At 55.4% G+C, this 140,469-nt stretch overlaps 5 protein-coding genes across 15 annotated transcripts in view; 2 read left to right on the forward strand and 3 right to left on the reverse strand.

Annotated features, from left to right (window-relative positions):
• The first annotated feature begins 5,841 nt into the window (after positions 1-5,841).
• On the forward strand, positions 5,842-28,671 carry IL3RA (interleukin 3 receptor subunit alpha). Of its 4 annotated transcripts, XM_064573665.1 has the most exons (13): positions 5,843-6,145; positions 6,619-6,788; positions 9,182-9,279; positions 13,670-13,788; positions 16,969-17,089; positions 17,571-17,703; positions 17,788-17,963; positions 21,792-21,907; positions 23,910-23,936; positions 25,007-25,118; positions 26,624-26,729; positions 28,012-28,093; positions 28,398-28,671. In XM_064573665.1, the coding sequence occupies exons 3-13, from the start codon at positions 9,216-9,218 to the stop codon at positions 28,470-28,472; spliced, it is 1,131 nt and encodes a 376-aa protein (XP_064429735.1). In that variant the 5' UTR covers positions 5,843-6,145; positions 6,619-6,788; positions 9,182-9,215; the 3' UTR covers positions 28,473-28,671. The 4 variants fall into 4 exon arrangements, with proteins under 4 accessions (XP_064429736.1, XP_064429735.1, XP_064429737.1 ...); XM_064573666.1 differs by lacking the exon at positions 6,619-6,788 and having other exon boundaries at positions 5,842-6,145; positions 17,872-17,963; XM_064573664.1 differs by lacking the exon at positions 6,619-6,788 and having other exon boundaries at positions 5,844-6,145.
• A 1,555-nt stretch (positions 28,672-30,226) lies between these two features.
• Positions 30,227-33,255, reverse strand: SLC25A6 (solute carrier family 25 member 6). The gene is made up of 4 exons (XM_045873877.3): positions 33,023-33,255; positions 31,918-32,404; positions 31,382-31,522; positions 30,227-30,810 (listed from the first exon to the last, which is right to left on the reverse strand). Exons 1-4 carry the CDS (start codon positions 33,131-33,133, stop codon positions 30,653-30,655), a joined length of 897 nt encoding a protein of 298 aa, XP_045729833.1. The 5' UTR covers positions 33,134-33,255; the 3' UTR covers positions 30,227-30,652.
• Positions 33,256-38,013: 4,758 nt separating this feature from the next.
• ASMTL (acetylserotonin O-methyltransferase like) lies at positions 38,014-61,046 on the reverse strand. 6 transcript variants are annotated; one of them, XM_064573668.1, is made up of 13 exons: positions 60,856-61,045; positions 58,791-58,922; positions 57,533-57,580; positions 57,341-57,405; positions 55,887-55,978; positions 54,642-54,750; positions 53,244-53,640; positions 50,598-50,760; positions 47,724-47,899; positions 45,750-45,867; positions 44,778-44,921; positions 43,524-43,646; positions 38,014-38,936 (listed from the first exon to the last, which is right to left on the reverse strand). In XM_064573668.1, exons 1-13 carry the CDS (start codon positions 60,946-60,948, stop codon positions 38,716-38,718), a joined length of 1,881 nt encoding a protein of 626 aa, XP_064429738.1. In that variant the 5' UTR covers positions 60,949-61,045; the 3' UTR covers positions 38,014-38,715. The 6 variants fall into 6 exon arrangements, with proteins under 6 accessions (XP_064429738.1, XP_045729850.2, XP_064429739.1 ...); XM_045873894.2 differs by lacking the exon at positions 55,887-55,978 and adding an exon at positions 56,307-56,368; XM_064573669.1 differs by lacking the exon at positions 58,791-58,922 and having other exon boundaries at positions 60,856-61,046.
• Positions 61,047-66,364: 5,318 nt separating this feature from the next.
• On the reverse strand, positions 66,365-110,326 carry P2RY8 (P2Y receptor family member 8). The gene is made up of 2 exons (XM_045884756.3): positions 109,846-110,326; positions 66,365-71,226 (listed from the first exon to the last, which is right to left on the reverse strand). Exon 2 carries the CDS (start codon positions 71,186-71,188, stop codon positions 70,112-70,114), a length of 1,077 nt encoding a protein of 358 aa, XP_045740712.1. The 5' UTR covers positions 71,189-71,226; positions 109,846-110,326; the 3' UTR covers positions 66,365-70,111.
• Positions 110,327-131,309: 20,983 nt separating this feature from the next.
• AKAP17A (A-kinase anchoring protein 17A) overlaps positions 131,310-140,469 on the forward strand; it is a 10,854-nt gene continuing 1,694 nt past the window's right edge. Inside the window, exons 1-5 of one of the 3 annotated variants that reach the window (XM_045873915.3) lie at positions 131,310-131,453; positions 134,434-135,211; positions 135,676-135,824; positions 138,750-138,990; positions 140,242-140,469. The exon at positions 140,242-140,469 is cut by the window's right edge and continues 1,694 nt beyond it. In XM_045873915.3, coding sequence (XP_045729871.2) covers positions 134,450-135,211; positions 135,676-135,824; positions 138,750-138,990; positions 140,242-140,469 — 1,380 coding nt within the window. In that variant the 5' untranslated portion in view covers positions 131,310-131,453; positions 134,434-134,449. Of the gene's footprint in view, positions 131,601-134,433; positions 135,212-135,675; positions 135,825-138,749; positions 138,991-140,241 lie in introns of all 3 variants that reach the window. The other 2 variants (XM_045873924.3, XM_045873905.3) reach the window with 2 other exon arrangements.

Below are 140,469 nucleotides of genomic sequence, written 5' to 3' on the forward strand. Positions count from 1 at the left end.
CAGCTCGACTGCCACCCACGAGGGCGTTTGGAGAGGACCTGGCTCCCTGAACTGGGTCCTTTGGACCCCGACCACCAAACACCCACCAAGCTGCATTTATTGTTTGACATTTAGTGACAACCCCATAAATAGTGTCTCTGCGATGCGAAAAAGCACGGAGGCTGGTGGGCAGGCGGGCCCATGATCCCGGTAGCGTAGGGATTCCAGCGGCGGCCGCGGACAGACACGGGAGCGCCCCAGGTCCTGTTCCTGGGGCGCCTGTCACCTCGGGACAGCCCCCCACCCCCACCCGCAGCGCCTCCCCGTTCTCCAGCGTCCTCACGGAGAACAGAAAGTTTCTCGAGGATCCTGCCGGCGGGTGCCTTCGGGACGTTTGGCAGAGACGTAGCGCGTTCGCGCTGTTCTGCGGGCGGGACGTGGGATCGCGTGTCCAGAGTCGTGGGAACACAGGCGGGAGGCTGTGGAGACGTCGGATGAGCTCACGGGTCCTTGTGGGTTTGCTCGCCCCCGAGCTTTTCCTGTGGGAAGCGGGATCGAGACGTCCTTCTGTCTGTGCCTCCGTCTGTGCGTCTCGCGGAGCTCTCAGGAGGACAGGGATTGGGGAAGGGGCCGCCAGGTGTCCCCCCACCCACCCCGGCAGGAGGCAGACGCCAGGTGCCCAGGACTCGGGAAGAAGGACACTCACGTCCGCTCTCCCCACTCGCCTTTCGGCTCGCGGCTCGCGGGCGCAGAGGATGCGCATGGCGCGTGGCGAATTCAGGATAGCGCCCCTCGCTCGCTTTTCCGCACAACCGCATACTAAACACCGGGGTCGGCTGGGACCATTTACGCAAGAAAACACTGTTCCGGGCCGTGTGCGCGCATTCCAGGGCGTGAGGAAGCGCGCGGAAGGCGCTCACGCCGACGCGGCGCGGGGAGATGTCCGCGCGGATTACACGGCACAGACGGATCCCCTCGCAAGTCTACACTGGGGGCGCCTGGGTGGCTCAGTCTGCCTTCGGTTCAAGTCATGATGGTGGGGTCCCAGGATCGACCCCACATCGGGGGGTCCCTGCTCCGCGGGAAGCCTGCTTCTCCCTCTCCCACTCCCCCTGCTCGTCCTCTCTCTCTCTCAAATAAATAAATAAAATCTTTTAAAAATTTCAAAAAAAAAAGTCTACCCTGTGAAGAAACCTATTTCACAAGAAGCAATGTTGGCTGATAAGGAAGGTTTTCGTTGAAAAGCTTCCATGTTTGGGGGGCGGGGCGGGGTTAAAATACACAGAAGAAAACAGTCCACATCTTTCGAAAAGACTCGCTCGCGCCGAGAAAGACAACCGTGTCCTCGGGGCAGAGGAAGCGCTCGCCCGCTATCGGCCACCCCCGCGGCCACCTGTCCCGGGCGGACACACCCGTGTGGCTTGGAGTCGCCTGGTCAAGGTGCTGAGGGCGATAAGCACACAGCGGCCCGAGGTGACGGGAAGGACTCGGCAACCACGGGGCGAGGCCGTGTGAGCCAAAGAGAGAAGTTTCTGCCGTAAATACGCACTAGGACTGCGCCGATGAGCTGGATCCGGGAGCCTCCGGTTTCGTGCACGGATTTTAAGTTAAAAAACAGAAGCTGGGAATGCAGCCCTAGCCCGTGCCGGGCACCCGCAGGTTGTGGAATGGACCGGGCAGCTGTGTGCCTCAGTGGGTCCGGGACTGCTGGGCCAGGCCAGGCTTCCTGGGACTGGGGGCTGGGAGCTGGGGCCAGAGTGAGGGGCCGGGGGTGGGTGCTTAGGGTCGAGAGAAGAATAAGGAAGAGCATTATTATGATGATAGGAGCATCCTGCACTGGCCGTGACAAATGACCCACAGCTGGGGGCTTAAAACCACGGGGATGCATCCCCTCCCAGCTCTGGAGACCAGAGTCTGAGGCCCAGGGGAGGTCCTCCCTGCCTCTTCCAGCTTCCGGGGCTCCAGGAATCCCTGGGTTGGTGGCCGCGTCCCTCCCGTCTCTGCCTCTGTCTTCACGAGGCCTCTCCTCTCTGTGTGTCTCCCCTTCTGTCTAAGGACTCCGGTCATTGCATTTAGGGACACCTGGATGACCCAGGATGAGCTCATCTCAGATCCTTCACTTCATCCCATCAGCAAGGACCCTATTTCCAAATAAGGCCCCCTTCCCAGGCTCCAAGGGACATAAACCTGGGCAGGCACCATTCGGCTCAGCACAGGAACGGAACCTGTTTATTTCCCAGGGCCCCCGAGTGGCTCAGTTGGTTAAGCATCCGACTCTTGATTCCATCTCAAGTCATGATCTCGGGGTCCTAACAGTGAACCCCGCGTCTGGCTCACACTCGTGGAGCCTGCTTGAGATGCTCTCTCTCTCCCTCTGCCCCACCCTCTGAAAGAAAAAAACTATAAGTAAATTAAAAAAAAAAGTAGAGTTTATTTGGGGAGCAGAAAAATTGCAGAAGGGGTTTGCATCTCCCCGACACAGCGTGCCGGTGAAAAGCAAACGCCCGCTTCCCCCGGAAGCAGCAAGGGTGCAATCCGAGGCATCTCGGGGAGAAGGAGCGTGTGGGGGGAGCTTCTGCACAGAGTGGAGGGCAAGCCTCAGTGATGTGGGCAAGGTTGTCCCAGAGCCTGGTGATCTCAGAGCAGAAGGGGGAGGAGCAGAGTGTTCGGCGGTTGTGTTTTTAGCCGGGAAAGTTCACCAGGGAATCCCTTCATCTCGGGGGAACTGCACAGAGGAGGACAGGGGGCGGGGGGCGGTCATGCAACCACCTGATCCTAGGACAAGGCCAGCTTCCAAGCAGAAACTGGCCCTGAAGCTCCCTGGGGACGCCTAGGGGAGCACGCGGCTGGGTGTCTGCAGGACCTCAGAGCTGACAAGGTGTGTTGGATGCACATTTCACCTCGGCTCCTGCCCTGGGCTCTCAGAGGAGCAGGACTGTGGGTCTTCCCCAGACCCCTGCACCGGGCACGTAAAGGACTCCTACATGCTGGGTCCTGGGTCCTCCTGCAGCTCGGAGACCCCAGTGCAGGAGGACCCACCTGCTTCTGTCTGAGCCGCAGACCATCATCCACGCCGTCACATTGAAGGGTGCATTGCGGGGGTGCGGCGGCCAGGAGTCTGAGACCCCCCAGACCGAGTCCTCCCTCCCTAAGAGGCCCTCAAGGTGCCCCCTCCCATCCTGGACCTGCCTTCATGACGGTCCTGCTCAGACCAGGCTGTCGACCCCCAAAATCACGGGACTTCTTAACTGGGAGGCAGGCGTTGCAGAGAAAGGAGGCATCGTCCGTAGGTAATGTGCAGGGAAGACTGGATAAAATGCCTCTGGTCTTCCCAAGAAAGAGGCCCCAGAAATGCTTCGGAATACCAGGGGCGAGTCCGTGTGAACAGGGTCTGGGTTGTGTGGGGAGGGGGGGCCTCACTTTCCGCCCCCTGATGGAACAGGTGGACGCAGAAGAGTCCATGATGCGGGGCCACGGGTGACGGCTCAGATCACGTTACTCCTTCCAGTCCCCCTGCCCCACTGGAAACGCGTACGTGGTCGCAGCACATCCAGACAGAAAGACAAATCATTTCCTCCTACATAAGCATATTGAAAACATTAATATGCGTGAGTACTCCGGTACATTCATATTAATTAATAAAAATATTAAGAAAATAAAGTGTTTGTATAATAATTAATAGATACTAATTAATCTCAGCATTAATATAGTGGATATTAACATAGTGGATAGAATACATGAGTGTGCGTGTGTTATAATAATGTACTATACGTAATACATAGTTTGTGTTTTATAGAATACATTTTAACATAATACAATAATATATAATACAACATAATAATATATAATATAATAATATATAATACAGTAATATATAACACAATAATATATAACATAATAAGATATCGTATAACATAATATAATGTCGGGGCCCCTGCCACCTCCGTGGGCCCCTCAGAGGTGCCCATCTGACCACCTCTGAGGACCCACCTTCCCCCAACAGCCATGAGGCTAAAGCTGTCATTTGCCATCCCCGGGCCAGTGTGCCCAAGGGTTTCTTATGAGCCCTGTCCTCCTCCCACAGCTGACCACATCCTCAAGCGATCCTGGTGTGTCCCCAAAGGGCTCCGTGCGCAGGTGCACCTTGCTGGGTGGAGAGGCTCTACTCGGGGTCTGCCCCACCATGCAGCTGGGCCTCCCACCTCACCCACTTTCCCTTCCCGCTTCCTGTCTTCTGTTCCTCTGTTCCCCCAGGTGCACTCCCTGTCCTTGCAGGGCTGCACTCTCTGTTCACGACGGAAGCTCTCACCACCCCCACTCCAGACCCCCATTGCTTGCTTGGTCCTGCTTTTCCACTTTCTGAAATCTGGAAGTCTTTGGTTGTCTGGCCATATACCAGCATGGGGACTTTGGGAAGCATGGAGCAAGCAGGTGGGGAGCGAGCGGGGTTCCCCAAGCGAAGTTAAAGACGTTCTAGAGGAAAGAGGTCTCGTGTTTGCATGGACAGATGCCTTCGGGGCTGGTGTCTGGAGGGGGCCACCATCCTCAGCCCTGCCAGGATCCCCGGTCCAGGGACCCTCCAGAGACTAAACCTGCAGTTTTGTCCGGGGTTACGGCTGACGCTAGCCTGGCAGCCGGCAGTGGGGAGGGCGGGAGGGAGGAAGGAGCAAACAGAGAAACAGACCCAAAGCCCCTCTCCGGGTCGGGGAGTCAATGTCCGGCCCAGCAGGTGGATCTGAGTCCTTCCCTGGTTCTGGCCACACCGTCCTTAGCAGAGTCCTGAGCCGCAAGGAGGTCGGTGCGTTGTGACCCAGGGTGCAAACTCCTGACGTCAGCTTTGCCTCCTTAATAATCCTCGGCAGCTTCCACTTCTGCCCAAGGAGAGCGCTTCATCCCACGACACTCCCAGGTTCCCACGGACCCTGACCGTCCCCTCGTCCCAGCCCTGTCCTTCACTGGCCGCTCTGTGCCGCTGGCCCTGGGCCTCTCCCCTACCTCCCCTCCGTGTGTTAGACACCTGCAGCCGGGCACCTGCTGCCTGGGGCATCTTCAGGACCTGGCCTCAAATACCCCACCCAGACTTTTGCATCTGAGCTCCGTGCCCAGGGCATTTGGATGCACGCTGCCCCGGAAAGGGGTCCAGCCTGGGGCTCAGCGGGGTGGTAGTGGCTGCCTTCTCCTCTGTGTGGCCGTGCCGTGGGGGAAGCCCGTTCTGGACTCACTGCCACGCACGAGCCAGTCGGTCCCCTCTGTCACGTCGTTTCCCCTCTGTGTCTCCGTGTGTCCTAGACGCACAGCTGTCATTGCATTGAGGGCCACCCTACTGCAGCATGAGCTCATCTCAGATCCTAGACTCGCTTAGGTCTGCAAAGACCCTTTTCTGTGCCGGTGGATCAGAGCTCCGGAGCCGCTGAGGAGCTGGTGTGTTCTCACAGGCGTGAGCGGGGTGAAGACTAGCGGTCAGCCCCTGTCCCTGAATGGGGTCTGTCCAGCAGGGGCTGAGCACAGGGCCACTGCTGCTAGAAATAAAGCTGGAGGCCGCTTGCCACCTGAAGGGCTGCATTTGGCCCTGGGCGGCGTCCTCTCCGGGGACCTAGGGTCCTAACCAGGGACTGTCTCCGGGGGCACAGACGGGAGAGCGTTTCCCGGGGACCTGGCGGGAAGACAGCACAGGAACCCTCCACCCAGCCACTGGTATATGTGGCATATACTCCCCGATGCCAGGAAGTTGCCCAAGCCGGCCCTGCATGGTGAGCAGTAATTAGGATTGTAACAAAGAGGAACACGCAAAGAGAAACGAGAACAGGAAAATAACAGTTTTGAAAGAAAGGGGACTCATTCCAGGGAAAGTACACAGTCGCTGACCCTGGCTTCGAGGGAAGAGACACACACAGACACGGGGACGGGGTTCTCGACCCGGTCACTGACCTCCTCCCCACCCCACCCCGCCCACCTGGAGCCCCATTGGGTCCGGGTTTTAAGGGTGGGGCCCCTGGTCATGACCATAAAAACGCTGAGAAGGGAGAGCCAGCTTCAGTTTCTCTTTGGGGACATTTCCTCCAGCACATTTGGGAGGAGGACCCACAGAGAGGAGTCTGGGGTCTGGATTCTACCCCCCTCCCCAGGCCAGCTGTCTTTCCCACGGGGGACCTTCGCCGCCGCCCAGGTAAGACCCCCGACCCCCGGGAGGGACGAGGGGCATTGGGATGGGGCTCGTTCCAGCCACGGTGCATCTCCCTTGGGCACGGCACCCGGGATCCGAAAGGGTTACAGCATCTAAGGATGCAGGGGACGGCGCGAGTATCCACCCTGGACGGGGGTGACGGCCATGCTTGCATGCTGACCGGCCGGGCGTGCTGAGCTGCACAGAGTAGGGGATGAAGATGGAGTTCCAGCACGCTGTCCTGTTCCTTGACGTGGTTCTTGGAAAAGCATAAGCACACACATGGGGCTGCAGTGCTGTGGGGTCCACGGAAGGCTGCGTACGAGGTGGGCACGGCGGCTCGTTCCCGACGTCCAGCACAGCCTGCCGGGGAGCTGCTGGGGCTGGGGGCTCGGACCGATCAGGAAGCACAGATCCCTTGCAGGTGCATTATGCAAACGGCCCACATGTGCACGAAACGTGCTCCATCCACGCAGGGGAACAGGACTCAGCCCCGAGAAGGAACGGAGGTCTGACACCTGACGCCCGCAGACGGAGCTCCAGGACACGATGCACCGCGAGAGAAGCAGACGCACGAGGCCCCACCATGCGTGATCCCACGGACTGAAAAATGTGCAAAACAGGGAAATGCATGGACAGAAAGTGGGTCAGTGGCTGCCAGCGCTGGGCAGGGGACGGGGACTGAGAGCTTGTGCCCACAGGGTTTCTTTTAGCTGCATGGAATGTTCTGGAGCCAGAGAGAGGTGGAGAAGGCACCAGATGCCCCCGGAGTTACATTTTTAAAAAGATTTTATTTATTTCACAGAACAGAGAAGACAGAGAGAGCGAGCGTGAGCGGGTGGGGGGCAGAGGGAGAATCAGGCTTCTCGCTGAGCAGGGAGCCCCAACTCAGGACTGTATCCCAGGACCCTGAGATCATGACCTAAGCTGAGGGCAGATGCCTCACCGACTGAGCCAGCCAGGTACCCCTGAGTTGCATTCTAAAAGGCTGACTTTTATGGGATGTGCATTTCACCTCAATAAAAAATTAATTAATAGATACATTTTTAGGGGCGCATGGGTGGCTCAGTGGTTAAGCGTCTGCCTTCGGCTCAGGTCATGATCCCAGGGTCCTGGGATCGAGCCCCGCATCGGGCTCCCTGCTCCACGGGGAGCTTGCTTCTCCCTCTCCCACTCCCCCTGCTTGTGTTCCCTCTCTCGCTGTCTCTCTGTCAAATAAATAAATAAAATCTTTTTGGAAAAATAGATACATTTTTAAAAACGCGGATGCCTGGGTGTCACCCCAGGACTCCCCGAGAGGGTCCCATGAAGAGCAAGATCCTATAGGTGATGATGCCAGATGGGAACGCCAAGGACCTTGTTTCAGGCGGCCCTTGCCTCACTCTAGGACGCACACCCCCGACCCCTCCTCTGGGCTGGCCGTGGACTCCATCCGAATGGGGGCTCCAGACCCCCGGACATTCATGGCCACATCGGCACCCACCCTGTCCGACCGTCTGCAGCCGCATGCTCAGGGGAGCAGATGAGACCCCCGGTGGGGTCCATGTTGGGTCCTGTGATGGGGGCTGTGAATGCCTGGGACAAGACCAGGCGAGTCTGAGGCCCCAGCTCCTTGATCCTGGCTGAGATTTTCCAGATGGAATGGTGTGCAGGGGGCACGTTTTGCGGGCAATTCTGAGGGGCACAGAGGCCCAGCCCCAGGCCACTAATGGTGTTTGCCAACGATGATATGGTGGGGAGGAATGGGGGCCCATCAGGAGACCCTGTTGCTGATGGTCCCAGTGGAGGCAGGAGCCTGGCCACCCAGGTGAAGATCCCAAAGAGCCAGCCCAAGGAGGGAGGCTTCCTGGGGACGCTGGGAAGGTCCTGACCAGGGCGTTGGGACCATGCAGGGTTCAGTTACCGTAACTGTGCCCATTCAGGAAATTCGATCTGTGTTGACTTCCCATTTTTAATGACACTTCCTTCCAGTGCTTTGTCATGGCAGTGTTTCCCGGTACCATGCGTTGAGTGTGCTTTCCTGGTTTCTGCCTGAGGCTGGAGCCAAGAGCATGCTCAGAACCCAGGGTGCAAGTCTTTAAAGGCAGGTTGACATACACACAGGGATGTCCACACATGCACACACACACACACAGGACGTGCATAGGCGCACGCATGCACACCCAGACATGCACGTGTGTGCACACATATGCATGCATACACACATGCACACGTGTGTGCGTGAATGCAAGCACATGGACGTGGGTGTTCACGAATGCCCACACACGGGTGTACACGAATGCATGCACATGCACATGGGTGTACGCAAATGCACACAAATGGACATGGGTTTACGCAAAGGCACACACATATACACATGGGTACACGAATGTGCACGCGTGCACATGGATGTACGCAAATGTACGCGAATGGACATGGGTATATGCAAATGCACGCACATGTACATATGTGTATACGAATGTGTGCACATGCACATGGATGTACGTGAATGCACGCAAATGGACATGGGTATATGCAAATGCACACACATGTACATATGTGTATACGAATGTGCGCACATGCACATGGATGTACGCGAATGGACATGGGTATATGCAAATGCACGCACATGTACATATGTGTATACGAATGTGCGCACATGCACATGGATGTACGCGAATGGACATGGGTATATGCAAATGTATGCACATGTACATATGTGTATACGAATGTGCGCACATGCACATGGATGTACGCAAATGCACGCAAATGGACATGGGTATATGCAAATGCACACACATGTACATATGTGTATACGAATGTGCGCACATGCACATGGATGTACGCGAATGGACATGGGTATATGCAAATGCACACACATGTACATATGTGTATACGAATGTGCACACATGCACATGAATGTACGCGAATGCACACACGCCCACACACATGCACATACCCAGAGCCTTCCCTCCTGGAAGGAGCTCCAGGCTCGTGAGCAGTAGCTTCCCTAAGTTCATCCTCCCCCATCCCACACTCTAACTGTGCCTTCTCTTCCAGCACACGACCTCCCTGCCGTGGGAGCCACGTCGCTATGGCCTTGGTGTGGCTCACGGTGTTTCTGACGTCTGTCTCCGGTCTGCTGCAATCGGAGGAAGGTAGGACGAAAACCCAACTGTGGTCTGTGGCTGTGTCAGGCATTTTGTCGTTCAGTTAAACTCCATGTCAAGATCATTATAGATGCATTGGCAGCTGTAAGAGCTGATGCAGAGACTGCCCATGTGCCCCTCGCCCCTATCCCGCCAATGGGATCGCCTTGCAATGCTGTCATGGTACAATCTCATAGCCAGGATACCGACTGTGATCGGGTCAAGGGGCTGAGCATTTCAATGTAGCTCGAATGCAAGGATGCATCACCTACCCTGGTCCTGAATCATTATTCCAGTGCGAAATGGGGTTTCACCTGTGTCTCCCCTTTCTGGGTAGGGTCATGGGAACGGCATTGGTTATGGGCTGACCTGTGTCCCCACCAAGGTCCTCCCTGGAAGCCCTCACCCCCAGAACCTATGAATGTGACCATGTTTGGAGATGGAGTCCTTCCTGATGGAATTAAGCGGAGATAAGGCCATCAGGGTGTGGTCCTAATGTAACAGGACAGGCATCCTTATAGGAAGGGAGCGTGTAGCCACAGACATGTGCCTGAGGAGAAGGCCATGTGTGGCAAAGTACGGTCTCCTTGCCTTCCATGTGGCTCATACGATATTGCATCATGATGATGGGGAATAATGACATCATTCAATGAAGGATAATGAGACTCCATAGTAACCAGAAGTAATGAGATGAGAAGATGCTGATTACAATCCCCGAGCCATCTGTGCCCACTTCTGACTGTCAGTCTGGTCAGACTCAGGGCACAGGGGCGGCTGACGGGCATGCAGCAGGAAATGTCCCAGGGAGCCAGTTGGAAGCCAGTGAAGCCCAGTACAGAGCACAGAGCGTTGACTTAGCCTGGGTGCGGGCCCTGAGTGAGCCCAAGGCCACGAGGAAGACGGGGCTGCTAATGTCTCTGAAGGTTCACACTGACCTGCAGGAGTGTCCGCATGGAACCCAGTCGCCATCAGGAATTTTCCAAGTAAGGGGCGGACCTGAGACAGAGGCCATCTGCATGTTTTCCACGCCGGGTTCCCAGGCACACAGACGTGGGCCGAGCTCGGGGCCCCAGGCACGATAGGTTCTCCAGGAGTCCAGGAGCGTACCCACCTCGGTTGCGTCAGAAGATGTTAGCTGTGGTGACAGCCATAAGATTTCATAACCCATTAGACATTTATTCCTTCCTCAAATAGGGGTGGAATTCAGATGTTTTGTGGGGGACAGAGAGGAAGGGATTCTTTTTTTTTTTTAAAGATTTTATTTATTTATTTGCGAGAGAGAGAATGAGAGACAGAGAGCATGAGAGGGAGGAGGGTCAGAGGGAGAAGCAGACTCCCTGCCGAGCAGGGAGCCCGATGCGGGACTCGATCCCGGGACTCCAGGATCATGACCTGAGCCGAAGGCAGTCGCTTAACCAACTGAGCCACCCAGGCGCCCAGGGATTATTCTTCTGAAGGCTGCTATTTGAGTCTGCGCGGGCAGCCAGCATAAAATACCATGGCCTGGGGGGCTTAATTTATGTCTCCCAGCTCTGGAGACCAGAAGTCTGAGATTTAGACGGGGCAGGGCTGCTGAGATCCAGGTGGGGCAGGACCACTGAGATCCAGGTGGGGCAAGGCCATGCTCCCTCCAGAGGCTCCAGGGGAGGGTCCTTCTTGCCTCTTCCAGCTTCTGGGGCTCAAGGTGTCCCTGGGCCTGTGGCCGCATCCCTCCCATCTCTGCCTCCGTCTTCATGTGGCTTCTCCTCTGTGTCTGTTCGTGTCCAAATGTCCCCTCTTAATAAGGACACCAGTAACATTGTGTTAGTTTCTGCACTATTCAAGAACAACCCCATCTTAATTAATTAATACCTGCAATGACCCCATTTCCAAATAAGGTCCGATTGTGAGGTCCTGCAAGTTGGGACTCCAACACGAATTTTGAGGAGACACAGTGTGACTCAGAACAGGTGGTTTTGCCCCAGATATTTACTCCAAGATCCAGGGTCCTTCAGCATCTCCAGGAGCATTTATGGGTGAGAACTGGAAGTACCATCATGTCTCCTGTCGAATTTTGTGGACTAGAACCCAGTCACATGGCCACACCCCATGCCCAAGGGGCTGGGAGATGTGGGATGTCTGGGAAGGGAAGGGGCTTCCCCTCTCAGCCTGACACCCCCAGGTGTGAGCATTATCTTTGATTTGCCTGTCTTGTCCTGGGGCAGAGTCTGCTGCCGCCTTTGCGGTCACTTCAGGCCTGAGGGTACTCTAGGATCGCTGACCACAGGTAGGAAGTGAAATGCTTTCTAGGAACCAAAGGCTGAAGGAGGCAGCTGACGCAATAAAATTTTCACATCTTCCCTCCTAAGCTGGAAGCCCCCTAAAGCTTCAACGTTGGCCAAATTGCATTAAGAGGGGCCATTGGTACAGTACTAGGTGGATTAGAAGTATTGAAACCAGACGCCTTGCCTTGTTCTGGTCTTAAGGAGAAGTGGTTAGTCTTTCACCATTGAGTCTGAATTAGCTCAAAGATTTTCATAGATTTATCAGGGTAAGGAAGATTTGTTCCATTCTTAGTTTGCTGAGATTTCTTAATCTCAAATGGTTGTTAAGTTGGGTCGATTTTTTTTTTCTGCTTCTATGGAGAAGATCATTAGTTTCTGGTTAATGGGGATGAATTATATTGATGGTTAAAGAAAACTTGCATTCCCAGAGTAAATCTCATAAGGTGTTACCAGGTTTATGTATTCCTGGGTTTTTTTTACTAATATTTTCTGAAGGGATTTGTGTCTATGTTTATAAGGGGTGTTGGCCTTGAGTTTACTTTTAATATCTTTTATTTTGATATTGGGATAATGCTGGCCTCCTAAAATGAATCAGAAAATATTTCCCATCAGCCCCCCTTTCTTTTTTGAACTTTTGTGCACATGATACTATTTCTTCCTTAAATATCTGTTAATTTACATACATTTATATTATTTATAAAAATAAACTAAAATATGATAAAGTATACTAACATTAATATTTACTACTTCATCCTTCATATCTGTTTTAATGATATTTAATGTGTTGGCAGGACTGAGTGCAAATTTTGAAGCATAAGACTCTATTTTTTTAAGATTAAATTAAATTAAATTTAATTTAATTTAATTTATTTATTTGACAGAGAGACACAGCAAGAGAGGGAGCACAAGCAGGGGGAGTGGGAGAGGGAGAAGCAGGCTTCCCGTGGAGCAGCGAGCCTGACTTGGGGCTCGATCCCAGAGTCCCAGGATCATGACCTGAGCCGAAGGCAGATGCTTAATGACTGAGCCACCCAGGTGCCCCTGAAGCATAAGACTCTCTTAAGAGGGTGTTATACACAACTGATAAATTATTGAACACTACATCTGAAACTAATGATGTACTGTATGTTGGTTAATTGAATTTAAATTAAAAAGGAATCTATCAAGAATTACATTTTCAATTTAAAAGATATTTCTCCAAATGATTTTTTTTTATTATTATGAAGGAATAAATTGTCCTTATATGTCAGAAGAAAATAATGGCAGAAACCAAGGTGTTGATATGGTTTGGTCTTGCTTATGAAACTAAGGCTGTTGATCTTGATAACTAATCACGACACTTACAGTTTATAAATTCTGTGAACATTTATGAAAGTCATATCCTGTAAGTCCTTGAAAGGAGTCACAAATAAAATCTCACCAAGTATTTGTTGTAGCTTTACAGACTTACTGGCAAAACATGACTCAGTAGCACCTTGGACATGCACAAGCAAGTCTTTGATCAGATATGTTGAGCTCTGTGGTCTGCCACTAGAGACTCCCTTTCCCAGGGACCCTGTTGCAGGAATGCGTGAGCTTTGATTCCATTTCAAAACATAATCAGATGTATGTGCTCACGGAGTTTTTCCAGCAATGTCAGAATTGCTCCAACAGCCTGTGAACCGTGGAAGGTCATGAATATCATTCTAATGACCATGCCTTATATTTTCAAAGTAGAACAAAAAAAAAAAAAAAAAGAAGAAGAAAGAAAGAAATGCATCTTCGATGGCCACTGGTAACCACTAGTCCTCAGAATCGTTGACCTTGAGAGACGTATGTAAGCCAGAATTTGTTCTCAGTTCTCAGGGAAAGTAACATGGTCACAAAAGATACATTTAAGATAAATGGGGATGGCAGAAAGTGACCAGCTTTACCCAACTCTTGGGGCTTTTTTCCTCCATCACTGGGAGGGCAGGCTAATGAGAGGAATAAGGCGCTGTTGATTGATGGCCTCGGCCAGGTCCCGGCAATGCCTTGTCTGTGTAGAATTCTGCTTTCCGAGGTTGTAGGTGAACTCGGTGGGAGGAAGTTCCCATGGCGGTAAGGGTTCAAACAACCGCAGTATTTCTTCTAACTCTGACCTCTAAACATTTCAGATCCCAATTTACCGATTAAGAACCTAAGGATGGAGCCGGGAGAAAGGAGATTGACCTGGGACCTCCATGGAAATGTTCCTGAAATTCTGTGTTTCATAAATTCAAAACTTATCACTAAGGTAAACCATCTTCCCTGTACTTGGCACACTGGAGCTTCCGTGACTTTCGGGAACTTAAGAGCTAGCAGAAACCTAGGGCCAAGTCCGACTCAGACATCACAGAGGTGGGGGTTCTGCTCTGGGCTTGGGTATGGAATGTGGGGTGAGAGTCTATTTCCGGCACCACAGCTCAGGGTTCGCCACCTGTAGGATGTCCAAGATGGTGTCCCTGGAGAGCGTTGGTGAGAAAATGTGTTCAGGGATTGCAGGTAGGGAGCAAAACCCAGCTGAAAGTGAGTGCTTGCTTTCCCGCCATTTCCCGCCTCTCACCCAAATCCGGTACTGTGTCATCTTCTGAGGTTCAGGGGTCTTGAGAACTGTGACAGATCCCATGGGTGGGCTATGGTGAGAATACAATACATTCACAGCTCATAGAGTCTCATGAGGAAGAGGCACCTATCAACTTCCTTGAGAATAAATTTGCTGTCTTGAGATTATTCCTGATTTAACACAATATAAGTCACAACCTGGGCCCCCATAACAAATACCCTAGAGGAAGGGGCTCATACAACACACATTTATTCCTCCCAGTCCTGGAGGCTGGGAGTCTGAGATCCAAGTGGGCCTGAAGCTGGGAGTCTGAGATCCAAGTGGGGCTGAGGCTGGTTCCTCCTGAGACCTCTCTCCTGGGCATGTAGACACACTATGTTCATTCTCTGTCCTCATGTGGTCATCTCTCTGTGCATGTCTGTGTCCTCATCCCCCTCTTCTTATAAGGACCCCAGTCCTATGGGATCAGGGCCCACCCTACTGACCCCATTTTACCTTAATCCCCTCTTTAAAGACCCGATGTCTAAATACAACCACTTTCTGAGGTCTTGGGGTGAGGGCTTCATCATGAATTTTGGGGGACACAATTCAGTTCATGACAAGGCTCGGTGGGATTTCATTGGAGCTTGGCCAGTTGACTCTAAACTCTCTCTGGAACAACGCAGGCTACAGAAGAACCAAGAAATGTTGATAAAGAACACTAGTGATCAGGAATTTGCCTTTCCATGATGTCTCCAAATGTGCTGAGAAGCTATGATTATCCAAAGTATCAGATTGACAGAATGCATGGATAGATTAAAGAAATGGAACAATCTGGAAGCAGAAGCATGCATTGGCGGCAGGTGGGGGTAGGGTGGATTTTAACTAAGATGATATTTCAAGTCGATATAGAAGAGATAGAGTGTTGTATGCATGAAGTCAGCACAATTTCCAAAATGCACTAAAATTAAGTTGGATTCCTACTTCACAACGTCCGTGCACGTAAATTGCATGTAGGAGAGATCTAGATATTTTTCTCAGTACCAAAGATGTAGAAGGAATTGCTGAGGACTGTTTCAAGATACTGGACCCTGTTGTCATTCCCTCATCCACTGTTGGTTTTCCCTAAATTGAATTCATTTCTGTTTTATTAACGGTCTTTGCGCTTTTGTCCAGTTTTCCCATGTCTCTATGCTACTTGAACGTTATGCTCTTGGCCAAATGGGTAAATATTGTGTTTGGTGTGTTTGTCCTCAATGGAGACGGGCTCCCCTTCTCAGTGGGTGGAGTCTCTCCCTCTCCTGTTTTCATGATCTGCATACATGAGGACCTCCATCCTTGGGCTGCCAGAGAATGCTCAGAAGCAGCGCTCAGCACAGCTATGGCAGGTTTGGGAAAACACTCGTCTACCCCACATTCTGCCGTTCTGAACTTCCTTTTAGAAGCCTTTATGGAACCCGAGTTCCTCGGACAAGAGACAGTGACTGTGTTTATGAGCCTCACCTGAATTATCCAAGGAAGTTTTAGATCAGTGCCGAAAACTGCACAAAGGCGCACATTTTCCCAGAGCTTCAGATGCGTTGTGTTAATATGTATTTAACAACTAGTCTGGTTGAATCTGTTACAAATATGATTAACTAGATAGAGGCCTTCTTCATTTATTAATTACAATTTCCACCAACTGAGGGCGCTGGCTGGCTCAGTTGGTAGAATGTGCGACTCTTGATGTCAGGGGGTCGTGAGTTTGAGCTCCACGTTGGGTGTAGAGATGACTTAAAAAGAAAATCTTAAGAAAATAACCTTCTGCTTATTAATCCATTCGGAGCCTCACATCATTTTCTATTTATATTAACTTACTATATAATACAGATATGAAGCTGGAATTCATCATGAGCTTGATAAATATTTTCCTTTCATTTTTGTTCCATGTGACGTTCTATTTTTATTTCCTCATTTTCCCAGCTTTTCCATGCCAATTTCATTTATCATTCGATCCTTAGAAAAGGGTCGATTTATTAATAATGGAATTCCTTAAATGGAATATTCATCTATTTATTCATAAATGGAATTATTTATTTATTCATAAATGGAACTATTTTATAGAAATTTTTGTACAGTTTTAAACAATTAATAAACTTCACTTTTTTTCCAGAGCAGTGTGAGGTTCACAGGAAAATTGAGAGGAAGGTATAGAACCCCCAACCCCGGGCGCCTGGGTGGCTCAGTTGGTTAAGCGACTGCCTTTGGCTCAGGTCATGATCCTGGAGTCCCGGGATCGAGTCCCACGTCGGGCTCCCTGCTCGGCAGGGAGTCTGCTTCTCCCTCTGACCCTCCTCCCTCTCATGCTCTCTCTCATTCTCTCTCTCTCAAATAAATAAGTAAAATCTTTAAAAAAAAAAAAAAAAAAGAACCCCCAACCCCTTGCCTCCACACAGGCACAGCCTCCCCGCTATGAGCCTCCCCACCAGATGGCACAGTTGTTACCACTGATGAACGTGCTTGGACACATCATCCTCACCCAGAGTGCACAGTTTATTGAAGGGTCACTCTTAGTGTGTGATTTGATGACTTTTAACAAATAGAGAATGATACGTTTTATACAGAACAATGTCACTGCCCTAAAAAAAAAAAATCCTGTGCTCCTCACCTGTTCACATCTCCCTCCCTCTCCACCAACCAGTAATTTATACACCATTTCCAGTTTGTCAACCACCACAAAATAAATTGCTGGGGTTTTGATGAAGATTGCATGGAATCTATAGAGCAAGTCCTGGAGACTTATGGTTTTGTTGGTGTTGTTATTGTTGTTGCTGTTGTTAAATCCGAATATCATCACCATGACACTACGTGTGTTCTTTCAACAATGAATAAATGGTTCTCTGTCTCTCTCAGGCCATCGACAAAAATCGTTACTGCCAATTCCACGTACTTCCCTTATGTGAAGTGAAAAACTTCACTATCTCCTTGACCAAAGGCCCACCGTTCTTGATGGGGATTCAGTATCCTCTGCAAGGTGAGGGGAACGTGTTCCTCTTTGGGTTTTGTTTGCTTTCTGTCATTGGTTGGTCATAGGAATACAAAAACCATGACTTTTAGCTTGGGTGGACCTGCAGGGAGTGGGGAAAAAAAAAAAGCACACAACCCTAGGGCATCACGTATGCAGGAGGATTTCATTCGTAGGACCTACTTGAGTTGATGGTGTGCAAATGCATAACAGATGAGTGGTCGGCGGTGGGGGCGGTGAGGATGGACAGGAGGGAAGGGGGTGAGGCAAGAAAAGGACCATCTGGGGGGCCCTTGGGGGGTGAGACTGTCCTGTATCTTGAGCATATAGGTGTTGACATCTGGCTGGAGATACCACAGAACCGTGTTTTCCAGGGGTTATCATTGCGGGAAACTGGTTCAAGCCTCCACAGGATAGCTCTGTATTTGTCCCTGTAACTGTGTGTGTGAAAGGCGATTTGCTCTTCTTTTCACCTCCTTTGCAAATGCAGAAGGAAACCCTGGGGCGGCCGCACAACGTCTGGACTGCTGGGTGCACGACGTGGACTTCCTGACGTGCAGCTGGGAGGTGGGCAGGGAGGCCCCCAGTGACATCCAGTATCGCTTATACTGGCAGGAGCTGAGGTAGGTGTGGCCATGGCACAGCAGGGCTCTCCCCGGGCACATGGGGCCGCTGGGTCATTCCTGGGTGCTCCCTCCTTGCCGAAGGACCCACAGGGAGCAGGAGTGTCCACATTACGAAACGGATGATCGGGGGAAACACGTCCGGTGTCATTTCAATGATGTGTCCAGATTCCCGAAACAGCTCCAGATCCTGGTGAGAGGCACAAGCCACGGCGCCAGCATCCCCTGCGTGGACCGTTCTGTCGAATTATCAGAAATTGGTGAGTACAGGTCAAGGACACGGCTCTCAGGCTGCACCCTCGGCTCTGGGATGCTGGTGTCTGAGCTGAGGGGGCCGTAAAAAATAATCCCAAGTAGCCGGCTGAAATGACACATGATTTCTCACGGTTCTGGAGGCTGGAAGCCCGACCTTAAGGGGCCCGCAGATCTGACTCCTGGTGAGGGTCCCTCTTCCTGACTTGCACCTGGCAGGCCTCTCGCTGTGACTTCACATGGGGAACGACGGAGAGAAAGAGAGCTCCGTTCTCTTTTGCTTATACGGACCCGAGTCCCATCATGATGGGGGGGCCCCACCTTCATGATGTCAGGTAACCCTAATTACCTCCCGAAGGCTCACCTCTGAATGCCATCCCACTGGGGGTCAGGGCTTGTGCATTTGAGGATGACACGTGTTCATCTCCTAGCAGTGGCTATGAGCTCCTTGCACCTAAGGAAGTAACCTGCTTGCTTCTGGAACATTCCTAGAACACACGGGACACATGCCTCCATCACAAGTCTTGGGGAGGGGTGAGAGTCATGCCCACAGCACCTGTCAAGGCCCTGCATTGATATGCCAGTGGGTTTCTGGAACACAAACCCCATCGTAACAAAGCTATGTCGCCATCCATTTTCTTTAACTGGACCCCTCCCCAAAGTGTGACACGTTTCAGCCTCTGGGAGCCTGGGCCTGCCCTGGTGGGTCCACGTGGGGTAAGGAAGCATGTGGCCGGCTACGTGAATTGAGATGTGGTGCAGAGGGGAAAAAGGCAAGGCCTCTTGCTTGAAAAGCAGGGGGACTCTTCCTTTGTCTCTGGCCTCCCACCTCTTGAGCTCCATGCTGTGTTTTTTGTTTTAAGGTTTTTTATTTATTTACTTGACAGAGAGAGACACAGCGAGAGTGGGAACACAAGCAGGGGGAGTGGGAGAGGGAGAAGCAGACTCCCCGCCGAGCAGGAAGCCCGATGCGGGGCTCGATCCCAGGACTCTGGGATCACGACCTGAGCTGAAGGCAGACGCTTAACGACTGAGCCACCCAGGCGCCCCTCCATGCTGTGTTTTATTGGCACTGGTTGGACGCTGTTCCCTCAGACATGGGGCCCTCACTGGTACATCCAGACCGTGTCCAAGACCACCTGCAACTCAATGCACGCTCCCACCTGGACCCCTGTGTCCTCACCCCAGCTCCCAGCAGGGGTGGGAGGAGACAGTGGTTAGTGCAGTGGGGTGGTGGCTGTGTGATAGCCCGGTAGGGAATGCATGGAGGGGTCAAATGGGAACTGGGGGCTCCGTGTCCCCAGTGCATGCTCCATTATTCCCCAGGAACACAAATTCAAAAATGCCTGTTGTCCCCCCAAAAGATCTGTCCACATCTTGGCAGCTGTGAATGCCACCTTATGTGGAAATAGGGTCTTTGCACTTGTTACAGACAGGCCCTAATCCAATATGGCTGTTCCCTTACAAGAAAAGGAGGACACACAGAGGCCAACCCAAAGACAGACAGGAAGGCTATGGGAGGCCATAGGGGTGATGTGTCTATAGCCCAGGAACGCCAAGGACCGCCAGGAGTCACCGGAAGTGGGAACGGGGCCTGAAACAGATTCTCCCTCTGAGCTTCCAGAAGGAACCAGCCCCGTGGACACTTGGATTTCAGATTTCTGGTCTCCAGAACTGTGAGAAGACATATTTCTATGGTCCAACACACCTGTTGGTGGCGTACCAGGCAGCCCTGGGAGATGAATACAATAACGTTACTAGCAATTTCAACATGGCGCCAGGAGAGCATGGACCCAAGCCTGGGGCCATGTGCAAGGACATCAGTCACACACAGCTCTGTGCTGGGATGGGCCAGGTTCAGGCTTGCAGGGGTGGCTGCTGAATAGTGTCCCGGATGTTGCTCGTTGACACCAAGAGAAGCGGGCCGTGGTGCTTTATCATTTCCCAGTTGGTATCTTCATAAATGATCCCAAACTGTGAGGCTTAAGGCACAGGAATTTATCCCCCAGCTCTGGAGATCCAGGTGGGGCAGGGCCACTGAGATCCAGGTGGGGCAGGGCTGTGCTCCCTCCAGAGGCTCCAGGGGAGGGTCCTTCCTGCCTCTTCCAGCTTCTGGGGCTCCAGGTGTCCCTGGGCTGGTGGCCGTGTCCCTCCCACCTCTGCCTCCGTCGTCACGTGGCTTCTCCTATATCTGTGTCTCCTCTTCTGTCTCTTGTAAGGACACCTGTCATTGGATTTAGGGCCACCATGATCTAGAAGGACATCATCTCAAGATCCTTCCCTTATTATACCTGCAAAGACCCTGTTTTTAAACAAGATCCCCTTCACAGGTTTTAGCGATTTGACATGGATGTACCATTTGGGGGTGACCATTCCCCTCCCTGCAGAGCTCTGTAGAAAGTGACTCACATCTCACCCTGACCCTGGCCCTTCCTCCCACAAGGAGCCATAGGTCTACAAGGGGACCCTGCCTGTGTGTGTCATATTGCGACCGGAGCCTTTCAGCCCACAGGCAGGCAGGACGTTAGCACTCTGCCCAAAGTCGGAGGGGCTGGTGGGTAACCCTGCTCCCTCACCTGGGCTGGGTGGCTCCTAGCAGGCGGGTTCTGGGCTGTCTCCAGGGTTGTTCCCCAGCAGGACTGACCCACCTGCCCTTTGGGGTGCCCCTGCCTTCCTGGCCTCACTCTCCTGGCCCTGCCAATGGGCGCATCCTCCGAAGCAGGCGTCATGCCCTGTCTCCTGCTTCTGAGGGGACAAGTCCATTGGTGGGGTGGGGGTGGGTGTGTCCCACAGTAAGGTGGCCACAGATGGGCAGGGCCTGGTTGGCTGCAGGGAGGAGGGAGGGGAGCTGGTTTCGAGACTATTTTGCGGATGGATTCTGTGCATCCTCCTGTGGTAGAGGCACGACTGAGGGAGCCTGGGGGCAGGGTGACGTCATAGATGGGGGAAGGGAGGGGGAGGAAGAAGAGGGCCAGCAGAGAGGAAGAGCAGGTGGGTTGGGGGGGGGAGGAGACCCAGAGCTGGGGACTGCCCTGTAGTGAGCTTTCAGCCAGGGATCCAGGTGGAACAGCACTGCAGGCAGGTGAGGACCCAGGGCTGGGCTCCCAGTGGAGGTCGGACCTGGGGTGTAGTTTCAGACGTGGTCACGTAGGAAGCTTGGCGAAACCATGGAGTCAGGGGACGCTGAATGCCCAGAAGGAGGGCAGAGGGCAGAGCACCCGAACAGGGACGGCCAGGAGGGTCTCAGCAGCCAGAAGGCAGGGCAGGACGCCCGGGGAGGACCTGGCTACAGCACGCGGGGTCTGGGGAACACGAGGAGGGACAGATGTTTCTGGGAGTGCAGTTGGCCGGCCAAGGGCTTTGGAAATGGGACTGACCCTGCGCAGGGTGGGGAGCGGGCCAGGCTCACACAGGCCTGAAGGAAGGAGGGAGTCCACGCGTGCAACAGGCTTTCCTCCCTCTGCCAAAGAACAGTGGAATTACGGCCAAAGGGGAAAAATCAGGTGTAGACCTGGGGACGTCCAAGGCACAGACCTGAAGAGCGCTTTCCAGAAGGGTCCCAGGGTGGGCGGGGGTCTCTCACAGGCTCCTGTCTGAGCAGCTAGACCTAAGGCTAATTCAAGTGGATAGATATCTCAACATATTTTGTCATGCATCTATACTGATATTTTGCCCATTCTTTAACCTTGGAAGGACCTTTTCCTCTCCTTCCCATCACCCTAAATTTCTATGAAGCCTGTTTTCAAAGTATCTTCTGGGAGTGGGCTGGGGGGATGTTGATTTGTTTTACTCATAAAAGTCTCTTTGTTTTTTGTTTTTTTTTTCCCCTGTCCTAGAGAGATTAAGTTCACCCAATATCACTGCAACGTGTAACAAATCATATTCGATGATGGAATGGAAAGTGTTAAGCCACGTCAATCTCAGATTTGAGTATGAACTTCAAATACAAAAGGTAAATGCTTGTTGTAGCTGGCAAGTCTAGATTCTCTAGAATCTGTACCCCAAAGCTTTGGAGGCAGATAAAACATACACACAAAAAAATATGAATCAAAAAAAAAAGTTTTTAGTCTTTTAAAAATAAACACAAATAAAAATAAAGTAAAAAAATAAATAAAAATAAAACTGAAGTAAATTTTAAATAAAAAAAAAACATAAACCCTACATAAAAATGAAGAATGTTAACACACACACACACAAACTGAAAAAAATTAAAGATCATGTAAGCTTTTGTATGTGTGAAAATCATCAAAAGAAAATATACACACCCTAAAAAAAATTTAGCTTTAACAAAAGAAACAATGTTGGCTATTCAAAATACAGAGGTAAAATTGAAAATGCACATCACAGATGGAAGAAGCCAGGTGCGTATTTGTCTGTCAAAGGACTCATGTTTGGGATGGATAAGAAAGGCTTCCAAGTCAATACCAAGAAGACAAACAACTACATGAAAAAAAACTAAAGGGCAATAAGTTGAAACAACCACTTCCCCAAAGATGTATTCATGCCCCATAAACACATGAAAAGTTGCCACAGAAATGCAAACCACAGGGAGAGGCCACTCTCCCCACCCCTCAGATTGGCTAAAACGACAAAGTCTGGCCAAACCAAGGGTGGGTGACGGTGTCACCCAGTTGATTACAACACTTGCTTGTCACAAACTGGTGACCATTTAAAATGATATACGTGGCTTCTTCTTCTCTGAGATGTCCCTTATGGATGAACATTCTCCGTATTGTAAGAGCCAGGATAAAATCACATCCTTTTGAGAAAAAATGGCACCGGCACTTTGGAAGAGGCTTTGGTAGTATCTCGTGGAGGCAGCCATTCCCATGCGGGGTCTGGCTCTGAGAATAACGAAAACATAAGCCCACCAAAGTGCGGACCTGCGTGTTCATAGCAGCTGAGTTTGGGAACAACCCAAGAGAAGGGGTGAACAAAACATATCCGCGCTGTGGAGTCCAAACCCCCAGTGAAGGTGAGCCAGACTCGAGGTCCACCCTAGAGGATCCCATTTATATACAGAAGCATAGAACATGCAGAATGATCTACAGCGAGTGACACACGTGTGCTCTGGGTGTGTGCAGGGAGGAAGGCATGACAGAGGGGCACAGGGAAATTCGGGGGTGACGGGGTCGTTCCTTACCTGGAACACTGAGCTGCTTTTATGTGCATAGTATTTCTCAAAGCGCACCAAATCCTGTGCTTTCAATGTGTGGTTTGCTCAAGGAAATTATGCCTGAATAAAGTTATCTTAAAAAATGATCAAGTATGGGGGCGCCTGGGTGGCTCGGTCGGTTGAGCGGCTGCCTTCGGCCCAGGTCATGATGCCAGGGTCCTGGGATCGAGTCCCGCATCAGGCTCCTTGCTCAGCAGGGAGCCTGCTTCTCCCTCTCTCTCCCTCTGCTTGTGCTCTGTCAAATAAATAAAAAAAACTCTTAAAAAAAAAAATGATCAAGTATGGGGGCGCCTGGCCAGCTCAGTCGGTGGAACGTGCGACTGGATCTCGGGGTCATGAGTTTGAGCCCCACGTTGGGTGTAGAGACTATGAATAAATAAACTTAAAAGAATTATAAGTCTATAAAAGAAAATGACAAAATGTTTTGAGCTAATTAGTATTTCATACTCAGTTATTGACTTAAATGTATTGTTTCTTTACTTCTTTGTATATTTATTTATTATTTATATTCAACTAGTGATTATACTTAATGTTTGTGTAAACCTAAAACTGCTTAGAAGGATAAAGGTTATTAATTCTATTAAAAAAAGAAAAGACCAGGTATTTTTTAGTTAATCTCTCCTTTATACTCATATTTATTTATAATGATATTGATCGTTTAGACTCAATCCCTGATTATTTTGTACTCGGTTTCTGTATAAACCTAAAAGGGCTCAAACAAGGGCCTTCGTCAGGGGACGGCATCAGACACCCACCAATTTCCACTCTTGTTTTGTAGGGCCGCAATCCTGCCTACACAGAGAAGGTGAGTGTCCCCCACCGTCCCCGAACTGGGCATCACAAATGTGTTTTTCTTACTGTCCAGCCACTTCGCGGTGCCCGACTCTGTGTGGGGGCCCCGCTCACCCATCCGGCAATCTCCAGGAGTCTGTGCTGAGGGGAAACAGCTCAGAGATGAAGCTCTGTCCTCACGTGGCTTCTCCTCTGTGTCTGTCTCCACTTCTGTCCCTTGTTAGGGTTCTTGTCATTGGACGTAGGGCTACGCTGATCCAGGATGAGGTCATCCTGAGATCCTTCACGTAAGCACATCTGCAAAGACCCTACTTTCAAAGAAGGTCCCGACTACAGCCTCCGGGGGGAGGGGACGTATCTTTCTTGGGGAGCGGGGTGAGGAGGTCACCATTCATAAGTTGGCAGGGCCCCATGCAGGGCACAACACCCACTCATGTCACCATAGTCTCGGCCTCGTTGAGGGTGTCCCCGGGTTCTTTACCTCCCAGTGCTGACGAAGAACATTTTTATTTGGACACCAAGAGCCTGGGCTGAGAAAGGTAGGGGGCTCCAGGATCTGGGCCCCTCTGAACTGCAGGCATCTTCCGTGATCAAGGCTGGTCGGGTTTGCTCTCTTGGGGGGCCTGTGTTAGCTCCCCTGGTGGGGGGACACCTGCCATAACCCGTGTCCCGGACTGGGGGTTTTAAAACACAGCTCTCTTCTCTCCGGGCCCGGGAGACCGGACGTCCGAGATCCAGATGGGGCAGGACCTCATTGCCTCTGGAGGCTCCAGGCTTTTCTCCCAGCTTCTGGGGCTCCTTGGCATGATGGGAGACCATCATGCACACGGTCTTCCCCCAGTGTGTGTGTGTCTGTTGCCAAATTGCCCCTTTCCGTAACCACACCAGTGGTAATGGATTACAGCCCCCCTACCCCAGCGGCCTTCTCCTTAACTGATTGCATCTCCTCCAAACCTGTTTCCAAAGGAGGGGCGAGAACGTTCACGCACGAGCTTGGGGGAGGACCCACTCCACCCACGACAGGGCCCCGTTGTCTCCCTGCCAACCGGGAACAGCCTTTCCTTCTTTCCTTTTCAACCTCAGCTCCAGGAAAACTTCTTCCAGATTCACAATCCCGGGAACTACATGGCGAGACTAAAGGTGAAAGGTTTCTTCCGCAACACGTGGAGCGAGTGGAGTGTCCCCCAATACTTTGGTGAGTGGGGCACCCTTTCACCTCTCCCTCGGGTGCGCTGGACGCTGGGGGGCACCAGCCCTGGTCAAGGAAGCACAGACCCCTCGCACGCTCAGACGGGCTCTTCATCCCTGCTCTTGGCTGCTCTGCCGCCAAAGGAGCCAGGATCGAGCTCCACGTGCTTCTGTGTCCCCAAAGACGTGTCTGTGTCTCTGAAGACAACAGCTGACCCTGCGCCTTGTGCTCACCCCATGGGGGGGCAGCGAGGGGGAGGAACAAGACCCCCAGTTAGAACCCCCATGGCTTGTTGTGAGCAGGCACACGACTTCCTCTTTTATCCAACATGGTCCCTGGCATGGCTCTTGGGCCTAATTAGAAGGATTTCCCCCCAAATAAGAGCTGCCATTTCTCCTTGACCTGTTCTGAAACCAGACCCTCCTCCTTGGCTCCCCCAAGAACGTCCTGTTTCAGTGGCGCATAGGAAACCTTGGTCACGGGGCTACTGCAATAAATGACCACACGTTGTTGGGGAGGGGGCTTAAAACCCCACAGGAATCCATGCTCTTCTAGCTCTGGAGACCAGAGTCTGAGATCCAGGCGGAGTAAGACTGTGCTCCCCATGGAGATTCCAGGGGAGGGTCCTCCCTGCCTCTTCCAGCTTCTGGGGCTCCGGGCTTCCCTGGGCTTGTGGCCACGTCCCTCCCATCTCTGCCTCCATCCTCACGTGGCTTCTCCTCTGTGTCTCTCTGTGTCCAAATTTCCTCTTTATAAGGACACTCGTCATTGGATTAGGGCCCATCCTATTCCACTGGGACCTGAGGTTTACTTGATTCCATCTGCAAAGACCCTCTGTTGTGGGCTCAGATGTGTCCCTCCAAATTCACCTATTGAAGTCCTCAGCCCCAGGACCTCAGAATGAGACTGTATTTGGAGGTGGGGTCTTTAAAGAGGTGGTTAAGGTAAAATGAGGTCAGTAGTGTGGGCTCTGATCCCATAGGACTGGGGTCCTTATAGGAAGAGGGGATGAGGACACAGACACGCACAGAGGGACGACCCCGTGAGGACACAGGGAGAACACAGGGTCTACACGCCCAGGAGAGAGGTCTTAGGAGGAACCCGCCTCGGCCCCGCCAGGATTTCGGACTCCCAGCCTCAGCCACCCTGTCTGTGGGACCTGGTTGTGGCAGCCCCAGAAAACTCCCACACTTCCCACAGGGCCCCGCGGTCCCAGAGGGGAGCCTGAGGTCTTTGCAGGTCGGCGCGTCAGGGACTCCCCCTCCCGGCCAGGCTGCAGGGAATGCTCGCGGTCTAGGACCCGGGCTCAGCTGCAAGAGGTGTGGGGCCTGCGGCGGGGGCCTCGGTGTTGCGGCGCCGAGGCCGGCCCCCCGTGCAGGGGGCCACCATGCCCTCCTGGACGCGCCCGAGTGCCTGCTGCCTGTCGGGGAGCCCCTGGGGAAGGCTTCAGGGCTGGGTGCAAGCACCAGCCCTGGGGCCTGCTGACGTGCCCCGTCCACCCTCTTCCGTAGTGTGCGACCTCGGGGAGGACTCGCAGCCGCCCGGCTGGCTGTTGACCGCGCTGGTCTTGCTGGGAACACTGCTGGTCCCGGGGCTCGTGGTCGTGCTGTGTGGGAGGTGAGCGCGCCGCCCCCACGACCTCGCTGGCCTCCCCGCAGGGCGCTGCTCCCCATCCCCGTCCCCCCCTCCTGCTACCGCGTGCGGGTCGTACCTGCTGGACCGCGACACCCCCAGGGAGCAGGCTGCCGCCTCAAGCGTCCCCGAGGTCCTTCTGAGGCAGGACCCTGTTCTGGTCCCTGCCGCCCATGGAAATCCAGAAGCTGGGGGCCGATGCAGCATCCTCGGGACCCTCCCTCCCCAGACCCTTAGCTCAAGTGCCGGGTCTACAGCCAGGCTCACCTGCGTGTCCCCGCTGTTCGGCCTCTCACCCCTGGCCCAGATTCCCCATCCCCGACATCCTTCGGGGGGGGGGACTCTGGGAGCCGCCTTCCTAGTCCTCCTCCTCCTCCTCCTTCCCTTCCCTTCCCCTCCCCTCCTCCTCCTCCGTCTCCGTCTCCGCAGCAGGCAGGGGTCCAGCGACAGGGTAATCCTGACCTTTCCCACGGATAGCAACTCCTGCCCCTGAGGCACCTCCCAAATGCCAAATTGTGGAGCCCTGCCAGGTCTAGTCCCGCAGCGGGCCTTGGGGTCTGTCCCCGGGGGATCTGGCCTCTCTCTGGCTGCATCCACGCCCCTCCCGGCCGCTTCAGGCGGAGCCGCCCAGCCCAGGGGCTCGGCGTTGGGCGTGGATGGGCCTCCTGCTCAGGTAGGGGCCGCTGGTCTGTGTGGAAGCCGTGGGCAGTGGCAGGGTCCGTGGTGGGTGCCAGCAGCCTGGGGGCCAGGGGTCTGTGGCAGGGGTCGGGGTGGGGTGCACGGGCCCCAGCAGATCAGCATTTGGCCCCTGCAGACCAGGATTGCTCCTGGCTGTAAGACCTGGTGCTGGGGGCAGGCAGTAGAGACCAGCCCCCCACCCACCCCCACCCTGGGGCTAGAGTCCTAACTCCATCCCAGTGTCCGGGGGCCCCTGAGTTCTGGATTCGGAGCCTGCAGCTCTGTCTGGTGTCCGGGGGCCCCCGAGTTCTCGATTCGGAGCCTGCGGCTCTCTCTCTGGCGTCTGGTGCCCCCTAGTTCTGGATTCGGAGGCTGCGGCTCTCTCCGGTGCCCCCCCCCCCCGAGTTCTGGATTCTGAGCCTGCAGCTCTGTCTGGTGTCCAGGGGCCCCCGAGTTCTGGATTCAGAGCCTGCGGCTCTCTCTGGCGTCCAGTGCCCCCCCCGAGTTCTCCATTCGGAGCCTGCGGCTCTCTCCGGTCCCCCCCCTCCCGAGTTCTGGATTCAGAGCCAGTGTCTCTCTGTCCTCCAAGGTACTCAGTGTTGCAGAAGCTCTTCCCCCCTATCCCTCACATGAAAGACCCCATCGCTAACAACCTTCAGAACAGCAAGTTGGTACGTCTGGGCTTCTGCTGGGGGTGGGGTGGGTGGGTCTGGGACGGGGTGGCCACAGCCCCTCCTGGGGAGCAGGATGCTTGCGTGTTGGCCCTGGCGGGAAGAAGGGCAAGACTGCCAGGTGATGGTCACGTGAGGAGATGGGCGCTCGCCCGAGGCGCTCCTGCAGGTGGGCAAGGCCTGGAGCCCCAGTGACCAAAGTGCCCAGGACCAGTCAGGCCCCTGCGGCTTTTCGGGGTCGGGGGGGACCCTTGCTGCAAGACTACAGCTCTGCGGCTCAGCCTGACCCCCTTGTCCCCTGCAGGTGGCCTGGGAGACCAGCAGAGCAAGCCGGGAGGACTGCCCAGTGGCGGAGGTGCAGGTTTTGGGGGAGACATGACACAGGACGTCAGACCTCCTTCTCTGCACGGCCAGGTGCCCGCACAGCCTGGCTGCGGTTGGACCAACAGACGGTCCGACTGTATGGGGGTGGGGGGAGGGACACCCCAGCGCACTCTCTGCGGAGCCGCTACAACCGAGGAAGAAGAGTTGTGTCAGGCTCATTTCGTAAATAAACGCCGTTTCCACCCAGTCCCTGGGCTCGGGGGGTGGCATACAGCCCGCCACGCCAGGCCCCTGGGGCCCCCGTATCCCGCCTCCTGAAACGGGCCCCATCCAGGTTGCCGCTAACAGGTTGGCTAGACTGGTTGGTCTGAGTCCCTGCAGCGGCCACGCCTGGTTCTCTGGTCTTCTCGCTGCACTCAGTGTAAGCTGCTGACACGGAGGAGCCGCCACGCACCCCGAGATGGGGAGAGCAGCACCTGGGACGCTCGGGGGGCCTGGCTGTCCGCCAACACCGCCCCCTGCAGCGTGGCCTTGCACTGCCCCCGGCGGGGACTCCTCACACGGAGCCACGTCAGCCCGCCCGCTGCAAACCTGTGGACACCGCCTGCCTCACAGGAGCCTGGGTCTCCCAGGGGCAGGGCTCCCTGGACACACCGCGCTCGGCCGTTTACTGAGGGAGGGGCCGCTTATCCTTTGGAACGTTTCGTGTAGGGTGGTAGGCGAGCACCCGAACGTTGCAGAACCAGCCGTGCCAAAAAGGACCCCAGCGTCACTGCAGAAATATTACTGAGGCCACCAGCACCCGCGGGTATTTGGGGACCTGCTGGCCAAGGTAAGAAGGGCCTGGCTGCATAAACGGACGGACTGTTCAACTAGCCGAAGATGAGCAGGGGGTGAAAGCAGGTCTCCAAGTCCAGCGGTTCACATGGCTCCAGGCGGGAGGCAGCGTCCACGGACCGTCATTCCATCCAGAACACCAGGGCTCAAGAAGCTGAGGTTCCCAGCGAGGCTGGTCTGTGGAGTTGGGCAGAGTAAACACGGGTCTAAGGGTGCACGGTCCTGTCCCAACCCCTTTTAACCTGCTTTGTGACCCCAAAGCTCAAACTTCATCTCTAACTGGACCCCAACCTCCCCACCCCAATTGCGGCAGAACAAGCATTTGCACTCACCAGTCTTGAAAAGGAAACTGGCCTTCCGTGTCCAGGACGCCGCAGCCCTGGAGAGGTTCCAGAAACCTGTTGGCCTTTCTAGCCCAGGTCACCCCGAAACAATGCTAAGATCCAACCTTCAGCCTGGAAGAGACTTTCCTCCCGCAGTGCATGTTGGTGTTTGTGCAGACATGGCTCTGTAAGAGGATGTGGACCTGTCCCAGGGTCTGGGGCCTGCCTGTATGGATTCTTGTCGGGAGTGCCCAGGGCTGACATGGGTCACAGGATGCGGCCGCTTGTGGCCTCTTCTGGGCTGGTTTTTCTCAGCAGGAAAACTAACTTGAATGGGGGACATAGGGGGCCCCAGAAGCTCGTGGAAGGTTAAGGAAGGTCTGTCTCCTGAAAGATCCCTGGAGCAGGGAGGCTCAGATGCCCCCAGGCTCCCTCACACTGGTCTACCACCCAAGGGGGCTCTCTCTGAGCCCCCTGCATGAGCAGCCTGTGATGTGCCTATTTTAGTTTCCATCCCCTCCCCACTGGGGTGCTATGAATGCCATCCCGCCAGGCTGCTAGAGGACCCAACATAAGGCAGAACGTGGCCCTCCTCGTGTCTCCCACCCCAACCCCACAAGACCGCTTAGTTGAAAACAAACCACCAGAGTCTCTGTGTCCCGTTTTTTTATGGTTTTGCAGAATGCCCAACATGACACATAATCGTAAATATTCGGTTGTGCAAAAGAGAAGAGTGCTTAAGTACAAATGGAGACATGATTTTTTTTTTTAAATAAATACTTAAACACGACTCGGGTCCCGCAAGCACCTGGACTCGAAGGTCTGTGCGGCGGAGCTGCCTGCCTGTGGACCCACGAAGACCTCGTGATTCCCCTCCCCCCCCCCCCCCGTAATCAACACACGGAATCTGGTGCCAATGGTCCATCACAATGAGCCCCCTTTGGGACCTTCCCCAGCCCTCTACACGTGATCTGGCCGGGACAAGGACATTGGAATTTCTCGAAGATCAATGGTCCGTAACAGTTACAAGTATTCTACAGGATTGCCTGGGTCCCCACGTCTGGAGGAAGAACATCTAGATGACTTTCTTCAGCTCATCGTACAGGACCAGCACAAACGCGCCCCCCATACCCCTCAGGACGTTGGACCACGCGCCCTTGAAGAAGGCTTTGCCCCCTTCATCTTTGAAGATCTTCCGCCAGCAGTCGATCGTCCCCTTGTACATGACGTCCGCTGCAAGAGGGAGAGACAGGAGAGCTGAATGGGCTGTTGTTCTGGGAAGGGGCACAAAGGGAACCGCGGAAGACACGTTACAGACACCGAATCGGACGCTACTCTCGGGATGAACTGGATTTCCGATCACAGGGACAAATGAGGGTCTGCGCACCAACGGCCCAGGTTTACGGCCCCTGCCCAGCCCACGGTTGTGGGTGGGGAGATGGACAGGGATGATCGATCGAGAAACTCGAGCCCCCAGCCACCCCGGAGCCCCATCTCCACCCCTGGGGTCAATACAAGGGCTCTGGCCATTCTGAGAGACAAGAACAAAGGAAGGGCAGGTAGCCCGCAGGGCTGTGTAGGTCTGGAGCTGCCTGGAGAATTACTGTCGTTGACCAGGCCCCCCCCCCCCCCCCCCCCCGTGAAGGCAGCCCACAAGACCTTGCCCCAAAGCTCCCTGGGAAGCGCCTGTCTGCCAGCTCACGCCTCCTGAGGGCTGAGGCCAAAGGGCCATTCGTTCAAGGAGCTCTCGCGTTTTCTCATCTCCCAAGAACAAGCCACTGTCACCAGGACCGAGACAAGATACCTCGTTTGCGCCCCGACTGCATCATCATCCGCCGCCGCACAGTGTCGAAGGGGTAGGAGACCACGCCGGCCACGGCCGTCACGGTCTGGGCGATCATCCAGCTCACCACGATGTGGGTGTTCTTGGGGTCCGGGAGCATGCCTGCGGGGTCACCGGTCAGAGTTAGGTCCTAGCGTTGCACACACAGCAGTCCACGATCAGTACTGCCCACCCTGGCTCCACGGGGAGCTCCTGGCACCAGGTAACACCGGTGGCAGGACGGGTTCTGCTCCAGGGCCTGCTGGGGGCGGTGGGAAGGTGGAGGAACCGCTCGCAGGTCCCAGGACAGTCCCAGAGCCCCAGACTTAGCGCCTGGGAGCGGCTTCTCTGTACAGCAGGGGTCCGACCAGCCCCGCGAAGCGCACACACCGCACACGTGAACCTGTTCTGCTGCAGGCACTCCAGCCCTCGACGCTGGCAGGCCCAGGCTTGCTTTCAGGGTGTTAACGGTGCACCCTGAAATTCTCGTCAAAGCCCCAACGCGAGGACACACCCACCTTTGGCTGTGTCGTACACGCCAAAGTATGCCGCCCGGTAGATGATGATGCCCTGCACGGAGACGTTGAAACCCTGGTACATGCCCCGGATGCCGTCGGACTTGGTGATCTTCACCAGACAGTCTCCCAGGCCCTTGAACTCCCGCTCGGTGCCGGACTTGCCCACGTCGGCGGCCAGGCGAGTTCTGGCGAAATCCAGGGGGTACACGAAGCAGAGCGAGGTGGCTCCGGCGGCCCCGCCCGAGGCCAGGTTGCCGGCAAAATACCTCCAGAACTGCGTGTGCTTGTCGACGCCCCCCAGGAAGATCTGCTTATACTTATCCTTGAAGGCGAAGTTGAGGGCTTGCGTGGGGAAGTAGCGGATGACGTTGGCCAGGTTGCCCCTCCAGAAGGACAGCACGCCCTGCTCTTTGGGGATGCGCACGATGCAGTCCACGATGCCCTTGTATTGCTTGTCGGCGGCGATCTGCTTGCTGGCGTGCTGCACCTGCAGGGCGGACGGACGGACGGACAGGCTCGCAAGAGGGCGACCCCCGGTACCCGCAGCCGCCCCTAGAGAACTAATTCGTGCATCTGAGCGCGCTGCCTGGTCGGGAGAGCTCAGAGCCCAGCAAACCCGTTTACCGAGCTCGTCAACGGCGCCGCCGCAACAATGTTGCCACCGGACGTTGCAACAATGTAGCCACCGGCGCGCTCCCTCGGGTTTGCAGCCGCGCACACCGCTTTCGAGCGGGACAAGACCCAGCGAGCGACAAAAGCGGCAGCAGCGGGGCTCCCGCGCTCCGTTCGCCCCAGGCGGTGGGGTTGGCGCGGGGGGGGCCCCCCCATCCTGTCCCCGGCGCACGCGCGAAGAGCCCTCCCGGCGCGGCCCGCGCGTGCGCGCCCAAGGCCCCGCCCCCGCGGATGCGGCAGCGCCCACGTGACGCGCGGCCGGCCCCGGAACCCGGCGGCGCGCGGACAAAGCGGCGCGGCCTCCCACTTCCGGCGCCCGCGCGCCGGGCCGGTCCCGGTGCACGCGGCCGGCCGCCCTGCTCTCGCCGCCCCTCCTGCAGCCCCCGCAGCGCGGCCCCGCGCCCCCCGAGCGCGCGCGCGGCCCGCCCCGCACCTGCAGCAGCAGCTTGACCCGCTCGATCGGGGCCACGGCCGTCTTGGAGATGGCGGCCGCGATGCCTCCAGCCAGGAAGTCCTTGGCGAAGGAGATGGCCTGCTCCGTCATGGTGGCGGCGCAGCGGGCGGACAGCGGAGTGCAGGCGCGGAGAGCCGGAGGGTGGGCGCCGCTGGCTCAGCGCTGCCGCCGCCGGGACCGAAAAGACGGGGCGGCCAGCGCGCAGCCGCTAAGGGCCCGACGCCCCGCCCCGCGCCCCCGCCCGGCGCGCCCATTGGCTGCGCCGCGCCCCCGCGGGCTGCCGGGAGCCGCGCCGCGCCCCGCCCCGCGCCCGCCAGCGCCGCGCCCATTGGCCACGTCCCTGCCGCGGCTCCGCCCCTCCCCGCGCGCCGCGCCCCGGGGCATGGCGGGAGCGGGGCCCCGCCCATGCGCTGTACCGGCCGGGGAGGGGCTCGGCCGCCACCGTGACCTTGTCAAGGGCGCCGTGGGGCCCGGGCGCGCGCAGCGGGCGGAAAAAGGCCGGGCGTCGCTGGGTCCCCGCGCCCGGGCTCCTTCCAAACCGCTGGAAGAGGTTCGCCCCGCTGACCTCCGAGGTCCGGCTGTCACCCCCGGGCTCGCCCCGAACACCCCCGACCCCGAGCCCCTGGCCCATCTCGCTGACCGACGCCCGACCGCGACCCCTGAGCTCGCCCCGAACACGCCCCACCCCCGATTTCCGGCCGTCACCCTTGGTTTTCTCTGCTGACCCCCGAGGTCAGGTCGCGACCCCCGGACTCGCCCTGAACACGCCCCACACCCGATTCCCGGCCGTCACCCCTTGGTTTTCCCTGCTGACCCCCGGGCTCGCCCCGAACACTCCCGAGCCCCTCCCTGGCCCATCTCGCTAACCGACGCCCGACCGCGACCCCCCAGCTCGCCCCGAACACCACCCTCGATTCCCGACCGCAACCCCTTGGCGCTCCCTGCTGACCCCCGAGGTCAGGTCGCGACGCCCTGGCACGCCCGGAACACCCGCGAACCCCAGCCCCTGGCCCATCTCTCTGACCGACGCTCGACCATGACCACCGAGCTCGCCCCGATCACCCCCGCGCCCGTCATGCCCAGCCGCTACCCTTTGGCTCTCCCTGCTGACCTTCGAGGTCAGGTCGCGACGCCCTGGCTCGCCCCAAAGACGCCTGAGGTCAGGTCGCCACCCACCCCCGCGTTCACCCCAAAGACCCGCGGCCTCCGCCGTTGTCTCCCGGACCGTCCTTCACCTAGACCTCCAGAACAGCGGGAGGGCCCCCCCGCCACTGACACATCTCGAGACACGCCCCTGCCCCAGAGACCCCAGACCATCCCGGGTCTGGCCGCGCTGGGCCCCCCTGGGGGACCCCACCCGCAAGTGGGGGCCTCACAGCCCGCATCGGTTGGTGATCCATGCCGGCGCTCAGCGCACCGGGTCGGTGCTCAGCCAGCTGCACACGTGTGCATGCTTACACGTGTGCACTTGTACACACAGGTGCACACCCACTCCTTACGTGCACTCGTACACACACGTGCATACCCACTCCTTACTCACGTGCACTCGTACACACACGTGCATACCCACTTCTTACACGCATGCACTCGTACACACACGCACATACCCACTCCTTACGTGCACTTGTACACAGGTGCATACCCACTCCTTACACACGTGCACTTGTACACACGTGCACACCCACTCCTTACATGCACTCGTACACACCCACTCCTTACATGCACTCGTACACACACGTGCACACCCACTCCTTACATGCATGCACTTGTACACACGTGCATACCTACTCCTTACTCATGTGCACTTGTACACACACGTACATACCCACTCCCATGCACCCACAGGAGCACATCCCCGAATGGAAGCTCACCAAGCCCAGAGGTCTCGAGTCCCGAACCTTTTATTGAATTGTAACCAAATGGCAGGAGTAGTAAGTGTATCATTAGCTGAATTTTACAGTGGTGTAAACACCGAGCTCCGAACAAGATCCTTAGGAGCAATCCTCAGGCAAGGATTCTTGGGTCTTTTCCCTCCCTGTTTTTCTCTTCCTCCCTGTTTCTTCTTTTCTTCCTTCCTCTTTTTTCCTCGGTGCTTGCCCCACTTCTGTTTGGTTTCCTGTGTCCCCAGTAGCAGGTAGAAAACCCTTGTACTGGATGGATGGATGCCAGCAAAATATCCAGGAGAGCTCCGGGGCACCTTGAGCCTGTGATTTTGCCAGTCCCCGGTGTCCTGGCAAATGCCTCTCTCCGTCCTGTCCTGACCTCCAGGAGAGGCAGGTAAGGCTCATAGGCGCCTGAGGCTGGCCAGGGTGCAGGTGCTGATCCACTGTAGGAGGGGAGGTGGGGCGGCACTCCGAAGTTACTTAAATGGTGAGAGGGTCTGGGCTTTCGAGGATGGCTGTGGGGAGGGCATTGGAGGTTCCGGTGCATTCTTGAGGCTTCATTGGGACAGGAAGTGGAGAAGGTCCCTAGAGGGTCCAGCCCCACCCTGGCCAGAGCAGCTATGGGGCTCTGCAGAAGAGGACGGAGGGTTGGCCTGGGTGCCGAGTTCGCTCAGAGGCTCCTGTCTGGGCACTCCCAGGGAGAACAGGATCAGCCTGTCTGGGCCAGAAGGGGCCCTGGCAATGATTATCACCCCCCAGGGGCACCGCAGGGGCCAACCAGTTGCTCATTCAGGATGCAGCTGGTTGGGGTCTGCTCAGACTGGGGAACTCCAGGCCTAGGACTTGGAATGAGGTGCTTCCGTAGAGTGACCCTCTTATGTAGGTGGGGGCGGATAGCCTCTGAGTGGTCTGCTCCCCTTCCTGTGCTCTGGATTCCCAGTGACCACCCCAGTGGTCAGCATGGTGCCCCAGGGGCCCTGGAGAACACTTCTGGAAGGAAGGAGGGAGGGGGGAGGGAGGGAGGGAGGGAGGGAGGGAGGGAGGCCTCTTTCTTTTATTGCTAATTGGCGTTCAGAACACGTTTTCCTACGGGGGGTTAGACTCAGGCACTCACCTGTTTGTCCTTGGTATGTGTGTGTGTGTGGGGGGGTGGGTCACATGGCCCCCATGCTCCATGGGGGCTGACCCAAGGGGGCAGCGGGGTCTGAACACCAGAAACCAAGAGCCTCATGTACCTGGGAAAGTACCGTCCAGGTAGATTGCCCCCCCCCCCCCCCCCCCCCCCCCCCCCCCGGCCAGACAGGAAAGAGGGAGAGGATGCCTAAAGTGGGATGGTGGGGGGAAAAAGGGTGGGTGGGGTCTTCCAAAGGGTCAAGTATCCAGCCCCCACGGGGAGACTGAAAAGGGCCCCACATTCCTAAGACTTAAGACAGCGACCTGGGTGCTGCTGGAGGTCAGCCACTGCCCGGCCAGCTGGTGCTTAAATCCGCCTCCCCAAAGTATCTGAGAAATGGGGGTGTGAATTAAAAAGGAGATTGTCCTAAAAATCAGTTTTAAAAGATGTGCATTTCAGCGAATGGCTTAGAACGGGGCAGTGAAGTGACGGGGGTGGAGCATGGAGTGGGGGGCGGTTGATCCAGGCCGTGGGTGAGTCCTTCCCCGGGGTGGGGGGTGCATTCACGGAGGCCCTGCTTTTAAGTAACCGGGTCTGGTGCTTGGCAAGGAGGCTGCCCAGGGACGGTGCCAGATACTCCCACACGGGACTCTGCGTTGGGATGTCTTCTCTGGTGTTATCTATATGGCCTCCTGTCCTACTCCCACCCTCGAGGGTCTGCAGGGCAGATTGTATCTAGTGATGCATTCAGACAGTGTGGATACCTGCTGAATGAAAGCATGTGTGCATCAGTGAATGAATATCACCGGGGTGGGTGGGTGAAGTCAGGCACAGAATTAGAAATTCCAACCTCGAAAAGCCAGGTCAGGCACAGAATTCCAACCTCGAAAGCCCTATTGATTCCTAAAGAGTGAAAACCCTTGAAAGACATATGCACATGTTTGCACGCACACCCTCTACGTTCTTTCTCAGACTCCCTAAAGATAGCTTGTGCACAGCATTCCTAATAAATGGAAAGTCAGGTCCTATAGTATAGAAGTCCCATTTTCTCTTCTCATTTTTTGATGTTTTCCTACGAAAAGTTCCAGCAGACACAAACAGGGCAGTGAGGGGTATAACGAACCCACGGACCGTTTGTTGCATCGTTCTCAAATGTTATCCGGCCGCTGTTCTCGACCCCGGGGTCTCCCTCGGGTGGGTCCTGGGTTTCAGGGCACAGTTGTGGGTGTGCAAACTCAGGGTCGGCCACCCCTGGGGTCCCGGGGTGAGGGCCCTGCGTGCGGCCACCACAGGGCAGCCAAGACGCATGGTGGGTTGGGTGTTCCAAGCCACGCGGGCAGGAACCAGAGGTGGTGAGAAGCATCGTTGCTTCTAACAAACCCGGTGTCCTTGGGACAGCTCGTGGGCCACCCCAGCGGGCCGGAGAACAGGTGTGTGGTGTGACTGGGGAGGGTACAGCTCTCCACCTGCCCAGCCGGGCCGATACACAAAAGGTGTTCTGCAGAGACTGCCCTGTTCTCCCAGGTTGCAAAGGAGGCTGACCGGGGTGGCCCAAGGTGACCGGGTCAGTGTCTCCCAGCTCCACCCACCTGGAGCTAGCGAGCACGGCGGATGTGAGCACCGTCCAGCCGGTGTGGGGGCTGGGTGGGGTGGAGGAGGGGCCCCAGGGTGGGAGAAGCCATGTTTCCCCGGGGCCACCCCAGGGCCAGGCGACAGGGATGGAGGAGCCTTGAGCTGTTAACCTTTGTTCCTAACACCCACTGTGGTCACCCCACTGGACAGCACAGCCCCTTAGATCAGCGTTTAATTTCCTTCCTCCATCGCAGCCTCCTATGGAGACACAGCTGGTGATTAAAAAAAAAAAAAATTTGGACTCCAACCAAAAGTATGCATTTATGTCTGTGTGGAATATATATATATATAATTATAATACACAATATGTAGGATACACGTTATAAGTATATATACCTATATAATTGTATATAAGACAATTTATTGTTATATAAAATATGTTCATATACAGAGAGAATTTGCATATACTTGTCTATTTTACGAGCTACATACAGTAGCTTATTTTTACAATTATTTTTTATTATTAATTTTTAAGAAGATTTTATTCATTTATTTGAAAGAAAGAGAGAGAGAGCGAGCGCATGTCGCAGGGGGCGGAGGTGGCCCTGCCTCCCAGCATCCGGGCAGAGGGGGTAGGAGATGGGGCGCCCCAGGAACCCATCACACTGCAGGTGTCCCCGGGTGCCCCTGGGACTCACATGGACAAGCACGTTTAGAACAGGCGTGAAGGAGGAGGGGCTCAACCATGTCAGCAGGTGGGGGCCAGGGCAGCGCCGAACGCTGACACCTGCTGGAGAGCGCCAGGCAGGCCCCAGGCTCCTGCCCACCGTGCCCCTGGGTGCCACGCCGCCTTTCCACAGGCGGAGGGGCTCCAGCCACGGGCGGGACCTCGGGCGAGCCCCTGGCCGGCGCTGCCCCCCTCTGGGCACGGCCTGTCCCATCTCGGGACCCACAAACGAGCTTGGAGCAAGTGCGTTTTGCTGCTTTAATCTGTTAGGTTACATGGTTGGTGAGCTATCGGTTATCGTTGCACCTGGCGGCCAACACTGGGGACGGGGAGCCCCGTGGGCCTCCTGGGAGAGCAGCGTGTAATGCCGGGGGCCTCAGGGTGGCGAGGCTCTGGTGCCCAGGACCACGTCCAGCCTGTCTCCCGCGTGCGCCAGCTGGACGTCCCAGAAGCCATGCAGCTCCAGCAGCCTGCGGTACTGGGGCAGGCTGCGCTCCCGCCCCTGGGTCCGCACCAGCAGGTTCAAGGACGCGGGCAGGCTGCCCCGTGCTGGTCGCTTCTCCTCCAGGACTGTCTCAGCCACCAAGATGCCACCGCCTGCGAAGAACACAGCCAGCTGCAGTCGTGCGCAAAACTCAGCGTGGACCCCCGCTGGGGCGGCCGGTTTCGAGGGGGACGGGGGTTGGGACTACTTGCGGGGAGGCCGGAGTGGTGCTCAAGACTCAGTGGGGAGCCCCGCTGGGGCGGCCGGTTTCGAGGGAGACGGGCGGTCGGGACTACTTGCGGGGAGGCCGGAGTCGTGCGCAAGACGACTCAGCGGCCGGTTTCCAGGGGGACAGGAGATCGGGGCCACTTGTGTGGAGGCTGGAATGGTGCGCAAGATTCAGCGGAAGGCCTGTTGGGGCGACCGGTTTCGAGGGGGACGGGAGGTCGGGGATACTTGTGCGGAGGCTGGAGTGGTGCGCAAGATTCAGCGGGGAGCCCCGTTGGGGCGGCTGGTTTCGAGGGGGACGGGAGGTCGGGGCTACTTGCAGGGAGGCTGAGGACAGTGCCCGCCAGGCTGGGGAAGCAGAACCAGAGGGGCACAGAGACAGAAAGACATGGAGGGGAGAAGAAAACAGGGAGAAGTCTCAGGGCCCACTCTGGACAGATGCCCAGCATACGCGCACACAGCCCGAGGCTCCACTATGGATTCACCGCGTGGGGAAACAAGTCAGGAACTCTGGGTGTAGGGACCCGAGATCCCGTCAGGGAGCACGCATTCACTTTGGAAATCCCATAAGCAACCGGGAGCTCTGGAGCAGGGTTAGGACCAGCCCGCCAGTTCCAGGAACGCTTGGATTACTGGTGCACAAAGCGTGAGAGCTTCAAGAACAAAGTGTGCGCGCCCCTATAGACGTCTGTCTGCGCCTCTGTTTTCCTCAAAAGCGTTCAGAAAGGATGCAAAAACCAAGCCTCGGGAACCTAACACCCTTGGGATGGAAAGAAGCCCGGAAGTAGGTTATGTTTGCTTTATGTGGTGGTTCTTCAAACTGAGGCCCACGGACAAGGGGCAAGGGACACAGGAACACCACAGCAGTGACGGCAACTGGGAGAATTCTGGTGCGTCTTCTGCTGGTTCCAGGCATTTCAGTGAATAGGCAGTTAACAGAACCGGGATCTGAGCATATATGCTCGCTCTGTAGTGTATCAGTCTTTGTGTTTTTCAAAGTAACACATACGAGCCATTAATACCACGGGCTCCAGAAGACTTAGGTTAAAACGACCCACTTTCCGCTCTGTCCTGCGGACCCCAGGCTCCCCCCCCCCCCATTCTGCCCTTGGTGCAGCTAACCACTGAACTCCCAGCTCTGGGGGTGGAGGGAAGCCCTGGTTCCTAGCGGCTGCCAGGGTCTGTGTTGTAAGGACGTGTCTCGTGGCCAATTTCAAGCTTGGCACGAATGGGCGGGTGGGCAGCATTCCTGAAAATTTACCCAGCGGTTCCAGCCAGTGGGGGAGAAGCCTCAATGACCCCGTGCACAACCCCACCCCCACCCCACTCCCTCTACAGTATAAATACTCCTTGAAACTTAATTGTCTCCCCAGGCGGGTGAGGATTCACCCAGAGCTCAATCCCCAACCCCGTCTCCTCCCCAGGGGATACTACAGTTTTACGATTCTTTCATTCTCAGCTTTGTGAACATCCATTCTGGGCTGGGCTCTGTTCCAGGGCTTGGGAATGCAGTGGGGAAGAAACAGGCAGAAACCAGTCTTCCAGGGCCACATTCTTCGTGGTGAGCCCATGTGACATGGGTATGACCACGCTTCTCACTTACAGCATGCGTGTCCTGGGCCTGTGGCAACAAATGACCACAGACTGGTTACTTATTCTCTCCCAGCTCTGGGGACCAGAGTCGGACATCCAGGCGGGGCAGGACCACTGAGATCCAGGCGGGGCAGGACCATGCTCCCTCCAGAGGCTCCAGGGGAGGGTCCCTCCTGCCTCTTCCAGCTTCTGGGGCTCCAGGCGTCCCTGGGCTCGTGGCCACGTCCCTCCCATCTCTGCCTCCGTCCTCACGTGGCTTCTCCTCTGTGTCCGTGTCTCCTCTTGTGTCTCTTACAAGCACACCAGTCATCGGATTTAGGGCCACCCTGATCCAGGATGAGCTCATCTCAGATCCTTCACTTCACATCTGCAAAGACCCTATTTCCAAATAAGGTCCCATTCACAGGTTCCAAGTGGACATGAATTTGGGGTGGGGGGGGGAAGGTTGAACAAGTCATCCTGCTACATGGACCAACAAGGATGCCTTAACTACGCTATCTTGGCCCTGAAATTTGCTCATTTAAAAGAAGTTGCTTAATTTTCTCTGCAGCTCTTGTTAACATGTTCCCAAATGCTCTGGTAGATTTGTCAACACTTTGTGATACTGTTTCCAAACCCTCCAGCATGTGACATAACTCATCTTGTGTCCGTGTCTCTTCGTGTCCAGCCCACAGGCCTCGCACCGCCCCCGTCCCTGCCTGGGCCGTCACCTGGGGCCCCCCAATGTTGTCCTGTAGTGGGAGAACCCTAGTGTCCCAGTTCCTGGGTGTCCATGTGCACTTCACTCCAGAATGTCTCCAGGAGCCTCCTAGGAATGGCAGGGGGCGGGTGGGAGGCTCACTGAGTCCACAAATGTCTACAGTACTTCTGTCTACACATGTAAACCGCTAATTTGGGAATCTATGGATTCACTTTCCCTGCTGCATTTTTTTAAGATTTATTCACTTTAGAGAGAGCAAGCGAGCGAGAGGGACAGAGAGAGACTCTCAAGCAGACTCCACGCTGACCAAGAGCCTGACTCGGCGCTCGATCCACGACCCTGAGATCATGACCTGAGCCGAAATCAAGAGTCGGATGCTCAGCGGACTGAGCCACCCAGCCCCCCTCCCTGCTGAATATATACTGTGGCCCTGCTGTCCTCACGCTGATTTTGAGGGACCCCATGTGTTTCTGATGCCCATTCCTGGTGCGTGACTCAGTTTCCACGCAGGCTCATCTCTGGGTCCCCGGGATCCTCAAATGTCAGCTTTGTATCCTATATGGGATGTGGTGGTTTCCTGGCTTCTGGCTCCTGGGGCCTTGGTTCCCTGCGGGTTGGGCGTTAGGGCTCCTGGCTGGAACCCTGAATCGTCTGGTTTTCTGTGCCGTGGCTGTAGGTCCAATCCGTCTCTGCCTTATTCTTCATTTGTAAGAACCTTCTTATTCTTTGCTCCTATGGCCACGCTCTGTGCACAGACGGACAGACTCCACCCTCTGCCTCCATGAAGCTGTTTGATGATGCTCTGTCCCACAGTCCCCACGTGTGTCTTCAAAGCCTAGATACCTGTTCACCTGTGAAGAGTGGGGGCTTGGCGCTCTTGGAGCTAGAACCCCCATGTCAGCCGGGGACAGGGGGCTTTTCTCTGGAGGATGGGAGTTGTGGGGGCGGACACAGAGCGGCCGGCACATGGAGGGGGGCCCTGGAGGAAGAGGTGGACAGGACGCATCAAAAATGTCAGCCGACTCTTGTCCAGAATAAAACGTTCCTGTGCGCCCTCCACGGGGCCCTTTGTCTGAGCCGGGAGCCACAGATAACCAGAGATGGCCTTCCTGGCTCTGCGGGGCATCAGACCCCTGCAGGGGAGGGGCTCGCGATGATGCTTAATTTTACAGGTCATGTCGGCCGGGCCACAGTGCCCAGATATGCGGTCGAGCATCATTCTGTGGGGTTCCTGGGAAGGTTCCTTCTGGATGAGATTCGCGGTTTGGTCTGCAGATTCAGAGTAAAGCAGGGGGCCCTCCGTAGCGTGGGTGGGCCTCGTCCAATCAGTTGAAGGCCTCAAGAGAAAAACAGACTGACCTGTAGGAAGAGGGAATTCTGCCTCCGGCCAGTCTTCAGCCTACACCCTCAGCATCAGCTTGTCGCTGGGTGTCCAGGTGCCTGATCCACCCTGCAGACTTTGGATGTCCCAGGCTACACAATCACATGAGCCAATTCCTGGCCATAAATCTGTGCCTCTCTCTTTCTCTATCTCTACACACACACACACTCCGTTGCACTTTACCTTTGCTTTGCTTTGTGTGCGAAATGGGATCAAACACGTGGGGCGTCTCCCGGCGCCGCGGAGTGGAAGAGAAAAGCCCCGTCGCAGTGTAGAAAAGGACCCGCGAATTGCTGTATCGTTTATGTTCCCTAAGTGCACAAGGCGGCAACGGAGATGCCTTGCAAGACACCAGGAGCACAAGACACGGGAGTGAGGGCTGTGCTTTATGGCACTGGGACCTCTGAGGGCCCGGGAAGAGGTCCCGGGGGCTGGGCGCGCCCCACTCCGTGGCCTGATGGGCACGTCGGCCCCAATTGGTTTGGACACGAAGGGCTCAGGACACCACTCGGAGAGGCCACAGCCTGTGTCCACAGAGGGACAGGGCTGGGGGAGCATGCAGGAGACTTTGGGGCCCGAGAGCATGGACGCCGTCCCTGGCTTTATGGGTCCAGGACGAGGGGACTCAGGTGAGACGTCCCCAAAGCTCCTGCCACCCTCCTGTGGATCAAGCACGTGGTCAGGGGGACGGTAAACGGTCCCCAGGGGGCAATTTGGCTGTCTCTCTGTAAATTGTTTGTTTTTCAATGAAAACGGCGTTTGCGTTTGCAAGAAGGACCCGATGGGGCACGGTCTCACCTGGCTTGCAGCTGTCCGAGACGCGGCTCAGCAACTCGTGCACTTTGTCGTCCGGCCACTCGTGCAGAATTCTGGACAGGATGTACAGTTCTGCCTCCGGTAGGCCGTCCTTGAAAAAGTCACCTGGGGTGCAAACACGGTGTCAGGAGCCCGTCAGGGACGCCGGAGCGGGTCCCGCAACTGACAGACACGGCGGGGGGGTGCCGCTCCCCAGAACCGCTGGAGCAGAAGACAGACTGCTTGTAGGGAGGGAGACTCATGTCCTGAGCCCCAAAACATGCCAGTCCGAACCCCTGGGCCCGCCAGCACGTCTGCCCTGGGGCCGGGCCACAGCGTTCACGAGATTCAGGACGGGAAGGGTTTCTTTCCCACATTTAGGGCTGCCCCCTGGAAGCTCTCCCTCATGTCTAACTCAAGGCCTTCCTGCTCCGGCTTTCGTGTAACGTCTGTTTGTGGCCTCGGTTGGGTGTAGACACCTGGAGACGCCCGTGTCTGCCATTCCACGTCCCCACCGGCCCTCCCCCGACGCTTCCAATGCCACTGACGTAGCTGCTCATGCTCCCGTTCACGTGATTTAGAGATGCACACGTGCACGCACAGAGACTCATACGCATGCACACGCACACAGACGATGCACAGATCCACGCAGAGACACGTACACATTTGCATGCACATCCAGACAACATACACATGTATGCACACGCACATACGTGCAGAGACACTCACACAGATAACACACCCATGCATGTCCACGCAGAGACATACATTTGCATGCCATGCACACATTCAGCACACGCGTGTCTATGTGCACACAGACAACACAACACGCATGCAAATGCATACACGGGCACACAAACAGACGTATACACAGGCGCACGCTGCCATGCATACAGAGGACACACGTGTACATAAAGACAACAGGCATGTGCACACATGGATGACAACACGCACGCACGCTCACCGAGACCGCACACATTTGCACGCTCGTGCACAGAGACACAGAGACAAACACCTCACACACAAGTATGCACGTATGCAAACACACGCATTCACACACACACACACGGACAGACAACACGCACACACGCTCACTGAGACCGCACACATTTGCACGCTCGTGCAGAGACACAAACACCTCACACACAGGTATGCACGTATGCAAACACACGGACACACGCGGACATGCACACCCTCTGTAGAAACAGATGAGGCCGGCCCAACACTGACTCACGGCAAAGACAAAGAAGCCCTGACCTGGCACGAAGCTGACCCGCTCGGTCTGCCGTCCTTCAGGTTGAAAGCACGGGACGTGCTCGATGACCTCCGGGAGGTCAAGCACGGTCACCTTCAGACGCGGGTACTCCCGGGTGAGCGCTCGGGCCAGGGCACCTGTGCAGCCTCCAGGAATGCAAACACAGACTTTGTGACCCGACCGCCTGGCGCCGACGAAACCCTTGCCGGTCTCCCAAATTCAACCTTGGCAGGGCCAAACTGATGGCCGAGCACACAGAGTAAGACCGGCATCGCGAACGAAAGGCAGCCGGCGGCAGAGATCTGTGCTGCCTCATGCAGACCTTGGGGCCCCTCGGGGTCAGGACCTCGCTAGCCGGTGCGCGAGCCCGTGCGGGCCCAGCGCAGATGAGCAGGGGTGGCCACAGACTCATGCAGGGAGCATCAGGGCCCAGCTGTGGGGGGCTGCACTCTTATCTCTTCTCTGGTGCAAGAATGCAGATGTGATGGCTGGCGCCACAGCGCCCACTCTGGGCCACTGGGAGGAAAGGTGTGCAGATGACAGGCAAATGAAAGCTGGCAGCTCTGGGCTCCCCCGGGACCCCAATCCCACTGGACCCCTTAAGCAGGAATCTGCTCCTCCCGTCTGCGGTCCTAGGATAAGGAGGGCTTTGGGATGGGGTAGGAACTATATGGGGCATAATTAGAGCTGAGGGGATGGGGGCCGACGGGGTCTGCGATCCTGTCCCGCCCGTCAGCAGCCACCAGAAGGGGCCCTGTAGACTCTATGCGGGGGTCCCGCCCATCGCTAGAACCTCTTAACACTTGGGACTATCTGCCCAAGCCCCACCACAGCGGCTAAATTCAGGGCCTTAGGTGCTTTGTAGAGACAGAAACCCGTTTTGGACATCTCATCAGCAGATGAGGTGGGCATGACTTAACCCAAGAAACGCACGGAGCCCTTTGCACCTGACTCCTGGCAGGGGGGCTACGCACCTCCCAGGTCGCAGGCGGAGCTGAATCGGGACAGGTCGAAGGCTGTGGCCACCTGGCGTGCGGTCAGGTTGGTGAGGCCGTGCATGGCCCGCATGAACTGCAGCTTGGTCTGCTTGCTCTGAAACAGAACAGGGTTTGAGGAGAGCCACACAGAGGCCCAGGGGGTTCCTGCACCCTGGCTGGGGGCCACCGGGCGTTTCTGCAGGTAGGGAGCTCAGTAGGGCTCACGGGGCGGGGAGCATTAGGGCAGAGCTGGGCCAGGAGGGGGGTTGGGGGACAGACCCAGGCCCAGGTGGGGGGTTCTTTTGGAGCAGAGCTGGGCTTGGAGGGGGTTGGATGCAGCTGGTGTAGGGAGGGGGTGGGTGGGACGAAGGCAGCTGGGGAGGGGAGAGCTGGGTCAGGAGAGAGTCGGGGCCCGGGCAGGGGGGGTTCCTTCAGGGCAGAGCTGGGTTGGGAGGGGGTGGATGGGGCAGAGCAGGGTTGGGAGCTGGAGAGTCCTGCGAGGCACACCTGGGTGGGGGAGGGACTGGTGGAGAAGGTGGGGGTTGGGTGGGGCAGAAGCAGACTGGGGTGGGGTCCCGTGGGGGCAGGGCCGTGTCCAGCACAGCGGTGTGGGTGTGGGTTGGGGTCCAGCTCCAGTGGAATCCGCCCATCCTAATCCTAACAGATGCCCACGTCTAAGATCTGAAGTCAGTCAATGGGGACGGTCACGCTGGAGGCCCCAGACCCCCACGAAGGGTCTCCCTGGACAACAAGCAGGAGGGCGTACGGGGTGGGATCCCCCAGTGGCCCTTGCAGGCGGCACGGTGCTGCCAAGAGTCTGATCAGAAGCCAGACACAACCGCGCCTCGCCCAGCTCCCCTGTGGGGTCCACGTGTGCAGCTTCTCTGTCCCTCCTGCTCTGTTCCCGGGGACCCCGTCTGCGGCTTCCCTCTGTGTCCACCTGAGTGTGGGTCTTTCTGTGTCTCTGTCTCTGCTGGGAACGGAATGATTCTGTGTCCGACCACCCCCCCCACTTCCTATGTCAAAACCTCACCCCCATGGGGATGGTGTTAGCAGGTGGGCGTCTTGGCGGGGGGTGATGAGGTCATGAGGGTGCAGCCCCCACTGCAGAGACCCCCTGCCCCTTCCACCCGTGAGGACCTGGCGAGAAGTCAGCTGAGTATGAGCCGAGAAGCAGGGGTCCCCAGACCCCGACTCTGCATGAACCTTGACCTTGGACGTCACCTCCAGAACCGCGAGAAGGAAATGTGTGTTGTTTGTAAGCCCCGTAGTCTGTGGGGTTCTGAGACTGTCTGTCTCCGTCCCTCTCGCCCAGACTGGATACAAGCCGCGTGCTCTGGCCGGCTCAGTTCTGCATCCTGCGGAGAGCCTGGCTCAACGCCGTAGGTCTCTGCCCCAGCAAACGCTGCCTGCCAGGGAGTGAGGCCGCAGATGGCCGTGCGCACCCCAAAGCACCCATCGGGTCCCGCTCTGCAGACCCAGACTTGCGGCCGGAGGCGGAAGGCCCGACAGGACACACCGCAGTTTGCCTGTGGACCCCCAAAGGGTTCTCGAAGGGGAAAGGGGAACAAGGGAGAGACACAGGCAGGAAGTGCTTCGCAAACCGTGACTTGAGTAACAGGGTCCCTTCGATTTAACCGCAGGTAGGAAATACGGTGCATTAATTCCGTGCCGGAGCCTGGTCCTACAAACATTGTCTCCTTCTCGGGCGCTGCCTGGCCCTTACGGTCATCGGAGCCGTGAGCAGCCAGGCACCCAGCACGCCATTCCCCCGCCGTGCCCCCCCAACCCACACCAGCCAGCCAGCCAGCGGCGGCCTCCCCAGACGATTCCTGACGTCACGGAGGCCGACATTCCGTGGTTTTGTAACAGGTTCCGGTTAACCCGCCGGCAGGAGACGGGTTCTGCACCCGTCGGTCCTTTCGCAAGCTACGTCGGTGACATGAAAACAAACGTCCGGAGTTACGGTACCTGAACGGGGTCTTCCGCCTTCCTCCCGAAAGCCGCGTTGGCTCCCTCCCGCACAGCGAGCTCCAGGTCTGTGAAGAGGTTCCAGGCGTGGTCGTTGCTGTGCATGGCCAAGCCGTGCAGAGAATACTCGCCGTCCGACGCCAGATGCAGATCTGCCAGGTCCGTGTTGCAGTAACCTGACGCGACAAGGCATCGTGGGGGCTCCTAACGGGGACACGGCAGCAGACCCCACAGCGGGGGTCTTGACATGGGGGCGGCTCCACAGGGAGACAAGCCCAGACCCAGCACGCAGGTGGACTCCTGGGTTACCCAAAGAGGTGGACATCCCCACGGGCGATCCCCCCAAAGCCCCGGGGACAGTCACCCGGCTGGGCCACGGTCCCCAGTTCTTCAATGCAATGCTAAGGGGGGATGTTGCTGTGGAGGGTGGTTTGACATCTAGAACCAGATGACCTTAGGCGATGTGGGTGGGCCCTGCCCAATCAGTCGAAGGCGTTAAGAGCAGGGATGAGGTTTTGCTGAGCAAGAAGGAATTCTGCCTCAAGACTTCAGGGCCACTGTGAATTGATTTTCAACCATCCCCCCCCCCCCAAGACAGCTGGATGACCCATCTCCTTGCTATACATCCGCAGGTCTATATCCCCCAGGTTCTGTTTCTCTGGAGAGCCTGGACTGGTGGGGCTCTTCCTCCCTCCATCCTCTTCACACCCAGCCGGGCTGTCTGTAGGACCTGGTCCCCAAGAGCCCCTACAGGGCACCCACATCTGGAGAATGGGAGGCTGGGGGTACAGGGGATGGTGGGGGAGACCCCTATCTCTCAACGGAAGGCCCCACCAACTGTAATCATCGGAGATAAAGAACAGCACTGCAACCATTTTAATACTTAAATGTTGTTACTTCCAAAGGGGCCTTTGGAAGAGCAGCAATGTCCCATGAGCACGTGTGGGAATGGTTCACAGGGTTTGCAAGGCACTGGCAAAAATGTGCAGGAAGAAGCTCCGAGGTGATTAAAAGTCTGGACGCCCGGAACTTTCTCTAGGTTCAATCATTATTTTTGATAGAGGAGATCATTACAATGATCTGGGTGAGGAGAAAGTTCTGCTTTCTATGCTCCAAATTGTAACCAGACGTTTGTATGACTTTTGTGCAAAGGGCAGGTTCTGGGGCCCATGCCAGCACCCCGCTTTCCTCCTTATCACAGAAGTGAAGGTGCCTCACCTGCCTGGGGTCCTCGACCCTCCCCCATCATTCCCAAGCCATCCACGGGGACCATCCATACGACCGTCTGCTCCGAGACCGTGCTCCAGAGTCTGGTTCATCTCAGCAAACACATTGTTACCCACCCATCCATTCACCCATCCATCTACCTATCTATCCATCTATCCTTCCTTCCATTCATCCATCTACCTACTTACCCACCTATCCATCCACCCATCCATCCACCGATCCAACCACCCATATACCCATCGATCTACCTACTTACCTATTCATCCATCCATCTACCTACCTATCCATCCATCCATCCACCTTTCTTCCTACCTATCTTTCCTTCCATTCATCCATCTACCTACTCACCTACCTATCGATCTACCTACTTACCTACCTATCCATTGATCTACCTACTCACCTATCCATCCATCCATCTACCTATCTATCCACCTGTCCATCCATCTACCTACCTATCCATCCATCCATCCACCTCTCTTCCTATCTATCCTTCCTTCCACTCATCCATCTACCTACTTACCTACCTATCCATACACCCATCCAACCACCTATCTACCCATCCATCTACTTACCTATCCATCCATCCATCTCTCTTCCTGCCTATTTATCTATCCTTCCTTCCATTCATCCATCTACCTACTTACCTACCTATCCATATACCCATCCAACCACCCATCTACCCATCCACCTACTTACCTAGCCATCCATCCACCTACCTATCTATCCACCTGTCCATCCACCTACCTACCTATCCATCCATCCATCCACCCATCCATTCATCTTCCTACCTATCCATTTAACCTTCCTTCCATTCATCCATCTACCTACTTACCTACTTATCCATCCACCCATCCAACCACCCATCTAACTACTTACTTATTCATCCATCCATCCACCTATCTATTCACCTGTCCATCCATCTACCTATCTATCCATCCACCCATCCATCCACCCACCCATCTGCCTACCTATCTATCCTTCCTTCCATTCATCCATCTACCTACTTACCTACCTATCCATCCACCCATCCATCCACCTGTCCATCCATCCATCCATGTGTTCATCCATCTACTTTCCTATCTACCCATTTATGCATCCTTCCTTTCATCCTACTTTCCTTCCTTCTTTCCTGCCTTCTGTCCATCCACCCAACCATCTTTCCTTCTTTCCATCTGTCCTTCCTTCCATCTATCCATCCATTCAGCCACTCATCTATCCACCCATCAGTCTATCCATCAAAATCCCCCGTTACCTACCTAGCTATTTTTCATCTCTATTACCAATCCATTATCTGTCTATGTGTATCCACCCATTCATCTCATTTGTCTAAATAAGTAAAAACAAACATGTATCTGTGATGTGCACACATATATATTCCTTTGGTTCTGTTTCTCCGGTGAACCCTGAGTGATACAGCTCCTTTGAGAGCAGAGCCCATAAAGAAGTCACTCTCCTAACACACGCACACACAAACATCCCCCCACATACACTTATGTCTCCTTTCTTCCATCCTCTGCTTTTTACCCTTGGGGAAAAGCCACGTTCCGGGGGTCTGGTCCTCCCTGCCTTGGCTTAGAACCCACCTTCACTCAGTGACTTACTTCCACCGACAGTGATTCTCAGCAAGACACTTCGATGTCCTCTTACCTCTGTCTGTCTTCTCTAGTAATCCCAGGGCCACACAGACATCCAGGAGCCGTTCAGTTCCACACACAGAGGCGTCAATTTTGCCTGCAATATCCACGGCCTTCAGTGGGGCTTCATCTTTGAGTACATCAAACACCTTCAGCTTGCAAGCTATGAACAGGGCCTGTCCATTAAAAACAAGTACAGTTAGACTTACTACGTGACTTGTCCTGTACTTTTGACTCCTGTAGACCCAAGACATGGAGGTCAAAGCTGTGAAACGTATTTAACTTGTCAATAGAAATGTCTCCTCCAGAGAACCGTGGATTTAGGCTCCAGCTGGTACAAGGTTTGCACAAGGCAAAAGCACATCAGTGAATACCAAGCGGAAAAACTGTCCCATGGGAGAAAAACCAGTATGTTGCGGTTTGGGGCTGAATTGTGTTTTCCCCCAAGATCTGTATGTTAAAGCCCTAACTCCCAGGACCTCAGGATGTGACAGTATTTGGAGGCAAAGGGCTGTCCTCAGGGGCAGAGTCTCTATGAAGCTCAGGACACATGGCCTCCGGTAACAGAGAGGACCTTCACTCACACTGCTCTCAGCTTGTAACGCAAAAACCTTTTGTGACAACTGATGCACATCCACAAAGGGCCAGACGCGGAGCTGCTTCTAGAACTACTGTGACGGACCTGGCAAGGTGACATATGGTCCGAGACTCCCTACTGCCCCTCAGCTTGGTCAGCTCACCTGACCACTGGGACACCTTTGTAAGGAGAACAATGCACTAAGTGGGCAGACGGATACACAGGTGGGCAAGTAGATAGATGACAGATGAGACAGACAGATGACAGATAAATAGACATACAGACAGATAATTGATAGTTTGATCATAGGTACACAGGTAGATAGATAGATGATAGTTTGATGATAGGTAGGTAGGTAGATAAACAGATCAGAGAAGGGACGCCTGGCTGGCTCAGTCAGTCAAGTGTCTGTCTTCGGCTCAGGTCATAATTCCAGGGTCCTGGGATCAAGCCCCACGTTGGGCTCCCTGCTCGGTGGGGAGCCTGCTTCTCCGTCTCCCTATTTCGCTCCCCCTGCTTATGCTCCCTCTCCCCCTGTCAGATGGATGCGTAAAGTCTTTAAAAAGAAAAAAAAGATAGGCAGATGCCAGGATCACAGTATAGCTCAATCGAGTGATGGTACGATGCCGCTGCAGTCCTGTTTTAACTATTACTTGCAGGAAAACTTGATATTTGGAGGTACAACCCAGCACAACCACCTCTCCTAATCATGAGAGCTCCTGCCCCTGACAAGGCCGTCACAGGGAGGTGGCCAGGGGTGGAGTGTGGGAAGGGTGCAGTCCCCCACCCAGTGTACCCAGCATCCCCAGAGCCACTGACGTGGCCCCAGCAGAGCGCAGGTACAGGGGGCCATCTCCCTGCTGTCTCTCAAGCCCAGAGCCACTCAGGTAGCTGGGAGGTCAGCCGAGTGGGGCAGCGGGAGAAGGCCGGAGAGCAGATGCACCAGCTGCGTGGGCGTGGAAGGGCAGAATGCAGGGACGGCCGCTACCAGACCCATCCTTGGCGGAGATGGTGGGAGATGACCAGGTAGGCTTCTGCCTGAGACGCTGTCCAGTCTGGCCTGGGCACCCAGGTGCTTCCTGGAAGTATCTGTGACCGTGCAGGAAGGATGGGGAGGCCACAATCACAGACACCGGCTAGCTCCGGCGAGCACTCGGTGCCCTGCAGGTTCCCACCCCACCTGGGACACCCTCTGGCTGGGACAGCTGTCTGGGATCCCAAGGCCACACAGCAGGACGAGGTCGCAGATCCCTCCAGGCAGCTGGTGACCCAGTGCTAGAGTCCACCTGCCACCTGGCCGGTGGGAATGCTGGACACCCCGAGGCTGCTGCCCGGTCAGCGTTCTGGCTCGGCCTCCCTGGGCTGCAGAGAAGCCGGCCAGCGATGCACTGTGGGCCCAGGCTGGGGCCATGACCGCTGCTCACCTTCAAACACCCCAGACACCTCGCCCCCGCTGGGCACAGGCCTCGGCCACCGCAGCCCTGAGCATGGAGTCTCACACGCCAGGGTGTGCGCACTGGGAAATCAGGTCACAGCCTCCGTGGCCCCCGAAGTCAGTATCTCTGTGCCAAGCCATTTAGTGAAGGTGGAAAACCAGCTGGGGACACTCTTATGGGCTGAACACTGGCCCCAAAAAGATATGCCAAAGTCCTGACCCCTAGAACCTGAGAAGGGGACCATATTTGGAAACAGGGTCTTTGCAGATGTGAAGTGAACGATCTGAGATGAGCTCATCCTGGATCAGGGTGGCCCTAAATCCAATGACAGGTGTCCTTGTAAGAGACACAAGAGGAAACATGGATACGGAGGAGAAGCCACATGATGACGGAGGAAGAGATGGGAGGGACGTGGCCACCAGCCCAGGGACGCCTGGAGCCCCAGAAGCTGGAAGAGGCAGGAAGGAGCCTCCCCTGGAGCCTCGGGAGGGAGCACGGCCCTGCCCCGCCTGGATCTCAGCAGCCCTGCCCCGCCTGGATCTCAGACCTCTGGTCTCCAGACCTGGGAGAGGATGAATTTCTGTGGTTTTAAACCCGCAGTCTGCGGTCACTTGCTGCGGCTGCCCCAGGACACTCAGACAGGTACCTTTGATGCTTTGAAGCCCTCCACGAGTTCCAGAAGGCCCGCTGGGAACGGGGGCGTGATCTCCACTGTCCCGTGAGAGTCTGCTCCCTGCGAGCCAGCAGGAACCTGTCCTCTGCCACTGCCCGCCTCTGCCCTTCGGTGGCCGCCACCCTCATTGCCCCGAGCAGGGTCTGAGCTGCCCTCTTCCACGTCGCTCAGGTTCTCGAAAGTGTCGACGGGTGGGATGGAGTCGTGCTTGACCCGCTGCACGTCCTCGTGGTGGGGGGGGTAGTACAGCTCCACCAGCTTCTTGCAGAAGTGGTTCAGGGGGAAGCCCACGACGTTGAGGAAGTCTCCGTGGACGTACTCCACCAGCATGCCGCCCAGCGCCTGGATCCCATAGCCACCGGCCTTGTCCCTGAGCGGGGAGGAAGGAAGCACAACCGGGCGGGAGGGAGAGGAGGAGGAACATTACAGGAGAAATCAAAGTTTCGAGGGTCAAAAGACTGGTGGCTGGTGGATGACTTCTCTCCATGCGATCAGACGGGATGGCCGGCCCATCACCCCGGCTGCTTCAGTGAGGAGTCTGGCTCCGGTAAAAGTCCCAAGTGATCCTTGGTCCCACCAGGGGCGATGACAAGGTGTCCCGCGCGGGTCCCCCCAGGGTCACTACCTCCCTCCCACCAGGCCTGGGGCACGGCAGGCTCGGGGGCACTGCAGAGAGGACCCCGACCCCGGCCATGCTCTCGTGCACGTCCGCACCTCTGGTCCAGGAGCCTCAGCCAAGACCTCCTTAGGGACCGAAGAGGGCACTTCAAAGACCCTTTCCCGGACCCTGACTTAGCGCCTAGTGCTTTCTACCTCACGCTCCCTCCTCTGCTTGCCCCAGACCCCGGTCCCTAGAACGGCAGGCGGTGTCGGGTCAGGGCGTCCTCGGCAGTGGGACCGTCCCCTGGCGTCTGCACCCAAGCACCTGTCCCCCACCCAGCCCCGTTCCATGGGGGGGAACGGAACGGGGAGCAGGTGTGCTCAGCCGTGTAGCCACCGGTTCACCTGACAGCAGCACGTGAAGAAAGACTGATTCTCACACTGTGGGTGGTTCTCATCCACCGTCCCAGCACAGAGCAGCTCAGGTCCTGACACAGGCCCTGCCTGCAGTCCCCGCCCCCACTGTTCCTTTAGCATGGGCATCACCTGAGTCCCTGCACTGACCGCCCGAGCCTGGCCCCGGTTGTAATCGGGACACTAACTAACACGATGACTATGCACTAGATGTCTGTGTCCCCACCCCCCCAATTCATATATTGAGATCTAACCTGCAAGGCGACGGCGTTAGGAGGTGGGGCCTTTGGGAGGGGATCAGATCATGAGGGTGGCACGCCCACACACGTGATTAGTGTCCTCGTACGAGGGACTCACATGGGCTCCCCGCTGTCGATGTATTCCCACAGGAGCTCCTCGGACAGCTCGGAGAACTTCACCGTGGTCTCCTCGTGGAACTCGGACACCTCCGTGTCCAGCTGGCTGTCTGCAACACAGGGCTGCCGGTCAGGGTGCACGGCCTCAGGGCCCCACAGCTGTGCTCTGCGCATCTGGGGGACATCTGCCCTGGCTCTGAGTGTAAGTCAGCTAGGAACTGTTAATCGGGGGCAGGAGGAGGCCACAAGCAGGAAAAATAAGAGTTACAAACTCGAGCAAGCAAAACCGGTGAGAGGAATGAAAAGTTGCAACCCTCAGACCCAGACCAGCGGGCGGGGGGGTGCCTGGGGTTTGGGGGATAAAAAGTTGCAACCTGCAGACCCAGACCAGCGGGGGGCCTGGCATTTAAGAGATAAAAAAAAGTTGCAACTTCCAGACCCAGACCAGCAGGGGCCTGGGGTTTGGGGCATAAAAAGTTGCAACCCTCCAACCCAGACCAGGGCGTCCTGGGGTTTGGGGAATAAGAAAGTTGCAACCTGCAGACCTAGAGCAGCAGCGAGCCTGGGATTTAGTAGATAAAAAAGTTACAACTTATAGACCCAGACCAGCAGGGGCCTGGGGTTTGGGGGATAAAAAGTTGCAACCTGAAGACCCAGACCAGCGGGGGGCCTGGGATTTAGGAGATAAAAAAGTTGCAACTTACAGACCCAGATCAGCAGGAGCCTGGGGTTTGGGGGATAAGAAAGTTGCAACCTGAAGACCTAGACCAGTGGGGGGGCCTGGGGTTTGGGGGATAAAAAGTTGCAACCTGCAGATCCAGACCAGCAGGGGGCCTGGGATTTAGGAGATAAAAAAGCTGCAACTTACAGACCCAGACCAGCAGGGGCCTGGGGTTTGGGGCATAGAAAGTTGCAACCCTCAGACCCAGACCAGGGGGTCCTAGGGTTTGGGGAATAAGAAAGTTGCAACCTGCAGACCCAGACCAGCAGGGGGCCTGGGATTTAGGAGATAAAAAAGCTGCAACTTACAGACCCAGACCAGCAGGGGCCTAGGGTTTGGGGGATAAGAAAGTTGCAACCTGCAGACCCAGACCAGGGGGGACCTGGGATTTGCGGGATAAAAAGTTGCAACCCTCAGAACCAGACCAGTGTGGGGCTTGGGGTTTGGGGGATAAGAAAGTTGCAACCTGCAGACCCAGACCAGCAGGGGGCCTGGGATTCGAGAGATAAAAAAGTTGCAACTTACAGACCCAGACTAGTGGGGAGCGGGGGCGGTGTCTGGGGTTTCCTGCAGGAACAGAGGCCTTCGCTGTGGGGTTGGAAAGCCCCGAGCACAGCCTGCGGGGCACATTACACAAAGCAGCATTTACAGCAAGTCCTCGGGGTTTGGGTTCTTTTTAAAAAAAAAACCTTCTTTGTCCTACTGTGATTTCAGGATGGCCAGCATGAGCCAATCCCCTCTGCCTTCCGGACCGCAGAAGATCTGGAGGGAAGCACCTGTGTGGGTCACGCTGGGCGGGCGAGCCCATCTCTGTCAGGTGCTTCGAGGCCTCCATGCAGCCCCAACTTCCGGAGGCAGAAGTGAGGGTGCAGGTCTGCGGGGACGGAGGAGCGTGCTCCTCCCGCGGTGACCCCGGGCCTGGGGAGGATGCTGCTGGCACTGTACCTCTGGTGCAACAGTGGACAATGGCAACGCCCGTGAACACGCTGTGCTCTTTCCCGTTCAACCTATAAGATGCAATCAGTATGACATGTCCCCCCCGCCTCGCGGGCGCAGCACGTTCCCGCCACCCAGCTCTCAGCCTGCGTCTGCCTACTGTCCTGCAGTGGAGTGAGACACCAGTGCACGGGACACAGCAGGGCCTGGGGGATGAGATGCCCTGAGATGGGTGCGTGGACATGCCCCGCCTGGAAGGAGACCGCCCGTCTGCCCTCTGCCTGAGCAGAAGCTCATGGGGAAAGCTGGTCACATGGAGGTGGGCACGGGGAGGCCATCACTCAGGAGGACAAGACCAGGACTAAAAGCTCATGGACACACGAACAACCGGGACGGTGGCCACGGAGGCTGAGTGCAGACCCCTCCCCAGGCTCGGACCCCGTTCCAGGTGTGACCCAGACATGGACCGCCTTGGACCTGAACGCTGTCCCAGGTGCAGACCCTATCCTGAGGACCTGACCCCACCCTGGACATTAACCCCACCCCAGGTGCTGACCCTGCCCGGGACCCTAACCTGAGGACCTGACCCCACCCCAGACGTTAACCCCACCCCAGGTGCTGACCCTGCCTGGGACCCTAACCTGGGAACCAGACCCCACCCCAGACATTAATCCCACCCCAGGTGCTGACCCTGCCTGGGACCCTAACCTGAGAACCTGACCCCACCCCAGACATTAACCCCACCCTAGGTGCTGACCCTGCCTGGGACCCTAACCTGTGGACCTGACCCCACCCGGGACATTAACCCCACCCCAGGTGCTGACCCTGCCTGGGACCCTAATCTGGGAACCAGACCCCATCCTGGACATTAACCCCACCCCAGGTGCTGACCCTGCCTGGGACGTTAACCCAGACCCAGGTGCTCACTCCACCCTAAGCCCTGCCCCCGCTCCAGGTGTGGACCCCATCCTGGGCCCTGACCCTACCCCGCGCATGGACCCTGCCCCAGTGCTGTTCCCAGGGGGACCGCAGTCTGCACCCACCTGGAGAGCATCCTGTACGCGTCTTGCTTGTCCACCGGCTTCTCTAGAATCAGCCCCCCGACCGTCTGCCAGAGAACCAGGGAGGGGTCCACTCTCACTAAGCCAGATCTCACTGTCCACACCTTGATTTCAGTCACCAAGGACACACAAACCAAAGTGGAGGCCAGACAAGGGCCCCGAGGGGGGACTCACCACAATGGTGTCCGCTCCGATGACAACATCGGGGGCCCGGAGGTCCTTCTGCAAGAAATCCGAACCCAGCTTTAGAAACGATGATCCTGTGGTCTTGCACAAATACCCTGGTGGCGTGACGAGTGGATAAGAGGCCTGTCTCACTTCGGAAATTAAGATGCAGGTGTCCTCAATGTCCCCAGTGAGAACACGAGTGTGACCCCAAATCCTCCCCAAGCTATCCTGAATTAAGGACAAAGCCGGTTTTTTGACCTGCTCGATGTAAGCTGAAGAAAAGGTACTCCAGACAATAAAATAAATCCAAGTGGAAAATTCAGGCTTGGGGCTGAACACTCTCATCCGGGATCTATACAGAACCTTGAAATTAGGTTGTACTTAAAAATTAACCTTTCCACTGTCGAAAATCAATGGATTGATACTTGTTTATTTATACCAATACTCATTATAGCATTAGGTACAATGCTTTTGTCATATTACGTTAGTTGCAATAGGATATTATTATAACACTTAGCAATAATAATCTACCTTAATTATGTATCATAAACGATGCTGTTATACTCACTGCAATAGTGTATTATATAGTAACATATAGTAATAGTTTAGGTCCATTAATCCTGTATCATAAATGACAATGTTATACTCACTGTAACAGTATATTATATAGTAACACATAATAATAATTTAGGTCCGGTAATTCTATATCATTTTTTTCTTTTTTTTTTTTTTTAAAGATTTCATTTATTGAGAGAGGGAGACACAGCGTGTGCATGAGCTGGAGGAGAGGGAGAAGCAAGTTCCCCTTGAGCAAGGAGCCCAACGTAGGGCTCAATCCCAGGACCCTGGGCGTTAATTCTCTATCATGAGTGATGCTATTATATTACTTACAGTATTACTTACGTAGTAATATACAGAAACAGATATGCTATATTCATTCTTTACTGTAAGTGATACTGTAATATTAATTGTAATAGTATGTTACATAGTAACACATAGTAATAAATAAGCTACATTAATTCTTTATGATAAATGATACCATTCTGTTAATCCCAATAGCATGCTACAGAGTAACAGATGGATAAACTATGTTACATCAAAGGTACTATTACATTAATTATAATAGTATGCTACACGGCAACACTCATTCATAGATCAGCTACAGTAATTGCGTAGGATACGGTAAATGGCATTTATTTATGACATGTCCATTGAAAACCCAGCAAGAGAACTCTCTAAAGACACAGAAGCAGAGCCCCCTTGCCTGGTGCATCCTGCTGGCCACCTCCAGGGCCTTCTGCTTGGCTGTTTCGATGGCGTAGGCATAAGGCGTGGGGAAGGATGCTTTATCAAGCTTCTCTTTGAACCTGGAAGGAACCACCTCGAACCTGAGACCCTGAAAGAGGGGAGAACAGGGTCTTGCGGGATGACAGGAAGAACCCAAGGACCTTGAGCAGCATGTGCCAGGTTTATAGTAAATGTGGCCTTTCCCACATGCCAGGAAGAAGCCAAACACTGACCAGTGATCACCAAACACTGACCAGTGCTGGCCCACGCGTGGCCGGGGACCAGTAGACCTGGTGGGAAGACATCGGTACATGGGGCAGCCATGCAGAGGCCAGCAGGACAGTTTGGTTGGGGCGCGGGGGTCTGAGGCTTTGCAGGGTGTCAAAGGGCTCCCAGAGTGTCCCTGAGGCCAGCATTTCACCCCCCACAGTGGACAAACAGCTGAAAACATCCCGCCAGCACAAAATGCCACAGAGGACTGACCGTGGTCCCCAAACACGTGTGGACAGGCAAGGCAGTCCCCCGTGGGGGGCTGGTCATGCAGAAACTGACACCCCAGAGTGGGTGCGGACAGGACTGTGGGCCTTGAACACAGAGAGTCAAACTTCCCGACCCCACTGGCAGCCCCCGGACAGAGCTCCCATGAGGCTCTGACCATCCCTGCCCCCACCTCTCTGAGGGGCCCCCTCCTTGGTCCTTGACCTCCTACACCCCATCTTCTGCTCTGTACCACCCCCCAACCCCTCCTCCTATCTCCAGTACCCCCTGCCCCCCAGACAGGGCCTCCCCACGGTGACCACGTCCCCTCCACTCTGGCTCCGTCTCTCCCCCATTACCAGCTCCAGGATGGACCCAGCTCAGGCACAGACATGGCCTTGGCCTGGCAGCGCCCCCCACCCCGGCCCCCAGCCCTCTGGCCGGCAGGTCCTAGGCTACTTGGCCTGGCCTGAAGACTCTGGTTCCAGACCATACAGACTGCAATTACTCAGTCACTGGGACCCTGAGTCACTATGCCATGGCTCCAACGAAGACCCCAGTCTGCAGACCCCTGCTACCAGATCACACAGAGTCCTACAGCCTGCAGCCCCCAGCTCCTGGCCTGGAGCCACTGGTCACTAGACCCCAGTCACAGGGCCCTGCAGGGTCACTAGGACCCCTGGCACTAGCCCCACTGGTCTGGTCAGTAAGCCCTTGGTTACCAGGTCCCCCAGCACCAGGCCATCCTGGATCACCAGGGCCCTTGGCCCCAGGGACCAGTCACCAGACCACCCCCCCGGCCACCTGGCACCAGGCCATTCCTTGGTCGCCAGGCTCCTGGTCCCCAAGCTCTTGGTTACCAGGCCCCTGGAAACAGGCCGACAGGCAGGAGGCTCCCAATCACTAGATCCCCCAGTCACCAAGACCTCCCCCTTCCACACCTCCCCCCACCACCCCCCACCTCCCAGGTCTCCAGACCCCTCCCCCCCAGGCCCACCGGCCCCCAAATCAATAGGTCCCTGGCTCACCAGACCCCCCCGCCCCCACACCAGAACCAGAAGCCCCAGTCACCAGACCTCCAATCACCTGGAGCCCCAGTCCCCCGAGCCCAGGTCACCAGACCCTCTGGCCCCAGGCCCCCAGATCACTAGGTCCCCAGTCACCAGGCTCTCCCGTCCCCGGCCCCAGTCCCCCAGTCACCAGAGCCCCAGGTCACCAGACCCTCTGGCCCCAGGTGCCCCAGATCAGTAGGCCCCCCCGCAGCAGGCCCCCAGGTTCCAGGCCCCCCCAGGTGCCCAGACCAGTAGGCGCCTGGCCCCAGGCCCCCGGCCCCCAGCCCCACCGCAGACCCCGGCCCCAGACCCGCAGTCACCAGACCCCAGGCCCCAGGCCCCCGGCCCCAGGCCCACAGTCACCAGAACCTCAGACCACCAACCCCCGGCCCCCAGCCCCGCCGCAGTCCCCGGCCCCAGGCCCACAGTCACCAGGCCCCCGGGCCACCAGACCCCCGGCCCCCAGCCCCGCCGCAGACCCCGGCCCCGGCCCGGCGCAGGCCGCTGGCTCACCGCGTGGCTGAGGATCTCCCGGCGGCGCGGGGAGGCGCTGGCCAGCACCACGCGCTTGTGCAGCAGCTTCCCGATCACCGGGCTCAGCACCATGGCGGCCCGACCCCCGCGCCGCGCACGGGGCCTGCAGCCAGACCCGGAGCCCGATCCCCCGCCGCACGCCGCGCGCTTCCGGCCTAGTGAGGCCCCGCCCCCAACGAGGCCCTGGGCGGTGCGACGCCCCGCCCCGGCCCCGCCCCGCCCACCGGAGCCCCGCCCCGCGCCGTGCGTGCGGTCCCGCCCAGGCCGGCCCCGCCCCGCGCCGCGCGCTTTAGATCTATTTAAGCCCCGCCCCCAACGAGGCCCGGGCCGCGTGACGCCCCGCCCAGGCCCCGCCTCTCCCGCCGGAGCCCAGCCCCGCGCCGAGTGAGGCCCTGCCCCTAACGAGGCCCCGCCCCGCGCCCCGCGTTCCGAGCCGAGTCAGGCCCTGCCCCTAACGAGGCCCCGCCCCGCCCGCCGGAGCCCCGCCCCGCGCCCCACGTTCCGAGCCGAGTCAGGCCCTGCCCCTAACGAGGCCCCGCCCCGCGCCCCACGCTCCGAGCCGAGTGAGGCCCTGCCCCTAACGAGGCCCCGCCCCGCGCTGCGCCCCGCCCAGGCCCCGCCCCGCCCGCCGGAGCCCCGCCCCTGCATTCCTAGTCCGGACTCTAGGCTGCGCGTCCCCTCCGCCCTGCGCCCCAAAACCAGCTGCGCCCGCCGAGGGGCTGGGGGCGGAGGTCGTTGCGGACGGCCTCCGGGAACCCGACGTCGCGGGACCCCTTGGGAGCCGTGGGGGGGCGGACGCAGAGATGGGGGTGTCCCCGGGAGGCAGTGGAGGGACGCGGGCATGGGGGTGCGGAGGTGGGGGTCCCCGGGGCACCGCGGAGGGTGCGGAGATGGGGGTGTCCCCGGGAGGCGGTGGAGGGACGCGGGCATGGGGGTGCGGAGGTGGGGGTCCCCGGGGCACCGCGGAGGGTGCGGAGATGGGGGTGTCCCCGGGAGGCGGTGGAGGGACGCGGGCATGGGGGTGCGGAGGTGGGGGTCCCCGGGGCACCGCGGAGGGTGCGGAGATGGGGGTGTCCCCGGGAGGCGGTGGAGGGACGCGGGCATGGGGGTGCGGAGGTGGGGGTCCCCGGGGCACCGCGGAGGGTGCGGAGATGGGGGTGTCCCCGGGAGGCGGTGGAGGGGCGCGGTTATGGGGGTGCGGAGATGGGGTCCCCGGGGCACCGCGGAGGGTGTGGAGATGGGGGTGTCCCCGGGAGGCGGCGGAGGGGCAGAGATGGGGGTTCCCTGGGGGCCTGGTTGAGAACCCTGCCACATATGGACAGATACATAGGTAAACAGGTAGATAGGGAGAGAGAGGGAGAGTCTCTCCTGCTAACGTTTTTAGGGCGCCTCCTCGGCCTCAGCACTACTGACGTTTGGGGGGTCGGATGATTGATTTTTGTGGGGGCGACCTGCGCACGCCACGATATTTAGCAGCATGCCCAGTTTCTGCCACTAGATGGCAGTGCCTTCCCTTCAAGTTGTGACAACCCCAATTCTCTCCAGACATTGCCCCGGGGTCCCCGGGGAAAGAATAGCGGTTGATTGAGAACCCTGACCATAAACATGCTTGATAGATAGATAGATAGATAGATAGATAGATAGATAGATAGATAGATAGATAGATAGATAGATAGATAGATAGATAGATAGATAGATGATAGATTGATAAATGATAGATATAGGGATAGAGATGGATGGATGGATGGATAGATAATAGATATTTTGGATGGATGCATGGATAGAGATGATGGATGGATGGATGGATGGATGGACAGATAGATGATAGATGGCTGGCTGGATGGTGGATGGATGGGTAGATAGATGGATGGATAGAGAGAGAGAGCCTCTCATGCAGGTCCGACCTTCTCAGCCTGGGAACTGTTGACGTCTGGGGCTGACTGACTCTCTGATGTGGGGCGTCCTGGGCACCGGAGGGTGCTATGCAGTGTCCCTGTCTCTATCTCCCACATGCCAGTAGCGACCCCCAGTGTTGAGACCACCAGAAATGTCCCCAGACGAATATGCACATATGCATACAAACCCATATTGCACATAAGTAGGTCTATGTATATATATGGCACAGATGTATTTCTACGTGGCAGCCTACGATATATTTTGATGGCATTGTTACTTCTCATTTTTCCCCCTTAATGTTCTGCGCTGGCTGATCCCCCGTGAGGCACGGGATAGGGGTCAAAGCAGGTTCAGATACCCATAGCCCCTGTCGTGATAAACATGGAGGGGGCTGGGGTGGTGGGCAGAGCCTGGGGACCTTCCATACAGACCACAGTGGCGCCTTCTGCTTGTCCCTGGCACTCTCCCCACAGAGAGCCCGAGAACCAGGAGGGCAGGATGCAGGTAATCCCACCCCTTCCTCCCCCCATCCCTATGCCTGTCCATCCCAGCCCCCCAGGCCCCTGCAGGGAGCCTCTCTTGGTTAGGGCCGCCCACCAGCCAGCCCCTTGATAGCGGTTCTGATCGCGGGCTGGCCTCACCCAGGGCAGCCTGCCCCAAGCATCCCGCGTATTTTGGAAGTCAGTCCTTGGTAGGTTGAGCTTGACATTTCCCTCAAGATCCCCGTCACGTCTGCGCACAAGCCACTCATCTCCTTCTTTAAAGAAGAGCCGGTTGGGGCGCCTGGGTGGCTCAGTCGTTAAGCGTCTGCCTTCGGCTCAGGTCATGATCCCAGGGTCCTGGGATGGAGTCCCACATCGGGCTCTCTGCTCAGCGGGGAGCCTGCTTCTCCCTCTCCCACTCCCCCTGCTTGTGTTCCCTCTCTCGCTGTGTGTCTCTCTGTCAAATAAATAAATAAAATCTTTAAAAAAAAAAAAAAAAAAGAAGAGCCGGTTTATTCTGCGATCCTTTTAGGCTCTCGGGGAGGTTGCCCAAATAGCACAGAGGGTCCCCGCACACCTGTCACGTCCTTCCCTGTCTGGTTGACAACACCCTCCCATCACGTGGTGCGTTGGTCGCAAGTGCGAGCCGGCTCGGGCGCATCCCCAGACCACGATCGAAGGCAGCCCGTTTGCCCAGCACCCTTCCACGATCCGGTTAAAGGAATGTCGTTTTCCCGAGAGGCCCCCCACCCCCCGCCGCTTCTTTGTTGGGACTGCCAACAGGCTGGCTGGTGTTTTGATGGTTTGCCTGGGCTCCGGCGGACGTGGGCTGGAGCTCTGGGGACAGGTGCTAGGTTCAAACCCAGGGTGTCCCACTCGCCGGCTCTGGGACCCCGGACAAGTCCTTCCACCTCTCCGTGCCTCAGTTTGCTCCTCTGCAAAATGGACCCAACACTTAACCCCACTGTAGCGAGACGGAGGAGCTCATCCACGTGATAGACAGCGGGATGCCCTGGTGTGGGGTTTACCCTATGAAGGCTGCCCGTTGTGTGGGGTTTATCCGTGAATCCCAGAAACTAGCGTACCCATTACATGGCTTATCCTCGTCCGGAGACCCTCTCCCTGTGCCTTCACTTGGATTTATTCCTACCCTAGAAGTACTTTCATGACACACACAAAAAAAAACAAAACAAAAAAACCCTTCATGGACATTTGCAGAATCGCACAGATTTCCAAAGAGATCAGACTTCGAAAAAAAAAAAAAAAAGCGAAGGTTAAACATTGAAGCTTTTTAACTAAGTCATTCTGAACCCAAATTATTTCTTCATTGACTGAATAACTATGACGTTCTCAAGTCTTGGTAAGTGGGGGATGCGTTTTCTTGGCTGTCTATTCCAGAAAGAGTGAAAAGTGCAGGGTAGAAATAGGTTCCCGGCACCTCGTGAAAGAGGCAGAGTTCTCGATGTCCCGGCTACTTCAGCCCCATTGTTTTGGGTATTTGGATTGGACCCTTTGTTGGAGATTGAGGTCAAAATGTGCCTAACTAGGGCTATTTGGATTTTGTCTCTCGCATGAGAGACAGGCGGTGCTCACCCAACCCATGGAGCAAAGAGGGAAGAATAGTGATAAATGTTACCACGTGGATGAACCCCGAATTGCCGTATTGAGAAAAAGCACCCCATGTGCTGTATGATCCCACTGATGCCACAGGGACAGAAAGGACACATCTACAGGAGCAGAAAGTGTATTGTGCGCTTGCTCGGGCTGGCTGTAGGGATGGAAAGCAAACGGGCATCGGACATCTTTTTGGGGTGATGGAAATGTCCCATAGCTGCATTGTGGTGTTTCTGGGACACCTCTACAAACGTATTAAATACCTGGTGAGCTGTGTGGTGGGTAAATGGTACCTTGATTCAACGGTGACAGGGGCGAAGCTGGAGGGACGTGATGGTCAGTCACACAAGCCACACACAAACGGACAAATGCTGCGTGATTCCATGTATATATGGGGCCCCTGGAGGCGTTACTTTGATAGGGACAGAGAGCAGATGGTGGGGGATGGGATGGTTCCTTGTTTCCTGGGGTCAGAGCTTCCGTTCGACATGACGAAGGATTCAGGACACGGATGTTGGGGACGGTGGCACAGCACCATGAATGTGTTTCATACCACTGACCCGCACACTCAAACGTGGTTAAAATGGTAAATTTTGTGTGTATGTATTTTACCACAATACAAAAAAATCGGAAGGAAAAGAAAAAAAAAAAGAATAGCTGGGTTGGGAAAGTTTACTTCTTCCACATTCAGCAATTCGGAGAGGCGACACTGGGCAGAAATCGATGTCTTTGTGTGACATTTCCCAATATACCTCATTTTAAGTATAGATATTTTCAAATATGCTCAAAGGAAAGAGAATTATAGAATGGAACCCCACATTCCTTTCACCCAGCTTCAAGCATTACCAGTGATCAGCATTCTGCCATTTTTCTTCCAGCCCCCCAAATTTGCATGCATGCCCATGTACATGCATATGTATGTATGTGTGTGTGTGTGCATGCATGGATGGATGCCCACGTGTGTGCATGTGTGCATATGGATACATTGTGTGCATGCATGTGTGTGCATGCATGTGTGTGCATGCATGGATGGATGCCCACATGTGTGCAGGCGTGCATATGGATATGTTGTGTGCACGTATGTGTGTGCATGTGTGTGTGCATGCATGGATGGATGCCCACATGTGTGCATGTGTGCATATGGATATGTTGTGTGCACGTGTGTGTGTATGTGTGTGTGTGCATGCATGGATGGATGGCCACATGTGTGCAGGCGTGCATATGGATATGTTGTGTGCACGTATGTGTGTGTATGTGTGTGTGTGCATGCATGGATGGATGGCCACATGTGTGCATGTGTGCATATGGATACGTTGTGTGCACGTGTGTGTATGTGTGTGTGCATGCATGAATGGATGCCCACACGTGTGCATATAGATACATTGTGTACACGTATGTGTGTGCACATGTGTGTGCATGAATGGATGCCTGCATGTGTGCATGCGTGTATATGGTTACATGATGTGCACGTGTGTGTGCATGTGTGTGCATGCACGGATGGATGCCGGCATGCATGCACATGGGTACATTGTGTGCATTTGTGCGTGATGGATGCCCGCATACCTGCGTGAATATGGGTACATGTGTGTGCATGCATGCATGTATGTGTGAGTATGCATGTGTTTGCTGTGGTATTTTAATCCAAGCATCAATCATCATATCATTAGACACATGAATATTTACACATGTATCTCTTACAAAAAAAGGATGTCTTTTTAAAGCCCCATCATCCGGGGCAACAAATCCGTGATTACTCCCCAAGCCCCATCCGTGTTGTGCTGCCCTGATTCATGCCGTGTGCTTCCAAGTAACCTGATTCCACCCTCTGTGGAGAGTGTTGGCATTGAAGATCCCGGGGGCTGGCTGGAGGGCATGTGCGATTCAAAGCAAGATGGGACATGTCTTTGGAAAGCAGGGGGCTCAGAGGTCAGAATGAGCAATGCGTTCACCTTCTGCACGGGGAAAAATCAGGGTTGGCATCAAGGATCATAAGTCTCGGGGTGCCCCTGCCTCTCCACGTGCAGCCAGGAGCTGAATCCCAGTATCACATCTTTTGAAGAAGTTCACATCCGTACGTACCCACACACGTGTATACTTTTATTTGCTACTTAGCAGGTGAACAGCTTGAGTTTCTGGGGAACGCACACACAGAGACAGACACAGCACACTACACTATTCGCGTGTTGAACTGGAAGCAAGACCAGTCCTGGCATTTCAGGCCCTAGGACAGACACCGTGGCATGAAGCTGGGACCTGTGCGTTGGGATCCCCAGCAACGGGAAAGACCCCGTGGGACTGCTTCCCTTCCCCCCCCACCCCCGCTCCGCTAACGTCCCATGCTGAGGCGCTGCCCGTTTACTGGACAGTGACACCGGAGACAGTCCCCTCTGTCACCCGAGGGCTCCAGGGGCCTGACATCTTGTGGAGGAGGATATTATGTAGACAGGCTTCCTCCAGAATCAAGGTGTGAGGCTCCTCACGGGCCGCCGAGGTGTTCTGTGCGGCTGGTTTGAGGTTTTCACAGCTTTTGTGCATCAGACGCACCGAGGCCCACGCCCAGAGTGTGGGTGGGGGTGTCTTGCTGGCTCAGGATTTCCGAGTCTGGATCCTACTGCCTCGACATTGCTTTCTAGGGTTTGGGTTTGGGAGAGTCAGGAAGAGATAGGGGGATGTGGCTCCTTCCCTGCAGAATTCGGGTCCTTGATGCCAGCCTTCTTGGAGTCACCTGTGCCTCCCCCAGGTAAATCCTTCGCCAGGTAAGTCTCAAGGGGTCTCTCTGAAGGGTCCCTATGGTGGCTCTGAACTCGGTGCACACAGCTGGGCATTCGGGACCAGTATGCTTGGACACTGTCCCCTGTGGGGACATTCTAGCTGCAAGGCGGAGGGCAATGATGATATGCGACCCCGGCGTGGCGTGGGGGGTGTCGAGGGGGACCCCCAAGGCTGACTCTCACAGTTCCCAAGGGCAAGCGTAGCATGCACTCACCTACTTTCCACCTGCACGTGCCTCTGCCCTCACCAGACATGCATGGGCACCGGGCAAAGCTAGGAACCCGAGTTTGATTCTAGGACCATGCACAGGGAAGGGGGCCTGGAGCCCCCCAGGCTGGTATCAGGGTCCACAGTTTATACACTGACCTCTGGGGTCCACAGCACGTAACAGGAAGCCGGAACCGTGCGTGCCTCTCCAGTTACTGTGCGCAGCGGGCGCCTCTGTGAAGGGTGGCCACCTGCATCATTTTCAGATTCCACGCGTGCACGTCACTGTGTGCATCGACAAGGGGAGAGGTCACCTCTCGGCCACGTGGTGTTGAGGACTGAGGAGCCCGTGGGTGAGAGTTCCAGCTGGGACTCCGGCCTTCTCTGTGCAAGCTGGAGACTTAAATCCACAGGGGATTCATCCCAGAGTCGGAGGGGATGCTGAGATCCAGGCGGGGCAGGGCCAAGCTCCCTCCAGAGGAGGCTCCAGGGGAGGGTCCTTCCTGCCTCCCAGCTTCTGGGGCTCCAGGTGTCCCTGGGCTGGTGGCCGCGTTCCCCCCCATCTCTTCACGTGGCTTCTCCTCTGTATCTCTGTCTCCTCTTCTGTCTTTTATAAGCACACCTGCCATTGGATTTAGGGCCACCCCGATCCAGGAGATCACATCCCAAGGTCCTGGGTGGACATGGGTTTGGGGTCACTATTCACTCTAGGACAGGTGTGTCTGTTTTCCTTCCACAGCAGTGATGGCAGGAGCAGATGCCCCCAGGGGCCCCTGGACGGCAGCTATCAATCTCCATCTGTATCTCGGACCTCCTGTGGGGAGGCTGCCTGCCCCGCAGCCGTTGCCCCTGAAGGCCCCTGAGCCCGAAGCCGTGCATCCCCTTGTGATGAAGAAAGCATCAGAAACTGCTGTTTCAGGCAAATCGCAGGCTCCTGGAAACGCACTGTTTTGGCATCCCGGACCCCGCGGGGATGCGGTTGCTTGTCTTCCTGAAGCACTATGCATATTGGGGCTGGCACGGCTGTGTCCTGCGCTCAGGAAGAGACAAGGAAGCCCCTGCCCGTGTGCTCAGGCGGCCAGTAGGCACAAAGGGGCCTTGGGCGCTGGTCTTCCCACAGGCTTGTGAGGTCCGCCGTCTTGCTGGGTGCCTGGGTCAGGCCAGGTGCACGAGGCCAACCTCACACCGTGGGAGGCCTTGCCTGTGACTCAGGGTTCTCCGCTGGGAGCAGGATGCAGAGACCCAGCCGGGGGGCACCTCGGGGCAAGCTGCACCCCGAATCATGTCAGGGAGAGCCCGGTTGCAGGTGCTGACAGCATCGTCCCTCACAGAACTCGGCCTCAGCAGAGTCTCATCTGCCTGGAGACCCTCCTCCCGCGTGGGGGGCCCGACCCTCCTCTCCTGCACGGATGTCGTTCCCATCTGGACATTGTGACATGTTGTAGAACGTGAGAGTCGAGGAACCCGAGTGACCAACCCCTTTGGAGGCCCTTGCAACGTTTGTTCCTGGGGGGACCAGGTGACATGGGCTGGGGGGTGGGGTAAGCCTGTGAGCTCCCACAGCACAGAGGCCAAAGGGGCCCATGCAGCCTCGCGGGGGTGAATCCCAGCGCACTCAGTGACCGAGGGCAGTGTGAGCACCAAGTACAGGCTGTGCCAGGCTGGGGAGCATCAGGTGTTAGCAGCGTCCCCGAGCGAGAGGCACAGAGAACCGGGCAGGCGGATGTTGCGGGTCGATGGGGACTCAGCTGGGCTGGCTGGGCGCTCTGCCTGGTCAGGCTGGGTGGTGATCCTCAGGGAGCAGGGCCAGTGCGCCTGGCACGCTGCGTCCTGTCCCGTTGCAGCGCGGGCTGTTCGGTGTCGGTGCGTCCCTGCGCCCTGCGGCCGTGTTGGGACACCCGACTCGAGCCCCCCCTGGGGACCCTGTCCATGCGCACGGACGCATTTGAGCGGCCCCCCCTGGGGACCCTGTCCATGCGCACGGACGCATTTGAGCGGCCCCCGCTGGGGACCCTGTCCATGCGCACGGACGCATTTGAGCGGCCCCCGCTGGGGACCCTGTCCATGCGCACGGACGCATTTGAGCGGCCCCCCCTGGGGACCCTGTCCATGCGCACGGACGCATTTGAGCGGCCCCCCTGGGGACCCTGTCCATGCGCACGGACGGACGCAGTAGCAGCGTCTGCAGGGGCAGGCGGGCGGGTAAGAGCACCGCCCCTTCGTCCCGCCCCTGTCCACCGCGCGCACTGCGGGGGGCGCGCGGCTCAGAACGCGCTCTCCTGCCTCCTGAGCGAGGGCCGGCTGGGCGCGTCGAGCCCGTCGCCGGGGCCGCTTGACATGGAGCGCGCCGACAGCGTCCGAGTGGAGAAGAGGGCGTCCCGGTGCGCGTCCCGGCCGCCGGCGGGCAGCCGCCCGTAGCCCAAGTACCTGCTCAGCCTTGCCTGGAACTCGCGGGACGCGAAGTAGTACACGAAGGGGTCCAGGCAGTTGTTGAGGCAGCTGAGGCACAGCGTGAGCTTGTACACGTGGTAGTAGCTGCCGCCCAGGAAGAGGCGGCTGACCACGTGCACCAGCAGGACGAAGTTGTTGGGCGCGAAGCAGGTGACGAAGGCCAGCAGAACCACGGCGGCCAGGCTGACGGCGCGGCGTCGCTGGCCGCGGCCGTGCACGTCGGCCGCGCGCAGCAGGGTCAGGATGGTGGCCGTGTAGCACGCCACGGTGACCACGAACGGGATGAAGAAGAGCACGATGAACAGCGTGAAGAGGAACATGGCCCACATGGCCACGCTGGGCAGCATGGTGGACTTGAGCACGTCGAAGCAGGTGACGATGCCCAGCGCCTCCACGGTGTAGGTGAGGTCGGTGCGCGCCAGCGGGGACAGCGCGCCCAGGAGTACGAGCCAGACGCAGGCGCACGCGGCCACCGCGTAACGTCGCCGGCGCCAGCGCGCGGAGGCCAACGGGTACACCACGCCCAGGAAGCGCTCCACGCTGATGCAGGTCATGGTGAGGATGGACGAGTACATGTTGGCGTAGAAGGCCACGGTGACCACGTTGCAGAGCACCTCCCCGAACACCCAGTGGTTCCCGTTGCAGTGGTAGTAGATCTGGAAAGGGAGCACGCTCGCCAGCATCAGGTCCGTGACGCTCAGGTTGATCATGAAGATCACCGACGGCGACTTGGGCCCGATGTGGCAGCACAGCACCCACAGCGAGAACAGGTTGCCGGGGATGCTGACCAGCGCCACCAGCGAGTACACGACGGGCAGCACCACGGCGATGGTCGGGTCCCGCAGCATCAGGATGGTGGCGTTGTCAGGACGCGTCACGTTCATATCCATCCTGCTCCTGCACCTGCTGCGCGCGCGCGCGCGCGGGCCTGGAAGGCAAGGGGCACCCGGGTGAGGAGGGGAGCACAACGGGGCTCCCGGCCGGCCTCGCTCGCTCGCCTCCCCCGCTGTCCCGCACACTTGTGCGCAGCTGGCGCGGTCCACCCGTGGCACGGAGCGGAGCGGAGGCGCGCTAAATCCTGCGAAGCTGCGTCACACCCAGACGCCTCCCGTGCGCCAGGACACCGGGCGCTTGCTTGGACAGTCGCGCCCTTCCTGCTCCTTGGAAGCGCAGGGAGCGTGCTGCAAGCTAGGGTGCAGCGGCTTCATCGTTGGGGCCAGGAGGAAGCCAGGGGAGACGTGCAACACAGTTGCGAGGTTACAGAGTTGCCAAGGCGCTAACCCGGTTTCCAGCTGCAGAAGTTTCTCCGCGACCCCTGGAAGGTGGAGGGAGTCACCCCGGGTCCCCCTCCTCCCCGCCCCGCCCCCATCCTATCACTGGCTACTGTACCTGGCCACACGGGGGCGCTGTGCCGCCAGCGCTGAAGTCCCAGTAGGTCCATCCCTGTCACCCTGTGCCTGGCCTCCTGCTTTCTTCTGCCTCGCGCTTGGACACCCCAGCTTGGGTGGGACAGAACCAGCCCGGTTCTGTCTTGCTCACCTGCAGCTGAGGCCCCAATCTTGGGGTGCCCACTGGGGGGTGGCCACCCTTTAGCGATGGGGGGACTTTGGAGGCCCTGATGGGGGATCTGGGAGGGCCCCACGCAGACCACGCAGGAAGTCCCCTGTTCCGTCGCCAATGGCCCCCCAGCCCCCTCTACCCATGCATTTAAGTGCATGACCACAGGTGCAGGGAAGAGTGCACCCACTTGTCACATGGTTGTTTCACAGCTCTGTTTCAAGGTAACAACCCCCACGCACCTGCTTCAAGGTACAAAACCTATGCACCTGTCCCAACGACCCCCCCCCCACACACACACACATGTCTCCAGTGTGGTTTGAAAACCCCATAGCCCTCCCAGCCTCCCAGGTACAGGAACCCAGACGCCCAGGTAGGCAGCCCTCTCTGGCTGGGGCAGACGGAGTACCTGACCGGTCTCCACATTGCCATCTGGGTCTTATCTCTGTTTCGTACTCTTGATTTCCTGCCTTAGGTCCCGTGGCTTTCCCCAAACAGACTATGGGCTCTTTGGGGTGGGGTTATGAAATCATCTGAATATATACCAAGAGTGGAGGACACGGCAAACTCTGGGAGTTTTGCTTATCCAAGTTTTCGGGAAACAGTGATTGGGTTTATTTATTTTGGTCCTGGGCCAGGGCACCCCGGTCAGGCCCCACCTGTGCCGTTTCTGTGAGCTGGGGCCGACCAGGCAGGGCTGACCCCCGTGGAGGTCTGCCTGCCAAAGGTGGGGGTGGCGCGTGCACTGGGTAGAGCCGCAAAGCAGTCTTGTGCATGCTGGTGGAGCCCAGGGGCGCAGGAGAGAGAGTGTGCCTGTGCTGGGGAAGGAAGGGTGTGTCCTGGGGTGAGGTCAAGTCCCCCTGGAGTGCTGGCCGATGTGTCCACGCGGCTTGACTACAGCCTCCATCTCTGCATTGGGTGCACATGCGAGCGTGTCTGTGAAGGGGCTTCGTAGGTGCGGCTCCAGAACACCAGCAGCTGCCTTGAAGTAAAGACGCGACGCTCTAATCCTGTGGTGGGCCTTGTCTAATCAGGGGAAGGCCTGAAAAGCAAACACTGAGCCTTCCCAGGGAAGGTGTTCTGCCCCCAGGCTGCAGGGCCCGCTCTCTCCTGAGTCTGCAGCCTGCCCACCTGCCCCATAGATTTCAGGCTCACCGGCCCCACAATGGTGTGAGCCCAATTCCTTGATGTACGGTTTTTTGTATCTGTTTCTATATGTGCGTGTGTGTTTATATACATACACACATATGTTCTATTGCGTGTATTTATACAAATATCCTACTGTGTATGCAGTCACTGCATATAGATGCATACGTGTTGTATATGTATGTATATATACGCACATCCTATTGCACATTTATTCTCTCTCATATATATGCATGTGGATATACACACAACCTACTACGTGTTTATACGCCTGGAGATGGACGTGCTGACGGCCTCAGGCCGCCGCCCCCGGCCCTGCTCACACTGTGATTGCACAGGAGCTCCTGTGATTGCTCGGGTCATGGTAACTTCTCTGTATGGCCGGCACTGCACGGCACAGGGCCCCTCGCCCATTCCCTGGTCCCCACCGCCATGCCCGGAGGTGGTGAGGCGGGCGTCAGGGTCACATCTTACAGATGGGGGCTCAGAGGTTGCAAGAGGGGTGAGCATAGAGCCGGGGCTTGGATGGGCCCAGAGCGTGCAGCATGTCCTCAAGCTTTGGTGTTCTTGTGGACCATGAGCCTCCGCACCATTATACTGATGGCCTCGGGCCGGGACGCCGAGCAAGCTGTTCTGGTTCTGGCCGGTTCTGTCCTCTTTCGGCAAGCCTCATTGCTTCCGGCTATCTGCACCTGCCGCTGGTCTTTTCCTGGGAGGGGGGGTTGGATATCATTCCTTGGGAGGAGGGCCTGGGGCTCGGGCGGCAGGTGCCAAGGCCCATTCTCCCGAGCTTTGCCGGCTTGAGATGCGGACGTGGATTCCTGCTTGCTGTTCTGCAGGGGGCTGAGTCTGTGGGCTCCCCACTTGCAAGATGTGGGGCTCCTGAGAGCAGCGCGTGGGGCTCAGGGTGGCCTCTTGGTAGCTCAGGACTCCCCCATGCAGACGGGAGCCCCAAAGACGCCCTCGGCTCCCCGGGCAGGCCCCACGGCGACCTGCCTCACCCCGACGCCAGCTAGCCTGGGCGTTGGCCGTTTCGTCCTAGGGGACGGCGTGTCCACCAGCACAACGTGCAGGGTCCACATGGCAGAGAGGCTGGCACACTGCCTTCAAAGCCCTTGCAGATTTCCACCCACCGCCCTGAGCGGGCGTTTCTTCCTGCCTCGAGGACCTGCCACCGTCCGCCGGCAACAGAGAGGTTCCTCAAACCGGTTTAAAAATGGCCCCGAGTTTCAGTTTGAGTGGGATGCTTTCTGTTCCACTAAAGCGTGCTCAGGTGTGCATCCTACAGTTACCCCGGGGCGGCCTCTGTCCACGCTGGGGTGTCAGGGGCCGGACAGAGGGATACATGCTCTTTGGGGTCCCCAGGGGTGCCACGGAGGGACACACGTGGGGGGCAGACGCCAAGATCGTGCAGGGTGCAGAGAGGGCGAGTGGGGACGTTGCTGTTTGCTCTGGGGACGTGTCCGCTGCAGGGGGCTGAGCGGATGTCCTGGAGCCCACAAGCATCGGCAGGAAAGCGATCGACCTGTGCGGGACGCTGCCCTGGTGTTCCCAGCACAGAGCAGCCCTGGAGGGGGCAACTGTTTCCATTTCTGCTCATGGAGCGAGGGACGTGGGGATCTATTGTCCCCCCCCCCCCCCCCGCAGGTGGCTGCTTGTTAGCCGCACGTATTTGCATGCTGTGTGGCCCTTTTGAAAGCAGACGTGCGTGGCAGGTGGTGGGAGGAACAGAGGCTCGGTGAAGCAGTCCCCCTGCCCGCCGGCCCCTGCGTCCCCATGAGTCACCTCTGGAGAGCACTCAGCCCTCTCTGCACTAGCCCAGCCCCAGCTGCGGCCCGGGGCGTTTGGGCCTCCACGGGGCATGGCCGCCCACTGAGCGGCATGGGTGATTAATAAAGAAATCAGCTCTGGCATGCTGGTCTGAGCTCTGAGGCGGCGAGTGGTGGGGTGGGGAAGTGTATGAACGGGCGAGCGGAGGGGGCTCTTGCAGAGGGACGCGGCTGGGACCGCCTGTCACCCTCTGCCTCACAGGAAATGCATGCTGGTCTGAGCGCACGGCGGTGGGCGAATGCCCTCCTGTCTGGGACGGCTGTATGCGCCTCGTTTTTTTGGCTCTTCACACCTTTATTGAGACCTCATTTACATATTGTCAAGTTCAGCCGTTTAAAGTGGACAATTCTGCGGTTTTGAATATGTTCGCAGATGTGCAGACATCGGCATAATGCCGTCCCAGAACGTTGTGAGCCGCCCTAAAGGAAATCCTGCACACTGGAGCGCCGGCACCCCCATTCCCCTCTGGGCCCCAGCCCCATTCCTCCCGGACCCCAGACCCCAGGTGGCCATGCATCGACTTCCCGTCTCTGCGGACGAGCCTGTTCCGAACATTTCACGGACACGGGATCACACACTCTGTGGCCTGGGGCGTCTGCTAGAGCCTCGTGCCTTCAAGGTCCATCCACTGGGCAGCGGGTGTTAGACCTTTGGTCCCTTTTATGGCTGAGTCTTATTCCCCCGTGAGGAAGGGCCCCATATGGTTTATCCATCCCTCCGTGCATGGACACTAGGGTTGTTTCTGCTTTTTGGCGATTGTGAACAATGCTGTTGATCTTGCACCCAGCGCCGGACCCCATACTTGGGGGCTCCCGGCACTGAGCACGGGGGTCCTTTGGGCTCAGTTGAGGTGGGGCTTCCTCAGGGGTCAGAAGGCAGCCGGCGAAGAGCAGCGGGGACTCAGGCTCATGAGTGCTCCTTCTGGGTCCCCGCGTCTTCTCTCACGGTCAGGTCTCGTGTTTCCTGCGTGCTGGGGGCTGTCCCAGGTGCTGAGCTCCCCGTGGGGACAGGAAACCATGAGCCAGCCCCCTGCACTGTGGGCTGGTCTCCCTTCTGGTGTCTTGGGTTTTTGTGGTGCTTTGTTATGGCGGCCCTGGGAGACTCCGACGGCCCCCACCCAATGCCACGGCGTTGGAGACGCGGTGCTGTTGGAGAATGCAGATGGGACGTGCCTTTAGTCACGTCGGAGAATGTTCAGTCACTGGGCACGCACGGGCTGAGCTCCCAGCAGCTGTGCCCACATGAGCAGAGCACGGGCAAGACTCCACTTCTCTTGGGGTGTTGTCACCAGACTCAGATGCTGGGCCGAGCTGAGCTTGGTTCACCGGCCTCCAGACGTGGGCAGCGCGGATATCTGGCAGCACTGAGAGTGCCCAGTGTGGTGTCCCCACCTGGACCTTCGGTCTCCTCTTTGACTGTGATCCTCAGAGGGTTGCTGTGATATGGGGTGACCCAATGAAGGGGAAACACTTTGTAAACCGTGCTGTGCTCTGTAAATGTTGTTAGCTAGACCAGCAACTGTACAAATGTCCTGGAGCAGTTCTAACAAGTGACCACAACCTGGGGGCTCCAACCATGGGAATCCATCCTCCTCCCAGCTCTGGAAACCGGAAGTCTGAGATCCAGGCGCATCAGGGCTGCTGAGATCCAGGTGGGGCAGGACCACTGAGATCCAGGTGGGTCAGGGCCATGCTCCCTCTCGAGGCTCCAGGGGACGGTCCTTCCTGCCTCTTCCAGCTTTTGGGCTCCAGGTGTTCCTGGGCTCATGGCCGCATCCCTCCCATCTCTGCCTCCATCTTCACGTGGCTTCTCCTCTGTGTCTCTGTCTCCTTTTCTGTCCCTTACAAGGACACCTGCCACAGGACTTAGGGCCACTCTGATCCAGAATGATCTCATCTCAGATCCTTCATTAATCACATCTGCAAAGACCCTATTTCCCAACAAATCACATTCCTAGGTTCTGGGGGCCATGTGTTTTGGGGACCCCCCCACTCAGCCCACTGCAGGACGTGTCAAGGAGGAGAATATTCCTAAGAACGCTTTGTAGTGTTTTCTGGTTCCCTTGCCTTCAATGAACAGACAGAACCAATAAGCGTCCATCAGGACTGGCTTCTCCTGGGGTGTCATCAGAATGAGAGCCACCCCCCTGAGACCCTCCATCCAGCCAGCTGCAGCTGACCCTCAGTGCATCCCAGGGTGATGCTCCCAGCAACAGCGATATCCCCACCAGTGCCGAGGGATGTTCTTGGAGAGAAGACTCCCCAGGATGCCCAGCCAGCAGAGGTGGAGGCAGCAAGACTGTGGTTTGGAATCTGACCTTGACACTCAGAAGTTCTGGCCATTCACACATGGGCTCCAGGAAGCTGTGCACCCCGATCATCAGCCTCATCTGGGAGACCGCCTTCTTGCCCACAGCCCCAGGACTTGGCCAATGTTTGTTATGCGACCCAGCAGAGGAAGCTGCATTGGGTTTTCTGGTCAACTGTGGGCAACTCACTAAAGACACAAGAAAGTCTGTGGTTGTCATGAACTGAAATGTGCCTCCCCCAAGCCTGTATGCTGAAGTCCTAATTCTCCATACCTCAGAATGTGACCTTACTTAGAAATAGAGACTTTGCAAGTTGTTAAATTAAGAGGAAGTCATACTGGAGCAGGAGGGGACCTGACTCCAGAATGCCTGGCGTCCTTACAAAAAGGGGAAATTTGGACACAGACGGGCACGTGGGGAGGAGGCCACGTGAAGATGGAGACAAAGACAGGGTGATGCTCCTACAAGTCAAGGAACACCCAGGATTGCCAGCAACCACGAGAAGACAGAACAGGAATGAAACAGACTCTCCCCGAGATGCTCCAGAGAGAACCAGTCCTGCTGACACCTTGGTCTCAGACTCTGGTGCCCAGAGATAAGAGAGAATACATTTGTGCTGTTTCAGCTCCCAGTTTGGGGTAATTTGATACAGCAAATTTCCAGGAAACTAATGCACACACACACACACACACAAAAGAGGGAAGGCGTTTCATTGACACACTCCGTCAAGCTAAAGAATGATAGGAACCATGATCATTCTACATTAAAGAAAGGGAAGAGCCTTCAAGAAAAGATAAGGCATGAAAAGAGCAGGATTGCAAGGTAACAGAGAGAGGTGAGGAGCCCACCCACAGGCTCAGGAGCTGCATGGAAGAGGACAGAAACATTTTGATTATTGATTCAGAAAAAGGACAGGTCTCTTGGACGGATAAAAGTACTGGAGGGGTGACAATACATATAGCTCGGGGGTAAGGGTTCTCACCTGGGATACTTTGCTAGACCCACCAGGGGACACTTGGCAACATCTGGAGACAGTTTTGGTTGTCACTACTGGGTGGGGATGGGGTGATACTGCTGTCTGGTATATGGAGACCAAGAATGCTGCTCAACATCTTACAGTGCATAGGACGTCCCATCCCAGAGTCATCTCTCTATCTATTCATCTGGCCATCCCTGTCTCCCTTCCTCTCTCCATCCATCCAACCATCCATCTGTCCATCCGTCCGTCCATCCATATCATCTATCTATCTATCTATCTATCTATCTATCTATCTATCTATCTATCTATCTATCTATCTATCTATCTATCTATCCATCTATCCATCTGTATCATCTATCTATCTATCTATCTATCTATCTATCTATCTATCTATCTATCTATCTATCTATCTATCTATCCACCCACCCATCCATCTATCCATCCACCCATCCACCTATATCTTGTATCTATCTATCTATCTATCTATCTATCTATCTATCTATCACCGATCTATCATCTATCGATCGATCCATTCACCTATTCATACATTCATCCACCCACCCATCTTTTAATTTTGTTGGCGGTGTTTCATGTTGCATTAACATTTTATATCTTTATGTCACAGGATCTTTCCCATGATGTCTTCTGTATTATGTCTTATATCTTTTCCATTCTGTAACTATAAACTATTCTCCTCCCTCTTTTCTGAGTGCTTCCACAGCTTTTTAGTTTCCAATTGTCATCCTCAGGCTGTTGCCCAAGCTGTCTTGTAATTGTCATGGCAATCATGTCATCACGCCTGCTCTTAACCCAGGCCTAGTGTCTGCTGAGTAAATGTATGAATGATCGGATCTAAGAAAACACAACATAAGATCAGAAGCTCTTGGAAACTAATGGTACCTGAGAGATCCCTGAGCTCACTCACCCATCTGAGCTTGACTGTTCCCCCAGCTGAGGTTGTAAGCCCTCGCCTTAACCTGCCATGGCTTGTGTGGGATAGAGGAGAGATACCTCCAATCCCAACACCTCCTTACGAGATGTGGATATTGACAAATTGATCCTAGAGTTTACCTGGAGAGGCAAAAGACTTAGAATAACCAACGCAATACTGAAGGAGAATAACAAAGTTGGAGGACTGACTAACACTATTCGACTTTGTGACTTACTATAAAGCTACAGCAATGAAGATAGCGTGGTATTGGCAGAACAATGGACAAATAGACCGATGAAATGGAATGAGAGCCCAGAAACAGCCCCATAAATATAGTCAACTGATCTTTGACAAAAAAAGCAAGGTTGATATACTGGAGCAAAGACAGTTTCTTCAACATACTGATGGAACAACTGGACATGCACAAACAAAACCCCAAAACCAAAAAAACCGCCCCCAAAAAACCAAGCATCTAGACAGAAACCTTATATCCTTCACAGAAAATGAACTCAAAATGGGTCACAGACCCAAGTGTAAAAATGCAAAAGTATAAAACTTCTCCAGATTAACATAGAACAAAATCTAGATAATCTTGGGCATGGTGATAACTTTTTAGACAGCACGCCAAAGGCACGATGCATGAAAAAAAAATAATGGATAAGCCGGATTTCATCAAAATTAAAAACTTCTGCTCTGGAAAAGACAATGTCCAGAGCACGTGAATACAAGCCAGAGACGGAGAGAAGATATCTGCCAGACACACATCTAAAATATGTGTATCTGAAATATACAAAGAACTGTTAAAACTCAACCATAAGAGAACAAACAGCCCCATCTGATTATTGATTCAAGTCAAAAGATCTGAACTGACAGCTCACCAAAGAAGACATAACGGATGGCACAGAAGCCTGTTGAAAGGTACCACCCGTGGTGTGTCATCAGGGAAATGCACGTTAGTGCCACAATGAGATACCACGATGAGACGGGTATCGGTATGACTGGGGTCTAAAAACACCGCCAACAACCAATGCTGGTAAGGATGTGGAACGGTTCTCCGTCCACGAGGGGCCGTCCAAAGGGGGCCTTTGCATCACCGGTGTCCTCCTGGTCACCTTGCAGCCTGTCACGGCATCTTCTTTAAGTATGACAGGATATCACCAACGCCTCCATGCCTCAAGGTCCTTGACCGTTGTAGACCCGAGTCATCCATTACCGCTGCGTCACCTCTGATTGAACACTCTGCACTTCAAAGAGGTGGCAGAGCAGTAGTCATGGGGACAGCTGGTGGACGAGGCTGGGGGTGGGGGACGGAGGGCCCGTCCCTCTGCTCAGATCACAGTGCAAGAATCCTTCCCTCTATGCACACAGGCGCACGTGATGGTCTTACCGCTCTCTGTTCTCCTATTTCCCTCTGCATTGCACAACCCGAGTGCACTGTAAATGACGGATGATTTGCATGCCAGTTGTCTGTCTAAACGTGTGTGGAGTGTGCAGATTTTAATCTCCGCCTCCTGTAAGACAGCAGCCACGATCGCGGTTCCTTGCCTTCTGCGTCTTTTTCCTGGAGTGGGTCACAACCAAAGGGCTACCTCACCAACCAGAGACCAGATTCTCTGAAGTGCAACAAGCCCCTTGCTTTCTGTTTGCATTACATTGTTGGGGTTTTTTTTTTTTTTCCATTTTCAAGCTGCACCCCCTATGCACATGTTCCTCAGCAGTTCTGAGGGGCACCTGTCAAAGCAGCTTCTGTCTGTAAGGCAGGAAGCCACCGCGTGCCGGCATTAATTAACGTGAACAGCCATTCTGTGAAAGAAAACCCAGCCGGCCTGGGGGTTGGGGACCTGCTGGGAAATAGCAGTTTGCAAGCAACACATAACAGGAATTTCAGGCACCTCCACCACGAAGGAAACAGAAGGGCAACCGCGTGAATACGTTGGCGAGATCTGCAGAAGGAGTCGATGGAGAGAGGGGCGGGTAGGTCCACAGTCAACGTACTACAGCTGGCCTCTTTTCAAAGATAGCAATTCGAATCTCTTCTCTAGGTTAATATATCGACGTGCCATGTAATAGTTTAACTACAGCTGGGTTCATTGTCCTCATTCAGTTTCTACCAAAGAGAAAACAGCCCAAAGGAACGTTTGAGGAGAGGCCAAGGCATCCCGATTGTCTCGCACCTGCTTGAACCTGAGGATGGGCCCCTTCCCTTGTCCTCTTGATTCCAACCCCCCGGGGACAGGAGCTGTTCAGTGTGAAATGCCCTGGGCAAACCCATTTTCCTGTTTTCCAGATAGTGTTTAAACCTCTCTCTTGTTGATGCAAAGAGTTCCCCCAACATGCTGATGAAGACAGACAGACGTGCATCTACAGGTGATGTCAGGAAGTGCTTGGGTTCTAGAGAAGGGTCTTTTTAAAAGGGGCATCATATATGTGTGCAGATCAATACATAGACAATAGAGACAGGTAGATGACTGATGAAACATAGGTTTAGACAGGTAAATAGATAGATGATACATACAGTTAGTTGGATGGATGCATAGGTAGAAGATTGATAAGTAGATGGATAAATAGATGATAGATAGATGATAGATATATAGATGGTAGGTAGATACATAATAGATAAATAGATAGATAGGGAGATAGATATGATGAGGTGGATGGATGGATGGGCATGCAGATGGGTGGATGGATGGATAGGTAGATAACAGATATAGATGGGCAGATGGATAGATAAATGGATGGGTAGATAGATGATAAATGGGTGGATAGTTAGACAGATATAAGATAGATGATAGGTATAGATAGATAAATAGATGACAGATACAGATGGGCAGATAGAGAGATAAATGGATGGATAGATAGATGGATAGTTAACAGATAGATATAGATGGACAGATGGATGGATAATGGATGGATGGATGATGGATGATGGGTGGATGGATAGACAGACAGATATACATGTACAGAGGGTAGATGGATGGATGGATAGATAGATGATTGATGGACCTTGGGTGTAGCTTGATACGTAGATGATAGACAGATAGACATAAATGGTTAGGTGGATGGATTGTCTAGATAAATGGATGAGAAGGTGAAGCACATTTGCTTCAAATATTTCCCCTTGCTTGCCTCGTTTCAACGTATAATTCATCATTCTGCTTAAGAAAGACCTTGCTTGTTAACTAAAACTCATCTGCTCCAAGCCCCCCATCCACAGTTAAAATTTATATGAAATTAGATGTTTACTTTATTGTTTCATCAAAGAAGCAGTGTCTTAAAATGAATGGAAGGAAGACTGTGGTGACTTGGGGGTGGGGGAGGGGGAAATCCCCTAAATGGACACATTTACATTTTTTTCCGTGCCCTGCAGTGTGTCCATGGAGGCTTGATGGCCTGGTGATGAGCAGCCTAGCCTTGGGTAGGGGGGTTGGTTAGCAAGACCTGGGTTCAAGTCCCAGCTCTTTCAGTGGGAGCTGGATGGCCTCGGGCAGGGACCTCCCTCTGTGAGCCCAGTTTCCACCATGGAAGATGGGACAGTATTGCTTTCCTGTGGCTATGGCAACACGTGACCACAAGTTGGGGACTTAAAACAATGGAAACTTTCTGTCCCAGCTCTGGAGGCCAAAAGTCCCAAATCAAGGTGTCAGCAGGGCTGGTTCTTTCCGAAGGAGGGTTCAATGAAAAGTGAGTTCTTCCTCAAGTAGGATGGTGAACTGTGCATTGAAATGAGGCAATGGAGGGCAAAATATTCCATGTGAATGTTCCCACCCACCTATCTAGACTGTCCATGCACCTATCCATCTATATCTGTTATCTATCACCTACCTACCTATCTATCTATCTATCTATCTATCTATCTATCTATCTATCTATCTATCTATCTATCTATATCATTCTATCCATCCACCCACCCAATCTATGTATCTGTGTATCTATGTATCTATCATCTCCATCCATCCATCCATCCATCCATCCATCCATCCATCCATCCATCCATCCATTTATCTATCCATCTGTCCATCTATGTGTATCTGTTTATCTATCTATCTATCTATCTATCTATCATCTATCATCTATCATCTCTACCCATTCATCCATCCATCCATCCACTCAATCTATGTATCTGTGTATCTATGTATCTATCTATCATCTCCATCTATGCATCATTCATCATCCATTCTATGTATGTATGTATCCATCTATCACTTAGCAGTTTTGCTCCTGCATAAACCCCAAGAGAAATGAAGATATATGTCCACGCACAAGCATGTACATGCATGTGCATAACAGCACTATTCAAAGCAGCCAAAAGGTAGAAACAACCCACATTTCTATCAACGGATGGATGCATAAGCAGAAGATGGTCCATGCATACAAAGGAATATTACTCAACCATGAAAAATGAGTGAAATTCTGACACCTGCTACGACATAATCGGACCTTGAATACACAACACTCAGGGAGGGAGGCAGACATTAAAGGCCACATTCTGTGTGATGCTATTTAGGTGAAATGTCCAGAAGGGGAAACCCACAGAGAGAAAGCAGATTGGTGGTCACCTGGGGCTGCAGAGAAAGATGGGGAGGGGACTGCATTGGGGAGACGGGGTCTCCTTGTGGGGCGACGAGAATCTTCCCAAATTAGATAGAGGTGGTGGTTGCACGACGTTGTGAATGTACTAAATGCCCCCTGAATTGTTTACTTTTAAAGGGTTGATCGTGTGCTGTGTGAATTCTAACTCCGTAAAAAAAAAGGGCCTCGGGGATCGCGGCGGGGAAAAAGCCTGAAGACATTTTTGTTGAACTTCCCCGTGTTCTAGCGGGCTCGCACGCCCCCGTGTCCTCCTGGCTCCCTGCTCACCCCAGCTTCTGAGACTTCCCTCCCTTTGTCTCCAGCGTCCCCACCCCTGCGGGCCCGGCTGGGGTGTCTGGAGCTGGACACCCACGTCTCCTGGCCTGTGGTTCCCATGGCCAATTGAACCCATGGCGGGGCCAGAGTAAAGAGGAAGGGGTGACAATATCTGCCTTCACTCGTGACATAACACTTTCCCCTCAGGAAGCCAGGGTTTGTGGGTTCAGGGCTCCCAGGGGCTCCTGTTGTTTTCATCCCCTTCTGTCCCAAGGCTGCAGACAGTTTCTTCCTGGCTTGCGTCCCGGGGGTGGCGGGAAGGCTCGGGCTGAGCGTCCGTGAGCCCTCAGACCACGTCTGCGGTGCTCCTGGGCGTGCCCCACATTCAGTGTTTGCAACCTGTTCTCCCCGAGCTGTCCTCGAAACACACGCCTCGCAAGTGGGCAAACCGAGGCACGGAGGCCTTCAGGAAGCTGAGCAGCCGGCGAGAGGTATAGTGAGGACCCAGGCGCACGTTTTCAGACCGCGGGTAGAAACTTCGACGTGTCCGGCTCAATGATGTGTGAGTGGCGCTGGCCGTCCTGTCTGAGCCCTGCTCGTGCCCTGAGTCTAGCTGTCCTGCCCCAGCATCTGCTGTCCAGGCGGGCATTTCTGGGGCCACGCTGTGTGCTGAGGAGCAGGAGGGGGCCGGCCCAAGACCGTGGCCTGCACCCACCCGCCTGTGACCAGCCCTGGGTTTCCATCACGCGGGGACGTGTCCTCACGTGAGACCATTGGCCATGATCCGCCACCAGGTGAGTTCGCACCTGCTCTTGGCAGGTGTAAGCCTGGGGCGTGGACACAGCTCAGAACACAGGACAGAAGACGCAGAGGGTGTCGGCAGCGTCCCGTGTCTGGGGAGTCCCCCCAGGAGCCCCTCGGCCAGCCCACCTGCTCCCTGAGTCCCCCCACCGTGTTCCTACTCTGTGCCAACGCACCCCTCACCCCTCGCAGTGGCGCAGGTCTGGGGGATCCCGGCCACTCTGCCCTTCTGTCCCCCCGGCCAGAGAGCAGCCAGTCCTATCTGAGCACCCGTGTGCATCCGCTGGGCACGGTACCCTGACTGCTGGCTCGGGGAGGTGAGGGTCCTCTCCTCCAGGCGACGCCTGGGAGACACACAGCTCTGTCCTGAGTTTAGGCCCGGACACGCGGGCGCCCTCGCTAAATGCACACGGAGGGGGTGAACAGCACACGGGAGGCTCCCAGTCCATGTGCACCGAGGGACGCACGGGTGAGCGTACGAGTGAGAGAAGGGATGAAGGACACAGGAAGCGCTCCGCTAACGCCGCGTGAGCCCGTGCACGCATGAACGGAAGAAAGGGGCCGCTGTGCATCTTCGCCCAGCGCCCCTCCTGCACCCTTGGCCCCCTGCCCCAGCTCCTCGGACTCTGCCTGCTGCGTCCCTGCTGCGGCGGGGCCTGCAGTCCAGCTCCCCCCGCCGCCCCCCCACCACGGCGAAGCCTGGAGTCCAGCTCCCCCCGCCGCCCCCCGCCGCGGCGGAGCCTGGAGTCTAGCCCCCTTCTTCCCCATCCCTCTCTGAGCTTCGTGGTCCATCACACAGGACTGTCAATCACATGTGACTGAGATGTGGTCCAAGTGTGTCCCGTCACAGAGCCCCATCCCTGCACTCATAGGGACTTTTCTGGGACTTACCCTCCTCTGACCCTGACACGATCCATCACAACCCTCAAGAGGCACTGGTCCCTTTGAGTTCTGCTCTCCAAAGAGGGGGTCCAGCCTGCTAGGGAACCTCTTTCCTTGCACACAGGGCAAGCGGACTTCCTCCAGAGACCCTAAACCCTATAGTGAAGGGAGGTGGAAGAGGCAGAGCTGAAATAGGGGACGAGAGAGAGAGAGAGATCAGGAGCTGACAACCATTTACACTCCTGGATCCAGCTATGCCTGAAGCTGACATAAAATGCCTAACTACCCAATTAGACAATTTCCAGCTTGACCTAAGAGAGCATGAATCAAGTCTCTATCGTTTGCCACCCCAAGAGTTGTGCCTCATCCGTCAGGAGCCGGCGTGCCCCTCGTTGGGGGACAGAATTCCAGAGGGGGCTGATTCCAGCCAGGGAGCCCGTGGAGCCCACGCCTCCCGCCTCAGCCAACACACCATCATTCCACGGTAGCCCCAGATGTGTGAGGCACCCAGCCTTCTGCTGTGCCCCTTTCTGGGTATGGGTCTTGGGCCAGTCCCTTCCGTGAGGGCCTCAGTTTCCCCATCGGGACAACAGGGGTCAGAAACTCCCTGCACAAAACTCCGGGGAAAGGAGCCGGCGTGGCCATCAGCGCTCTGTCCATGCTAAGTACAGTGCATAAAAACCGAAAACAACATGCCTCCACCCCCATTAAACCCAGACAGAAAAAAGAAAAGAAAAGAGAGAAAAGAAAAAGAAAGCGGGAAAGGCAGGTGTTCAGAGAACTCTGGGAAAACCCACATTGAAGAAGGCGAGAGTGCATCTTTGGAGACGGGGCAGTCACAGCGACTGGGCAGAGGGGCGCTGGGCGTGAGGCTGAGGATCTGTGTGAAAACCCACGAGACGCTGAGCTATTTCCTGGTTCCCATATCCTGAGATGTGCAAGGATGGGGGTTTCCTTGGAGCAATGAGGCCCGGCCGGGCAGGCTCTGCGCTCTCCCTGTGCGCCCCATAAACGCTCGGTCGGACACTGGGGCGACCAGGGATTGTAACAGCACATCCCAAAGGCCAAGCTGCCCACCTACCCCGCAATCAAGCAGCATCTGTAAGGTGGAGAGGTGCATCCCCTCTCCTGGGGTCTGCCCTGCCTCCCCAGGAGCGGGCGGACCTCTGCAGGACTCTCTTGCATACGTGCCCCCACCCCCCCGCCGTTTGGTCCCGTTGACTTACGGCGACGATCCTGGGCGAGCTGACCCCGTGGAGCTGGTCTGAGCCGTGTGTGGTGAGAACCCTTATGCTGATGCACAGGTAGTCTCCCTTTAGAGAAGGGACCCCGCGGTGGTCCGTCCCCTACCCAGCAAACTCGACACGGTCCCCAACCCCCCACCCCAGAGGACCCAGCCGGTGGCTGGTAACGGCAACCTGTCATCGGCAGATTTAATTAAATGCACAAAGGTTATGAAAGGCGGAGCCCCGGGGCATGGAAAAGGTTCCTCTTTTGCACAGCGGGCTCCCGGGGAGGTGGGGGGGGGGGTGGGGCGGGGCGCAGTCGGTCACTGCAGGGGATTTCACAGATTTTTTTAATACATTTAAAAAAAATTTTATTAAAAAAAGAAAGGTTTCACCTGAATATATTCAGGGCGCCACTTGGGGAGGGTAAGTTGATGGTGAGAACAGGGTGTACATTCGACTGTGGCTTTCTTTGGATACATTTCATATTATTTTATTTTACTTTGTAAACAGATCTCAGTATTAATGATTGAAAAGCTTACTCTGACTGCTTGTTATTCCCAAGTAAGCACCTGGATGGTTGTATATTTTCTGAGGTCTTTTTCCTATCATGGGCTGAATTGTGTCCCCCGCCCCAAACTCACACGCTGGAACCCTGTACCCCCAGGACCTCAGAATGTGGGTGTATTTGCACACAGGGTCTTTACGGAGCTAATTAAATCAAAATGAGGTCAGAAGGGTGCATCCTGATCCCATAGGACTGGGGTCCTTATAAGAAGAGATGAGGATACAGACACGCAGAGAGGGACGACCATGTGAGGACACAGGGAGGACATGGGGTCTACACTACCAGGAGAGAGGCCTCAGGAGGAACAAGCCTCAAGCCCACCTGGGTCTCAGACTCCCAGCCTCCAGCCCCTCCTGGATCTCAGACTCCCAGCCTCCAGCCCCTCCTGGATCTCAGACTCCCAGCCTCGGCCCCACTTGGATCTCAGACTCCAGCCTCGGCCCCACTTGGATCTCAAACTCCCAGCCTCAGCCCCACCTGGATCTCAGACTCCCAGCCTTGGCCCCACCTGGATCTCAGACTCCCAGCCTCCAGCCCCATCTGGATCTCAGACTCCCAGCCTCCAGCCCATCCTGGATCCCAGACTCCCAGCCTCCAGCCCTGCCTGGATCTCAGACTCCCAGCCTCAGCCCCGCCTGGATCTCAGACTCCCAGCCTCCAGCCCCTCCTGGATCCCAGACTCCCAGCCTCCAGCCCCTCCTGGATCTCAGACTCCCAGCCTCGGCCCCACTTGGATCTCAGACTCCAGCCTTGGCCCCACTTGGATCTCAAACTCCCAGCCTCGGCCCCACCTCGATCTCAGACTCCCAGCCTCAGCCCTGCCTGGATCTCAGACTCCCAGCCTCCAGCCCCACTTGGATCTCAGACTCCCAGCCTCCAGCCCCATCTGGATCCCAGACTCCCAGCCTCCAGCCCCACTTGGATCTCAGACTCCCAGCCTCAGCCCCTCTTGGATCTCAGACTCCCAGCCTCCAGCCCCCACTGGATCTCAGACTCCCAGCCTCGGCCCCTCCTGGATCTCAGATTCCCAGCCTCGGCACCCCCTGGATCTCAGACTCCCAGGCTCCAGCCCCACTTGGATCTCAGACTCCCAGCCTTGGCCCCACCTGGATCTCAGACTCCCAGCCTCGCCCACCCCCCCGGATCTCAGACTCCCAGCCTCGGCCCCACCTGGATCTCAGACTCCCAGCCTCCAGTCCCCCTGGATCTCAGACTCCCAGCCTCAGCCCTGCCTGGATCTCACACTCCCAGCCTCAGCCCCTCCTGGATCTCACACTCCCAGCCTCCAGTCCCCCCAGATCTCAGACTCCCAGCCTCAGCCCTGCCTGGATCTCACACTCCCAGCCTCCAGCCACTCTTGGATCTCAAGACTCCCAGCCTCGGCCCCACTTGGATCTCAGACTCCCAGCCTCGGCCCCTCCTGGATCTCAGACTCCCAGCCTCCAGCCCCACTTGGATCTCAGACTCCCAGCCTCGGCCCCTCCTGGATCTCAGACTCCCAGCCTCCTGGATCTCAGACTCCCAGCCTCGGGCCCACTTGGATCTCAGACTCCCAGCCTCAGCCCCTCCTGGATCTCAGACTCCCAGCCTCCAGCCCCCACTGGATCTCAGACTCCCAGCCTTGGCCCCACCTGGATCTCAGACTCCCAGCCTTGGCCCCACCTGGATCTGGATCTCACTCACACACCCAGCCTCCAGCCCCACCTGGATCTCAGACTCCCAGCCTTGGCCCCACGGGGATCTCAGACTCCCAGCCTCCAGCTCCCACTGGATCTCAGACTCCCAGCCTTGGCCCCACCTGGATCTGGATCTCACTCACACACCCAGCCTCCAGCCCCACCTGGATCTCAGACTCCCAGCCTTGGCCCCACGGGGATCTCAGACTCCCAGCCTCCAGCCCCCACTGGATCTCAGACTCCCAGCCTTGGCCCCACCTGGATCTCACTCACACACCCAGCCTCCAGCCGCACCTGGATCTCAGACTCCCAGCCTCCAGGACCGGGTTCAATAAATATCTGTTGCTGAATCTGCTCTATGTGGGGTATTTCTAATGGCATCTCTGAGAGGACTATTATGTTCCCTTACCAGGAGGCAGGTTGGGGGCAAGAGGGGGACCGACTGAGGTTTTTAAACAGAAGCATGCTTGGTGAAAAGAATTCCAGGCGTTGCAGAAGCACGTGAAGGACGGACAGATGGACCGACAGAAGGACACGTGCTTGCAATCTCGCTGTCTGTGCTCAGAACCCTGAAAACCGTTCCTGGGGCAACTAGGCCTTGCATTCTGGCTTCGTGCCTTGGTTTGGGGTGGAGTTGTAAGGGTACAGGGTGGGCAGTGCTAATGGGAAGGGATTCCCCAGCTTTGGTTTCGGGGAGCCACCTTAGAGGGCCCCCCCACATGGGTCTGCAGCCCCCTAGGTGGGATTCGTCATGACGGCTGATGATACCCACCCCTCGAGACTTGTTTTCTCCCCGATCCAGCCCCTCCTACGGCCCCAAAACCGTCCTCTTGGGGACCTTCGTCCTCTGCCATTCTGCAGAGGAACAGGCTGGAGGGACGGTCCTTCGCCTCGATCTATTCAGGGAGCTGCTGCCTGAGGCTCCGTGGACGAATCTAGAGCTTGCATTTCATGCAGCGTGGAGTGCAAGCTTGAGCAAGGCTTCCCTTGAAGGTTTGTCACATGAGCGTTTTAGGAACAAAGGCCCTGGAGACTCCCGCCCCGGGGGAGGGACGGCGGTCCTGGCTGTTTACTATTTTAAGACAGCGACACTCCCATTGCAAAACGCGGGGGTGGAATCCAGCGAGGAGAGAGGTCCGTGTGTTGGTTTTCCAAGGCCGTGGTGACATGCCCGAGCCCCAGCCTAGCCATCTGCAGCAGCGGCGTGCATGCATGTCTGTCCCACACGGGTCTCCCTGGGCTCCAACCCAGGAGTGCACAGGGCAAGCTCCCGGCACAGACGCCACGGCTGGATCCCTTCCCTGGCCCTCCAGCTCCTGCAGCCCTGTGTGCATTGGCTCTGCAAAGTCCACTGAGCACCCTCGAGTCTCCTGCCCGATGCTCACTACTCTGAGGCTCTCTTGCACACCGAACGACGCATACTGCGTTGGGCCCACCCACACAGGACAGCCCAGGGTCACCTGCCCACCTCCGTCCAGGTCCCCCGATGGCCAGCCTTCATGCCGTCAGCAAGCCCCAATCCCCTGTTTGCAAAGCCCCAGGACCTATGCACAGGTTCTGGGGGTTAGGATGTGGACATACTTGGGTGTGGGTGCACCGTTCTGCCTTCCACAGGCGGGGGCCACGCAGAATTCATTTCTAGATTCCCACTGCTAAGTTGGATACCTGTCTGTAATGGTTGATAGTGAGTATGTGCGTAGAGGGCTGTGTGCATAGCAGAGGGAGAGAGGGTGCAGGGCTGAGGGTCGGGCATGTCTCCCTCCTGGGTCTGTTCAGGCTTGTAAGAGGCCACAGTGAGGACAATGAGGGGAAAACAGCCAGGTAGGGCCAAGGGGAGCAGAAGGGGGGAGCAGAGCTCTTGCAGACGGTGAGGGTCTTGGGGTCATAGAGGGGAGCAGGAAGGAGACAGAGCTTAGGAACGTTTGGGGTGAGTGGGGAGAGCCGGCCACTGTTTCCCCACAGCCTGGAGTTGGGGTCCAGCCTGCTTGCATTCCCTACAGTTTGTAGGACCAGAGATAGAGCGTATGGTCCTGTACGAACAGCCCAGGCACGGCCCGGATGGGGTGGGCCTGAGGTTCACCTGGAGCTTTCTCAGACCCTGCAGAATTTCTGCATCGGCTCATCCTCCGTAGACACTTGGCCTGTTCTCACGTCTCGGCTACTGGTCCTAATGCTGCTATGAACATGGGGGTGGTGATATGCCCTCGAGGTCTTGACTTCCATTCTTTCGGGGGTATCCCCAGAACTGGGATTGCCGGATCATACGGTAGCTCTGTTTCCAATCACTTGAGCAGGCGATAGACAGAACGTGGTCCACGCACACGGTGAAACGTGACGCAGCCTCGAAGACAAAGGACGTTCGGCACCTGCTGTGTGATGTGGGTGGACCTTGAGGACATGAGCCAGACACGGAAGGACAAATCCCGTGTGATTCCACGAACATGGGGTCCCTAGAGCCATCAGATGGGCAGGTGCTGGGTGCCAGGGGCTGGGGGATCCTCATCCCCCAGCCTGAGTGTCTAATGAGGACAGACTTTCTGTTTTGCAAGATAAAAAAGTCCTCTAGGGGCGCCTGGGTGGCTCAGTCATTAAGCGTCTGCCTTTGGCTCAGGTCATGATCCCAGGGTCCTGGGATCGAGCCCCACATCGGGCTCCCTGCTCAGAGGGGAGCCTGCTTCTCCCTCTGCCCCTTGCCTCCCTGTCGTGCTCTCTCTCTGTCTCCCCCAAATAAATAAATAATCTTTAAGAAAATTTAAAAAAAGGAAGAAGTCCTCGAGACTCAGTGTGTAGCATCGAGCTGATAGACAGCAGGATGCTATTGTGCTTGTAGGGATCTGCTGAGAACGTAGATCTCATATGAAGCCTTCTTACCACAAAAAGAAAAAAAAATAAAGAATAAACTGAGATAAAATAAATTAAGATAAAAGTAGCATAACACAGCAAAGGTATCGCCCCCTGGGGCGAGGGGACAGGGGCCACTGCCGTGACATCTTGGGGTTGCTGAGGACAGTCTCATAACAGGACGCTGCCCACACAGATGTGGGTCTTCTGTGCTCAGCAGGGTGGACGGGAATCCTGGGTTGGCTGGTGTCCTGATGTAAACGCTGGTGCTTGCAAGTACCAGACGCAGGCGGGAGGGAGAGAACCTAAATGCAGTGGGTGCTTCTTTTTTTTAGGGTTAGGAGCGGCTTGGAGTCCCCAGATCGAAGCAGGTTGCAAGGGGTCAGCTGAGGCTACGGTCATGTTAGCAGGTGTCATTCCAGCCCTGGCCTCCCAGAGCACCATCAACCTGGATGCCACCTCGCTCCCCACGCCTGGAGTCGGGTCCTCCGGGTGGCCGGTGTGGGCTCTCGGCTGTGGCCAGCAACTGGCCCGCTTGGTGAGGACCCAGGGGCATCCCGGGAGGAGGGATTTTCAGGGCTAAGCCAGGAGAGTCCCCAGCAGCGGAGACAAGCTGGCCACCCCTCTGAGAGGGGTGTTCGAGAGAGACCCACATGCGTGCACCAGGAGGGAAGTGATCCCCGTCGGCAGCCCTGGGCGAGGCAAAAATCTTGGTTCTGTCCTACAGGAGGTGGGGATTTTCAACCCTGACCTTTTCACTGGCCACGGGGCTGTGCAGGGCCCGGGCGTGGCTGAGGGTGTGTGTCCTGGGGCTGGCTGGCTGAGTTTCGGGGGGCCACCTCTGCTCACACACCTTGAGAGGAGGGGCGGGGGTTGCACGGTGATTCCCGGGACCAGACTGCAGGGGCCGCAGATGTCGGACCCGGGAAGACATTGGCAGCGTCCCTGGGAGGGAGCTTTCAGACCTTCACCCATCCCCATGTCTCTGTTTGGCTTTCACTTCTATATTTGGACGTCGAGCCATTTCTAGGCTGGCTGTGCGTGGAACGGGGTCCCCAAGGGCAGACTGCAGAGACGGTGGGCTTACTGATCCTTATTCTCAGCTGCTCTCAGCTCAGCCCCGCACTGCTAACATGGCGTTGGGGTTGCTGACGACCGGCCAGGAACTGGCCCCACCTCCTGCCGCTTCCTCTTTCTGCTCACCTTCAGGGACAGAAAGTTTCCCCCACACGTGCCCTGCTGGAGAGCTCTGTGCCTGCAAACCCCAATTCGTGGCCTGCAATACTGTGGGAGGTGGTGGTGGAAAGCTGACCCCAAAAGGATATGTCCACATCCTGACCCTCGGAGCCTGTGAATGGGGCTTTATTGGGGAATTGTGTCTTTGCAGATGTGATGAAGTGAAGGATCTGAGATGAGCTCATCCTGGATCAGAGTGGCCCTAAATCCAAGGACAGGTGTCCTTATAAGGGACAGAGGAGGGGACACACCCACAGAGGAGAAGCCATGTGAGGACGGAGCCAGAGATGGGAGGGACGTGGCCATGAGACCAGGGACACCTGGAGCCCCAGAAGCTGGAAGAGACAGGGAGGACCCTCCCCTGGAGCCTCGGGAGGGAGCACAGGCCTGCCCCGCCTGGATCTCAGCAGCCTTTCCCCGTCTGGATCTCAGACGTCTGGCCTAGAATTGGGAGAGCAAGAATTTCCATCGTTTAAGTCACCCATGTGAAGTCCTTTGTTATGCCTGGCCCAGGAAATTAGCCCAAATGGCTTTCTCCGTGCAGTCTTAAACAATTGGGCCTTCAGCAGGGAACACGGTTAAGTTTTAAGAGATGCAAACCGTTCTGCACACAGCGTGTGTTTAAAAATGCGAACGTTGGCCGAGCGTTTTGAAGGCGTGTCCAGCGATATCAGCTTTATACTGTACCATGAGTTTAACCAACCCGTGAAGGAACTCTTTTTAAAGATTGGGAAATCTCACCTTTTTTTTTTTTTCCCCTCTCCTCAAACTGCCATTTCGTTATCAGTGCTTTTGCAGATTCTGAGCCTGGTGTCTTAGAGACGTGCTCGAAACTCTTTGGGCTATGATCCCATCCAAGTCACGACAACAAAAATAGGTGCGCGTACTGAGATGCACACGTGTGTTTCATTTCCTGTCCGTCGAGCCCTCCCTGCTGAAAGGCTTTCCCTCTGACTCAGGGGCCACTGTGGTCAAATATATGCAAGGAACATAAATATGTCACACGCTTTGATGCACGATTATTAAACCTAACAGTAAAAAAAAAAAAACGTTATGGGACATGACTTCCCAAATGAGGTGAACTGTGGTCAAGGTTTTCCCACACGTCGAGTAAAAGGGAACATTCGTGCAGCAGAAGATCCATCTACCATCGCATTTTCACTTTCAGTAGGCGCTGAATTCAGCACCCATCTTACGAGGTCCCCCAGGAGGACTCAATGTCTCTGTAGCAGGAAGGCTAGGATTTGTTCCAATAAGGGCTTGCTAACTCACGGAGTAGCAGATTTGGAGGAAACTGTGCAACACTTTCGTCGGTGGGATTCCCGCCCATGAATCTTGAAACTAGTGGGAAATGATCCTGCCATGTTGAGAAGTCTCAATGTGCCCAGCGGGAACTCTATCTTCTTCGGGGTGTGGAGGAGGGAAGCGTGATAAACTGAAAATACCCATATTTCCACCGCTCCAGTGAATGCAGAGCTTCCCCTGCATGGGCCCCGTGCACCTGCTTTGTGAGTGAATCACTTCCCCGACCGTCCACACAGGTGCCTCCGGGTGGGTGACACAGGACCCTTCAGGGTTGGGATACCTGGGGTTGAATATGAAGAAGGTGGGCATCTCCTTTGGGGCCACTGGGGACATGCGTCAGAGTACGATTTATCCTGCAGGAGGGCTTGCTTTCTCTTGTTCACCCGGAATTCTAGAACTTTCTTGAGCTTGCATTTGAGCTGAATGTCGATTGGAAAAGAAACAACCTTATTTCTGTTGTCACGAGTTGATTGTTTTAAAACTAAGTGTGTGCGGGGGACCTCCCTCCTCCCCTCCACCCCACCCCTGGTGGTCTCTGGTGTCCTGGGCATCTCACTTTGAAGACCCCCTGCTGCGCTCAATCTTCACGCAAGGAGGGGGGGGGTGTCAACTGGGACTTGGGGGGAGGGGGCAGCGTGCAAAAGCACTTGTCCGAGAGACCGCTTTTGATTTGTTGTTGACTGTAAATGCATGTCGAAATGTTAAACAGCTTCGTGAGGGAGCCGAGGGGGAAGCATCTTACAGGGAATGTGCCCACCCCCAAGCCCCCGACTCAAACCCCCCACAGACGGTGGGAGCAAAAAGTTACCGTTCCACCAGCAATTGCCCCCAAGTAGCTTTCCTGCTTACAACAAACCTGGGTGCCTTGAAGTCATTATCGTCCTAAGCACGGTGAAGAAAACACAAATACATTAAACACTTAAAACTTTCATCAAGAAAATTAACCATTGGGCTTGGATCTTATCAGTGTTGCAAGGGTTGTTTGTTTTTTTTTCTCTTCCTTGTTGAGATGGGTACGGACAGGAGGCAGATAACGTCCCAGCGAAGCTCTTAGTAGCAAATGTACGTTACCTTCAGAGGGTGTTTACACGAGGCGAGGTGTTACTTGCTTTGGAGCGCCTGATTGTAAATTGTGGGCGTTTACCGGGCATTTCCTAGCAGCCAGTCTTGAACAGGTGCGTCGTATTCAACCTTTAAAACAACCCTATGGGGGTGCCTGGGTGGCTCAGTCAGCTAAGCGTCTGCCTTCGGCTCAGGTCACGATCCCAGGGTCCTGGGATCGAGCCCCGCATTGGGCTCCCTGCTCAGCGGGAAGCCTGCTTCTCTCTCTCCCTCTGCCTGCCACTCTGCCTACTTGTGCTGTCTCTCTATCTCTCTGTCAAATAAATAAATAAAATCTTAAAAAAAAAACAAACCCTATGATGCAGATGCTAGTCTTACGTAAACTCTGGATCCCACAGGCATAAAGACCAGCTCTGCACATTTTTTCTCCCCCCCCACCCCAACCCCCGTACATTTTTTTCCCCCTGTTCTACTGATCTCTTCATTTTATCATCTCCTTCCTTCTACCTTATTTTGGTTGGAGCTAGCTCTTTTTAGGTACTTAAGATAGAACCTTGGACCGTGGGCATTCGGTTTTTCTTCTTGTCTAATGAATGGATTCGTGGCTATGAATTTGCCTGTTTTCACCACTTTGGTTCCATCTTACGTGTTTCGATGCATTGTGTCTTAATTATCGTTTGTGTGAGCTTCCTACTGTAACAAAGCACCGCAAGCTTTAGACAACAGAGATCTGCTTTCTTAGCACCATAGTGGCCAGAAGCCCAAAATCCGTTTCCCCAGCTAAAAGTCCAAGTATTGGCAGAGCTGGCTCCTTATAGTGGCTCTAAGGGAAAATCTGTTTCCTTGTCTTTTCCAGATTCTGGAAGTACCTACATTATTCTGCCTACCCACATGGGGATTAGGACGTGAGCATCTGTGAGGATGTGGGCATCTCTGGGGCCATGTCTGCCGGAGACATTGTTCATTCAAAATCTTTTCTCTTTTCATCACAATCTTCAGCCCGTGGGTTATTTGGAAGGATCCAGCAGGGGATCAATCTCTGGTCAGCTGTTCGTTATTTGTTTCCAGCTTAATTCTCTTGAGGGCAGAGATCGGTAAGGGGAATGAGTTCAATCCTTCGAAATGTGTGAGGCTTGCTGCAGACCCAGCAGATGTTCTGTTTGGTGACTGTGTGGAGATGATCCTTATGCCCGTGGGGTCTGGAGTTGAGATAAAGAAATCTGGGGTGACCTGAGGCCAAGGCCTGCCCATACATTCTTTCTCGTGGCCTCTGACCCAGGGGGTACCCCCTTAGATAATTGGTGGGAGAGAGAATGCCATGGAGCAGTGCATGTCCATCCATCTGTTCCAGACGAGGCTCCAGCTGGAGGTGGTCTTGGATACAAAGAGTCCCTCCTGAAAGCCATCCACAGACCACACTTGAATTCAGAGGCCAGCGAGGGTTGCAATGGAGACAAGCCATCCTTGGCCAGGCGATGGTGGTGTTCTCTCTCCTCTGTGGGATTGTTCTCCATTTCTGAGAAATAGCAGGCTAGGGCAGGAAGCAGAGAAGGAAACCGCAGTGGTCGGGGTCCTAATGCTGTGTAGGAAATTGTCCCAACTGTTGATTGTATGAGTTTCCTATGGTTGCTATAACAGAGTACCTGAGTCTGCAATTTATTTTCTCATGGAATAATAAACAGACATTTATATCTCCCAGTCCTGGAGGCTGGGAGTCTGAGATCCAGGTGGGGCTGAGGCTGGTTCCTCCTGAAGCCTCTCTCCTTGATGTACAGACCGTGTCTTCTCCCCTGTGTCCTGACATGATTGTCCTTCCGTGTGTTTGTCTGTGTCCAAAGTTCTCCCTTTTTTAAGGACACCAGTCGTATTGGAGTAGGGACCCACCCTACTCCAGTGTGACTTAATCTTGCCTAATTACATCTGCAAAAATCCTATTTCCAATTGAGGCCAGATTCTGAGGTCTTGGGGTGAGGAGTGCGACAGCTGAATTTTGTAGGGATGGAATTCAGCCCATAATAACGCAGTCCCGTATCTACGTGGGCAACCTCTCTGCATTCACACGTAGCTCTTGCACCTCTCTAACTAGGTACCTTGTTGTTCTGTGGGCTCTCTAATTAATGAGTTACGTACAACTTCCCCATGCACACGCATCCTTTTGTTGTGCTGTAGGCTGCTAGCCAGGGAGATGTGTGCTCCTGCAGACTCAGAACCCCATGCCCCGCCTCCCACTATGAACTGCAGGGCCCTCAGAAGGGCTGGGTTTCCTGGGTGGTGTAGAGGCCAGTGGGCTGATTGTTGTGAAACCGATGAGATCATGAGAAGCAGATCTTTATCTTTCTCTGAAGACAGGGCCAAGGATCCAACAGTGGGCCTCTCTGTTTATCTTTGGGGTCTTCATGACCACGTATGCTACCCACTTGCTGGATTTCACAACATTCACCTCATGGAAGAGAACTGAATGACTGTGCTACCCTGTCCTGATATGTCTGATGAATCTATGCAGACGTAATGAAAGATGTCACTTTGGTTTCTAGTGACAAAGCTCAGAGGACTATCAGATTAAGAAAACACAAGAAGAGGAGTTTGCCAGTGAACTGGTTCTAATTCTTCTTGGTTTCACCATGTAAACCATCTGGAGTGATCTTTCTTACCCCCTCCTAAAACTTAGTAACAGAAAACTGTGTTTATCGATTCAAACAAATCTTCTCCATTTCCTTTTGAAACCGTGCTCCCATATATATATCCCATGCTGTATTATTATGTTGTCTACCTGGGGCTCATGCAAAGTTATATCTCAATAAAACTGGGGGGAGAAAAGAAAGGAGAAGATATGTCCACACAAAGATTAGTGCAAAAGCCAAAATACACCAAACCACGTTCCCTCGTGCCCTTGTTACCTGTAAGATGAGCCACAAGGTCTGTTGCACAAAGGAAGAAAGAAGCTCAGCTCCTCAACTGGGAGCTGTGGGGGTGCCCTGAAAGAGCCCCCTTTGCATTGCTGCCATGTGACAGTGAGTGTTATGAGTCCACTTGGCTGCACCACGGTATCCAAATCTGCGGTCAAACACGAGTCAACGTGTTGCTGTGTGTATTTCTTTTAGATGGGATTAACATTTCAATCAGTGGACTTTGAGTAAAGCAGGTGGCCCTCCATAATGGGGTTGTGTAGGTCTTGTCTGATCAGTTGAAGTCTTTAAGAGGAAACAGACTGACCTCCTCTAAGGAAGCGGGAATTCTGTGTCCAGACGGTCTTCACACTCAAGATGCAGCATTAGCACTTCCCTGAGCCTCTGCCTGCTGGTCTACCCTTTATATGTCTCTGTCTCTCCTATTGGTAGACATAGATCTTTCCATGCATAATTTATGTATCTATCCATCCATCGATCCATCCATCCATCCATCCATGCATCCATCCATCCATCATCCATGCATCCATCCATCCATGCATCCATCCATCCATCATCCATCCAACCAACCAACCACCTATCCATGTATCCCTACATCCATCCATCCATCTACCTACCTACCTACCTACTTACCTATCCATTGATTCTATCTATCTATCTATCTATCTATCTATCTATCTATCTATCTATCTATCTATCTATCTATCATCATCTATCTTTCCAACCTTCTGGCTCTTGTAGGAGTCAGCATTCTCTGGAGAAACAGAATCAGTAGGATATATACACAATTACATATATATAAAGAGATTTATTAAAGAAATTGGCTCACATGATTGTGGAGGGTAAAATGTCCCATGATTTCCTGTCTGAAGGCTGGAGGCCCAGGGAGTAGCCTGTGTATGTTCCCGTCAGAAGGCAGGGGAAGACAGATGTCTCAGCTTGGAGACAGTGAGGCAGAAGGAGCTAATTCTCCTTTACCCACCTTCTGTTTTCCTCAGGTCGAGAAAGGATTATAAGATTGCCTGAGGCCCAGTCACACCAGGGAAGGCCGTCTGCTTTACTCAGTCCACTGATGCAATGCTCATCTCACACAGACACACCGAGAGGCCTGTTAGCCGAAATATCTGGACACCCTGAGGTCCAGCGACATTCACACATAAAACTAACCACCACCGTCTGCTTCTGTTGAGAACTTCGATCAATACACAATCCCTCAGAGAAGCAAGACCCTAGGTGCCAATCCTAATTTTTCCCCATGCAGAAGGTGAATGCATTTCTCTCTCTGACCTCTGAGACCCCCGCTTTCCAAAGACATGACCTATCTCGCATTTGAACTGGCACATTCCCCTCCAGCCAGACCCTGTCTTCAAGGACAAGACTCTCCATGGATGGCAGAATCAGGTAACCTGGAAGCACCCACCATGAATCAGGGCAGCTCAACACGGATGGGGCATGGGCAGACCTTGAGATGCAATTTTGCCAGAAGCATCAGAGACTTGGGGCTCCAGGGGGTGGGCAAGGCTACGGAGATGGACAGCTTGGTTTTGGGAAAAGTTTGAGGGACTGGGTCCATCGGTGTTCCAATCAGAAGCCATGTGGGCCCTGGAAATCTGTCCCGCCACCAGGAATGTCCGGGAGTCCCCTCTCCAGGTGCACCTGCCTCTGAGCAAAGCCAGGAGGGTCCAGAAGATGGGGAGATGGAGGGTGCCCTGGGCATGTCCTCAAGACCATGACGGATTCACCTTGACTCGCTTGAGTCCTGCGGAGCATCAACCCCTGTTGCTCATGGATCAGGGGCAGTGAAAACACTGCCACCCACCTCAGCTTTGATAAGAGAACACCGTCATGGAGCTAATAATGCATGCTTCATAATTTATCGTGTTTTCCTATGATGGAGGCACGGAGCTGACTGAACTCATGAAGCCCGGTGGAGTGATGATATACCCGTCATACAGGTCGCTAAGCTGAGGTTAGGTGACCCCATGGCCTGAAACCACCAAGCTTGTTGGCGGTCCTACTGTTCAAGGGCATCTCGTTTCTCAGGTCAGCTCCTTGTACCTGTGCGGTCTTATATCACCTGAGGCCTGAGTGTTAGTCCAGCATCCTCAAGACAAGGGGAGAGAAAGTAGTATTCTTGTCATGTCACAGAAAAGGAAATAGAGGTTAAGTCTTAGGTCACAGCGTGGCCATGGTCAGACTCACAGCTGGTAGTGTTTGAAGATCTGCACAGAAGACGCAAACCCACGTCAGGCCCCACCTTACACACACACTCATGGTGAGACCACACAGTGTGTGGCGCATGTCAGGACCCTCCAGGGGCACATGGTCTGCACCTGCCACATCTTGGGCCTCACATGAGATCAGAGGCTGTGCCTGACCCATCCTCATCATGGAGCCTCAGGCAGACACCCTGCGGTTTGCCGGGGCTCCATGGTATTAATACCAGGGCTGGCCTCGGTATTAATACACTGCATTGGATACAACATATGGGGTTTTTCTGGTCAATATAATTGGGTGTTCCCTGAGACTCCAAGGAGAGCCCAGTGTCCCTCAATGCTGAGGACCATCAGTCCATGAGATATAGGGAATGTTCCTGCCCAACCAGGCTCAGTTTGGTGAAGGAATTTCTACCTGGGGGTGACTGGGCCCCCCAAGAGATGCTCTACAATGTCCAGGGCTGTTTCTGCTGGTCACACTAGAGTGCGGGGGGTGCTCCTGGCATGTGGTGGGTGGAGACCAGAGATGCTGCTCAGCACCCTCGTGCACATGGGGCCCAGCCTCAGAGTCCTTCAGCCCTAAATTTCAGTAGTGCTGAGGCTGAGAAGTCCTGGTCTAGCAGGAGAGACTATGTCTGCCTGCCTATCTATCTATCTATCTATCTATCTATCTATCTATCTATCTATCTATCATCTATCTATCTATCTATCTATCTATCTATCTATCTATCTATCTATCTATCTATCTACCTACCTACCTATCCATCCATCCATCCATACATGCATCCATCCATCTATCCATCTACCTATCTATCTAACCATCTGCATGACTATCTATCTATGTATCTATCTATGTATCTATCTATGTATCTATGTATCTATCTATCTATCTATCTATCTATCTATCTATCTATCATCATCTATCATCTATCTATCTATCATCTCTCTATCCATCTATATCTATCTATTATCTAGCTATCTATCCAGTCTTATCCTGTATCTACACCTCCTGTCTCTGCCTCCATCTTCATGTGGCTTCTCCTCTGTGTCTGTGTCTCTTCTTCTGTACCTTAGAAGGACACCTGTCATTGGATTTAGGGCCACCCTGATCCAGGATGAGCTCATCTCACATCCTTTGCTTCATCACATCTGCAAAGACCGTATTTCCCCATAAGCCCGACAGGTTCTGGGTGATTAGGACATGGACATATATTTTGGGGGTCCACCATTCAACCCACTACACCCATTTTGCCAGGACTGTCCCCATTTTGGCCCCCAAAGTCCTGCCTCTCAGGACCCTCTGCTTCCCAGACAAATCTACATGGCTAGTCACCCGGCCCCCAACACTTGGACAGTAAGCAACATTCTGTTTAATCCCCAGGCCAAGTCAGCCACGGGCAGTGCTTCTGTGGGCACCTGATGTCTCCACTCCCTCCCTTTGCAGGGAGCACGGAGGTCACTGCTGACCAGGAAGCATGATCCCCACAAATACAGAATCATCCTCACCCTAACCTCAGACATCCAGCCTCCAGAACTGTGAGGAATCAATGTCTGCCTGTGGTGTTTTGTTATGGCCAGCCCAATGGACTAAGACATCCCCGTCCTCATTACCTCTCCCACCGGCACTGATGATCTGCTTTTTGTCACTGTACACAGAAATGTTCTGCCCATTTCCTATAAATAGAAGCACACACGGTGTGACTGTGTGTGTCTGCTTCTCTCCCTAAGCATCATGTCCTCAAGGTCCATGTGTCACGTGGCCACTGTGTTTAAACAGGGACCTGTTGTGGGGCGTGCCATCCAGGTGTATGAGGTGTTACACGGTGGGTGGTACCCCAGCGTGTTGTGGGCTACTGCACATGCTCACTATCAGAAGAAGAGAAGTGGTCACAGAGCAAGGGCATGGGGTGGAGTCCCTGGTGTGCGGCTAGATGAGTGCAGAGGAGGTGGGATGGGGTGTTCGGTTCACACTTGGTGGACAGGTAGGCATGGCATTGTGAGGCTGGGACTGGGTTGTGCTTGGAGGGTGTGAAGCTAGACATTCAGGGCAGCAGGGAATGTCCAAGGAGAAGGCTGAGCATGCCATGCACATGTCACGCATCACGTGGAGGCACCAGGCAAGGGCTCAGGAGCCACCCATCCTGTGCCCTCTGAGTGCCCTACAGGAAGTCCCAGGCGCCCGACCTGGGGTTGATGTCCCTCCTCATGGAGTCTGAGGACAAGTATAAGGCACTATGGAAGTTGTCTGATGCGCTGAGCAAGATGGAAACTATTTTCAGTAGGAAAGAGGATCTAAGGGTAATTCTTGTGTTGGGCTGGGGCACAGGTCAAACGCTCTGAGTGGGGTCATTGTGCCTGAGCACACGGGACCTGTTAACGTGCTCGGGCAGAGCGCACTCAGCTGGTCCTTGTGACCTCAGTGGGATCCCGGAATGCAGATCACAGCGCCACGATCTTTGCCATGTATCTCCAGTAAGTTCTGTTCCCCAAAAGTCTGCATTCCTAAAAATTTCTCTGGTCCCTTAGTAAGCTCTCTGGTCTCCCGTCCTCTCTCCCCTATGATCCATTTTCACCAACGGTGATGCGCTCAGCCTGGCATCCATACAGAGCACCAGCATGGAGCCAGTGGTGAGGAAGGTCACCGTGGTGCTGGCATGAGCTGGAAATCAAAGGCACAGTGGGAGGATGCTCTGCACAGGGGGACTGCCCACACCGGGCTGTGCCCGGCCCCGTGGGCAGAAACTCTGCCTGTCTGCTATTTGCATGCCTGTTTACAAGTGGCGATGGCCACGTTTATTCAGGAGGGAGTAGTGCTCAGGGAAGGAAACCGGCCAGCCGTAGCTAGGGACGGGCATCTTGTGGTGGGGCTTTCAGGAACGCCCCTTCAGCGGCTTCCTGTGAGTGTGGCTCAGAAGCTGTGGTACCCAGCGCACTGGAAATGTGTCCTGCAGAGTGTTTATAGCCCGGGCGGAGGAAGTAAGAGCATGGGCATCAGAGAGCTGTTTGCTTCCACTCTCTCTGCTTTATGCTGAGATACAACTCACCATTTTATCTATCTGTCTGTCTATCTATCTATCTATCCATCTATCTATCCATCTTTCTATCCATCCGTCCTCCATTTATTCATCCATTCACCCAATAAACCCATCCTTCCCTCCATCCACCCACAATGTATCCATCCACCTAGTCACCCACCATGCATCCATCCTTTCATCCATTCATTATTCCATCCATCCATCCTTCCACCCACTCACTCACCCATTCATCCATCTATCTATCCATCCATCCATCCATCCATTCATACATATATCTATTCATCTATACCAGCTAGCTAGCTAGCTAGCTAGCTATATCTATCTATCCATTCTACCACTCACTCATTCACGCATTCATCCATCCATTATCCATCCATCCTTCCACTCACTCACCCATCCATCCATCATCCATCCATCATCCATCCATCCATCCATCCATCCATCCATCCATCCATCCATCCATCCATTCATCTATTCTATCTATCTATCTATCTATCTATCTATCTATCTATCTATCTATCATCTATCCATTCTACCACGCACTCACTCATGCATCCATCCATCCATACATCATCCATTCATCCATCCTTCCATCCATCTATCCATCTATACTATCTATCTACCTATCTATCCATCCATCCATCAATCCATCCTTCCATTTATTCATCCATTCACCCAATAAACCCATCCTTCCATCCATCCACCCACAATGTATCCATCCACCTATTCACCCACCATGCATACATCCTCCATCTATCCATCCATCCATCCATCCATCCATCCATCCATCCAACCATCCATTCACCCACCCATTCATTCGTCTATCATCCATCTATCCATCTACCCATGTATCCGTCCCTTTATCCATCCATCCTTCCATCCATCCATCCATCCATCCATCCGCTGACCCATCCATCAATTACTAAACTCATGGTGATTTTTTCTGGTGTCATCTACAAGGCCACAGCATATGCACTTACCCTATCCATTCATTGCCTATGGCCATGACTGCTGGGTTCTCTCCCATCCCATCCCACATGTGTGCCTGCTGGTCTGTCCCTGTCGTGAGTGAAGGGGTGGCCTTGCTCCATCCCCTCCCCCTGCAACACATATGGAGACTCAGTGCCTCCAACTGCAGGGTACTTGGAGGGGACTGCACATCCTGGCGGATGGGACACATCCAAGGCAGTGAGTGACCAGGCTGGCCAGAAGCCAGGCCTCCTAATCCCACACACTTTCTCCATTCTCTTTGTGGCACAGAATATTACAAAAGTTTTCCTATTTTTCCTGCCTTATTAGTAAAAATGCCACTTGTTCAAGCCAGGTTTTGTTCTTGGTCAGATCATCTTGTGCTACAGGATAGCACACACACTCACCACAGGGACTTTCCTGTGGGAACAGTGCAGAGTAAACCCTGGCTCATTTCTCCCTGGGTGTGGCCTGCTTCTGCTTATTCTGTACATGAGCTCTGTGCCCTATCACCTCTGTGCCCTATCGCCACTATGATTTCATCCCAGAAACAAAAGCATGCAGCAGAACATTAAGAAATGGGAGAAAGTGGGCGCTTGGGTGGCTCAGTTGGTTGAGCGACTGCCTTCTGCTCAGGTCATGATCCTGGAGTCCCTGGATCGAGTCCCGCATCGGGCTCCCTGCTTGGCAGGGGGTCTGCTTCTCCCTCTGACCCTCCCCCCTCTCATGTGCTCTCTCTCTCATTCTCTCTGTCAAATAAATAAATAAATCTTAAAAAAAAAAAAAAAAGAAATGGGAGAAAGTGTCCCAGAGCACCCTGGCCCAGCCCACTTCTCTCCCTGAGACCCAGAGAATGTGACATGGTCCTGCTTCTCCTCCCAGCCCTCTGGCTGTGTTGTCCCTTGCTCCTTCTCATCCTCTCCCTCGGCAGCTCTGAATTGGGGGTGATTCTGCCCCATAGAAGACACTTGGTGATGTCTGGGGATAGTTTGGGGTATCATAGCTTGTGGGGATGCTCCTGACATCTAGTGGGTGGAGACCAGAGACACTGCTCAGCACCCTACAGTGCCCAGGATGCCCCACATCAGAGGGGGGATCCAGCCACAGATGAGACACCCTGACTTAGCATGAGAGATTCTATCTACCTACCTACCTACCTACCTACCTATCTAACCCTCCATTTATCTATCCATCTATCCATCTATATCTATCTGTTAACCATCCATCCATCCATCATCTATATATCCATCTGTCTATCCATATCTACCTGTTATCTATCTATCTATCTATCTATCTATCTATCTATCTATCTATCTATCTATCATCTACCTACCTACCTATCTATCCCTCCATTTATCTATCCATCTATCCATCTATATCTGTCTGTTAACCATCCATCCATCCATCATCTATATATCCATCTGTCTATCCATATCTACCTGTTATCTATCTATCTATCTATCTATCTATCTATCTATCTATCTATCTATCATCTATCTACCTACCTATTACTTCATTTTTCTATCCATCTGTCCAACCATATCTACCTATTATCTATCTATCTATCTATCTATTTATCTATCATCTATCTACCTACCTACCTATCTATCCCTCCATTTATCTATCCATCTATCCATCTATATCTGTCTGTTAACCATCCATCCATCCATCTATTCATCCACCCAGCCATCATCTGTACATCCATCTGTCTATCCATATCTACCTGTTTATCTATCTATCTATCTATCTATCTATCTATCTATCTATCTATCTATCTATCTACCTACCTACCTACCTACCTATCTATCCCTCCATTTATCTATCCATCTATCCATCTATATCTGTCTGTTAACCATCCATCCATCCATCATCTATATACCCATCTGTCTATCCATATCTACCTGTTATCTATCTATCTATCTATCTATCTATCATCTATCTACCTACCTATTCCTTCATTTTTCTATCCATCTGTTCAACCATATCTACCTATTATCTATCTATCTATCTATCTATCTATCTATCTATCTATCTATCATCTATCTACCTACCTACCTATCTATCCCTCCATTTATCTATCCATCTATCCATCTATATCTGTCTGTTAACCATCCATCCATCCATTCATCCATCCATCCATCCATCATCTATACATCCGTCTATCCGTATCTACCTGTTATCTATCTATCATCTATCTATCTATCTATCTATCTATCTATCTACTATCTTTCTATCTATCTACCTACCTACCTACCTACCTACCTACCTACCTATCCCTCCATTTATGTATCCATCTGTCCATCTATATGTGTCTGTTAACCATCCATCCATCCATCCATCCATCATCTATATATCCATCTGTCTATCCATATCTACTTGTTATCTATCTACCTACCTACCTATCTATCTATCTATCTATCTATCTATCTATCTATCTATCTATCTATCTATATCATCTATCTACCTATCTATTCCTTCATTTTTCTATCCATCTGTCCATCCATTGCTATCTGTTATCCATCCATCTATCCATTATCTATATATCCATCTGTCTAACCATATCTACCTATTATCTATCTATCTATCTATCTATCTATCTATCTATCTATCTATCTATCTATCTATCCATCGATCTATCATCTATCACGGTGGTTTGTGACCAGCCATGACTTTGCCCCTCCCCCCAGGGGATATTTCTGGACATTCCAAGTTCGGGGGGAGGAAATGGTACTGGCATCTGGCAGGTGCAGACCAGGGATGCCACCCAATGCCATATAGCGCACAACAGAATAACCCAGCCCAAATGCCACCCGTGCCATATCAAAGAGACCGTGCCCTCGTCCTGTGTATCTGACACTTGATTCTGTCCCAAGACACACCCCCTTGCCCCTGTCTTCCCACAGCCCCTCTCCCTGTCAGGGGTCCCCCCGTAAACAATATTGAGGTTACCCAGGGTCCCTGCCATCAGCCCAGCACCCGTTCCTGAGCCTCTCTGGGGGTCCGGCCAGCACCAGCGGCTGCACAAAAAGCACCACCTTCAACAGACAGCACGGTCCTGCGTTGGTCCATGCCTCCCTGCCTCCCAGCCATTGGGAATCACAGGGGATGCTCTCCCCTCTGGTGCAGCCCCTGTCATCTGCTAGCAAACCACAGATTCCACCTGCGTGCGTGGTGTTGTCTCCTCAGGCCCACCCGGCTCTCATCCCGGCACTCAGACCAGGACCCCCCAACCCGATCTCTTTGTAAAGCTCAGCTCCACAATTCTCAGCAGTGCCGGAAGCTTCCGTGGCTTTTCTGGGCTGGGTGCTAACATGTCACTCTGCTCCTGGGCTCGTCCCCAGCCACACCCAGAACACACAGAGCCCATCCCTGCCCCTGCTCCCATTCACAGCATCCTTGGTGCCACATTGATCTGGCGAGCCCCACCTCTGCCAGGAAGCCCTCCCGGGTTTCTTCCCACCCCAAATCCTTGCAACCTGCAACCCAGGTCTGCAGCTCAATATTTTGAATTCTTCTCCCCCTCCCGGAAACACTCAGCACTGAGCCCGGCACATGATGACTTTTTCAGTGCCTGGATCAATGGGATGGCAGGCCAGCGGTCGGGCAGTGGGGTAAGCTGAAGGGCTCTGGAGGCAGAAAGCCTGGGTCCCGTGTGCTTGGGCAACTTCCTTCGCCTCTTCCAGCCTCAGTTTCCCCATGTGGAGCAGAGGAATGATGGGGATGCAGTCCTCCCCCACCCCGGAGATCCCGGCTTGGCTCAGAAGCACACAGTTGCGGGATCCGTTCATTGCTCCAGAGAGAAGGCACACCCCGCGTCCGTCCGTGTGGCTGACACACACGGCTGGGGGGAGCCCAGCGCTGTCCCCGGGGATGTCCCCGTAGCTACTCCCTGAGCTTGGTCACAGGGCCACGATTCCCTATGGTGTTGCTGGCCCCGGGGAGAAGATGAGAGGGGCCGTGACAGATGCGGGTCACCTCCCGGAGGCCCCGTCCTCAGTCGGGGAGGCAGAACGAGGTGGCAGGTGCATGTTGGGTCCCCGTATCCTGCCCGCCTACCCCATTGCCTCCAGGGACATGAAGGGGGATGTGAAAGGGAGGGTCCCAGCTGCGGTGCCTTGCACAGCAGTGGTGACAGCAAGGAGGAGATGCAGACTGAGGGGCTGGACCTGGAGCAACACCCCAGGATGTGGGTTGGCGGAAGGGCTCGTCTGCCCGGTCACGGGGCATCTCCAGGAGGGCGGTGGTCAGCTTTTACCCACTGTGCGCTGTGTTGCCATGTCCAGGACAGGGGGACAGGGTGTGCTTGGGTCGGGGGTCCCAGCTGAGCCTTGCACAGGATCCAGCTGCCCTGCCTGCCTCCCTGGGTGTGGCTAAGCGGGGATATTTCCCACGGCAAGCAGACCCACCTACGCTTCTCCAAGCACCATCTGGAGGCTCACATCTGTCCTCCTGATTCCTCCGGGGACCTGGGTCCCATCTGCCGCCTGATCTGATTTGGGGGCCGCCTTCCCAGGGACACACCCCCCTCCCTGCACCGACGTTGGCATTGGCCGTGCCCCGACGCCCTGCCTTTCCTCCAGCATGGAAACATCCGAGAACGTCCGGCCCCGCGGGCACGATCCCCACCACGGCCATGGGCTTCTTCCTGGGGCGATGCCCTTTCTCAGCACCCGGCGTGAGAGCCCCGCCCCTGACCGTCCGCATGGCATAAACAGGACAAGGACCCCGAGAAACGGTCTTCGGTTTGGGCGCAGAAGCACGTGGCCTGGGGTTCCGCCTCCTTGTGACCCAGTGTGACTGACCCCTAGCGAAGACCAACCGGCGCTCCAGCTGCGAGCCCCCTTCTCCCCAGACGCTGCTGGGGGGCGTCTTGGCACAGACTCAAATGCCCCGTGGTTTTACAGGGTCCGGCACCCTGGGCTCGTCTGCGGGGGTCTCAGGGCCTCCCCGCCCCCCCCGTTCGAGGCCCCCTGCATTGACTGTCAATGTGGCGGCCCCAGCTGCCCGCCCAATGCAGGGCCCCGCTCGGCCGGCCCAGGTGCCTTGGGCCGGATGAGTGTTCGAGGGAGGGTTTCCCGGCTAGGCGGCTCTGCACACTCTCTGGGGGTTTGCTTGGCTGGGTGGGCACCACCCCCTTTCACCCACGTCTGCACCGCTGAGACCCTGTCCCCGCCGGACCTCCGGGATTCCCGACAATGCAGGGACGCAGCGCAGGGCAGAGGGCTCACCTGAAGTCTCAGACGGCCGCCCACTGCGGTGCCTCAGCGTCTGGTGTCGGGAAGTCCGCAGTCCTCATTTTGCAAGCCGGCCGGGCGGACAGAGGTGCCCTGAATGATCCGTGGCTGTCCCGTTCTGCTCCGGCAGGTCTCGCGGGGGCATGGCCTGGCCGTTGCAAAATGCAAATTCTCCAGGGTCCACCTCCGAGCGGCAGCCACGGTTGGGAGGCAGGGTCGGTAGAGAGGAAACCCGTGTTGAAATTTCCTGTGTAAGTAACTGTCTGCTCGCTGCTGGCTTTGCCGAGGGCCGAGCCCGTGGGGCCCCCCACCTCCTATGAGGCTCACCCGCCGCCCTGCCCGGGGCGGGGTGCCCGCCTCACAGCCTCGACCTCACAGCTGCTTTCATAAGGCCGCGGGGAGACCCTGCCCACCCGGCGAGTGTCGCCTGCCGGACGCAATCCCGTGCACGTGGGCGGGGATGAAGGACAATCCCCCTAACTTAGAGGCAGAGAAGCAATCATGCCCTTCCACCCAGACAGAGCTAATTCCTGTTTTTCTTTTATTAAAAAAAAAAGTGAAAAAAACTGCTAGCAGAACATATTTCCTTTTGCATTCTTAAAGCTGTGTGCACTGCGACATCTTTTGGTGTGTGGTCAGAACGGCCCGGCCGTGGGGCAGCGACAGCCACGCCCGCCTTCGGGAGTTTCCTGGCTCACTCCCTGCACGTCCCACGGGGGGGCCGGTCGGCATCCACAGCGGCGGGGAGCGGCGGTGGGCTGGAGGGCAGAGGCAGACGTTTCCACAATGCAACGGGGCGAATTCACCACATTGCGTGCGGCGGGAGAGATGCGGAAGCTGCCGGGAAGATATACCAGGGAATCGAGCTCTGAGCTCCTGCACCTGTGTCCTGTGGACGTTGAGTCACTTCTGGGGACCTGGTGATGGTGTCACAGGGCCGCTCTTCCACGGGGAGGTGCAGGGTTATCCATCGATCTGCGTTCCATAGACTTTCCATTTATCTGAACGTATCTGTCATCTATCTATCGTCGATATACCATCTGTAGACTGTATCTATCTGTCATTATCTGTATTATTCTATCACCTCTCGTATTTCTAGGCATCTATCTATTATCCAAGTGTCGGCCATCTATTACCTATCAACCGTTTATCTATTTCTACCTGTCATCTTAATCTCCATGTGAATTCTATCATCTGTGTATCCGTACGTATCGATAATTTATAACTATTAATATCTATCAATATTTAGCTATACCTATTAATCTATTAATATCTATCTATATATCTAACAATACCTATCAGTATTTATCCAATTATCATCTATGTATCTATGTATTATCTACTTATCAATCACCTATTAGCCATCTTCTATTTATCTATATTTATCTTCTCTATTATCTATCTTATCTATGCATCCACCCATCTTTCCATCCATCCACCCATCCATCCATCCATCCATCATAAGCATTTATCTATCTATCTATCTATCTATCTATCTATCTATCTATCTATCTATCTATCTATCTATCATATCTATCCATCCATTCATTCATCCATCTATCCATCCATCCATTCATCCATTTATCTATCCATCCATCCATCATATCTATCTATCATCTATCTATCTATTTATCTATCAATCATATCTATCCACCCATCCATTCATCCATCTATCCATCCATCCATCATATCTATCATCTATCTATCTAACTATCTATCTATCAATTTACCTATAACTATTACCCATGTATCCATCCTTCTATCTATCCACTTATGTATGTTATGCTTCTATAGACTGTGGTGGTCCTATTTTGGAAGTCCACACTCATGAAGGAGGGTCGGCCCCACACAGAGGATGAGGCCTTGAGATGTTGCAGAAGGTGGGGGCACATCTCTCCCACAACAGTGTTGACAGTCGCCATTCGAGAGTCCAGGCTGCCAGGCTGCTGGAGGATGGTGATATTTATCAATAGGATCTTTATCAATAGGACCTATTAGATCCTGGATCTGTAGGGCCTACTGGGTGGATATGATCTATAGGACTCTGAGTGACTCACTGTACCTTCATCTTCCTGAGGTAAGTTCTCTCATCTTGAAACAGACCAGGTGGGATTCACCTGCACCCACTGTCCTGTCAGTTCCAAAGGGGGCAGGTTGCAGCGGCCAATCATAAAACAACCCCACGGCAAGAGTTAAGGTTTTTAAAGGATGAGGTGACTACGTCTCTGCTGGATCCATCTTCATTGACTGAATGCGTCCAAGGCCGTGTCCTGGAGTTGAGACCTCTTTGTGAGCATGCAGCTCTAGCTCAGGGTTGCAACCCTTTGGCTGTAAGGAAGAATATGCTAAATATTTAAGCTTCGAGGTCCACTCGGCATCCGTTGAGCTCCCTGGACTCTGAGGTTGTCATGAGAGTGGCCAGAGGCGATATGTAACCAAATGGGCACAGAAGTGTTCCAATAAAACTTTATTTACAAAAGCAAGGTGGGGGCCAGATCAGGCCTGAGGGCTGAGTTTTTGAGCCCTGCTCTGTGGCCCCCCCATGCACGTGGTTGACCTCAGGTGGACCAGTGAGGACACTGAGCATAAAGCTTCGTAAGTTGAGGCTGGCTGTCGATGCATATTCTGGTGGTTGTGCTGTGTGTTTGTGCACCTTGCACAGAAAGGGACTCATTTCCTTCACGGGGTCTGAGAGGTGTCCTAGACCCCAGAAATGTCAAATTCACCTGCCCAGGGACCAGCTGCACACAGGCCAACTGAGTCCCTGCAGCTGGCTTTTTGGGGTTGGTTCCAAGGAAGCCAGAGGGACCGGATGTGCCCTGGGGAGCCGGGAACAGATTCTGAGTAACTTAGCAGAATCTGCAGGTCCTGCAGGGAGAGCAGGACCCAAAATAGCAGCTCACACCCTGAGAAATCAGGTTGCACGTCATCCGAGCACCCGTTAAGATCTGGCATGGATGCCTATGTTCCTGGGATGTTCACGGCTGCCCTCCCAAGGCCCCCAGCTGGGGACAGAGAGGCCAGGCTGAGATGCCCTGGTCCCCAGCCCAGTTCCTTCCAATGTCATGAGTTCCCTTCTCGTGGGGGATTCCACCCCAAGACCCCCAAGCCCCAGCTGGGCACTTGCACCTGCTAAGGGGGCGGTCATGTCGGTCATATGGCTCCCCTGACCTGCGAACGGCACAGTCATTTTCTTAATCACGCCCTCCTGTCCCCAGCGTGCAAGCCCCCAGAAGCAGCCCCTGGGCCTGCCAGCCCCTAGAAGGTGCCCATGGACAGTGTGGGACACAGGGAGGTGGAGGAGGGAAGTGTGACTGAGGAGGAATCAGAGAGAATCTGTGCTCAGGTGGGGGCACATTTACTTGCTCTCGTGCCTGGGATGGAGTCACCGGGAGCACCTGGTCCTTCCGGGTGACAGTTTCTCTCAGCGGGAAACAAAGTGGGGTTGACAAAGCTCCTTCCGCGTCTTGTAAGGCACTCAAGTGTCTTGTATGGGACTCATGTTTCAATTCCTGGCACCCCAGACAAAAGGGTAGGGACCTTGTGTCCTCATGCGTCTCTGGGACAAGCACACACCCCACAGTGCCTTCCAAAAGCTGAAATTGTCTCTAGACATGTACTGTGTCTCAGATCCTAAGTGGACTCAGGGGACCCCATCTCCTCGGCCACTGAGAGGGGTCTTCACACCCAGGTGCAATACTCAAGTGAGGGCTGGAGAAGCATGTCTGTCCTCTCTGCACAAAGAATAACTCATTAAGAAGGCTTCCAGTAGCAAGTCCTGAAAGCTGGTGGCTGAATCCATGAGACAATAATTATTATTATTTTTTAACTTAATAAGAAATCTAGAGACAAGCCCTCCAGGGTGGGGCGGACAGCTTCATGATGTCATCGAGGACACCTCTCTTTTTATCCTTTTCCACCACCCTTCTTGGTAAATTAGCATCCTCCCCTGCTGTTGCCTCATGGCGCAAAGTGGCTGCCACAGCACCAGGCGTCATGTCTGCATCCAGGGCGGGAAAAGGAAAAGAGCTGTGCCAGCCCGCCCTCTTCTGAGGTCCGGCCTCGTGGTAGGAAAGCAGCCTCCTGGTCAGCATCCCTGCGGCCGACTTCCTCATTGTGGTCAGAACTGGGTTTTGTGGCAACCTCGGGTGGCCAGGGACGTCAGCCAGGAGCGACCGTGGGGGCAGAGAGGGGCTGCGTGCAGGAAGCTGTGGTCAGACCTGGGTTCTGTCAGAGCCCAGGGGCCGTGGCCGGGGTGCACGGGGACCTAGAGGGTCTGCAGAAGGACCGTCTGTCCGGCCAGATCTGGTTCCTGTGCAGGACGCCTTGGCTTCCCATGAGCATTGGCTTCAGCATGAAGCCCGGGAGTCGGCCTGTTTGTGCCCGGGTCACTGCACGCGGCAGCCTCCCTGGGAGCTGTCTGGGGGCACGATGAGGGCGAGCAGGAAACATCCTGAAGGCAACCTTGCCGTCACAGCTTTCCGGGCACTTCCTGCACATCCCCCTCCTCTGCCCGCGGCTGCCGTGCCGTCAGCCCAGCTGACCGCTCCCCGCTGGGGCTGATGCCACAGGGAGCTCGGGCTCGCGCCTGCCATGCTGCACCCTCTCGCCCGGCACGATGACCTGCCGCTTATGGCTGGGAATGGCATTTCGCAAAGGAAGGTGCACGGGTTTGAACTGGAAGAGGGGGAGCCTGAAAATTATGTCCAAGCGGGAAACTCTGGAGCCTGTGGGTACGGAGAGGTGCGATTAGTTACGGATCTGAGAAGAGCTCATCCTGGATCGGGGTGGCCCTAAATCCAAGGACAGGTGTCCCTATAAGACAGAGGAGGAGACACACACAGAGGAGAAGCCACGTGAGGACAGAGGCAGAGGCGGGAGGGACGTGGCCATGAGCCCAGGGACACCTGGAGCCCCAGAAGCTGGAAGAGGCAGGAAGGAGCCTCCCCTGGAGCCTCGGGAGGGAGCACGGCCCTGCCCCGCCTGGATCTCAGCGGCCCTGCCCCGCCTGGATCTCAGTGGTCCTGCCCCGCCTGGATCTCAGCAGCCCTGCCCCGCCTGGATCTCAGATTTCTGGTCCCCAGAGCAGGGGGAGCATGAATCCCTTGGGACGGAGCATGGCAGGGAGCAGGTGGGCAGACGTGCAAGGTGGCTCAGAGCGACCGTCACAGCCCAGGGAACCCAGAGCTGAGCAGCTGCCCAGGGGACACGGGGACAAGGGCTCTTCTCCCTCGTGTGCCTTTGTGAACCTGACCTCCAGACACACAACACGAAAACTCACCAGTCCAAGGTGCACAACTCAGGGACATTTGGTACGTTTCGTACATTCGCAGCGTTCTGCAACCACCACCTCCGTCTGCTTCCGAAACACGTACGTCCTCCCTCCTGGGAAGGAGACCCCGTCCCTGTGAGCGGTCAGTCCCCGTCCCCTCTGCAGTTGCCGGCGACCAGGAGCCTGCTGTCTGTCTGTGCATTTGCTGATTCTGCACATTTTCTATAAACGGCATTGTGTGGGGTTTGTCCCTGGGCGTCTGGGTCTCGCACAGGGCGTCCGGGATTTCCAGATCCATCCAGGCGGCAACAGGTGTCAGACCTGCCTTCCCTTTCGTGGCCGAGTCCTACTCCCCCGTGTGCAGGGACCATGTTCTGTTTGTCCCGTCCCCATGTTGGGGACGGGGCCCTCGGGCAAGAACGGTCTGATGTCACCTCACGTACAAAGGGCCCGTGGACGCTAGTTTCCGCCAAGAGATCACGAATCCGCCATTCAGACTCCGCTGTGCACCTGTCACGAGCCTGCCGAGTCCCAGTCCAACCTCAACGCCCCTCTGCGGACTCGGTCCCGGGGAGCTAAAATCCATCCTCACTGTGGGTGAATCCCACATTTGCAAATCCATGCACTAGACACAATCTATTTGGAACCTCCAAAATCAACACTCGATTGGGCGATTTTCGGTCCTTTGCCAGCACGGGCAAAGCGTCCCAAAATGGGAGTCCCCGCAGGGCACATTCCCAGTGGGGCTGAAGGAGGTGATGTCCTGCCTTCTCTTTTCGGCTCACGCCGCCGAAAAGTGTCCTTTTGGCAGTTGATTTAGAGCCATGTTTTTGGGTTTGTTTATTTGGGGTTTTTTGGGGGGGATTCAATAAGGTGAGTTTATGCAGAAACACCATAAATGAGGGTTATGTATGGACGGGTTGATGGAAACGTGGTGACTCCCGTGGTGCCCCGTGGGGACGCTGCTGCAGTTTGGGCTAACTCAGGGTTCCCGGGGACTCTGTAGGATATCACTACCCTGAATCCTGATACCCGGCTGTGCATGGGGTCTGTGCAGACCCAGGGTGAGCACTACACCCCCGCGTCTCAGGGGTCCTGAGGTGCCACCCTGGATCGCTCCTCCAGGCAGTGGAAACGGGACTTGGTGCAAGGGCGGGCGCGTGCACACAGCCCGGCTCCTCTTAACGGCGAGCCCTTGCTTCTGGGCAGTCACCATGCACACGTGAGTGCAGAACGATAGAGACGTCTGTCTGTGGGAAATGGGGACCCCGAGATCCCCATGAGTCCACGGTTCCCTCTGCTGCAAGGTGTGGGAGAAACGAGGAAGCATGCGTGGGGCGAGCCTCTGCCGGGACAAGCCTGTGGGGACCTCGAGCAGCCCGTTTTCTGCCTGATTCCTGCGATGCTTTCACACCCGGCCGTAGGAGGGGAGAAGTCAGGGCTCCGTGCGGTTCTGATGGATGCCGAGTTGCAGGCGTCATTTTGGGATGTCTGGGTGCGAACGTGACAGGAGCCCAGCCCTGTTGTTGGTCCCCAGACCTCGAGTGCTGTGCATGTGGGGACTTTGCAGCAGGTGCACGGTCCGCTGTTTGCTCCAGGCAGATGGCGTCGTCGAGCGCCACGGAGGGTACCGCGTAAGAGGGAGTCGAGATGCCCACACTTCCTTGTGCATGCCGCGAAGACCAGGGCCACGGGCCAGCCCAGGACCCTGTGCCCTGCACATCCGCACCAGGATCACCTTTCCGAACGAACCTGAGCCCGAGAGGCGGCAGCAACGACGAGCCCCGCTTGCGTGGGTTTGCAGGAACCTGCTGTCCTGTCCGGTCAGCTCTTTCCGTCCCTGCAGCTCAGGGTACATCCTGTCGTCATCGTGAGCGGGGCGAGGACACGGGAAGGGAAGCCACACAGCCTCTGCCCCGTGCACGTCACGCAGCGCGCTATCTGGCCCTCCCATCTGGCGGTGGCCGTTTGTCTCCAGGGTTGGCATCGATGAGACCATGCAAGGAGACGAGCTCGCGGGTGCAGGAGGCCCAGCACGCAGTGCCGCTTCCCTGAAGACGTGGCGTGCGGCCAGGCCACGGGGTGTGGGCCTGTCGACCACGCCCCAGGCTCTCGGGAGCAGGCGACGAAGAAGAGCCGGTGTCCCGTGTCCTGCAGCTCAGGGGGGGTGTGTTGTGTTCAGTGCTTTGTGGGTCAACACGGGACGTGCAGAGCAGCCCAACAGTGCAAACAACCAGGCGTCCACAGATGGACGGAGAAATGCAATGGGGTCCACGCGTGGATGGAATAAGACGGAGCTCCAACACCTGCTGCCCCGTGCATGGACCGTGAGGACGCGGAGCTCACGAGAGAGGCCAGACTCACAAGGACATGTCGTGTGTGGTCGTGCATAGCGGGCGGATCCACGGAGACGGGGAAGCAAATGGGTGGTTCCCACCGGCTGGGGCGGGGGATGGCGTGTGGCCCGCCTGGGGACGGGGTCTGCTCTGGGGAGGATGGAAGGATCTGGAAATAGACAGAGGTGGTGGTTGCAGCATGTTGGGAACGTGCTCAGCACCCCAAGCTTGTACATTTTAAACAGGTGAATTGGGGGCACCGGGGTGGCTCAGTCGGTGAAGCGTCTGCCTTCGGCTCAGGTCGTGATCCCAGGGTCCTGGGATCGAGTCCCGCGTCGGGCTCCCTGCTCGTCAGGGAGCCTGCTTCTCCCTCTGCCCTTCACCCTGCTTGTGCTTGCTCTCTCAAATAAATAAATAAAAATCTTTTAAAAAAGTAAATAAACACGTGAATTGTATCTCGATGAGAATCCATCCGTGCCTTCCAGCCCAGCCCGCGGCCCCGCACCAGACCACACACGCGACGGGCATACCTGTCCATTCCCTCCAGATGTCCAGGGCCCCCCGATCTCTCCCCACGCACAGAGGACTCAAAAGCATCCCCATTTCATTTTTCACTTTTATTTATGAATTCGTTCATTTACATTTTTAAAAGCTCCCCGTTTTATTATTTATTTATTTACCTACTTATCGTTAATTTTTTTAAAAAGCATCCGCATTTTAAATCCCCGGCTGTGTGAGTCTTCCCCAGGCCCTCTGTCACCAATTACCACCACATTCTTAGCTGTGGCCACCGTGCCGTATGTGAGGTCCCCCAGAACTCGCTCGTGTTCTAGCGGAAAGTTTGAGCGCTTGGACCAACGACTCCGCGTCTCCCGACCCCCAGCCCCTGGAAACCACGGTCTGGTCTCTGCGTCTGTGAGTCTGAGCATTTTAGATTCCACGTGCAAGTGCGAGCGTGCAGAATGTGTATTTGTCTGACGTATTCCGCTCAGCGACGTGCCCTCGAGGTCCACCCATGTTCTTGCAAATGGCGGGACTGCCTGGGTCGTCAAGGCTGAGTGATATTCCACTACGGATATAAGAAAAAGTATAAAACCATATTTACAAAATGTATAAAAGGTATAAATATAATTTATATATAAAAATATAAAATATATACTTAAAATATAAAATACACAAAATTATGTATAATTTGTAATATATATTATATGTAATAATTATAATATGTTCTATATAATATTTACTTAATATAATTTGTAATATATGAATTATATTTATATATCATAATTATATTCATAATTTATAGCAATATAAAATATTATATTATATAATATATAATAACACAATAGAACATATTTTATGTAATTATATAGTATATATAGTATATAGTTATATCCAGATTATATTATAATCATTATATGTAATCAAATATAATCCATATATTATGTAATATAACCTATATATGATCTATATAACATAATCTATATATAATAATGTATATATAGTATATAATACATACAATTATAATAAAATATAATCTATGTATAATACAATATATGATCTATATGATATAATCTATATATAACATAGCGTAATATAAAATATAAAATATAATACGATATAATATATACACTACATTTCCTTTATCCACTCATCTGCATACACTCAGCTTCCCGTGTTGGCCATTGAGCAGCACCGTGGATGCATGATTTCCTGATGGACTATTAACACTGAAACGAGGCGTCTGCATCCCAGGACGGACACGTGATGGTCACGTACACACACACGCACACGCACACCCTCCCTGGCAAACACGAAGCGCTCTCTCGCCACAGTCGGCCGGGACGTCTGACCGGCACTCTGCTCTGAACCCAGGGGTTTGCGCTGGGAAGCGCTCCACGGTGGGTGTCAATGATAACCTGGCGGTGGCTGACGGTCATGACCCACCCCACGGGCACGCCTGGCTCATTCCCCAGACACCTTGCGTCCCAGAGAGCTCGAGAAAACCAGACATACATGGGCCGCCATGGTGGCTCTGCACAGAATGGAGATTCGGGATGTGGTCACCCACTTGCTGAACCCACCAAGCAGTGAAGACAGGACCCGACAAGTCAGGTCACCCTTCTGCCTTTGATCTTGGGATATTCCTTATCTTGGGTCTATTCTTGTCTTGGTTGGAAATGGGGTTCATTAAATTGTCTCCCATTAAAATAGCAGTTCATTAAGGCTTCAGGAACGGGCTCATCAACGCCAATGGAATGAATCTCTAATGTGGAATTCCAGGTGGTGTGGGATATGGGATGGCATGGCTGGGCGTGGAGGGCTGTTCCTTCCCACTGCGGGTGTCCTAACTTAACCCCTGTGCTTGGACTACTGATGTGGCCTCTAAGCGAAGGCCTTCAGCGGGCCACACGGAAGGCGGAATGGAGACAGAATTGGGAGCAGTGGGCCTGGGTAGCGAGATGATGTGCTAAGGTAATCGCTTCTCCTCACCTGAATCCCCACCCTTGAGTGTGGGCTACTTCCAAAGAGCAGAGAATCCAAAGGAGGGAAGTCATGACCTCACAGTGGAGTCACCTGTCCCACACACCTCGGCCAGGTGCTCAGGGTCGGCGTCCACGGGGACGAGTCACGCGGAGAGCAGGCGCCCTCGATATGACGTGACCACAGTCTGTCACCTCTATGCTCTTGCTCCCCGAAACCCACAACCCCAGTCTAATCATGAGAAAAACATCACACGAATAAACCCCAACAGAGGCACATCCTACAAACTCCCCAACCAGCACGCCTCGAAACTGCCAAGAAGGCACCAGGAACAAGGCGAGCCTGAGAAAGTGTCACAGCCCAGAGGAGCCCCTCGATGTCCTACGGGGTCCTGGATGGCGTCCTGGGAAACAGAGATGTGGATAGAACACACACTTCAGTGGATAACCGGGCATCGGTGCTGGTGGGTCCCTGGTACCAAACGTGCGAGCCCCGTCTCGCGTCAGTGGTACTGGGGGCTGGGGGGTGGTGGTCCCGACCCTGGCCCCTCTGTGCTCACCCCTGCATCAGCCAGACTCCTCAGCATGGGTATCCAGGATGGAAGGTGGGGTCTCCCCTGGGCCCCCGATTTAGGCCCCAACACCGTGGGAAGGCTGGGCTGTGAGTTGGCGTCCTGAGGCACTGTCCCCCCAGAGCCCCACTTCCTCCCTGAGAGGCTTCCGGAAGCCCTCAGCTCTCACAGGGGGCTCATCTGCAAGGCAGGGGGCCGTGGCGATGTCCGCTCACTTTTGCAACAGTGAAAAGCTTGAACCTGAGGCACCTGGTGGTTGTGGGTCCACACACAGAAAGCACCCACCCCCATGTGGTTTGGGGTTTCTCTCTGGGGTCGGCGTGAGGCCGCCCTTCGTCTGATGTCCTCCCGTCACAGTGAAGACAGACGTGCTTGAGGGGCCTTTCTTCCCTGCTTCTCAGACTCTCCTGTTTTCCAGAGCTCAGAAACCGGGCAAAGAGCCTCATCTGTCTCTCTATGTTTGTATGTGTGTGTGCGTCATCTGTATTCATCCATCATCTATACCTGTCAATCATTTCTATGTGTCTGTCCATCTATCCATCCATCCATCCATCCATCCAACCACCTATCATCTATCTATCTATCCATCCATCTATCCATCATCTATCTGTCCATCCAACCATCCATCCATCCATCATCTATCTATATATGTATTTATGTATCATTTATCAATCATATATCTATGTATCTACATATGTAGGTATCTGTCTATGCATCCACCCATTCATCATTTATCTATCATCCACGTATCCATCATATCTATCCGTCCATCCACCTATCATCTATCCATCTACCCATCCATCATCTATCTATACATCCATCCATCTATCTATATATCTATCCCTCCATCTATCCATCATCTATGTATCTATGTGTTTATCTATCATTTAAATATTTTTATATTGGTCATCTATCTATGTACCCACTTATGTAGGTATCTATCTATCCACCCACCCATCATTTATCTATCATCCTTGTATCCATCATCTATCTATTATCTATCTACCTATCAATCAATCGTCCATCCATCTATCCATAATCTGTCATCCATCTATCTATTATCTATCATCTATTATCTATCTATCTATCTATCTATCTATCTATCTATCTATCTATCTATCTATCTTTCTATGTATTCATCCAACCATCATCTATCTATCCATCATCTCTATCTATCTATCAATGGCAGTGGTTTACAACAAAGGACCATTCTGCCCCCAGGGGACATTTCTGGCAGTCACACTGAGGAGGACATCCTACTGGCACTTGGAGGGTGGAGACCAGGGACCCTGCTCGACACCCTGCAGTGCCCAGGATGCCCTACATCAGAAAATGACCCACCCCACATGTCCCTAGTGCCAAGGCTGAGAAACTGTGTCCTAAAAGAAGGAATCAATCCATGCTGTCCCTCCGGGTCCGTCTCTGGCTGACCCTCCTGACAGCAGTCTTTTTGTGATGCTCAGCTGTTGTGTGGTCCTCATGCATATATACGATAACATCTGTATGCATTATATGTTCACTGATTTTCCACATTACTTTTTCTCTCTTCGTTCTTTTACCCCTATGGTCTCCCAGTGCTTGCCTTTTCCTGGTGGATTTGATATTGGATGACACCCCATATTTTCCTTGCCACCTGCAGCATTGCTTGGTAAGTCAGTCAGAGGAAGACAAACACCATACGATTTCACTTTTAATTTTTTTTTTTAAAGAATTCTTTGTGCCATCCTTCCTACTCCCGATTTTCCCCTGGTAACCCTTCTCTAAGAAACACCCTCCTCCAGTCCAGCCCCGATCTGGAGTTTGACCTCTGGAGGAGCTGCTGATGGCACCAGGGTGGATACTGGATTCAGACACCTGATTCGAGCTCGGCCAATCAGGTGATAGATATACAGAGACATTTATTTTAAGGGATTGACTCATATGTTTGTGCAGGTGCAAGTCCAAAATCTGCAGGTTGGACCCGCAGGCTGGGGACCCGGTGAAGACTTACAGTTTGAGCCTGAATACTTCTGCAGGCTCAACTCCGTCTTGCTCAGGGGGGAGCTCCGTTTCTGTTCGCGTAGGTCCTTCAACTGATTGGATGGGGCCCACCAACGTCAGGGAGGGCAATGTCCTCTACTCAAAACCCGTTGATTCCAACGTGTATCTCATTCGCAAATTAACGTCACAGAAACACCCGGAAGAGTATTTGGCCACAATCTGAGCACCGTGGCCCAGCCAAGCTGACATGTAAAATTAACTGCCATAAAGCAAGAGCTGAGAAGAGGACGGCTCACCTCTTTGCTAGTATGATTCATGGAGAGCAGAGACAAATCTGTCTGCAGGGAGCTGACCGCTAGAGGACCCAAGAGAGAAAGCAGGCATGCAAGGCAAAGAACAAACACTATTTGCTCCCCCAATACCTTCCAGTGGCCATGCCTAAGCCGGGCGGTTTCTTTTCTTGCAAGGCAGTGTAACATCGGTGAATCCTGAGGATGGTAGCATAGCCCAAGCTGGGTCCTATCACTTGTTCCCAGTCATTGTTAATGCAATGCGCAGGTTTCTACATCTTGAGAGACTGAACCTTCCTATCCCACAGGTACTCGGGCACGAGCTAGTAGGACGTCTGCAGGGGGACGGCGTTGGCTTCACACCTGCTCCCAGCACATGTGCTAAAAACACACCCAGTTTACAAAATCAGCAGAATGCCCTATCGCTTTCTTTCAAAGCTAAAATAACGGGTTTTCTTTCCTTGGTGGGGGGTGCTTACAAGGGAATATGACTCAGCCACGAACAAGGAGTGAATGTCTGACACCTGTTACCACGTGGATGGACCTTGAACAGACGATGCTCATGGGAGAAGCAGACACATGAAGGACTGCACAGTGTGTGATTCTGATTATATGAAATGTCCAGAACAGGCAAATCCACTGGCAAACAGTGAGTTAGTGACTGTGAGGTGCTGGGGAGGGGAACAGGGAAGGACTGCTTTATGGGGATGGGGTCTCCTTTGGGGAGATGAGAATGTTCTGGAATTATATAGAGCTGGTGGTTGCACAACCCAGTGAGCGTACTAAATGCCATCGAACCGTTCACTTGCAAATGGTGAATTTTATGGGATGTGAACTTCACCTCAATGAAGGAAAATACCCATTTTTAAATAACTGAGCTTGGGACCAGGGTCAGGGGAGGAGGGCTCCTGTTTGCACGGATAATATAGCTTTTGCATATTCCCCAATATGCAAAAGAGTCCCCCAAAATGGTGAACGGGCCAAGTATCATTGCAATGTCATGCAGGTGGTGCAAGCTTTGATAAAATGCACCATGGCAATGGGACAGGTTGCTGAATTATTTCTGCTGCCTTCACGAGGGGCGGGAAGACCTGCGGTTGTTGTCTGTTTGGCACCGAGGCTGGTAGGTATTCATTAGGAAAAATGACCGACCTTCAGAGCCTGAGAGGGCACCACGCTTCCATGGACCAGTGTTCCAGTGGAAAGATCGTGCTCGTGTCTGGCTTTGCTGACCAGCTGATCTGCCATTGTCCCTTTGTGCATGCCAAACTTACCTTCACGGGGCAAGTCTCCACTGGCCTTCCATGTACAAGAGAAAAAGCAATAAGGTTAGCTTCTGTTTCTCCAGCTGCCCAGGACAGGAGGGTCATGCACTGAGTACTAGGAGACTGGCCAGGTTCTGGAGGGACCTGGGCATGGAGTCCTGGCCACGGTGGCTGCTGAGCCCCTCTGGATAGAAGGATGGAGGCGGGACATGGTGGCCAACACCCCTTCCAGCTCTACATGTCCCTGAAATTCTGCATGTGAGTCTTCTCATGGTGGACACGCAAAATGCCTGGTGAGTGATAAGATGAAATGCAACCAGAAGAAGGCAGGAAGTGAACCAGCCCCACCTTCCTTCCTCACGCTGCGGAGCGGAAGTCCCACGGAAGCCCCACCTTGAATGTTGGGGCACTTGGGGTCCTGCAAGCCTCAGTGACGAACATGGGATAACAACCCAACTGCTGTGGAAAACAAATAAAAATGAGAGACTTTCTCTGTGTGTGCTGATTGCATCTCCTTGGAGGAGGTGATATAAACATGTGCCCCAAACATAGTGAGCAAGGTAACGATGATTCTGTCAGGCACTATGTAAAAAACAAACACAGATGCAAACATCCATGATGAGCTAAACATTCCTGTTTGAGATAAGGATGGGACCAGTGAGGTGAATTAATTAAATATTATGAGAGGTCATTGGTGATTTGGTCAAGAGAAATTGTCCAATGTGGCAATTCTTTCAGCTGAAAAATGAAATAAGTGACGAAGGAGGATTTGAGAATATTTGTGATGAGCATGCTTCTGACAAAGTCAAGAGGGTAGAAATATAAAAAGAATGGGTAGGTGGCTGGAAGGATGGATGGACAGATGGATGGATGGATGGATAGATGGATGGATAGGTGGATGGATAGATGTGTGGATGGATGGATGGATGGATGGATGGATAGAAGAGTGGATAGAGAGGACACAGGTTGCCAGTGCTCTGACTTTAGATTCTAGTTCAGTGAACTGGTCGTGGGAATTCTCAGTGATGTCTCTGGACTGGATCCTGGCTGTGGGTCTCTCTGGCAGGCTTTACTTGTTGGAGGCCTCCTAATGGGGCCACTACCCTGGGCCTCCTCCAACTGTCATTTGCCACTCGAACTTTCCAGATGGCCCATCCCTGCACAGTTTTCTCTAAAGGCCATGCTCCTTCCTGGTTCAGTTCTTTGTAGCCTGGCATCTTACATGCTATTCGGAATCATATGTCAATTACCCTAAAAAGAAAAGGGAAGCCCAGGACATTGGTGAGAAGTACAAGGTAGTCATTTCTCTCAAAGGGAGGAACACTTCTGTATCTTGGTTTTGCATCTTTATCTCCTGTTCTGAGACTGCCCTTTGATCTGATCTCTACAACATCTGATTTTCTACTCTTCTTGTTGAGAAATCACAGAGAAGGCACCAAACCCATGTTTGAACTCATGTTTATAAACCCAAGGCATGAAGACACTAAACCTATGTCTCTAAAGCAGGAACAAACCACGCAGAAAATATGGAGTCAGTTTTAGAATGAACAGAGAGGGATACTCTATGAACATACATTCAGGTCCTGGAAACACCATGTTTCTCTGTATGATCTGGACAGGCCACAAAGAAAAGGGGACGTAGAAGATTAAATTGATCTTAACCGAGCAAGACACAACCACAGATTCCACTTGGATGCTGAGAGCTGCTTTTGGGGATCAGCTTTGCCCCTAGACCCACAAGAGTTCCATTCTGCTTGGGATCCCACAGGAGGTTGGTATGATCTCTCTCAAGGAAAGTCCCACAAGCACATTTGACCACTCCCCACTCCTAGGACCTAGCTAGATGTAGGGGAGACCACTCTGCACCGAGAGGCCAGGATCCCCTCAACTTCCTTCAACAAGCCCTGCACATCCGCCCTTAGGGCTTCCGCCATGATCTCCTGAGGGGACCCCGCCCTTGCCCTGACCGTGCTTTATATCACCGCTTCACATCTACCTTCAAACCACTTACCAGAAATTGTAGCACTTTTGCACTTTGTTTTTGTGTGGGGAAGACTCAACCTGACATAAAAGGAGGTCTGGCCTCTGCCCCTGGCTCCTAGGAGGTGATGTCCAGGCCATGACATGTCCTGTTCTGTCTTTGTTTGCCTGGGTGCTTTGGTCACTTGACCATTTAGTGAAGTGGTTTCTGAGGAGGGCTTTGGGACATGCTTTATTAGTTCCAACCTCCAAGAGGGGATGAAGACTAAAGATATTATTGTGAGCCTCCAGGAGGAGGTGGACACTAAAGGTTAGCCACAAGGAAAGTACGTCATCAGGTACCAATAAAAACGGTATGGCAAGGCTCAGGTGAGCTTCCTTGGTTTCCAGTTATTCCATGCATCTTGTCACACATTGACACTAGCATAGATGGATGGATGGATGGATGAGTGGATGCATGAATTGGTGGATGGATGAATAGATGGATAATTGAATTGGTGGTTAGGTAAATGGATGGATGGATTGATAATTGAATGGGTGGATAGATGGAGGGATGAATTGGTGGGTGGATGGATGGATGGATGGATGGATGGATGGATGGATGGATGGATGGATGGAATGATGGATAAGTTGGTGGATGGATGGATGGATAGATGAATGGATGGATTGTTTACAGTTTCTTTCCCTTGTGTCCCAGCATTGCAGCTCTGATGTCATGGGTTTTCCTCCTCCTGGACTCACTCAGAGCTCCGGATCTTATTGGACAGCTCCACCAGGGCTGCAGGGGTCTCCAAACCAACATCATCCCAACTGGACCCACCTGCCTCCTTCCTGCCCCAAACTGAGCCTTTTCCTAATTGATTTTCCCATGGAGTTTATGTCAGCGACCTCACCCAGTGGCCAGAGCTGGGGACCTCAGGGTCACCCTTATCCTTCTTACCTCTGACCCTGCAATTCAGCTGGACATCTTTGATTTAGTTGCGAGTCCTTTATCCCTCTTCATCCCCCTTTCTCCATCTCTCCTAGTGCCACGTTTCCCCCACCCCAAAGTGCTGTTTCCGCACTCTGCAGTCACCACTGAATACCATACCATCACAACAATGGGAGCATGTAACATGTCTGCAACATGCCGTCTTCATGTAATGTTGCATCTTGTTGGGTGAGTACACCTATGTCTGACTCAGCATAGGGGTGTACTGTCTGGCTTACTCAGCATCCTGTATGCGTGCATTGGGCCGCCTCCAATTCTCATAATTAATGCTGCCAGAAGCATTCATTGCACATGTACCTTGTATTCCTGCAGGAAACATATATGTTCAATATATTATACACATAATATGTGTATGTGCTGCACACACATATATAAATATATGTATGTGTACATACCTATGTGCAATATAATTTGTACACATTCCTTTGTATATCTGTGGGGAATAATTCTATGGGATGAATTACCAGCAGTGGAATTGCTGAATCGAAGAGAATGTGGGCACATTAAAAATGGTAACTAGGGGCACCTGGGTGCCTCAGTCGTTGGGCGTCTGCCTTCGGTTCAGGTCATGACCCCAGGGTCTGGGGATGGAGCCTCACATCGGGGTCCCTGCTCAGCTGGGAGTCTGCTTCTCCCTCCCACTCCCCCTGCTTGTGTTCCCTCTCTAGCTGTCTCTCTCTCTCTGTCAAATAAATAAGTAAAATCTTAAAAAAAAAATTTTTAATGGTAATTATTATAGACCCTGTTGAATTTCCTTTCTAACATCAGGGTAATTAACATACCCAACACCAGCAGAGGAAAGAGTGAATTTCCTGTACTGCCTCCAACTCATGGTGTGGCTACTCTAAAGACAACAGAATACCCTTTTCTTTTTATCTTGCTGCTTTAGAACGAGTCAGGCACTTGTTGAGTTAAAAATTCTGGGACAGATGGGGAACTTTCTAAGAAGAGAATGAGTTGCATTGGGTGGATTTCGTAAATAGGGTAACGTTCATGGGAAACCACTGGACGTGTCTTTGCTGAGGATGGATGAGGGATTAACTAAGTGACCCTTAAGAGCTTGGCTTCGGACCAGACCAGAGGATTAACATGGCAGAGCTTGCTCCAGTGTTCATTAGGGTGGCGGCTACGCCACCTGGTGGAAAGGAGTTGTTTTGAGTAAAGGTTTCAGAGGCATGAATTTATGAGGTACAGAGATGGAGAGAGGGATGGCTGGATGTCTAGTTTGTTTGATGGGGGAATGGAGAAGTGGGTGAGTGGTGGATGGTGGAGGAGTGGATAGATGGGTTGATGGATGGATAGATGGGCAGATTTGTGGATGGTGGGTGGGTGGAGGGTGCATGGAGGGATTGAGTAGGTAGGTGGGGGGGATGAATGAATATACACATGCATGGATGGATGGGTAGATGCATAGCTGAATGGATGGATGGGTAAAAGGATGAATAGGTGGATAAATGGATGAATACCTAGGTGGTTGGATAGATGGATAGATGGATGGAGATAGATAGTAGATGGATAAGTAGATGCATAGGTATTCATATATGCATACATTTATAGATCTACACATTTACATCCTCAAGCACTTTTCTTGTAGGAACAGATTAATGGAATCTCCGAATCTGGGTCAAAGTGAAAGATATCAGTGCAGGGGAGGAGGTGTCTAGCTTGGAGGGAAGTAATCTAGAGGGAAGCCAGAATTGGATTGGTTCTGCATTTAGACCGGTTAGCTGGTCTCAGTTCTTGTGGTGCCTCCTTGAATGCCTACATTTAGCAAGGGACTGGGTCCCTCTGTGTGTCAGCCCTAATCAGTTAAATGAAATGAGGTCATGGTAGACTACAGAGAGCTCTAACCCAACATGACTGGTGTCCTAATGAGAAGTGGAGACATAGAGAGACACACATGGAGGGAAGGTGTTTGTGTGGTGACGGACATTGGAGTGATGGGGCCACAAGCAAGGAACAGCAAGGATTTCGGACAATCACCAGGAGCTGGGAGAGAAGCTTGGAGCAAACCTGTTTTTAGAGCTTTCCAAGGAACCAACCCTGCTGACACCTTGATTTCAGACTTCTGGTCTCCAGAACTAGAGAGGATGAATTTTTGTTATCCAAGTCCTCCCCTCCACACGCACCATATGTGATAAATACATGATAGACACATTTTAAAACATTTCACAGTTTCTGTTAAGTCTGGAATCCAGGCATGAGATAACTGGGTCTCTGCTCAGGGACTCACCAGGCCGAAAGCAAGGTGTCGGCAAGCAGTAGGGGGGTCTCCTTTGAGACTTAGGGCTCTCTTACAAGCTAACCGGTTATTAGCAGAATTCAGTTCTCTGAGGTTGGAGCAGTGACACCGTCACCTCCTAGGGGCCACCCACTAATTCCTGCCAAATGATCTTCTCCATAAGGCAATTTGCTTCTTTTTCCAGGCAACCAGGCTGTATGTCTGCTGCCTCAAACCTCGTGCCCTTCTTAATGCTGACTTCTACACCTGATTAGGCCAGGCCAACCCAGGATTAATTTTCCTTTTGATTAGCTTGAATGACCTGATTATGGACTTTGATTTTGACTGCAGAATTCCTTCATCTTTGCCATAGAATCCCGGGAGCAAATCCCATCATCCCCCCAGTCTTTATTCACACTCAGTGAGAGTGATTTATACAGCTATGCCCAGGACATACTAGATTAGGGCTGCAGATATTAGGGACTTTGTTTTCCTATTTTTGAGATGCATCCAGAAGAGGAATATCTTGCTCAAACGTGTAAAAGGATTTTCCTTGAGCGTTTTTGAAATTATTATGACCACCTATTAGATGTGCAGGTTCTGAAAGAGTATCTCATTACTTTGCTTTGCAAATGCTTCAGACAGCAGAGTGGAAAAAGAGTTTCCAAATTTAACAGTTCCCCAGGGAAACGCGCCATCGCCTTGCAAGCAGCCTTGGGGACAGGGTTTTAATGAGAACCCCCAAAACCTTTCTGTTTCCAAGACAAAGGAGAAGTTAAATAAAGATGACAATGATGCACATCCTACCAAGAAGCCTGCCTGGGTTCAAAGAGTGGTCCCATTCCTGAGACACCCCAGACTGTTCCCTCCTTGTCAGGAGATCATGATCATATTTGCTTTGATGGGTGGCTTGTTAACAGGACAACATGACTCACACGTAGAAGACACTCAGACAACATGACTGACACATAGCAGACACCCGGATACCCAGGAGCCCCACGTGACACCAGGGTCCCCTCACCCACTCCTGCCCCCTCTGAAGCTAATGTTTTGGCACCTTTTGTTGAACAACACAGGATCTGTGTTCTCCCACCCTGGATTTTCACTTTGCAGACTTGTGACATACTTTTCTCTTTTTTTTTTAAGATTTTATTTATTTACTTGAGAGAGAAAGTGCCAGAGTGCATGAGGAGGGGGGAGGAGCAGAGGGAGAGGAAAGACAGAGAGGGACAAGCAGATGCCCTGTTGAGCCTGGGGGTGGGGGCCCCATCCTAGGACCCTCAGATCATGACACCAGCCGAGATCATGACACCAGCCGAAATCAAGAGTCCCCGAGATCATAGACCAGCCGAAATCAAGAGTCCCTGAGATTATGACACTTGCCGAAATCAAGAGTCTGAGGCTTAACCGACTGAGCCGCCAGGCGCCCCTGGATTTATAACATATTCGGGGCATCAGAAACACAGGCCTTACGCAGCGTCTGCCATAATGTGGGAGCTTAGTAAGTTGTAACATGCTAATTTATAATTATGTCATGTAATTATACGTATCTTATCACTTAAAAACTATTATTACATATTACATGTAAAATGTATTTTACGGGGTTACTTACATTTTGTGCATTTTAAAATTAACGATATCAAAATAAGAGACTGTTCAAGCATGAAGATGCGGCGTCTTTACGTGGTTGCATATTTTTATGGCATTCTACAGTATATTTAATTATGCTCCGCAAGCAGTATACGTAGTAAGTAAAAGTAACTAGTAGTAAATAAACGATTTCCTGCTCAACCATACGGCTATGTCGTATGTTGTGTGTGATCATAATAGTAATCGAGGCGGACGCACAGGCTCCGCACCTGCTTGGCTTAAGGCGGCCACGCGCACCCTGCAGCCCCAGGTGAGGCCTCCCGGACCCCGGGCACAGGTGGCGCGGCGGGGGGAGCCGCGCACGCGCAGTGCAAAGCCCGGGCCGGCCCTCCCCCCGCCCACTCGGGGGCCTCCCGGAAGTCCCGCCCGGGGGCGGGGCCAGACCCGGCCGACGAAACAGGGAGTCGCCGCGCGGCCGCTTCCGCGAGCACGAGAGCCGGAAGCGGAAGTGCGTCACAGGGGCGGGCGGCGGCGACGGCGGGTGGCGTCGGGGGCGCCTCCGGCGGACGGTGGCGGCGCCGGGCGGAGAGGCCGCGGCTGGCCGGGTCGTTGGGGGGCGGCGGTGAGCTCGGGCCTGAGCGGCGGTGGCCGGGGCGCGGGCGGAGCCCTGCGCCGGTGAGCGACACCCCGTGACCAGCTCTCCCCGCGAACCGGGCGGGGGGCTCCGGGACCCGGAGGCTGTGAGGGCCGGAGACTCCGAGGAGCCGGGGTGTGCGACGGCCGGGGGGCTCCGGGGGGCTCTGCGGGGCCGGGGGCGCTCGGGGGCGTCCGGGGTCTGCGAGGGCCGAGAGTTCGGGGGTCCGGGGGCACTGGGGGCCGGGAGGCCGGGGTCTTTGAGGGCCTGAGGGGTCTGGGGGGTCCGGGGTCTGAGAGGGCCGAGAGTTCGGGGGTCTGGGGGCCGGGGGGCCGGGGTCTTTGAGGGCCGGGGGGATCTGGGGCGTCCGGGGTCTGCGAGGGCCGAGAGTTCGGGGATCCGGGGGCACTGGGCCGGGGGGCCGGGGTCTGCGAGGACTGGGGGGGTCTCTGGGGGGTCCGAGGTCTGCGAGGGCCGAGAGTTCGGGGATCCGGGGGCACTGGGGGCCGGGGGGCCGGGGTCTGCGAGGGCCGGGGGGGTCTCTGGGGGTCCAAGGTCTGCGAGGGCCGGGGGGGCTCTGGGGTTCCGGGGTCTGCGGGGGAGGGGGCTCTGGGGGTCCGGGGTCTGCGAGGACTGGGGGGCTCTGGGGGTCCGGGGTCTGCGAGGACTGGGGGGCTCTGGGGGTCCGGGGTCTGCGAGGACTGGGGGGCTCTGGGGGTCCGGGGTCTGCGAGGACTGGGGGGGCTCTGGGGGTCCAAGGTCTGCGAGGACTAGGGGTTCTCTGGGGGGTCCGGGGTCTGCGAGGACTCGGGCGGCTCTGGGGGTCCAAGGTCTGCGAGGACTGGGGGGGCTCTGGGGGTCCGGGGTCTGCGAGGACTCTGGGGGCTCTGGGGGTTCAGGGTCTGCGAGGGCCGTGGGCTGGAAGGGTAGGGCCATGGAGTCTGCAGGGGCCGGGATTCCGTGGGGGACTGGGGACAACAGGGATACTGGGGGTGGGAGGAGGGGTCTTCAAGGGCGGAGGGATCAGGGGCTGCTGGGGAGACCAGGAGGGTCCTGGGGGGGCTGCTGCAGTGTCACAGAGGCTAGGGTGAAGGGGTGGGGACTGCGGTTGCCCCACGAGCTTGGGGAGGCCGGGGGTGCCAGGGTAGTTATGGGCACCGTGAGCAGAGGAGGAAACCGCGGAGGTCAGACCCCGGGGCCAGGGGCAGCTGGGAGGGGTTGGAGGGCATAGGGGCCGCGGGCTTGTCCCGGGGTGGCCTGGGGTACTAGGGGTAGCTGAGGGCATGGGGACCATGCTGGGGAGACAGGTAGCCAGGCCACCGGGGGATACTGCCCCGAGTCCGGCTCAGGCTCCCGTGTGGCCCTCGGCATCCTGGGGGGAGGTCTTGGGTCTCAGCCAGTGCCAGAGCCGCTCAACCCCCTAGACCGGGCCGGGGGGCTCGTATGACCTGCACCAGCCCCCAGTCTGGGGGGGGGCCCTCTCATCCCTAGACCGGGCCGGGGAGCTCTTCTGCCCTGCACCAGCCCCCTGTCTGGGGCCCCCCCACTCCCTAGACCAGGCTGGGGGGCTTTTCTGCCCTGCACCAGCCCCTTATGTTGAGGGCCCCCTTCATCTCCTAGACCAGGCGGGGGCTCTTCTGCCCTTCACCAGCCCCCTGTCTGGGGCCCCCCATTCCCTAGACCAGGCTGGGGGGCTTTTCTGCCCTGCACCAGCCCCCTGTCTGGGGCCCCCCATTCCCTAGACCAGGCTGGGGGGCTCTTCTGCCCTTCACCAGCCCCCTGTCTGGGGCCCCCCATTCCCTAGACCAGGCTGGGGGGCTTTTCTGCCCTGCACCAGCCCCCAGTCTGGGGGGGGCCCTCTCATCCCTAGACCGGGCCGGGGAGCTCTTCTGCCCTGCACCAGCCCCCTGTCTGGGGCCCCCCCACTCCCTAGACCAGGCTGGGGGGCTTTTCTGCCCTGCACCAGCCCCTTATGTTGAGGGCCCCCTTCATCTCCTAGACCAGGCGGGGGCTCTTCTGCCCTTCACCAGCCCCCTGTCTGGGGCCCCCCATTCCCTAGACCAGGCTGGGGGGCTTTTCTGCCCTGCACCAGCCCCCTGTCTGGGGCCCCCCATTCCCTAGACCAGGCTGGGGGGCTCTTCTGCCCTGTGCCAGCCCCCAGTCTGGGGGGGGGCCCTCTCATCCCCTAGACCGGGCCGGGGAGCTCTTCTGCCCTGCACCAGCCCCCTGTGTGGGGGTGTCTCCCGAGGCTGAGCTTCAGGGCATGATGGGAAGCCTCCCAGCAGCAGGTGGGTGGGTGGGGGAGGCAGCCACCTGTTTGGGTTCCTGCCCTGGCGCTGGGCTTTCCGGAAGTGCACCCTCGTCAGACCAGTAGGAGAGTCTTGCCTTAGAGAAGGCGGAGGAGGACAGGTACAGACGGGGAGCCCTGACTTTGCAAGAGCCCTTCTACTGTCTTGTCTTTACGGTGGATGCACAGGCTACGTGAGCCCACAGTGGAGTTGTTCACGTTGACGTTTTGGCCAGAAACTTCCTTCCTGTTTCCTTAGGGCCGCCTCCTGCGCAAACTCCCCCGGCGTCTGGAGCTGAGCTCCTTCCTGTCCGGAGGCTTCTGGCCTGCAGCCTCCCGGGGAGCCGGGCACCCCTCTCCTGCCTCTCCCCCCTGCCCGGGAGTGGGAGCCGTGGGCTGTGCTCGCTCCACGGCCCTGGGCGCGCTGCCCCTGGCGATCGGGTGCGGCTCAGCGCCCACGGAGCCTGGGGCACGACGCTCCACCTCGTAAACGCTTTCATCAGCCCCGTTTTCTTGTCTCTTTGACCCAGAAAATCCCCGCACAAAACATGGCCTCGGCAGGCGGTGGTGTTTAGTGAGCTAGAGACCCTTTTCTGTGGCGTGGCAGAGAGCACACGGGTTTGTCCTGTGCCGGGCGGTGCTCTGCGGCGCCCGCCCTGACCGCCCGTGTCTGTGTTCCAGGCCCAAGGCCCCGGCAATGGCAGCGGCTACCATAGTGCACGACACGTCGGAGGCGGTGGAGCTCTGCCCGCCGTACGGCCTGTACCTGAAGCCCATCACCAAGATGACCATCAGCGTGGCGCTCCCGCAGCTGAAGCAGCCCGGGAAGTCCATCTCCAACTGGGAGGTGATGGAGAGGCTGAAGGGCATGGTGCACAGTCACCAGTTCTCGACGCTGCGCATCTCCAAGAGCACCATGGACTTCATCCGCTTCGAGGGTGAGGTGGAGAACAAGAGCCTGGTCAAGTCCTTCCTGGCCTGCCTGGACGGCAAGACCATCAAGCTCAGCGGCTTCTCCGACATCCTCAAGGTGCGCGCCGCCGAGTTCAAGATCGACTTCCCCACCCGCCACGACTGGGACTCCTTCTTCCGCGACGCCAAGGACATGAACGAGACGCTGCCGGGGGAGCGGCCGGACACCATCCACCTGGAGGGCCTGCCCTGCAAGTGGTTCGCCCTCAAGGAGTCGGGCTCCGAGAAGCCCAGTGAGGAGGTTCTGGTCAAGGTGTTCGAGAAGTTCGGGGAGATCCGCAACGTGGACATCCCCATGCTGGACCCCTACCGGGAGGAGATGACTGGCCGCAACTTCCACACCTTCAGTTTCGGGGGACACTTGAACTTCGAGGCCTACGTGCAGTACCGCGAGTACGTGGGCTTCATACAGGCCATGAGCGCCCTGCGCGGGATGAAGCTCATGTACAAGGGTGAGGACGGCAAGGCCGTGGCCTGCAACATCAAGGTGAGCCCCCGCCCGGCCGCCTGCTCGGGCCCGTGTCAGAGTCGGGCGCAGGCCCCGTCAGGTGCTTGGTGCCGCGGGACAGCTGGCCGCCCTCGTTCGCGGAGCAGAGGCGCCATCGCGCAGGGGGACGGCGGGGCCCCGGTAGCGGGAGGGGACCCACCGTCTCGGGAAAGGTGACGTGCTCCCTTCCAGACAGACGGTGCGGGCCGGCCGTGTCTGTTGGTGCGCGCTCCCCGCTTGAGTCGCCACGCAGCTCACGGCTGAGCCCGGCCGCGGCTGTGTGTCCAGATGTGCCCGTGGGATCCGGGCCCCGTGTGTGTCCTGCGCGGGCCGCATCGAGCGCGGGCTTCTCCGGAGTGCGCGCGTTCCGTGCGGTCGGGCAGAGCCTGCCGCCCAGCGGGTGCCGCCTCGGTGGGAAGCGCGCTCGTGCGTCACTGTGCTCTGCGCTCTGTTTTCCCCGGAAGGTTTCCTTCGACTCCACCAAACACCTGAGCGACGCCTCCATTAAGAAACGGCAGCTCGAGAGGCAGAAGCTTCAGGAGCTGGAACAGCAGAGAGAAGAACAGAAGCGCCGAGAGAAGGAGGCCGAGGAGAGGCAGCGAGCGGAGGAACGGTGGGTGCGCAGACGCGCGGGCTCCGCACGGCCCGCCGGACGCCTGGGCACGCATGTGTGTCTGGGTGCGCGTGTGTCCTGGTGCATGTGTGCGTCTGTGTGCGTGTGTGCGCGCGCGCGCGTCTGGGTGCGCGTATGCGTCTGGGTGCGCGTGCGTCCGGGTGCTCATGCGTCCGGGTGCATGTGTGCGTCTGTGCGCGCGCGTCGGTGCGCGTGCGCGCGTCGGTGCGCGCGTCTGGGTGCGCGTATGCTCGGGGTGCGCGTGCGTCCGGGTGCATGTGTGCGTCTGGGTGCGCGCACGTGTGTGCACGCGCGCGTGCACGCGCCCCCGGAGTCCTGGGCCGCGCCTCCTGTGCCCTGGCCGTCGTGCGCTCAGCGCGGAGCTCCGTTAGGCACCTGGACCGGACCCCTGGCGAAGTCGGCCGCGTTCCAGTAGAAAGGGTTTCCGTTCCCAGGCGATCGTCCATTGCCTTTCGGGTCGCTCGGGGGCACGCCGGCTCCCCGTTCTTGCCCCCGTCGCTCTTCTGCCTGCCCCCTGCTGCTGGGGGCACCTGCCCCTGCCACGCAGAGGCGAAGGCGACCCTGGACTTAGAGTTCGCTGCAGGGTCCAGTTGTGGGGCAGCGGGTCCAGACGGCGTGCGTGGTTCCTGACCCGGCTCCGCGTTGTTCCCCGAGGAGGGGCGGCCGGCCGGCCGGCGCGTGCAGCCGGGCCGTGTGTGGCTGGGCCGTGGCTGGGGCCGGGCAGCGCACGCAGCCGCGGGAGCCGCAGGGCGAGGCAGACGGGTGGCGCGGAAGCGTGCGGGCCGCGGAGCGCTGCTGCGGAGGCCGCCTCGGGAGCCAGCGCTGGGGGTTCTACGGCGAGCGACCCCTCCCTGCGTCCGCTCGCTCCGGGGCCGCAGCGGGCAGGGCCGAGGTGCGGGGCCCCGGCGCCCGCGGGCAGCGAGCACGGCAGCCCGGCCCTTGTCCTGAGCGCCGACCGTGACCACGTGCCCCGGGCCCCCGCAGCCTCTCAGGACGCGCTGGGGGTTCTCGCCAGAGGCGCCGAGGCCTGGACGTCTACAGTCGGAGCGAGCGGGCGCTCGGCTTTGCGGGCGGGCCGCTCCGTCTGTGCGGGCTGGGAGCGCGCTGAGGACACACGGTTCCCTCTGCTGTGCCCGCGGGGGGCTGCCTGGGGCAAGGCCTGGGAGCGGAGGGGCCGGCTGTCCCCGCGGAGCCCGCTGCCGCCCGCGCGGCCCTTTCTCGGCCTGAGCTGCGGGCCGGCCCGGGCAGCGTGGGCGCCCGTCCTCGGTCACTGACGCGTGCTCATTTGGCTGCTTCGTGCCACGGAGGGGCGGCGCGTGGCTGGGGGCTGTCCGGCTCTGGCACGGGACAGGCCCCGGGCCTCCAGGTGCGCCTCTGCTCGGAGCTGTGCCTGCCTCCGGGGGCCCCCAAGCTGCCGGGACCCCTGGCTCTTTAGCTGCTGGGTCCTGGACTCCGGCTGTGGCGGGGCCTTCCCGCCGCGGCGCTCTGTGCGCAGCGAGGCCCTGCAGCTTTTCCCGCTGGCCAGTGCGAGCCCCCGGCCCCGGGCCTCCCCGGGCCTCCCTGGGGCCGCCAGGGCGTTTGTGTCCTTGTCCGTCCCCCCGGGTGCGAGGTCTGTGCGGCTCTGGCGTCAGCCCGGCCGGGTCGCTCTTCCGCAGCCTGTGGGCTTCCTGCCTGGGCTCAGGGGTCTCACCTCGTGCGTCCTGTCCCACCCAGGGCAGCTTTCAGTGTTTAACCACGTCGGGCGTTTATCCGACTAATTTTGAAGCCAAAGTGCGGGTGAGGGTGTCTGCGGAGACACACCCGTGGTTCTTGCACATTTTCTCTGGGGGGGTTTCTGTCTCTGCTGGTTGCGTTTCGATCCTCATCTTGGGGACCCCCCCCCATCAAAAACAATGGATTAATCTGTTGTGCTTGGTATGGGTTTACCTTAAAGAAAACCCACCGTCTGCAGGTGGTTTTTGTCTGGCCGCGTGACAGGGTTTCCCGTATGCGGGTACACACTCTCAGGGACCCCCGGTCCGCAGAAACACAGCCCGGGGCACGCCGTCCTTGGTTTTCTGTCACTGCGGGTTTGCGTTTTCTAGAATCTCCCACAAAGGGGATCACGAGGTACACAGTTTTCTGCGTTTAGTCTTTCCCTTAGCAAAGTGCTCCCAGAACCTTCCATGTGGCCGTGCACGTGTGTATTGCATTCCGTGCAGTGGCACCCCACGGCCTGTCTGCAGAGCCCCAGCGATGGGCGCCTTGTGCCCACCGGGAGACGCGTCAGCCTGGCCGGCGATGGGCGCTTTGTGCCCACCGGGAGACGCGTCAGCGTGGTCTGTACACTGAGTGGTTCTCAGCTGGCGGCCGTGTGCAGGGAGTTCACTGCCCGTGCCCCGCGGTGTCCGATGGGCTGGCGAGCCGGCGGGCTGTGGAGCATGTCCTGACGCTCCCATCCTCCCCCTGCACTTTCTCCCGGATACGAGTTCTGCTCTGTCCACTTGTGTGCCTCCTCCCTCGTGAGGCGGGAGCGCTGTGTGTCAGGGTCCCGGCTGGCGCTGTGGCAGGAGGTCCCCCGGGCCGCCGTTGGCCTCTCTACCTCTTGCTGTGTCTCGTTCAAACCCGAACTTTCTGTGTCAGCGAAAGCCACCCGTTCTTTTCTTCGTGTCTGCAAGTTCGTTAGCAAGACCCTCCCTCAGAAGGTTCTGAGAACCCTGTCAGTGTGCATCTCCCCGTGTCCAGTTGCTTGGGTTCAGCCGAAACCTGTTTTGGGGGATAAAGCATTAAAATGACCGCTCTCCTAAACAAGCTCCGATACCCGCCTCCTGCCCCCGGCTTAGCACTCCCACTTGGCCGCGGCCTGAGCGCTCAGCTGCGGCGCGCCGCCCGTGCTTAACAGAGCCCTTCGTGTATTTTGCGCAGGAAGCAGAAGGAGCTAGAGGAGCTGGAGAGAGAGAGGAAGCGAGAAGAGAAGCTGCGCAAGAGGGAGCAGAAACAGAGGGACCGCGAGTTCCGCCGGAACCAGAAGAAGCTGGAGAAGCTGCAGGCGGAGGAGCAGAAGAAGCTGCAGGAGAAGATCCGGCTGGAGGAGCGCAAACTGCTGCTGGCCCAGCGCAACCTGCAGTCCATCCGGCTCATCGCCGAGCTGCTGAGCAGAGCCAAGGTACGGCGGGTGGGCGTGGGTGCTCTCGTCCGGCAGCCCGGGCTGCGCCGTCTCCCGCCGCGGGCCGCCGTCTGCGCGTCTCTGACACGTGTGGCCAGCGTCACCGCCCCCGTCCCACAGCCGGTCGCAGCCACGGTCAAGAATGAGCGTTAGGACCGACGGGCGCGCTGTCAGCTGGTGGTGTACGTGGCCTTCCTGCCTCGCTCCAGGTTCTAGAATGTGCTGTTGTCTCGCGGAGCTGGGAGAACTCGGACTTAGCGTAGCGTGTGTTCACACCTCCCGGGCACGGTCCCGAGAGCCTTCAGGGAACTGGGGCGCAGGGTCCCCATTTGCCCCGGAGCGAGGGAGCGGCCGAGCTCACTGAGGGTCCCCTGGCCCCCGTGGCTCCCTTCCCGCCGCAGATGGCTCTGCCCAGGGCCGTCGGCACGGTGCGCTTTGTGCCGACCCCGCCAGCCAGCAGCCAGGGGCGGCGGGAGGGTAAGGGCTGAGCCTGCTGATAGAGAGGGGCCCTGCGGCGTCCCTGGGACCTCAGGGTGCACTCTGGAGCCTGGCTGGGCCGCGTTCCTCCTCCGCAGCCGTGGACCTGACAGGTCTCAGCCGGTGCTGTACGGATGAGCGCCTCAGTGCTGAGAGCCTCCTCGTTGCTCCCACCCGCTCCTTCCGGAGGCCCGACGGTAACTCCTGCGAGCCGGGGCCCGGGGACACACGGGGACCTCGCCCGGCACTCCTTGTGCTTGGGCAGGCCGCGTGCCCCCGCGGAGTCAGGCGCGGGGCGACCCCATAACCTGTTGTCTAATTACAGTTGTGATAAGTCCCCGGGAAGGAGACTGGCAGGCGCGCTGAGACGTGGCAGCTCAGCTCTTGTTTCATGGTGAATATTGAAGACGCTAACCCAGCCTAGGCCCCGCACATCCCGCGGCGGCCACGGCAGCGTATGTCCGCCTCGTAATCTCAGCTCCCTGTTGCTGGTGACCGCTTGCGACCTCACGGCAGGCCCCGTGTGCGCCTCGGAGGGGCCAGGCCCCACCCGAAATGCCCGCCCCCGGGCTGTGCCACGTAGCTTGGCCACGGGGTTTCCTGCTCGCTCGGACGCATGACGGCCCGGGCGTGGTAGGGACGGGCGGGCCGCACTCCGGCCGGAGCGTCCAATCGGTACCCCCCACGCCTCGGGGCATCTACAGACCCAGCGCCTACTCGGAGCGTGCAGGGGGCACGGAGGTACATGCCTGCGCCTTCCCCTTTGTGCTGCAGGCAGTGAAACTGCAGGAGCAGGAGCGGAAGGAGGAGACGCTGCGGCTGCAGCAGCTGGAGGAGAGGCGGCGGCTGCAGGAGGCCGAGCTGCGGCGCGTGGAGGAGGAGAAGGAGCGGGCCCTGGGGCTGCAGCGCAAGGAGAGGGAGCTGCGGGAGCGCCTGCTGAGCATCCTGCTGAGCAAGAAGGCCGACGACCCACACGCGCAGGATGAGCTCGGGGTCTCCCAC

The sequence above is a fragment of the Mirounga angustirostris genome, unplaced genomic scaffold, assembly GCF_029215605.1.
Source record: "Mirounga angustirostris isolate CCGP_5_RB_7025 unplaced genomic scaffold, mMirAng1.0.hap1 SCAF_11, whole genome shotgun sequence".
Lineage (NCBI taxonomy): Eukaryota > Metazoa > Chordata > Mammalia > Carnivora > Phocidae > Mirounga > Mirounga angustirostris.

Excerpts from the sequence above, each read along its gene's own strand:
- IL3RA (XM_064573665.1), top strand. The coding sequence starts at position 9,216 with ATGGCCTTGGTGTGGCTCACGGTGTTTCTGACGTCTGTCTCCGGTCTG. Across the intron at positions 25,119-26,623 it reads GAGTGTCCCCCAATACTTTG|TGTGCGACCTCGGGGAGGAC; the intron begins GTGAGTGGGGCA and ends CCTCTTCCGTAG. Across the intron at positions 26,730-28,011 it reads GTGGTCGTGCTGTGTGGGAG|GTACTCAGTGTTGCAGAAGC; the intron begins GTGAGCGCGCCG and ends CTGTCCTCCAAG.
- SLC25A6 (XM_045873877.3), bottom strand. The coding sequence starts at position 33,133 with ATGACGGAGCAGGCCATCTCCTTCGCCAAGGACTTCCTGGCTGGAGGC. Across the intron at positions 32,405-33,022 it reads GGGTCAAGCTGCTGCTGCAG|GTGCAGCACGCCAGCAAGCA; the intron begins GTGCGGGGCGGG and ends TCCGCCCTGCAG. Across the intron at positions 31,523-31,917 it reads CGTGTACGACACAGCCAAAG|GCATGCTCCCGGACCCCAAG; the intron begins GTGGGTGTGTCC and ends GTGACCCCGCAG.
- ASMTL (XM_064573668.1), bottom strand. The coding sequence starts at position 60,948 with ATGGTGCTGAGCCCGGTGATCGGGAAGCTGCTGCACAAGCGCGTGGTG. Across the intron at positions 54,751-55,886 it reads CTCCCCACTAGTCTGGGTCT|ACAGCCAGCTGGACACGGAG; the intron begins GTAAGTTGCAAC and ends CCTGTGTTGCAG. Across the intron at positions 44,922-45,749 it reads CTCCGCCTGCGACCTGGGAG|GCTGCACAGGTGCCCTGGCC; the intron begins GTGCGTAGCCCC and ends GCATTCCTGGAG.
- P2RY8 (XM_045884756.3), bottom strand. The coding sequence starts at position 71,188 with ATGGATATGAACGTGACGCGTCCTGACAACGCCACCATCCTGATGCTG.